Consider the following 112,031-nt stretch of genomic DNA (forward strand, 5'->3'; position numbering starts at 1 on the left):
GCAGTCAACTCATTCCAAGGTAAGTCTGGTTTCCTGGAATTTTTTATTAAGTAAAAAAAAAACAGGTGCTGCCAAAAAGTGGAATTCTTGCAGATATCTTGAAAATTGTTTTAGAACAACTATTACTATTATGGTCTGCATAAATATTTATCCATTAGAAAAAAGAAGTTTTAGCAAGAAGAGTAGGGTAGGAGTCTGCTTTTAACTAGGGAGTGCCTTTATACAGTACGTCCACCAGAAGAAAAGTAGAGGCACTTTGCAACTTGTCAGATGTAAATTTTGCTATGAAGTAGGCTGTTTTGATGCCTTAAGTTTTAGCTTTCATATTTTTCAGATTCTGTACTGCATTAGCATATAACTGAACTTCATATAAAGTATTAGCAAGTTCTCTTCGTGGCTTAGTTAGACAAAACAGTCCTTTTCCAGCCTGAGAACCATGGACACCATTGCAGCTTCAGGCCCAAAAAGTATAAAAAACAGCAAATTGAGGAGAACAATCTGGGAGGATGGGGCTTCATTACCTGAAGCTCTAATTGGACAATTAACCCAAATATGTAAATGGACCAAAACTTAGAAAAGTGTGAAAACTTGGGACCCGCCATCCATCATGGCTGGAGCCATGGCCAGGCTCTTGTGCTGCCCAAGGTGTATCCTTTGAAGGCTTTTTAATAAATATCTACTTTATTCCTTTAACACTGTCTAGCCTCTGTTTTAGGTAGCCTCTCAAGGCATCAGTTTGAGACAGTTTCCGAAAGAAATAACTATAAATCCTATTTTAAGAACTTTATCAGTGAAAGTGGAAGGTAATGTAAAAGATCAAACAATAATGGGAACGTTTAAAGGTAAGATGACAAGGAAAGATGGGATTTTTACAGAAATGTTCAGTATGGAAGTGCCTGGGAACCTTTCTTTGCAGGGTAGGTGGGCAGAGCTGTTGAGACCTGAATGGCAGAAAAGGTCAATGATGTGGGTGTTGGCAAGTGGACAGGATTGGAGCCTGCTCCCATGGATTGGAAGGTGAGAGAAGAAACTGCTGAACCACTCACTATAGCATGGAACATGACACTCAAACCAGCTGTGGTGGTCAAGGAGAACAACGTAACAATTCTGCCTTGAGGCTTTAAAGAAGACCCAAGGACATCAGTGGAGCTGCAGCCTGATGAGTTTTGTGGAGTCACGGGAGCTGGGCTAATTGATAGGAGTGTAATGAACAAGATTTTCGTACCTTTATAAATACAGTGTGAAAAGAGAACACTTTTTACAGCTGCCATTCTGTTGGCCTTTCAGATACTTTGAAGGTGTCAAAATATGATTTGACAGCCTGTTTAAAGGTACATAAGACATTACAGTGGGATTCTGCTAAGTACCATTTTATTCAGCCTGTTTGTGTTCTGAGAAAGGGTGAAGGGAGAAGTCTGGTAAATTATTAACTGAACAAGTGGAACTGGGATATAGAAGAGGGGGAAATTGCAAAGCAGAACCCCTTCACACGCAAGAAGGGATGTGATGGATGCTGATGAAGTCATGAAGAGGAAAGGAAAGAGCAAGGATTGCTCTCCAAGGGCAACAGGTTTAGTTACAAGAAGAAAGGAGCATGTAGCGCCTGCTCCACTAGAGGACAGTAAGGAGCTGCTTTTGAACTTAAAGCAGTGTAAGAATTACTCGTTCTTACCCTTTGATTGTTGGCCAGTTTTATAAGATTTATATTGATTTTTAAATTGTAGCTCTCTTGTCTACCTCTTCTAATGCCAGAAAACTATTTTGCTTCATCTTGAGAAGCAAGAGATCAATTGTAAAAATCAAGAAAGAAGAATAGAAAGTCTGATTTCTCCTCCAAAAATAAGGATAAAGAAATAGACCAGAAGTCTGCTTAGACCAGAAGTCTAAGCATCCTTTGTGTACCAAAAAGATTACTGAAATTTATAAATATTAAAAATTTAGTTAAATAGTTCTATTTGCAGAAGTTTCTAATTATGACTTACTTGCATTTTTAGGACACTCTTGGAATAATATGGATCTTTTGCCCAGAACGAGTGGAAGAAAAAAAGGGAGCCAATCAGAGCCAGCAAGGAAAGTCTGCTACAAAAAACTTTAAATATTGTTACATTTATACATATTGGCTATCTTCGTCGTCTCTATGGCACAGCAGCCAATTGTAATTGCAGTCAGCTGGGCTGTCAAGAGGAGTGGACGGTGTTCTTTGAGATTTGTGGGGTTTTCCACAACTGGCAGTGGAAAAAAAATCAGATAAAAACCATAAGCTGAAGTAGGTTTCTGTCTTTGGAGGAGACTGGGGCTAAAACCAATGTTTGTGAGCTAAATATTCAATGGCTTCTTACCTGAAGGCATTACTCAGAAGTTGAGAGAGTGGGAGAAATTTCTTCGGGGGTATTGAAGTATGAGCATCCAAATGGGAATCTCTGGTGCCTATTGGGTCGTGCATCCACCACCTGGCAGAACAGCCAGATAGCCACAGCTGTCTCCAGTTTCCTGTCCTTGGCTGGGACTACATCTTAGGATTCATGCTGCCTCTTCTCATTTTATAAGAGAAAGCTTAGTAATCAATGCTAGGATTTGTGCATCTTGCAGTTAGGTAAATAAATGCTGATATAATATTGGTCATAACTGGAAGAGCTTGAGGACATGACTTTCATGTAGGGAGTACCCCCAAAGAAACAGTAATACCTAGGAACTCACCCATTCAACAACAGCAAAAACAACTCTCCCTGGAATGGGTTGAAATCTGGAATGGGCTTCTGAGTTTATCTGAAGGTAAACCTCTTGGGTTCCAGTTGAGTTTATGGCCTGCTGGAGTACAGCACATTCCTAGTGATTTTTAGCATGTATTCCAACCTGTGACATTCAGACACTGGTGTGGACCCAACAATGGTACAACTTCAAGTTGGTGGCTTAGTGTCATTCCCAAAAATATAAAGATGGCAAAGTCATGGCTTTAGCACTTCCAAAGTGTAATCTGCCCACTCTGCAAACCAACTCAGCCTGAGAAGGGAGCCTTTGATAAAAAAAAATCGTTTTTTAGACTGCTTGGAGCACAGAAGTCAAATTGCTGGTAAAATGTCCACAGGCAAGCTGTTTCCTGCACTGCAGCTTGCAGTGAGGCCAACTTGGTTGGTAGTTGCTTTTAATTAGATGTGCTTTTGAACTTTGCCTTTCTCATGCAGAAAGGATAAATGCCTTGTCTCTAATGAAGCAGAAGGAAAACTATGTCTGTGTGCTGGTAATTAGAAACTGCTGTCAAAAGAAAAAAAGAAAAATAATACAAGAGCACAAAAATCATAGGCCAGTGAAAAACAGGAGAGAGCAGAAGAGCATGATGAGGTTCTCATTGGTGGTACATCATGGGGTATCAGTGGACTCTGGTTTTTAGAAATAATAAACATCAGTCCTGATCCTCAAGGCAAGGGGTTTTCTGTGTTCAAATAAATCAGCTGTGGAGCATTTGGAAGAAGAAGCTGACACTTCCTTTGTCCTATGTGTCTCTTAGTGTAGAAAGACTGCTCGGTCTCAACATAATCTGTCTTTGTTGTGTTCCTGCACAGAGCATAAAGTTTCCAGGAGTGTTCTCTGTGTACAAGTATGAACACCTAATTATGAAGCAAGACACTGCAGAAATAAACCCAAGGTTAACCCATTGGAAGATGGACCTGACTTTAGAATTAGTTTTTTTCAGTAAAGCTTGAAATGTAGAGCGTTTTCCTCAGATTTCAGCTTGCTTCTTTAGTCTGTGCATTGCAATTTGTATGTCACTGTATCAAAAAATTCTGTGCTATAAATGATAAAAACAGTGTTGTCCTCTGTGAATTATTTTACAGGTTACAAAGTGTTAGCACAGGCTGGGTTGTTGTGTCTTAGAACAAGGATGTGCTATAAAAATACACAATTCTTTTTGATCAAGTTCAAAATTATGATTCCTCTAAATATACATCAATCTCCTCTCAATGATAAATATGAGGCGTTTTTTTCTGAGTTGCAATTGTCTTCTGTCTCACTGCTTTCCTTTAAAAGCTACTTCTCCTCTTTAGAATATTTTTTAGGATACATATCCTGGGCATCCTGGGCACAGTGCCTGAGGTGCAAGCACCATCACAGCAGAGCCACATGGACTTGCTGGGGTCTGGGAGAGTTACTGTATCATGTTCATTGTGAAGAGACCCTCCAGTCAAGGGCAGTGAGATCTGTCTCCCACAGTTGGCAGTGGTAGGAGATAACCCTGCCCTGCAAGAACTTTGAGAAGGACATTTGAAGACCGCTTGTCCTTGGGTAGCTTTTGTCTGCATTCCAGCCGCAGCCATGGACAAGGCTTATCAGTCTCAGTTATAGCCAAGGCTCCTGTTTAGCATCTCATTAGGAAAATTAGTTGGAGTTTAGGTCAACATGGGAGAAAGGTTTTTACAACACAGATGGGAAAGCTGATTTAAGGTAAAAGCATTTATTGGGAAGGCATCCTCAAACTGGAACATGTTACCAAATCAGGACAGTAACATTTGGTACATGCTTGCTACACCGGTAAGTGACTACACTTGGAACTAACCAATGCACCAACAAAGTTATCAGTACAAACTAGTGACATCCATGACATATTCAGATAAGAAAAGTGAGGAAAATATCCCCAGAAATAATTGCAGGAAGAGTTCCATGTCTACCTCTATTCTACACCATGTCTTCTACAAAGATATTACACACATGTGGCAATAATGCACATTAATATATTTCAGGTACTGTACCGGAGTAAATAAAATATTAAGAACAATTTGCAAATACAGATGATCCCCACTTTCTTATTTCTGAGTGGTCTATCCAGGCCTTTAAACTTCAAAGAAGAGATCAGTTCGATTTTTGGTTTGGGTTTGGGTTTTTTTTCAATTTGATAGTCACTAACTTAAATAACTGTTTTGAATTAATTTATTTTCAGTTACTTAGTGCCTTACTAAGGCACTAAGTTCCTACTTAAGATAACAATTTCATGTGGGAAATGCTTTAAGAAAAAAAAAAAAGTAATGATACAAAGGAAAAAACCTTTATATGCCTGCATTCCAGAGCCAGTAGGAATGGGCAGGAGACGGTGCTGTGGATCAGATACATATGAAACAAGAAGCAGAGGAGACAAAATTCAGATCTAGTCATCAGCTCCAATCCATATGGTGATAAAAGCTGCTCAATTCCCTCACAGTCAAAATTACCAACTCTATGAGTCTTTTTAGAACAGTTTTAAATAAAGTGAGAATAAAATAAAGCTAGATAAGGAAGAAATAACAATTTAGGGGCCTTTAGGAATATGTTTTGTGTGCTTTACTTGTGCCCGTGGGTAAATCAGTTGTGGGAAAAGATAAAGAGATTAAATACAGTCTTTGAAATTACATTCCTAATGACTCACCATTTCAGAGAGCTTGGGAATTTAGGCTGCAATTGAAAAGAAGCATAAAATGAAAAAAAGCTAATATTATCTTGGATAATGTGTATCAGATAATGAGTTGATACTCTTTTAATGTTGAACAGATATCCTAGAAGAGACAATTATTTTAATTCAAATTTTCTTTTACTTAAGCCAGTTTGTAAAAATACAGGTACTCTCTCACACAAATGTAACAATGAATATAATTAGAACCAAGATGCTATAGCTCCGAGTCAGAAAATCTAATTTTCTATTGCTATTCCATGGAAATATCCTGCATCTCAAATTGTAGTAATCTTACACTTTGGAACAAAATAGCAAAATTTTCCATTAAATGAAATCTAAAATAATTGAGTTTGAAATATTAGAGTTCTTGAAGAATTTCACACTGCCCTAGCAATTGAACTTTTATCATTACTGTCAAATTAATAGAAGCAGGCAAGAAACTCAAACTCATCATGACAAGCCTCTCTGAAATCACTGTGCTCTTTATATGTGTTTCTAAAGTGTTTTTCTTGCTGGATATGAAATGAATACTTTCCAGCTTGCTAGTCTGCCAAGCACACTCTATTAATTGCTAATAGATCAGTAAATGCTTGGCAAACCATTCAGAGAAAACAGTGGGACTTTTGAAGTTTAATCCTAATAATTTGACTTCAGCAAGGAAAAAAAGAAATGTAAAATATTGTAAAGAATGTTTTTTTAGCCATACTTCTCTCTACTTCTTTTTTGGTCAGTAATAGAGAAGCACATGAAATCATTGGAAATATGATTCTTTTCTTCTCAAACTTGTGTTGGAAGAGTTAACTGTTTGGGGGGGTGTCAGAAAGCTTTTTTTATTCCTCAGCCTCTGAATATTGACGGAGAATATTTTCTTAGCAATCCTGGAAAACTATTATGCATTCCCAAGAGAGGAATTGCATTTATGTCTCATCTGCTCCATCTTCTGCTGTGGTTAACAGAGAGCATTGAGCCAGGGAGCTCTGGGGTTGGTGGCACTTCATCCTAAGGATAAGCAAAGGAGGCTTTTATGAAAATTTTGTCAAGACATTAAATGGCCATGTTGTTGTGATATAGTATTGTGGAAATATATATGGAAATATATGACTTATTTCACAAGTCATTAAATCTGACCAATATTTCTTTTAAAAGACAGGTATGTGCTGTGGAGACTGGTGGTTTCCAGGCAGTGCCAGCTCTTTGAAGTTACTGCATGTATGATTTTCTCACAGAACTGGGTTCATTTATAAAAAGGCATTTATGTTAAAGAAAATGTGAGCTGGCACTGAAACAATTGCTATTAAAATATATTTCCCTTTGCGATGTCAACAATTTCCAACTCACTATATATAAAAATAGCTGTCACGGGCTTTCTCAGAAGAAAACTTCTGCAGAATCTGCTTATCCCAGGACTGACCTGGGAAGGACATGAGAATAGGAACAGTAGCATTTAAGGCATTTGTTACTCAGAGAGGCTACAAATTGTTATTCCAAATGGGTCTGTAGACTTGACATGACTATTCTAGGGGCTCTCACCCATGTCCCCAAAACCCATGGCAGCTCTTCTACACCCAGCAAAGACACCCATGAGCTGTGGCACACACTGAGTCATTCTAGAGGGAGCTGCCTTCAATATGCAGTTATGAGACTCACAGGAGACTCCCAAAACCAAACATTTCTTCTTTCTGCCATTCTAATTTGCTACCTAGAGGCAGCACCCTGCTTTATTCTGCTCTTCCAAGTTCTAGATGTACCTCCATTTCCAGGAACAAAACTGATGCTTCCCTGCCAAGGGCCATCAAGGGCCGGCATTCCTGGTGGTGAAATCTTTTCCCTCACAATTCCCCATCTCTCCCACAATTCTGGATTCAGGCTTTCAGCTCAGACAAACTGGAAGTGTTTTGAAAAGGGCAAGAGACTCAAGATGCTCTAGAATGTGATGGAGTTCAGCAATCAGAAAGTGAAGTGCTGTAATTCACATCCCATTGCAGAAAGTTTGGATATAGGTGGGGCACTGGCAGAGGGCAACTCATGTGGAGGAAGTTTTGTGTGAAAATATTTCGTTTTCTCAAAGAAGCACGTTAACTTTAGGATGCTCCAAGACCATTTTGGTCAGATCCTGGCCTACTCTACTGCCACTTTCAAAACTCACACATCTGTAAACACCTACTCTAGTAGCTTTCCTTGTGTCATCATGCAACTGATGGCTGTTGAATCAAATGCTTCAAACTGGCAAACTGTATTTTAAACCCTATTGCCTATTTGCTGTGGTTTTAGCACTCAGACAAAGGGACCTACACCTTTTGTATAGATTTATGCTATATAGTAGCCAAGAATAAATCATGCAAGTGGAAGAATATCAAGGACAGAGCGTAGAAAAGTAAGATAATGTGATTATGTTTGTGGCTGCTGTCTTCGCAATACTCAAGCAGAATATCTGCTGCTCTGCACATCTCTCTGTTCTTTGAAAGCTAAAAAAATCAAAAACATAAAAGACCTGCTATTCCTTGGCCATGGCTGAAGCTGAAGGGAAGAATTTTTCAGGGAGGATTTCCAAGCTCCCACTCACTAGTCAATTCAATTTTTTAAGGCTTTGGGATAATAAGACTAATTTATTGCTCAGAAGTGGCCTGCTTGTAACTTTATATCAAGGAGGTTTGATGAATTTTCAACATGTGAAATTCCAGTGTTTTCCTGGCCTACTGCCAGCACTTCTGAGTTCTTCCTCTTTTACTGCTTATGTGTGTGCAATCAGGTATTTTGGTTGTGTTTTCAGACCCTTTCCCTTTCCTATTTTCATTGCTGCACTGCTTTTCTCACCACCGAGCACACGGTTGTTGTATCAACAAAGCTGCAGCCCCTAAAATCCAAAGACTGTATAAATTTCTGCTTTTACTTAAGCAAAGCTTTCAAAGTGACCTGAGAGGGCAAAAAATCTTTCACATGCCAGACCCAGTGCTGTTATGTGACAAAAGATAGGAGACCCTGATGGCCTCACTAGGGACATGATCCCTCCCTGGCCTTTGCTGGATTGTCCCAGGGAAGCCTCAGCCCCATGTGCCAAGGGTGACATCCATCAGGGTGAGACAACAGGAGAGTCTCACCTGAGGGGTTTGGCACATTGTGGGGTGCAGGGGAACAATGTCTTGGGATGCAACAAATTTAAAGGATGTTATGGGGAGGGATCATGGTGATTTGGGGAATAATGAGTAGGCAAGAGTTAAGGGATATAAGAGACCAGTCAGTGCCCTTGTCTGGCCATGCCCTGCACCTCATTGCTGCCACCTGTCCTATCTGCTCATTAAACTGTGTCCAGCCACATCCCTGGGTAGAGGCTCCCTACTGTTGCTGGCAGGCAAATGGAATAGGTGGCTTGGGAGAGAGATATCAAAGCAGAAATATCCTGGGCCAGATATTTCTCCATCCCTACCTGCAAAACAGCTGAAGGAGTTGGCTACTGATCCAGGCCAAGCACAGGGGAGAGTGTGAGGTTTGGGGTTCACTGTGAGACTGTGCGAGGTTTGGGGCTCATGTCTGCACTGCGTGTGTGTGTGTGTGTGTGTGTGTGTGTGTGTGTGTGTGTGTGTGTGTGTGTGTGTGTGTGTGTGTGTGTGTGTGTGTGTGTGTGTGTGTGTGTGTCTGTGTGTGTGTGTGTGTGTGTGTGTGTGTCTGTGTGTGTGTGTGTGTGTCTGTGTGTGTCTCCAAAATTGATAAGGGCATCCAGGGCCAGCTGCCAGGTGGGCTGGGTGTCCATGCCTGGTTGCAGGAGGGGTCCATAGCCTCGTGTGGGTGTGTGGGTGTGTTTGTCTCTGCACATGAGAGGGGCTGGAGTCCTCTGGGGGCTCCTGTGCCCTCCAGGTGCCAGTAGGTGCTGGATAGGTTGGATGGATTGGATATATAAGCATAGTTCCTGCCCACATGGTGTGTCTGCATGTATTTCCAACACACAGGCCTTCGTGTGGATCAGACACAGAGGGGGACAGGACTAAAACTATTGTGCTGCCTGTGTAAGTGCTGTGTTTTCTAGGTGTGCTGGTTTTGACTGGGATAGAGTTGGTTTTTTCAGTGTAGCTGGTGCAGGGCTGTGTTTTGGATTTGTGTTGAAAAGAGTGTTGAAAACGCAGGGATGTTTTTGTTGTGCTTGAGCAGCACTTACACAGGGTCAAGGCCTTCTGTGCTCCTCAGTGCACCCTGGCAGGCAGGAGCCCAGGATGCACAAGGAGTTGGGAGAGGTCAGCTGAGCATTCCAGTGTAGCTGGTGCATTCCAAACCATCAGGCATCATGCTCAGCATGTGGAGCTGGGGGAAAAAGGAGGAAGGGAGGGATGCTCAGAGTGATGCAGTTTTCCTTCCCAAGCCACCATCAGGTGTGATGGAGTCTGGCTTTCCTGGAGGTGACTGAACACCCACCAGGTAGGAGTGAGTGAGCACTGAGCTGCCAGCTGGACTTAAACCACCACACTGGGTTGTGCTGTGTGGCCATATGTATACAGGGTTTGTGTGTGTGCCAGTTTGGAATTCATACTCAACCTGTCCACAGACTATTTTTACCTGGTGGGCTTCTGCATTCAGAGACTCCCAACCCCACATGTCCAGGTCTCTGCTCTACTGAATGCAGTGGGAATAAATAAGTGGCCTAAAGTCTGATATTAACTGAGTTTTAGTTTTGGGGTTTCTAAATGAAGGATTTTTTCTTACACAGGGAAGGTTTACAGACATATGGGGTCCATCCATCCTCTGCCTGTGGCTGCTCAAGGACCTGTACAGGGGAAAGCAATTTCTGACTGCTGCACAGCCACCATGCAAAAATTAGAGAAACAAACTATGAGGGAGAAAATTTTAGCTGCCATTAGTGTAGAGGTTGCAGATTCTCCCATCAAATTTAACTAATGCAAGGCCATGCCTCCAGGATGGCCGTGCCTGTGGGTCTCATTCTCTCATGCTGTGAGGGATTGCACAGCTTCCAGCTCAGGATCATGAGATACATGACCTGGGGCTGCAGGTCCCTCCCACTATCCAGTTACCAGGAATTTTCCAGTAAGTGAGACTCCATAAGGAGGTGTCAGTGATAAAAGCCAACCTGAGAAGAACCCTCTCAGCATCAGCACTGAGCACACTAATAAATCATTTAGCCCAGCACCTTCTAAATACTAACTCCAAAGCAACAATATTTGCACAAGTTTCTCCAGCCCATGCACAGCTGGTCTGTGACTGCTCATGCTCTGAGACCTCTCAGCATGAACAAGAAGTGCCCTGGGTGGAGGAACAGCTCTGACTTTTCACAGGGACACTTTGCATGGTTAGCTTTGGGTACTAAACAGTGCAAAATAAAGCAGAGTATTTCCTACGAGTCTGGGGATTCTGACCTAATTCTAAACAAGCATCTGTTTGCTTCATGCATCAAAGCCATGAATAATCACAGTAAAACCCTTCTTCTATGAGTGATGGAAAGCTTTCAAACCCTTCAAAATTCCTTTTCAGACCCCTGTGTTGTGGTATCAAGTAGAAATGTCACCTCAGTACCTGCTAGGATGACAGGCTGGGTTGGCTGTGATGCTGTTTGGAACACCTGAGCCACCACCCAACTGAGCAGAGACAGGAAATTGTACAGGTGATGCCTCATGTCCTCCCACCAGGATAGCAAACAGCACAGTGGAAGCAGGTCAGCCTTATCTCCTTGTTTGCCTTTTGGTTCCACATCGTACAATTTCTCTCCTGCAAGCATAGCTAAGTGTGACTTAGCAACTTTCCCTCAGAAACATGACATTTTTTAAGCCATGCATTGATATAGGGCACTCCTAGGAGATGCATCATCAAAGGAGATGCACACACAGCTGGGGCTGTGACATGGTCTTGTGCTGGAAGCTTCAACTGCAGCCCTAGGTTAAAAAAAGAAAAAAAGAAAAGAAGCATTAATTCCTGATTTCTAATCTTTTCCATGAAAAGGCAATAGCAAACACAGAAAAAAAACCAAATCGAATGAACCAACCAAAAAAAAAAATCCCACAAAACCCACAGGGGAAAAAACCCCAACAAAACAACAACAAAAAGGAAGCAATAAACATGTCAGTTCCATAGGGCTGTTTTGGAGGTGTCCTAGGGGCAAGCTTGGGTTTACCTGATGGTGTTTGCAAGTTGGGCATACAGCATCATTTGGCCTCCTCTTTTTCTCTGTTTTGCCATCTCCTGTTTGCTTCTGTTGGAGCTGTGCTTCTGCAGCTGCTTTGATAGGCAGAAAGCTCACTCAGAGTCCTGCCTGCAGGATGGGGACAGGCATCTGTCCCCATATGCATCACACTGTACTGACATCCACACCCCCATGCAGGAATGACCACGCTACAACAAAGCAGGAACATCCTCTGCCTCCAGCAGCTGTTCCAGCAGGAGTGTGGAGTACATCTCAACAGGATAGTCCCTCAGCAGAGACCACTTTTCAGCCCCCACTGACATTTTCAGCTCCTAGATGGGTGTGAGTTAGGATTTAATTCTACCCAACCGCCTCATGATAAGAAAAAAAATAAAACTTGGAGGAGTATAGTAATTTAAAAGTCATAACACAGAAACTGTGGAAAATGCACCAACTGCATGGAGTAACAGAGCCCAGAACAACACTGCCAGGGCCCAATACCACCATGCAATTTTCCTTGCAAGTCTTTTGTCCCATTCTGCAGCACATTGCACACCTCAGACTGTTCCCCCTTTTCTACAAGACACCCAGCTCCCTGGCTTGTGCCTGGATGCCATTCTCCTCTCTAATGGCAGAACATTTCTACCTTGCCTGAACTCTCTTCCCTGAGACTGGGAAGGAGAAAGACCTATGGTTCCTCATCTCTTCCCATGCTTAGATAAGCAGTTCCCTCTTAGTTTAGTTACTTGGGATAGCGGAGCAGCCATGAACATGGGGTCAGGGAGTCTCAAGAGACAGGGGAGACTCCCTTCTCCATCCTCCTGTGCTACTTGGGGAAAGAGGGAGATAAACTGGGAGTGAAGTTAAGCCCAGGAAGAAGGGAGAGATGGGAGGAAGGTGTTCTAAGACTTGGATTTTATTTCTCAATACCCTACTCTGAGTTGATTAGTAATAAATTAATTTCCTGGAGTCAAGTCTGTGATAGCAGTTGTTGCATGATCTCTCTGTCCTTATTTTGACCCATGAGCTTTTCTATATATTTTGTTACTTTTTATCTCCCATGTCCAGCTGAGGGTGTTGGGGCATCTTTGATGAACCCCTGCCATCCAGCCAGGGTCAAAACACCACAGCCTCTGACTGTACATGCTGAAAACAAAGGAACAAGGATCTCTCTGGCCTTCACCTAATATTCAGTCTGCTCCCTCAGCAGGTAAATACTTCTGGAGCAGGGATTTCTAAAATATGTGCCAGGGAGATGGACAGTGAATCACCCAGGTCAAAGTAAGCAGTCAATAGAGTGACCCAAATGCAAAATGGTCTGGCACAATCTGTTCCACACCGGCACACTGAGCATCCATTCATGCTGCAGGGACAGTTCCTCACTCAGAAACAAACAACAAACCTCCCCTTCCACCTGGGTGGAAATTTTAAGAATGAAAGGCTGCAGTAGGAAGAACGCCTCCACTAAACCACTGCTGTGCCTTGAAGGGTCTAGAAAAAGAACAAAGTGTAGCAAAAGTGTAGGTAAAGTGTAGCAAGCTGTTCTTCCTGCAGCACAGCATCCCAGTTTCCTGAAGTTCAGAGATTTCTTGCACCAGAGGTTATTCACTGGACCATCATCTGAATACACAGCTTGCTCTCACCCTCCATGGAGGAGGGTGGCTTGTTCCCATGTGAAATAAGCAGACATCTCAGTGGAAGTGAACCAAATGTCTCCAAGGGTCTGTGCCACCTCATATGCCCCAACACCAAGGTTCATCAGCATCCTGCCATCCTGCCCAATGCCGGTGCAGCCTGGAGTGAGCTAAAGCTGTGAGTCAATAGCAGGATCACTGTGCTGCACACTAAAGGAAATATTTCCATATTCTCCTTTCAGATTGTATTGAGATTGCCTCTGTGCTGTGGGCCTGACTTGGTAATGCTTGCTCACAGCAGAAAAAACCCAAGTGTCAGGTGATGTGGAGTCCTTTCTAGGTCTTGCTTTAGGTCCCTCAAGCAGAGGGGATGAGCTATAGTCCAGCTGTGACCCAACAAGTCAAGGAGAGGGAGCAGGCCAGCCAGCAGAAGCTGACAATACCACAGTGACTTGTGACCCACCTGGAGGTCTCAGGAGGATCTCAAGAGGTGCAATGTTCATTTGCAGAGAGGTACTTTTCTCCCTGACAACCATAATGCCAGCTTGGGGCACTGCTGCTTTCCACCAGCTGAGCTAATGTTACAAGCATAGACTGTTTCCTAAAAATCCTCAGGGAAAGCAATCTCCTGCCATTATGCTGAGGAGGAAGAGGATGCAGCCCTCAGAGAAGCCCTGCTGGCAGCTGAAATCTGTCCACCAGACTTTACCAGCTGGATTAGGACAGGCAGGGGAAGAAGAGGGTTTCCTACAGCCCTTCATCTCCTTGCTTTGGCACGTGCATGGCTCCAGACACAGGCTTGGATCTGTGAAGGCTAAAATTTGTTTTTAATCACGTGTTTAACAGAATATGACAAAAAGCTGTTAGCATATTTGTTTCCAGTATGAATAACTAATGAAGCAAATACCAACCAAAACTGAAACTGTTGTAATTAACCACTGTGTAACAGAGATTTCGGTTCATCATCACAGTACTTTTAAGTTAGGGGGTTATCTGCACATAAATTGTAAGTATTATTTAGAAAGGGAGTCATCTTAGAACAACTTGATTTGCTCTAGGAACACATTCTGGAAGTCAAATTTCTCTTTATTTACAGACAACCAAAATGAAAATATTATGTCTATTTTCATGTGACAGGCTTAGAAAACAAAAACAGTCACAGGAAAAGCATTTGTGATGGAAAGTTACTGTCCTCTCACTGGGACTTCTCAGACTGTGAGAAAAGACAGAAATGGGAGGGAAGGAATATATATATATGTGTGTGTGTGTGTATATAGATGTATATATTTATCAATATATATTTAGTGCATGTTTATTTATGTATATTTATGTAGAGAAGTAAGAGTCAAAATGTTGGGAGAAACCAATATGAGTATTTTTAGTTGACATGAGAATAAATAATATTGTCTCTTAGGCTGGAAGGGAGCAATGTGTGCACACAAATGCACACATCCCTGGTGGGAACTGGAGGCCTGAACTATTATAGTTTTGATGAAGGCACAAATGGAAGACAACTAAATCCAGGCTCCAGTTGCCACCATAGCTCATGTCCTGAAGAAAAGGAGGGTGGCTGTGTATGGAGAAGCATGAGGGGGGGCTGCAGTTCTTCCCCAAGTTTCCCATGAAAAACCTTCAGAGGAGATATGTGCTCTATAAAGACCTTATACACGGCACTCTGTGAATGTGGAAAGTGACTGTAGGGACAATTATCATACTTGTCTCCTTTCCCTGTAATAAGGAGCATCTCTAAGAGAGAGAGACAGAGAGAGGGGGGAACAGAGAGAGAGCAAGCAGGTATCTCACTCAAACTCCTTTGCTCTACTGCACCCTGTATTTCCCCAGCTTTGATTAAGCCAGTCCCAACAAACACCAGCCCAGACCTTGCTTCTCCTTCCATCTGCCCCAGGGGCTCAACCCCTCTGTGAGGAAAGACAGGGAAAGAGAGAGGCAAAGAAAATCAGCATGTCAAAACATCAGCCAGTGCTTTTATAATGGAAAAGGAAGAGCCATTGGATAACCCCCTGAGAGGCCAGGGGGATGCTCGGAGCCCATCCCTGTTCACAGACGCGGTGCCACCTGCCCGGGTGGGTGCACAGCGGGCAGAGAGGCAAACCTCACGTGCAGCCATGCTGCCTGACTTGTGGAGAACAAAACCCTCCACCAGCTCTTCCAGAAAAGAAAACAAAAGCCTTGAACAAACCATGCCCGGGCCATTTCAGCCAGCAACAAAGCTAACAAGCAAATCAAACAGAGAAATATCCCAGCAGATCTCAAATGGCTGAACAAACAAACGGAGAAACTCAGGTTCCAAAGAGCAGGGGAGTTGGGTTATGAAACAAGATTTTTAATACAAAAGGAAGCTTACAGCTACAGCTGGTGATTAGACATGGAAGAGAAAGGTCACTCTGGGTGTTAGACCACACTTCACACACACACACACACACGGAGGTTATTCAATCAATATTTGTCCTGGAATCACATGCAGCAGAAAAAATTTCAAGTGAATGGTCAGCAGAATTTAATGCTTGCATTCATTCATGTTGTGCTCTTGGATGAACTTGTGTTTTTATATCTAGTACAACCTAAGCTTTAGAATCCAGGAGGTTTTTAATCAAAATACAGGCAAGTCTTGGAATTAAAGACTACATTTGTATATGCCTTTCAATTACATTTTCAGCAGGACAGGAACATCTCACTTATGATTTTAGAAAGGGATCTGTGATAGGAGGGAGATTATTTGAATCTCCAAGTTCTGGAACTAACAGGAAAACAATTCAGTTAGTGCTCCAGAAAGACAACACTGTCCACAGAAACTTCCCCAAAGCAGAAGGGAGGGACTTATTCCTGCCACTACTGTGTTCTCTGGCCATGCTGCTGCACTGGCATTAGAGGTTTTATTTATGGTCACAGCAGTAACAGCAGGAAGATATAATTCTCTGATGAACAAGCAGCTGTTACCCCCTGCCTTTGTGAAAATGATGATCTCAGGTTGAGGATACTGTTGCCTTGAATCATCATATTTTCTTATCCCCCTGTGAGTTTGTCACAACAGATTGTTTGCTTATATTCAGATCATAAGGCCATGGCTCAATTTTCTCCCCTCAGCAAGAGTTAAAGGAAATTTGACCGTAGGTGCCCTAACCATGGACTTTAGAATTTGGGTGCAAATAATGATGATTAAAACACAAACGAAGCAAAACAAAGACATAACCCAACCCTTTTGCATAGTGACTTAATTACAAAATATTTGTGAGGCACAGCAGAACATCCAGTTTGGGTTATGATATACCTGATGGGTGGCATTCAGAAGATTGTCACAAAGGCAGGATGCCTCTAAGTCCTTCAAATAACGTCACAGTGTGACTGAAGTGGCATATTAGTGCTCTCTAAGATTGCAGAGGGGTTAATTTCAGCTGCACAGGGGATAGCCTTGGAGAGGAGAGCCACAGTGAACATCACAGGCAACTACAGGGTGGCTGCTTCAAGGCAGAAGCTTTTGTGGAGTTTATTTTAATATCCTAGCTGGAAATTCACTGGAAAAACAGCTCCATTGGCCCTGGTCAGGAAGAATGAGAGGGCAAAGATTATGTTCCTGTGGCAGTCGGTCCTGATGAAGCTCCCATGCTCCAGCACAGGACAAAATGTTGCCACCTCCAATGGCTGTGTTTTCTTCCAAAAAGCCGTAAGCTGGTCATACTGGGTAAAGCATCGCTTTGATGGACTTCAAAGAGCCTGCTGAAATCATTTGCTGTGCACGCAGTGCCACTCCGCTGCCAGAGGAGATGCTGCAGGAGGGCACGGAGCAATCCCAGGTCCGGCACCACGTCCCGTCCCGTCCCGTCTCTCTTGCAAACCATTTTTCTTCACCTGCACACCTCCTCCCCTCTAAAAACACCCTCAGGGAAGTGCTGATGACCCACGCTGGTGTCGTCTGCGGAGAGTTTCCTCTGTTCAAAGCGGGACACCTTGGCACAAATCAGGGTTTATCCTGCGAATGGGCTGGCAGGTTTCACACGGGGATTTGCTCTTCCTAGGTTTCACCCACATGCGGCTATTGAATTTATATTTTGTAACACTTGTAAGGGAATATTCAAAGGGGAGAGGGAAAACAAAGACTGTCCATGAATGTGATTTGTTACCCTCGGAGATTTGGCTCTCGCTCTGTTTGGCATTGACACTACAGTGCCCTGTCTCACTGTTTCTCCAGCTCTGCACTAGGGCAAAACTGCACAGATTCAGGCACAGTTAAATTGATATTTCATGGGAGTCACTCAATGCCCTGTAATGTATTTCCTTAAATAGCCACAGATTTGGCCTAAAATTACTTGGCTTGATGCCCTTTAGAAACATCCACTTCAGAAATGATTGCAAGCTGAATTTGAGCATTTGAAGTTCTGGGGCCGATTACCCTACACGCATTTGTCTTCCTCTTACCTTTATGGGCCATCATCCTCCTGCTTCCCTCTGCAATCCAGGTATGCTTTGTACAGAGCAATAAAAACAACATATCCCTCACCTATCTCATTCTATTGGCAAGCAAATACTAAAGGCTCAAGACCAGCAGATGGCTGTTCAAACAAATTCAGGTCTTATCGAGCCTAGAAGGGATTGACACACCCATGTTTTCACTGTGTGGCACTCCTGTGAGCTGTAAGGGCTGTTCTGAAGACAGAAATTACAAATTGTTGTTTCCAAGGGCAGAGTATGCTTTATGATATAGTATCAAAAGCTGCATTTGGTCCATGGAAATGCTGATTAGGTGTCAGACAGTTTAAAATTCCTATTAATTCTTAAGAACAAAAATAGGGAGAGGTGACAACATGTCATTACTGTTTAGAGCAGCATGAAATTTAAACCAGGAAATTTCTTGATGTTAGAAAGAGGTAATTCAACACTAATTAAAGTTCTGCCATTTTCAAACATTTCTCTACAGCCTGTTCCTCTTGACTTTTTTTTTATCTCACAAACATGCTTACACCTCCCAAAATACACAATCACTTCAGATGAAACTGTAGAGGCAGGTGGCACCTCAAGGCAGCTTGTGAGCTGCTGTTTGTGCTGGGAGGTGGTCGAAAACATCAGTACCACATAAATCAGCAAAGACAACTCCTGAAATGTGCTTCAAGTTTCTCAACACCAAGCATCAATCCTACCACAACATGACCAAAAACCTCCTTGGATGCTTTCACTGGTGCCTTAAACATAAAGGTTTCTTTGGCACCTTTAGGATTTTCTTCTTAGGGCCTCCTCACCGCGCTCTTCCCTAAAGGGGACAGGGGAAATGGCACTCACAAACGGTCCCCACACCTGTAGCATGTTAATATCTCATCTTGGCCCTCAGAACCTCAAGCAGGGTGCAAGAGAAGCTGTGTTGGTTTAAGAGCAGCAGTGAGGCCAACCAGGGCTATGTCAGCAGATATAGAACAAGATACAGATGAACCAGGACTAAGAACAGAGCTAGAGAAGGCATTTGAGCAGTGGTTAAGAGGGGTCTTGGAGTGGTAAGACCCTGACTGGACGACACAGCTCTGACATCCTTGTTTCATTTCTTTGCATTAGAAAACTGGTATTTCTGCACTCCTAGAACTAGATGGAACATAATGAGACCACACTAGGGGTTTCATTTACAGATCTACTCTTGATGTACAAGACTTCTGACTCCGTTTCACTGTGTAATTCCCCCAACTTACAATCTTGCCTTGAAATCTGAGTTCTAGTCTCCCTCTAACTTCCAGTCTGTTCATTCATTGCCTGCTGGCAAAGAACTGCAGGTGAAGTTCTGTTTCCCTCATATCACTTACAGACATAAAAACTACTTTGCTGGCAACTGTAGCAGCCCAGAGTTAAAAGTAAAGCACAGATATCTTTGATCAGCTTCACATCAGGGAATGAACACTCAGAATATAGATTCAAAAAAGTATCAGCCAGCTGCAGCAATTGCTCTGGTCTCTGACCAACTGGTCAGATGAATGTTTTTCTTCCCCAGAATCCCTTCTTTTCAAGGCATATCATAGAACTGCAGAATATCCCAAGCTGGCAGGGACTCACAAGGATCACTGAAGTACAGCTCCTGGCCCTACATGGGACAAACCAAGAATGGAGTGCCATGGGCCTGAGAGCATTGGCCACATGCTTCCTCAGCTCTGTCAGGTTGGGTGCTGTGACCACTTCCCTGGGGAGCCTGTTCCAACCTCTGGGTGAAGAACTTTTTTCTAATATCTAACCTAAACCTCCCCGGACACAGCTTCATGCCACTGCCTTGGGTCCTGGTCACCAGAGAGAAGAGATCAGTACCCACCCCTCCATTTTCCCTTCAGAGGAAGCTGTGCGCTGCTAGGAGCTCTCCCGTCAGCCTCTTCTCCTCCAGGCTGAACAAGCCAAGTGACCTCAGCCACTCCTTGTACGGCTTCCCCTCCAGGTCCTTCCCCTTGGAGCCTCCTTTGGATGCTCTCTTGTAGCTTTGTAACTTTCATATGTTGTGGTGCCCACACGGGGCTCGAGGTGAGGCTGCCCCAGTGCAGAGCAGAGCAGGACAATCCCTGCCCAGCTGGCAATGCTGTGCCTGAGGCACCCCAGGACATGGCTGGCCCTCCTGGCTGCCTCATATCCAACTTGCCATCAACCAAGGCCCTTTTCCACAATACCACTCTGCAGAGTTTCATTCCTGCCTGTACACAGATCCAGGGTTGCCCTGTTCCAGGTGCAAAATCCACCAATTGTTAAACTCCATACACTTGGGGATTGCCCAGTCCAATCTCTCCCCATTCACTTTGCTCTCGAGCTGTGAGCAGTTGCTCACCCATCCCATGATGTTTATAATATTCAAGAGAGCTTTGAAGTTCCAGAGTTTTCTTCTAGAAAACATTGTTCCCACTACAAGTCAACATTAAGACAACACAAACCACTCAAAATATACAACACAAGACCTTGTTTTTCAGAAGAGATCTACATTTAGGGCAAACATTAACCTAAAGCCAGACTCCACTGTGCTCTCTCCCACAGAGCAGTACTTAAATCAAGCAGTAGTCCCATTAAAGCCCATGGGATTACACCTGCAGTAAGGTGCTTCTCAAAAGGAAGAGCATCACCAGGCTGCAGCTCTGAGAAGTAACACTGTGGTTGCATGGAGGGTGCAAACAAGCTTTTACTACCTAGGATGTCCTCATTAGTCCTAATGATGGTTTGAATGCGACTGATTGCATCTTGCCTTGTTGGCAGAGTAGAAAAGAACTATTTCAATTAGTTTTGAAAATGAGTGCATTTAATTAGAATATTGCAGAATGCTTCATATTTACGGAATATTTAATTTTGTGCTCAACACCAAGTTTTTAGCCAGGATTTTTGTACTCTTGCTATAAAACCCTTTTGCTTTGAAAGAGCTTGTTCCCATAGGAACACAGTCACTCTGGCCACATGGAGAAAGCTCAAATATTTCCAAAATAATCCAGCAGAATAATTCTGCTATGTAATCCTTCTACTGCTCTGGTTTGAGTTATGCTCTGGTTGAGTATGTATTATATCTAGTTGGAATTACATGCCCACAGGGCAAAGCGAAAAAAAAAAATATACATACATACATATGCACAAACACACAAACACACACACACACACACACACACACACACACACACACACACACACACAGAGAGAGAACCAAAATCTTGTTAATTCTTTTTGCTGTGTATCTGAACTGTTTCCTTTTTCTTCTCTTTTTCCTGGGGGACTGGCCCAAAAAACAGCCATCTCCAAAGACATTGCAGGAAATTAGGACTAAATTATTCACTTTTACTTTGGAAGAAGGAATTACCAGTGTCAAACATCCCAAGAGAGACACCTGCAGATGCACCAAATGCCATGCCAGGAGAGCTGTGCCCCCTGCTACATTGCCACTTCTTTCTGTTTCCTTTCTGGCTCCCAAGTAAGTTTTATTTTGTCTTAAGTTTTAGGATGGATCAGACAGATTCTTTCCAGGACTTACTCTCCCCAGGTCTTATTTCTTCACAACTTAATGTATTTATACTTTCCTTGGGGCTCAAGGAAGCATGAACTTTAGTCTTTCAAGTTGAATGCCATCTCTCTCTTCCCTTGTTTTTCAGAAGAGATCTACATTAGGGCTTTCTTCTACACTTGAATGCGTCATTTATTTAACAACCTCATTGATCTCAACATGAAAATTATTACACCGAAGTGCTATTCAATTTGAGCAGAGAAAGCAGAAGACTTTGGATCTGTCTTGCCAGGGGATTGCCTTTCCATTTATATATTTTCCATTTGTTGCTTACAAAACTTCCCTGCCAAAACATTCAGAGCACAAATGTATCCTGTTCAGACCAATTTTTAGCAGCTTTAAGTGCTATCAGACTATGTATGTGGCAAGCTGTGGTTATTGGGGGTAGGATTGAGCTGCTGTTTTCCCCTGTAATGGCAGTAAGACAGCCCCACCCCACAGGCAGCCCCCTGGTCCTGGCAGCCCCCGCTGTGCACCCATGGCCATTCCTCTGGAGGTAAATTTGCTGCTCCTCCCACGGGTGGCTGGACTCCCTCCCACTGCAACATGAAGGCAAGCGGGAGGATTTGGGAAGCGGAGGCAGCAGCCCCACATGAGCACCACAGCCATGGCCCAGGGCAGCAGGGAGCAGCGAAAGACCTCTGGAGGGCTGTGATGGGAAGCCTGTGACTTGAGCTGGCTGTGATGAGAACTGCAGCCGGGCACATGCCAGATCAGAGGTGCACAGCCTCTGGCAGCTCACAGGTCTGGGGACAGAGAAGATGCCCATCATCCTCCTCCCACCCAGCCTGCAGCTGAGGCTGGACCCAAATTCCCCTGCCACCAAAGTCATTGCCATTTCACCTTCCTTCTCAGGAGCCCAGTCACTTGTGCCAGCTTTTCTGACCACTCTGGAACAGAGTTAGAGCTGACCTGGCTGGGTTTTATCACATTGGAAATTTGCCAGTGGCAAATATTTAGCTGGGAATATTGCTCAGGGGATCCAGGCAGAATCTGTGCCCTGTCCTGGGGGCAAGGTAAAGTGGCTGCAGACCTTTGGGACTCTCATGCAGGTGGCCCAAGGTGACAGACCACAAAGATGCAGGCACAGGTTTTATTTCTCCCCTCTGACTGCAAGCTTTCCACACCAGCCTGCAATGAGCACTACCCACTGAAGATCTTTCAAAGTTAAAATGGCTCTGAAACCTTCCTGAAATTTTGGAATGAACCAAGTGTGGTGCTCATGGGATATCATGTTGCCTGCAGACCGGAAAACACCACGAAGCTGAACACAAAAACCCAGCCTCTGCCATCAAAGTTTTCCATTTGCTTCCTTCGTTCCCCGTGGAGTAACACTCCTTGAATATTTTCAAGAGGAGGGAAAAAAAAATCCTTTGAACATTTTTTTTCTTTTTCTTGGATATTAAACATTTCCAGTCAAGCTGAACTTGTAGGAGAGTCTCTGAAACACTCCACCAGCATGTCCTTCTGGGAACTTTAGATTCTATTTATTTAGTGTTTTTACTCACTGAAGGCTGTGTCTGAGAAGGCGTCAACAGTGTAACTGTCCTGTGAACTGGAGGGTTTTCTTAGCCTCAGCAACAAGCAAACTGAAAGACTTGCCAACATGAATGTTTCAGAGACCTGCAACCTGTTTTAAAATTATGCCGAGGTGATTAAAAATTAACAGACACTGTGACAAAGACGGATGTTCTTCCAGGCTTCCCTCTGAAATCTTAATGTCCAGTGATCCTGTACTTGATTCCAAATTGCCTCAGAATGGTAAAGAACAGGATAAATCATTGCTGTCACTTAATGAAAACCTTAAACCAGCTCTTCTTAGCAACGAGTCATTCTGTTCTGCTGCAGTTGGAAGTTGATTTTTATTTACACCACTGCCTAAGGTGATTTCCAAGCAAACAGGACATTTGCCCCTTTCTTGTTTCAATAAAGATGAGTCCATTTTGAACGTCACGCCTATGTTAGCCTATGACACTGAAAAAAAACCAAAACCCAAACTCTGATTTCAAAGAAGAAAACTGCAGGAAGACAAGGACAAACAGAAACAGGGTTGTTTTTTGTACAAATGCCCACAGTTTTTGTTTTTCAAGGGAGGGAGGAGCTATGTGGCCCTGTTCCCATTTAATCACTCTAGAAGAAGCCAGTAGGAGCCAGCAACAGCCACATTCCAGTTGCAATTCCTACATGGCCACCCTCCTTGTTTTGTCTAGTTATCCTGCAAGCTCACTGAGACATGGGTGAGTATTTCAGCAGCACCCAGTAAAATCGAGCTTCTGGTGTGGTGTGGGTCTTTAAAGGATCCAACAGCATATAAAGTGAAAAAACAAGAGCAGCAACAACAAAAAACCTCAAAGCCAGCTTAAGCTGAATGAGGAACTTTAAAAATTCAAGGATGCAAGAAAGAAGTGAGGAGGAATCCATGCTGGATGTGCAAGCCCTCAGCCCCCCTGCCATGTGCATGCATATGTTTTTCATGGTCTTGCCCATGGAGCTCACATAAACCTTTTGACCAGTTTTCCAAGAAATGCTTGGCCTGAATCTGATCTAGCATGGATCTAGCAATGAAAAATGTTAAGTATCCTTAGTGAAGGTGCAGTAAATTGGAATAATGATACAAGGCCAGTTTTGACTTCACTAGAATGCCCTAAATTCTTTAAGAGACAAACAACTATCAAATTGGTTCTGCCACCCGTGTGTGCCCTACCAGCTTACTGATGATCTCAGGAACTCTTCAACACAAACACCATGCATGCCACACCTCTGACAAGAAAATAATTGGCAGGTTGGGTGCCCTGACCATCCACACCTCAGCTGATCTGAGGAGACATTGTTTCATCTTTGCTGAGGGCACCTGCTTCTGTCTGTGTGTCCTGCCCCCCAGCCACACACACCACTCCAGCCATGATGGACGGTGCTTACAGATTTCTGCCATTTTCCCACCACTGTATTTGAAATTGGTTTCAGGTCAACCTGGTGATGTCAGCACCTACCCTGGAATGATGCAAGCAAAATTAGGTTCTGCACAGACACGCAAGTGTGGACCAATCCTACCCAAGGAACACTGCTTTTCTAAGAAGGTGACACTCTTCTTAGTCTCAAAATTCTACATTTTAATTAGCAAAGGTGACCCTTAACAAGCAAAACATTCAGGTTCCTCAAAAATCACCAGTGAAAAGCACAAGCACCTAGCATTTCCGAGAATCAGGCTAAATTTACAACAGACTGAAGGTTTGGGCCTGGCACTAAAACAGGTCTTGCTATCCAGATGCAGTATTAGTCTTTTGTAAAGAATTTGTAGTGTCTTTATCCAATTTCCATTCTTAACTATGGCTCTCAGTGAAATTTGTTCCAACTCCCCAACTTTTTTTCTGCCAGACGCTCCTTCTATTAAATTCACATTCCAAACCTTCTCCAATGCTACAAGTGCTTTCCCCTTTTGAAGTGCAATTCTCTTCTACAAAGTAAAGGAAAAAGAAAGTGTTTACAGAGATTGGATTTGGATTGTTTCTCCAAAGTCTTGCACAGCAAGATTAGAGTACTCACATGCTACAGGCACTCTGCCTGGCTGTGGGGATCTGATAGTGATATCCAAGACCACTGGTAATAACGATCTCTGTCTCACCTACAGGAGCACTATCGCCAGACGTCTTTGCTGAACTTCACATAACAGCATTACCTGACTGACCCTGACAGTCAGAAAACAAGAGTGTTAAAATTACAAATACCAATTGCATTTACTCTTTCTTCCTCCTAGCTGCCTAGGTCCTGCAGCTCTAACAAGTACCAGTGACAATACGAAACTTGTTTTTGTCCCCAAAGCAGGCAAGCACTATGCAGAGGCCACTCAAGAATTAGCCTGGTGACTCACACTGGTGACTCAGGACTGGTTATTCTCGCAGAGTTAACTCTCAGTAAAACACAAATCTTGCCTCTAACTCAAATCCTGGCTGAAGTTTTCAACTCATCTGCAAAGACATTTTTGAGCTTGGCCTGACAAACCACTCAGGACCCCAACTTTAACTCAAGGTCTGTGGCCTTTCTGACTGGCTTTTCACATCCTGCTGGCCACACTTGCCTTGCAGCAGGACTGCACCCACACCATTTAAACTAAACTAAAGACAACTTGAGGATTCTACATGTGTTAACTTTCCTCTGAGGGCAGGTATGCAGAGGCACTACTCCTCTAATCCCATTCTTCAGAAAGGTAAACTGCCAAGCTTTTGTTTTTGTCCAAACTCCCCCCACCCTCTCCAATCTCTACAAAGAAAGCCTCTCCATCACCTGTGCTAAAAGGACCCCCAAATTCCATGCTGCCACTGAACACCCACAACCGATGAGTCTCTCTTGCAGGTCTTGGTGCACTGGGTGAAAAAGCCATCATGCTCCATCAGTCCCATTACCACTTGTCATCTAAGCGCTTACATAAGCCTGTGACCTCTGAAATAAAAACATTTACTTGCATTTGGGTAGAGCTGGTTGGTTGGAAGAGAACTTGGAGAAGGAAATGATTGAAAAAACAGTCACAGAAGCAAGCTTCCAGAATGTGCCTTTTTGGTTTTCCTTTCAGCTTTGCTATTTCCTCCAGTCAACCACTGCTTCTCCATCAAACAAAAAAGTTTCAACCAGCAAAATCAATTTGTTTAACATTTTCACATATCCTCCAGCACACAGGACTTCTATAGCTCATGCTTTCACATGAAGTTTTGCTAAGCACAGATCAAGAGGACATAAGTAACTGGAAAAAAAATTGTATTATTTTGTGCACATTAATTTAAATTTTCTACTAAATGTATAAATAGGTTTAGAGAACCAAGTATTTCTAACGTGCCAATTATCTTTGTACTGTGGTACCCCACTTGTTATCGTAAATAGCTTCAGACTGGAAAAGTAATTTTCTTCTTATATGTGGCTTTCTCAAATGGCTTTATTTTCACTTGCAATAGAAGAGATGTTTTAATCAACCTTCAGTGTGATTTTTGGAAAAGACAGCATCCCCCAGAGGCAGCTTGTGCATATTAGGCCAGAGCATCTCTTTGGGTCCATGGGAGGATTTAGGATTTAGTGGGCACAGACAAGCACTTTGCAAAGTGACAAAGTGAGCTCAGTTGGATGAGCCAGGCCTGGAAAGACCTACAATGTATCCTGACCACTCTAATTTTGATGTAAGGAGGTTGATAGGCTCAACCGTTCACATAAGTGTTCCTGATGGCAGAGACTGTAAAAAATTATTTTGTAGAATTCAGGTGCCAAAATCATTCGGATGCACATGTGGACAAAGAAAGGGCTAACATTTCCCTCTGGGTCAGTTGTTGAGGAGCTCTAAACCAGAGGTTGTGGCTTCATTTAAAATAATGCTTCCAACAGATAGAAGTTTATCACATCACAAGAGTAATCCTGTGAAAGGAATGCACACTTCTGCATTCATAAAAGATGTCCTAAGTTAAACTCAACCTCTGGAACCCCATCTGGCATTTTGGTGATGGTTCTACATCCCAGACCTGTGTACTGTGAGAAGTTGAATTTGGGAAATATACACCAGCACTTGGTTGCCATACAGAGTTTTTGAGCTCCAGAGGAAAATACACACTGTTGCTGCTGACCCTCAGAAATGTAAGAGGAAAAAAAAATATCCCAGTGTACATCTTACTCGGTTCCAAGGTGGGAGGCTTGAGTCCCATGACCTATTTACCATTTGGTAGTAGTCCCTGGACCAGGGGTCAGCATTTAGTAACATACCAAGTGCCAGGCTACAGAGCTGTGGCATTTTTCTGTGACCCAGGAGTCCTCCTCCAAAAAGTCCTGAAGTCTTTTAGAAGTGGTAAAAGAAGCCTGGAACTCCTCCACAGGAGCCAAGTGCATCAGTGCCCTGACATCTCACTGGTTGCCACTGCAGGGACAATGCCTTAGGTCAGAAAAAGGCATTGCCATCAAACGAAGGTGGCAGGCCTGAAATTCCTCAGCCTTCCTCTCCAAAACAAAAGTTTGAAAGAATCACTTTCCAACCACAGGGATACAGAGCATCCTTCCAATAGATGGGACATGTCAGTTAGACTTTTCTCTGGGGACAAGAGTTCCGCACTCTGGCCTACCCACTTTCCATCCAAATGACCCATCCTTGACATGCCACAGAAGTACCCTCTGGTAAGAAAGAAAAAACAGTGTAAACCTCAAGAGAGCAGACTGAAATGAGAATGCCCATCTCAAAATAGCACTCACCTACCTCTCTAAGAATCTGTGATGTGGAAAACATCTCTTTCCTCCATCATTTCCCTTCCATTTCTCACTGCTCCTGCTCAGGATGCTGCCCATGCAGTGTCCCTTACCAAAAAAGTATCACATCCCAGAGACTTGGTGCCTAAATTTGGGGGTTGTGGTACTCAGTTTTAGTAGAGGCCAAAGATTCAGAAATAAATCCAAGTCAGAGTGCGATTCTAAGATCTTTGAGTGCTCAAAATATCACTTTTGAGAAGAACACATACCTGGGTCCACAGCTTCCTCTAACAATGGGACTGGATTCTCCTTTCTGATCAATCTTTTTTTTAAATGACCAAATTAGCAAGGTTTTGATAAAATTGTAGGAGACATCACAATATTTTGTGACAGTTTGGGATGGCTTGTGAATCATCCACCAGCTATAACTGGAATGCAATACAAGCCATTGTAATGCTTTACGAAGAAAGCACGTGCTGCTATCTTGCAATAACCATATGTTCCTCTGTTTGTATGTATCTGTTATCCAACTCTTACATAAGCCCTTGATGAAATTATCATCACAGGACAAGCATGCTTGTGGCATGGTTGAGTTGATGACCATAAAGTAATGAAGGAATGAAGGAGCTCGATGCTGAGGTGGACTGGCCGCCCGGTTTCACAAGCCACAGCTGCAGACGGTGCAGACCTGCAGGCAGCTCCGCTCAACAGTCTTCACTTTGGGGACAACACGAATACAGATATTTGGGGCTTGGGCTATATGCCCTTTTGGGAAAAAGCAAAGCAAACGTGCCTCCTCTGGTGCAGGAGAGAGGGAAGGGTTGGCGACGGAGTTGAAGGAAAGGCTGGGGAAGAGGTTGCTTTAATGTTTTAGGGAACCCGTGAGATGTTACTTGCACACACAGAGGCACTCGCACGCCTCAGACTGCAGCAGGGGGAGCAGGGACCGGGACAGCCCAGGTTTGCCGCACCGCAGAACGCACCGTCGGCATCCAAGCGCATCCCGGGGGCCGCTCCCCGACCCCGACTGTCCTCCGTGCCCATCGGGCACTACCAGCGCCTACCCCGGGCACCAGCCCCTACCCGGGAAAAGCAGCGGGCAGCGCCAGGGCCGCTTGGCACGGCACGGCTACATCCCGGTGCCGTTCCTAGTGCTGCTCCCGGTGCCGCAGACGGGCCGGGCCGGGCCGAGCCGGGCCGAGCCGCAGCCCCGGGTCCGGGGCGGTCTGTGCCGGGCTCCGAGGGCCATGTGCTGAGTACTACGGGCAGAGACTCCACCTTCCCCGGCTCCCGCCCGCCCCCACGCATCCAGGAAGGGAAAAAGAGGAGGAGGAGGAGGAGGGAAGGGGGTGAAAGGGAAGAAAAAAAAAAAAAAGAGAGAGAGGTTGAAAGGAGGGAGCTCGCCGAGACCCACCCTTCTCCCTCCTCCTCCGGGCTGCTGGCCGGGCTTTTGTTTTCCTCCAGCGCCCCGTTTCCCACACGTGATTGCCGTGTTATTGCACAGGGCGCTCGGCGGCGCGGCTGCTGCACCTATAAATACGGAACGGGCGGGCGGCAGGGGCTCGGGGCAGCGCGGCGCGGCCGGGCGGAGCGCACCCCTGGGCACCCCCATGCACCCCGCGGCGCCCCTGCCCCGCCGCCCCCCGCCTGACGGGCCGGCAGCGACAGGCAGCGCCCGGCCAGCGGCGAGGGGAGGGGGAGCCGGCCGACAATGGCGGCGGCCGCCACCGCCGCCAGCCCTGGCAGTCCCGCCGCCGGGCCCCTGCCGCCGCCGGCGGAGCCCTGCCCCAGGAAAGCGCCGCAGCCGCCGCCGCCGCAGCCGCCGCCGCCGGCGCGCAGCGACCCCCGCCGCAGGCAGGCCGCGCTCTCCTTCCTCACCAGCATCTCCCTCGACGGGCGGCCCCCGCCGCCGGGCAGCGACGGCCCCGCCGCCCGGCCCCGCCAGGCGCAGCCGCCGCCGCGGCTGGGCAGCCCCCGGCGGCGCCCGCCGAGCCCCCGGAGGAGGAGGAAGACGAGGAGGAGGAGGAGGACGCCTTCGCCGCGGTGCAGGTGCCGCCCGCCGTCTTCCTGGGCGCCGCGGCGGTGGGGAGCCGCGGCCGCCTCAACTCCTTCACGGCGGGGGTGCTGCCGGCGCCCTTCGGCCGCACCAGCCCCCAGGGCAGCATCGGCGGCAGCGGAGAGCTGGGGCAGCCCGGCCCCGCCGCCGCCTTCGAGCTGCAGCGGTCCCGGTAAGCAGCGCCGCGGGGATGAGGGATGCTCGGCATGCGGGGATGAGGGATGCGCAGGATGGCGATGGGCTCGGGAAGGGCGGGCACGGCCGCCGGGCGGCCGGGGGAAGACGTGGGGAGAGGCAGGTCCGAGAGCCGCGGGGCGGGAGCCTCCCTCCGCGGGGCCGGCTCCGCTGCCGTCCGGCCGGGGGAGCCGCGGCAGGGATGTGCGGGCGTGCAGGGGCAGGTCCGCCGAGGTGCCTGAGCCTCCCCGGCGGCAGCAGCCCGTCCGTCCGTCGGTCAGTCCCGCCTGGGCGCGAGTGGCTGAAAGTTTCTGTGCCTCTCAGCAGTGCGGGCGTGCGGCTGCAGAGCCGCCGTGCCCGCCGCAGCCCGGCCCAGCCCCGCCGCACAGCCGCTGTCACCCCGCGCTCCCGACTGGTGGCGGATTCAGCCCGCCGTGCTGCCTGTCCTATAGACAGCGGGCTGGGAACCGGCTCTGAGTCAAGTGAGCTGTAGCCAGGTCTGGTAGCCCACAAGGGGGAAGGAAATGTTTGCATGGAAATTGCGGATTACGGTGCGAGCGCATGGTTTAAGCAGCGTCTCGCTACCACCCTAAATAAGCTCTTTATCTCCAAGCACTTTGTTCCTCTGGGTCGTTCCTTGCCGCCGGGTACTCTTTTGCCTTTTAATTCCCAAAGGAACAACCTCACCTGCTTCAGCTCTCAAGTTGAGACTTCTGGCTAAGAAGGTGCAATCATGTAAAAATGTGTGAATGCCTCTGGATACAAAATCACCTTCCTTCACTTCCTCAACAACATACTCAGATATCAAAGACGGAGGGGGGGAAGAAGCTGGAGGAAATGACTGTGCTCCCCAAGCCCACATCGGCAGCCACTCCCACATTCCCCATTTGCCACACTCCCTCCTTGTTTCTCCCTTGGACAAATAGGTAGACTTTGAGTCACATGTTATTGCAAGGGTTTATAAGGGTAATTGAGCATAGATCGCTGTAGAACAGTCCCTTTCAAAACCAACCAGCTTGGAGAAATTGGAAGTATTCCAGGGGAAAGTTATCTTAGGTGCTTGCCCCACTGTTGGTTGTTCGTTTTCCCCTCCCCTTCCATCTGGGTTGTATTGGTGGCTTTTTTGAGCCCCTTTTCAGGTGTTGTGCTAGAGGGAGCCCCACCTTCCCAAGCAGCATGCCTGCTGGTGACTTACCACCCTTCTCCCAGTCATGTGTCTCTCAAAACATTTTCTGCAGTTATAACCCTCTAATTGCTCCGTGGATCAACTGCACAGCTGTGTCACACACACACTCTCCTGCATTTCAGTCTGTGATGTGATTCTGCCACATCAGTCTGTGATGTGATTCTGCCCCCAGCTTTTGGGGGAGGTGACCCACAGACCATGATTTGGGAAGTGCTTTTCTATTCTTGAACTGAGCATTCAAGAGACTGTGTTCTTCTCGATGTTCTACTTAGTGAATTCATTATTGATGCAGGATTCCAGTATTAATTTTCTTGATTCCCAGGGATCATCCTTGGTTTTTGTTTCTTGCATGCTTTGTTCCTCTGCTTGGTTCTGGGAAGGATGCTTAGATCTCACTGGTATCACTTCATTTAGCCTTTCCTCTTCCAGTCATTTAGTCCCCTTGCTCCTTTTTCCCACTTTCTGAAGGTCTCCTACCGCAACCTATGTGGAGTTTTTGGGTTGTTGTTTCGGTTTGGTTTAGTTTGTTTTTTTCATTACATGAGAACGGAGCCGAGGTTAAGAGGGAAAGGTAATTACTGTTCTTGTTTACAGCCTAGAAATCCAGAGTCTTGCAAGTTCAGCTGTGCTGCTAGCATGCAAACAAACTGAATGGATAGCCCAAGTCCATGGCAAGGGAAGTCATCTAAGGAAACCTTTCCAGGATGCTCCTCCAGTCCTGTAGCAGCTGTCATTTGTTGCTGTATAATTTCTTGTGATGCAGGCTGCAAGGAAGGTGCTGGTCTTCTCATGCTGTTTTGTTTTCCTGAGAGCTGGATTCAGTTGTGGTGAAGACTTTGCGTTACTCCACTGACAAGTATGAGGCTCTCCATTGTAGCACTTGCTTAAGGCTGACCGTGGTGCAGGAGAGCTCTGGGTAATGTCCTCCTGCCTTTGCTGGCTGTCCTGATGCTGCACATGTGCAGTCCAGGGCAGACTTTGCCTTCAACAGATCTGTTTCTGTTCTGGGAGAAGTGTATATTTTTAAAACACCAGGAAGGGGCAGCTGCAGACTACTGAGCTTGCACAGAACGTTAGCAGCTCATCTTCTTAATGAAAAGGTGTGGTAGGAGCTCTGGTTGCTGGCTTCACCCGTGGCTGCACAGAAGTTAAATCACAGGCATGCACCGGGCTGGCAGAAGCCCAAGAACAGAGGGTTGCAGCAGCCCTTCTGCTGCTCTCTTAATGGAGAGGAAGGAGACAAATCCCCAGCAGACAGCCAGCCCTTCTCAGGGTGACAGGGTGAAAGTCACAGCACTTGCCTAGGGACAGGCATTAGCTCATCTGAAGGATGATGTAGAGAGGAAAATTAGATTTTTTTGGTCGTTCACGTGTGCACTGGCTGCCTTTCCTCCCACCCTTCTGCTCTCCTTGCAGTGAGTGAGCTTGAAATTGAGTTTGAGGAGTGGTTTGACAGACTAGTCCTGTGTACTGAGACACAAATGTGAAACCTTTTTCTGTTACAGTATCAGGCAAGACAGGTTGCCTTGTGTTGTTATTTTTATTTGGTTTTCAGAAACCATTGTGAACGTATAATCAGAGTTCCCTGGCTTTTTTGTTTGTGTTAGCAGTTTGTATAATTGCATACTAGTTTATATTTAACAAGGTTATCATTAATGTGGTTTGGGTTTGTGTTCTATGTGTATTCACAAGAAACAAACAACACAAAAAAAAGGAACATGGAGCTTCTAGCTGCTTGGAGGCTAGTATGTAATTATATGTAAATGGCAAAAAATAGGCTTGTTCAGAAGTTGGCTGGTTGGTGCCAAAGGCTCCTGTCTTCCTGCAGGTGTTTATTTCAATTTGTGGTGAATAGGTGGACAAGGACATGAGTTTATTAGAAGCTAGGGCCAGGGTTTCTTTCATGTGAAATTATAATTCATTTTAATAGAATAATCTGAAATTAGTGAGGAGTTCTGTGAAGCCAGGTTTCAGCAGCACTGGTTTAAAATAATTGCACATCCTGTGGATTAGGGGATGGTCCAGGTGCCTGGTTTTGTGTATGCCTAAAATTCTTCTGGCCATAGTTTTCTTTGGGAAAAATATTGCTGTTTCCATATGTGAAGTTTCCTTTTCCAGTGGGACAGGTGATTAGAAACAAGCACATGCTCTTTTTTTGTGGTGTTTGGTTTTGGATTTTTTTCTGTTTTGCTAAGGAAGCAAATTGGGGTTCAAACATTGCTTACAGTTTCATTTGTCTGTGTCACCACCATGTCAGGTTTGAAGGCAGATGGGCAGAAGAATTCCTTCTGGGAGCAGCAGGTGCTGGGAAGCAAGGAGAGAGTATCTGCTGAGTAATCACTGAGGAGAGGTCCACTCAGAAGGACACTGAGGTTATCATGGTCCAAACAGATTTTTCTTCAGAATTTACTGACCTACAATATATCTCATTTCCTGATTAATTCTAAAATTAATTTACAGTTAGTAAAGCTTGTGAAAATTCAATTTATTTCTCCCTGTTAGAAAGGACAGATGCATTTGGTTTGCAAAGTTCAGTGGGTTGTTAGTGCTGGAGGAAGCCTCCAGGATGCTGAATCCTGCCATTAAGTATTTGTGATGGAGGGCTGAGAGGTCAGAATCCAGTTCTGCATGGCCTTGGGCAGGCAGACAGTGCAGTGTCAGCCCACAGCAGAAGATGCCTCCAAACTGAACACACAAGAGACAAAAGAAGAGTCTCTCAGAAACAAGTGTCTTACAGGCGGAGTCCTGAAAGGGGAGCAGAACAAAGAGCTGGGGGCACCCTCCACCCCGTGGGGTCATCCCAGCATCAGGGGGTGGCTTGTGAGCTGCTGGAAACACATCAGCCCTTTAGTGTGTGATGGACACTCTGCTATTCACTGAACCTAAAGCCCCTTGGGCAACCTGAATTTCAGAATGATGTATACAAGCATAGCATGAAAACAGTGATTTAATGGTCTGAGAAGTCAGTGGGTAATGCACATGCTAAACAAAGTCTTTCCTTAGGTGTGCGACCTTGTATACCACTGATGGCTGCTGGCTCTAAAGAAGGGGATGCTTGTTGACCTCAGCTTTCACTTCAGGAGGCTAAATTCCTGTGCCACCCTGAAGGGGGAATGTTCAACAGCAGGGTTAAGGCTCAGGTAATAAGGGCTGTTTCAGTAGCAGCACACAGTGTACAAGCTGCTCCATGGGTCCTGGAAGGAGCTCGTCCTTCAGCACAAGCACACTGAGAGGCTGGGTCCTCACTCTCACCACGAGCTGTGCAGGGGCACTCACTGGTGCTGCTGGGCTCTCTGAGCCGTGCAGGGGCACTCACTGGTGCTGCTGGGCTCTCTGAGCTGTGCATGTGCTGAGCATGGCCAGCCCCACATTGCAGGGACTGGCTTTCACCACCACTGGTCTCTGCCAGCCATTTATTTCCCTTGCTCAGGGCACAGATGTTTGTGCCTCCTTCTGTTACTTCCTTTGAAACTAGTGGAAATGGGGTCATCTTCCAGGTGTTAGCTGAAGCTGACCAGTGGTTGAGAAGTCACTGGAGTAGGATGACACACACGTGGACGGACACCATAGATGCAGCACCCTTGTTCCCTTAGTACACAAGCTTTTAAAAACAAATCCCACAGGAATTTGCTCTGGCATATTTTAGGCTCTTATTATACTATTTAGTGAGCATCTCTGTCAGATAAAAAAGGTTAATATTCATCAGACAAGGAAAAAAAACCTTTGCTGTCAATTCTGAGGAGTAGAACAGTGGGACAGAACATGGTGTTCATGAGTACTAGGGAATTAATTAGAGAGCTTCGCAAGAGGGACAGAGGCTGAAAGGCAGCTGTGCCTGCCAGAGCCTCAGGACTGTGCAGGTTTCAGAGTGAGGCAGCCTTGGAGCTGGACCGGTGAGAGGGATATTCCTGGGTGGGTGCACATTAACCCCTGTGAGGAGAACTGAGCTGGTAACACATGAAAAGTCCTGTTTGCCCTCACTGCTGCCAATTGAAAGCTTTCTAGGTCCAGCCATACCTTGGGAGGTGCTGTGGTTGTACCACACAGGTGCTTGGCTGGTGTGTGGTGACCCCTCACTAGCTGTCAGGAGAGCAGAAGGAGCAAATTTCAGCAGGTTTGCTTATGTGGTGGGTGCATTTCCACTACTTGATCTTTCTTTGCACCCTTTTCTTTACCAGCAAATCTCCTGTGCAGGCAGCCAAACCGGGTCTTTGCCTTAGAAGCCTGCTACACAGCTGTCGTCTGCACCATAGTAGTGTTGAAAGCACCTTGAAATGGTGAAGATTGGTAGCAGCTGTGTGAGTCACTAGCCCTCCAGACCATGACAAAAACAGTTCCATAGTAGATAAATAGGATAATGACAGATCATAGTTTGATGATAGCTTTTGAATATGAAGTGTGCTTTAGTCTGCAATTATTATGACTTCGAGAATTCTTCCGGCGGAAGATACCGCTTAGCTTGGAACAGTTCAACACACCTAAAACTGAAATATGCAATTGCCAAGTGTGCTCTCTGAAAAGAGAAAAAACCCAATCCTCTAGTAATTCTGTGATTTCCTTGTTTCAAAAAAGTAGGTATCAGGTGGGCTCTCTGGAGACTCAGTTGTGCAGTATGATGGAAGGTAAAGATGAGAAGAACCAAATCTTGATTTATTTATTTTCTTCTAATTTTTTTTCTTCTGATTTCAGCTGTACTACTCTTGTACTTCAAGTTCTCCACTACACAAATGAAAAGGCTGCTCTTTATAATTTGACCTAAAAGTGCAGAAATTTGGTTTATATGTTGGGACTTGGATACAGTGAAGCTTCTGTAGGCACCAGCTTGTCCCTTACGAAGCGTGGGAAAGCAGATTCTATTTGCAAACGGGACAAGCTGGTGTCTACAGAAATCTATATGCAAATATCCACAGAATTCACCCCTGAACATTTGCCAGTACCTCTGAGGGTGTACTCAGCCTTTATGACAAACTCTTTTCTGGACCCAGAATTGCTATGTATGGCTGTGGGGCTGCCACCAGATACCAGACTTAGCAACGCAGCAGGTGCAGCAAGACACAGAGCTGGCTCTTTTCACAACCCAACTGAAAAAACCCTTGCCAGTTTGCTGTGAGAAGTATTCCTTCTAGAAAATGGAAATGACATAATTTGGCATATGGAGAGTATCTGCTTGCTGGCCTGTCATTTGCAAATAACATGCTGAGAAATTTAAGGAATGGTATTTGTTTTCATAGCTAGGGCTTTCAGAAGTTTTCGGGGTTTTGTGGTTATTTTTTTTCTGTTTTGTTTTGGTTTTGGGGTTTTTTTTGTATGTGTGGGGGGGGGGCTTGTTTATTTTGGGGGGGGGGTTGTTTTGGTTTTTTTTTTTACTGCAAAGGTAGGATAGAGAGCCTGGTCGAGCATTTAGCAGAAGAAAATTTAGTGGTAGTTGGAGAACATGTGATGTGCCAGTGGGAGACTTCTAGGACTCTTGAGATTTGCTTTTCAGTGTGCAATATGCAGATTTAGGGGGATACATATTTAAGGAACTGAGAGGTTCCTTTACAAGGGCTACTGTGTTATGTTCGTAGCAACTGCTTTCCTGTCACCAATGCTAAATGTATTTTCTGTTCTCATTATGTATTTCAAAGCCAGCACTGCTTTTAGGAGCAGTGTTTGCCTAAGGAGGGTTTTCTGTTGTGGAAAATTGAGAAGTGAATGAGTAGTGAAGTGAAGGCTACTTCTTTTCTAGAGGAAGTGTTTTTAAAAAAATAAAATAACCTTTCCCCTCATCTATGAATATAAAGCACAATTGCAAGCAGTGGTGTTTTCCCCTGTGTTGTTACAGATCAGGCTAGCAATTTGTGAAATTGAGGTTTGGGGAAAGATTCACTCACCACAATTGAAATGTTTTCCACTCATTGTCTTGGATGACAGAGGAAGGTATGTCCTCTCTGACAAGAGATTCTGAAAAGCCTGGGCTGCATGTTTGCTTATGTATAAAACTGCTCAGTTAAATCAAGCACCAGTGTATGATCTTTTCCTAGTAAGTAAATCTCTGCAATATCAGGGATTTGACTCTATAGTATTGGTGGGATTAAAAAATGGAAAGCTAGAGAAGTTTATCATAATTTTTCAGTCAGCAATGGATTGCATTTTGGTGCTTCTAGAGATAATCATATTACCAAAGTAAATATGATTAAGTTTTTGAATCTACATGCTGTCAAGGCAAATCAGACATAGGCACATCAGTTTATAGGTAAAGGCATTCAAAAGAAGCATACATTTTCCTGCAAAGAAAAAAAAAATCCCCTCATTGTGCAACAGGAAAAATCTGTAAGGTGACATTATGACTTCTTTCTGCACCATGTAGCTGGAACTGACCTGTATGAAACAAACAGGGATGAAGCTCTTGAGCTTGCTTTTCCCTTTCTCTGGGTTTTGGGTGGGATGCTGGGCACCAAGAATTCATCAGTGCCACTGGGTCAGCAGCCTGCTTGCACTAAGCTGTTTTTTCTGCCATCCATGTGCTGTCTGCTGTGTGTGGCTTCACCCATGACTGTGCAGGTCATACCTGCAGATTTTTTTGTGTATGCAAGGGACAGAGAAGTGAGACTGGGATGTGGTGGTGGTGCAGCCTCAGTAGGTACCAACCACAGGCACTGTTGCTGTCCTTGCTGCTTGTGTCTTCTGTAGTGTGGGAAGGCTGGTGACAGGTTTCTCTCTGTCTTCTCCCTTCTGTGGGGCATCGTTTCCTTTCCCATTCCAGGATGAAGAACGAGCCACTGCAGGTGGCTAACAAGGTTAGTAACTCCCAGTTAGGAGATTGAATGGACAAATGTGGAAGGCTCTAGCACTTCCAACATCATTGTTTCTGGCAGATCTGCCATGGGTGGAAGTGCAGGGAGATGTCCCAGCCCCGCAACAAGACTGGATGATACAGAGGTTCATATACCAGGAAGGGGAGAGGAGAAGGCAAGAGACCCTGAGCTGAACTCTCTCCCTTTTTGACAGGGTGTACATGCTGGCAGAATGGCATGGATTTAGTTTCATCATGATTGAAGGCTCAGATATTACTACCATTGCTTTTTACAGAGATAACTCACAGCACCGGAGCAGTCTGGTGCTCACTGCAGCTGCTAGCAGAGAAGTGGATTCTACCACCAGCCTCGTGGTGTGCCCTTAGAAGGGTGCAAGCAGCACAGCTTCACCAGCCTGCTTCAGAAAGAGGGCTGCTGAATTTGAGTTTCCTGGGTGCATGGTGCTGGAGGAGAGGAGAGCAGAGCCTCACTGCCCCAAGCAGACAGGATGCCTTTGGCACTCAGGACCACTGTGGCAGCTGGAGGGTTGTCTGGTTTCATGCAGTATCCCCAGCACATGTAGGGATGGAGAGAGGGGGAGCCAGGAGGCGACTGTCACATAAAGCCCTTTGCCTTCAGGCCTGCTTGGATCATGTACCTACGTTTGCATATGCACAGGTGCAGCCCATACCTACAGTTCATAAAGCTCTCATTGCTCCCAGTTCACAAGGACATGTTCTAGGAGCCTGCGCTCCCCATCCCACTGTTCTCAGCCTGTGTGAAGGGTGGAGCATAAAGCAGAAGCTAGATGTCAGCTGTGGTCTGAAATGTGTCTTGGAAATATCTTTCTGGGGTTTTAACTCACCAACTTTATTCCTTGTGTTTTGTCAAACTTTTATTTTTCTGCTGCTCCTGCACCTCTGTTAGTACCTACAAAACCAACATAAAAGGAGGTGAATTTCCTCCTTTTCCAGTCAAGGTTGCAATCAGCTACACTCAGGCAAATGCTGAGTGACAGAAGTATTGCCCACGTGTCCACAGGGTGTGGTGGATGGGCACGGCAGGGAGTGAAGTCCTCATGAGGTGACAGCTACTTGAAAATTAAGACAGCCATCTTGTTACCTGGGACGTGGGCACAGTTGAGGAGGTTTGGTAGTCGCAAGCACACTCTGCAGTTCCCTGAATTTAGTTGAGTGAATTATTCTGTCTCTGACTAGAAAACATGGAGATGTCTTTTTGGATAATAGGAAGAGAGGCAAAACAGCTTTCAGGTGTTTGCTACAGTGCAAAGTGCAGTTTAATGGCTTAGGTAGGTGTGTCCTGCAGGTGCTGCATCAGGTTATGTAAAAAGGTGTGGAAAACTCCCCATATGCTATTAATAGACTTGGAAGTGTGGCCTTTCAAACACAAAGGGTTATGTTTGTATTTTTAAAAATGGAGTTCATGTAACCCTCTGTCTTCAGCATTGTAGAACCTCCTTAATTTTATGAGGCTGTTTTCCTAAAGCAAAACTGGGTTTGATTTTTAATTGGTGGTGTTCACTGCTTTGCAGAATCCCATCTTTTAGCATAAGCTAATCCAGAAGAAGTGGCAGCTCAGAGGTGGTTGCTTAAAAAGGCAGAATTATTTACAGCAGAACACAAAGTGCCACTGTCAAGTACCTCCATTGTGACCTTTGAGATTTATTTGGAAAATCCGTATTTTTCCATGTGCATGACTTGCCTCAAGATAAAATATTCTTCTATTTGAGAAGGCACTCCAGGTACTGCAGAACTCGAGAGCAGCCTTGCAAGTAGCAAGTGGCTGCATGCATTTGTTTAAGGAACAGACTTCATTGTCCCAGGCTTTTTGCTTCTGTTTGTTTTAAAGAGATTATTAGAAATACTAGTTTCTTGTTTGTTCATTATTTTCATTATTGATGTAAGGCTGTTCAAGTCAAAGATAATGCTAGGGTGCAACAGGGAGCAACTTTGAGCAGATGCGTTGAAAATAAAACCTGCAAATTGTATGAATTTGCCAGCACCCTTGAGCAGGCACTTTCAAGGCAGTGTTTTCTGTTGCTGCCCTCGTGCTCTGTGGGAAGGTTGAATAGATGATGTGAATGGAAATGTGTATTTTCTTACATGAGAAAATGTTTGTGAGCTTGCAGGCTTCCTTCTCCTGGGAGATGTAGCGTTGCAGCAGGAGCGAGGATGTTTTTCCCAGTGCAGTACCGGTGCTGTGCTCAGTGCTGTACAAAATGCCGTGTTCGTTAGGAGCTAAGCCCCAAGCCCAAGACCTGTTTAGTGCACTAGGGCACTGCAGAAGGGTGTGGGTTGTAATTAGAATTCACTCCCTTGAGGAGGATGGGCTGAGAGCAAAGAGGCTGGCGTGGAAAAGTGCTTGTAAGCCACTGCCTGTTTGCAAGGATCAGGGCATCTGAAAACTACCAACCTCTGCAGTAATTGCAGGGTTGCTCAGGTACAAATGAGAACAGGATTAGACCTGTCTTTTCTATTTCAAGTGCAGAGGTAGTATTTCCAGCCCTTGGAGCGATTGCATATCTTGAATATCTTACTGGATAAATGAATGTGATAGCAACAGTCAAGGGTGGCACGATCTTTTGTGTAACTGGCACTAACCTTGCAGTTCTTGCAGTTCTTTGTTTTGTATGATTCCCCAGGAATATTTCAACACAGTCTTGCCTATTTTTTTTTGTTTGTTTGTTTTGTTTTTTGGGTTTTTTGGTGTCATTTTCATATGTTAGAAGAAACTATCTTTTGAGAGGCTCTTGACCCTCACATCTACTTTCCAATAGGAGGGGTTATGGTAGTGAAAACTTGATTCACATCCCTGGTGATGTGGGGAGGGAACTGTTTTCTTTTTACTGGTCAGCTGTGGGCTCTCTAGATTTTAATTTTGTAATGTGGTAGATTCTGAAAAAATTGATATTACATTTTTTTATTAAGTTGTTAACATTAACAGACATATTTCCTGTCTGTTTAGTGGAAAAGGTGAAACAGGAAAACCAAAATTTCAACATTTCAAAACTGCCATTGCACATTGATGGCAGTTTGTGAGCTTGATCGGTGTAGTGGTCTGATGTCATACCCAGCATGGTTTTACCCTTGTCCAGGGCTTTTTTTAGATGTGAACATGCAGTGACTGAGGAAGTAGTGGTTTCTGTTTGTGTGGTCTGGCAAAGGGGGCTCATTTTTTTTAATCAAAAGAAAATAAACAGCCCCACTTTTATACAAAGTATAGCTGATTTCACTTTCAGTGGAAGCAGTAAGGCAACGTTTTACCTGTGACTTCCATGAAGTAGCTATCAAATGAGCCTTCATGTTGTATCTCTCCAGAGATTTGCCAGGGGGAACCACACCAAGGCACAGAGGGGGAGGGTTGTGATCTTCTCTTGGTGCTGCTGTCTGCAGCTTCTCAGCCTTGTGAGAAGCACTTTTGTGTTTCTTCCTTATTCCAGCCAGATGCAAGTGGGGTTTGGCGAGCACATCTCTGCATTTATCTGTTCTGACCCATCCAAGCACAAAGCCATTCCACCCTTTCCTCCGTGCTAGACAAGCTCATTATTGTTCAGGTCTGAGGAGGCAAAGGGTGACAGAAGCAAAACAGTGCAAGTTTTGCATAATCTGTTTTTTTTCCTGCGGCTGTGGGGGCCATGGCCCTTGTATAGTGGCACTTTGTTCAACCTTCTTCCTTTGCAGAGACTACTGGGAAGGACAGAAAATGCTGTGGGTTCTCAAGCAGTTGAAGAGACAGCAGCAGAAGTGTGGCTTTGCTTCCATATCGGGACAGATTATTAAGGTCCTGCTGCTTCAAACTGAAAAATAAAGGCATATGAATCGCCTGTTTTCCAAATAGCAGTTAGCAGATCCTGCCAGGAAAGGAAATCTTCTCTTCTCAGTTCTCATTGTTGCTCTGCCACAGGTAGCTGAGCGCTGCTCTGTTAGCACTTGCATCCCTCATTTCACTTGTTGAATTTGTGGAGATGGTTTCCTGCTGTCAGGATCGAGTATCCCAACTACCGCTGCTGGTAGTGCTACCCAGTGCCCCACGACCACGCCGGTGGGGGACCCTCAGCACGGGCTGCACACCCCATGTCTGCTCCACTCCCCACTGCTGCAGCCTCCTGACACCTCCTTGTTCTGGAAAGCTTCACCACAGGCTCATGGTGGTGACCATCAGGTTACTTGAGCATCCCTTTCTTGCTGACATTGTCCTGACAGTCTGCAATGCTGACAGAGCATGGCAGGGGGCTGGAGCTGTCACTGTGAAAGCTTTGGATGTGCTTTTCTTCAAACAATAGCTGTGTGTCTACATTATATTTGTTCTTATTAGTACAATCAAGGATGTTTGTTCTGTATTCCTAGCTGTATTTATTCTTTGTGAGGTGAATGAATAAGCTTTTCTGGTTTCTAAAACATAGTTTTTCCTGTCTAGAACTGCAGCAGTTCTACTCCCAAATTTGTTCTCCATTTTTTTTCCTTTCTTTTTCTTAAAAACCTTCAAAGCATGCTATGGTTAGGTGAAAAATTAGTTCATATATTGAAAAGAAGAGAAGGAATACTCACTCCTGGGGCCTCTTTCTCTATATCCCTTCTCTCTAATATGAATACAGAAAAGATTTGCATGCAAGCAAGTTCAAAAGGATGCTGAACAGCTTGTATTCATGTGTTGCTACATTGTCATCAGGATACTATTTTCTGTGAATTACTTACCCAGCTATTGCATTACATATAATTTGAAAGCCTTAAATTACCAAAAATACACTACAAAAGTTTCATGGGCTCCTACCTAAAGCAAAGAGAGAGAGATTTGCAGATGTACATTTACAGATGATAAAACTTAATGTTTGGGGGAGAATTACTGTTACTTTAATTGCCTGTCTGATATCCTCCTTGGAAGATTAAGTATTTTTGGTAGCAGCTTTGTGGTCTGTACCCTGTTGGCTTAATATCTGTCAGAAAATGATGTAACTGTTACTGGCACAGGTAAAATTGAGCTTGTGTTCAGCTCCCTGGGAGGGCATTGTGAATGGGAAACTGTTGTATATACATAATCCCATTAGTCAATATTGTTCAAAATCCTTTTTTTTCCCCTTTCTCCTCTCACAACAAAGCTCCTAGGTCTGTGGTGAAGAGTTTTGTGACACATTTTTGAATGGGCCTTTTGCCCTGCATTCAGTTCTTTAATGCAAGAAGCTTTACCGGGAAACAAGAATCTCTTTCTTCTCTCTCTGTGTTTTTTCAGCTTGGGACTGTGATGTTGAATATGCAGACAGACACACAAGTCAGATGATCTGAGATGTGTGATATTATGAGGTTATCCATTTCACATGATTAGTATCTGTACTGGAGTTGTTCGGTCTGCGTTTCATGTATGTGCCATCTTAATCCTTTTTAAAAGATTTTTTTATAACACCCTCAAGGCTGTTATAAAGTAAATCTTCCTTGTATTATATTTAGTGCCATCTCTTGAATGAGGCAATTTTTTAAATTAGCATTTATCATTGATAAAAAGCTGTATAAAAATAGAGCCTGATCCTGCAAACACTTGCAAATATGTTCAGTCTTACTTTTCCAGGTAACTTGTTGACTTTGACTCATAAAGACATTACCCAAAATAGTAAAATTTAGTAGTTCTGTAGTTTTGATTTAGGCACGAGCCCCATCAGCTGAGGTTTCTGCAGAAACGCATCATTAGTCATGCAGTTAGCACCTTTGTTAAGAATACTGAAGCGTGTTGAGTTTTTACAGGATTGGAACAATTTGTTGGTATAAGTGACTTCTTTGCACTCCTAGGCTGGTATATTTTAAAATCTTAGAGGGAAAGTTTTGAGATGTTCTTGTAAATGAATTTGTGCAATTAGGTCTTGTAATACTGAAAGCTGAATGTGGCCTGCGAGAATACTGGACACTAAATCTGAAGTCTGTGACAAAAAATCATTTTTATCCAAAATGGGGTCAAAATTAGATTTTTTTCAAGTCACTTTCTGCTTTAAAATCTTTTTAATATACTTAATCTAAGAAGACATGATGAGCTGCTATCAGACTTTCCCCAGCTGGTTTTACCTTTAAGGGTTTTGTTGTCTGTGTAATGCTGCTTATAGAGCAAAGATTTTCTGCCTGGAGGTGCCTCTAGGTGATTTGGGGCAATTAAAGGGATTAGTGGCCCCAAAGCAGAGGCTCACTGGAGCAAATGTGTTCAAAATTGCAAGATTTTATTTCACAACCCAAAGTATCACCTTAAACTCAAATAGCTGCTGGGTTAAGCCAGCACAGAGGTCTGTCTCTGCTCTCATATTACCCCATGTTTAATTTTTTCAGCTTTCAGAAGTACACAGCTTAATTGATTGAATGGAGTAGGGGAGCCAGATCGATATTACCCATTTTCAGGGACTCGAATTTTATTTCTTTTCTTTCTGCATAAGATTTTAATATGTTTTTTCATGATGGTTGGAAGCATTAGCAACATTTCTGAGTCACATGATCTGATAAAGGGTCCCATGTCTCCTATCCATCTTTGTGACAGAGGAAGTTATTCCAGTATTTCCAACTCCAGAGTCTTCCAATCTATGACATTTAGATACTTTTCAAAGTCAATGGATTGTTGAGAAGAGGTGGAGATGCTCAGTCTAATCCCCTTGCATTCTGCAAGGGGATTCTGTTCTGACAAAGTTTCTAGCTTTCAAGATAAAAAAAAAAAGAAGAAAAAAAGTACCCCTAAAGAGCCACATAACAGAAGGCAGAAAATGAGATTCATTAAGGATTCACAGAAATTCATGAATGTTTAATATGTTTTAGCTTTGTTTTTGTTGTTTAAATAGAGTCACAGATCTCTCTTGCCTTACACTTTCAGAGAATCAGCAATGAATACTGAATGCAGCATAAGCACATGCAGAGTCTTTTTGTATACGTTTTCATGGAGATGAGGCTCTCTGGAAAATGCTGGATATGACCATGGAAGTGGTCAAAACTGTGCCCATTGCAGTGCTGCTTTGTGTGTCTGCCTTGGTCCTGCTGTCACGGGAAGATGCAGCTGCTGGGGCAGCTCAGGTGCCAAAGAATGCCCCAGGAGTAGGGAGGGCTGTCTGGGGAGCTGCCTCTGCACTGGCATCTCCCCCAGCAGGAGCCAGGGTAAGGTAGATGTGAAACTGGAAAACAAGCCACCACACCCTAATGGTCAGCAGTCTGGTTCCTGAGTTTGTAGGAGGAGGTGTAGGGAAATGCAAGGGGAACAGTGCATCTTCCTGGCTGCTTGACTCTGTTCTTGCATCTTCCACCCACCCACCCCGTGGTATTTGAGGTTATGGCCTGGGTGTGTGGACAGCTTTTGTTCTCTTCTCTCAGAAATTTGTGATACTGAAGTCCATCAGGAGGGACTTCTGATTTTTTTTTTAATACTTTTCTTTTTCAGCAAGGCAATTGCGTCCTGTTTCAAAAACGCCTTCTTCTGGATGTGACCCAGGGCCACCATTGCCTGTCACAACAGAACCAGCCAGCTGCTCTGGGGCATGCCAAATCCCCAACAGGTTGTTAGCCTGTAGTGAGATGGGATGTCATCTCCTGCTGGATGGAGGTGTTCAGATCCAGCTTGGAGCTTTTTCAGAGTTAACCTGTTTTGTGATCATACTGACAGCAGTGCCTGCGAGTAGCTCACTGCCTGCTCTTGCTGAAACTTGTCCCAGCAGCAGCTGCTGCTTTGTGGTAGCTGTGGGGCTCACAGTCCTGGCTTTGGGGTATGAATCCAGTTGCGTGGTGTCTGATTAAAATGCCTGGTGTGGTTGAACAGTCTTTGACAATAATACATTCTCTGACAATAGTGGAAGTACCTTGAAAACTGAGCAGTGGCATTGCAGGATTGTCCCAACACGTAATGTTGGGCTGGGACAAACAGCTGCCCCTTGAACTTGTGAGCCTTATTTATAAGAATTTCTCTCCAGTTGTTGCTGTAATCTGTGAATCTAAATAAAGTGGTCTCTCCTCCCGAATATTCATGAAATTAGGCAATTCCATGGCCAGCTTCCCAGTCCATAGCTTGGGAGGTTGGTGTTACTGAATTTCCTTTCAGTTTCTGATTTTTTATGTGTGTATGGTCTGTCAAATCATATGTCCATGGAGTCAGAAGTTAGAGTGAGCATCTTTGAGATGAAGATAAGTATTTTTGAAATTTAAGACTTGGTTCTGTGTAAAGTTTAATGGACTTTTTGTTATGCTCTGGAGTAGTTCACTGGGCTTCAAGTGGGAATTAAAACTAAGTGCTGGGAGTGACAGTTGTTTTTGCGCAGGATTCTGCAGCCCAGCAAAAGATGCTGCTTCAGCTCCCCAGCAAAAGTGGCAGGGACAGGGTAGATGTTTTGCAAGAGTAAAGGAGGGTAAGGCTTTTTTGTCCATCATTTTGCAGGACAGAGGAAAAGAAATTATCTCCTGTTACACTTTGTGTATAAAGTGGAGATCAAAGCTTTCAGAAGAAATACCAGGTTGGGAAGAGGAAGCAGCTGTTTCCTTTTTCCTCCCACTTTCCTCTTCACTTCCCTGTCCTCCCCCATAGCTGGGAAGATCTCAAAATGCTGCAGAGATTTGGGCTCAGGGCTTTTATGGTGAGATGTGGATTGTGAGAGTGGTTGGGGAATATGGCTTCATCTGATTTTTCCTACATTTGCATTAAGTGCAGAGCTGGGGGCAGCATTCCTGAAGCCTGCCCTAGAGAGGTAGGCTGTTGTGGTGTCATCCTTGTGTTGCCCTGGGAAACTGAAATTTCATTGACATAGAAAAGTGTCTCTTGACTGTTCCTGTTTAAGAATGGAATAGATATACTTTGAAACTTTTTTTTTTTCCTTTTCTGTCCTCCACTGGCTTGCCTGACAGCAGTGGCAGAATACCTCCTGCTCCTCCTGTAGTCACAGCCTGGAACTAGCGGCTGAAACAATTTATAGAGAATAAAATTGAGGGTTAATAGAGGATAGAGAACAGCATGGCCACACTTCGTATGTTATCTGTGATGCCTAACAGAGCTTCTTTAATAGAAGACAATTCTTCTCTGCTGTCCTTGTGTTAGCAGGACACAATCCTACAAGAAAAAAATTGTATAAGTGAATATTAATGAAATCTGTCATTAATTGTCACCAGAGCAGACTGAGGAGAATTGGGTTGCATTTTCAGTGGATTTAAACATAACTTTGCTTATGCAATCCTGTTAAACATTGTTGAAATATGTCACTGAGAAAGCTCATTATATTTGCTATATAAAGATTACGACTTTGGGGGGAGATTAAAGTTTTAGCAGCGGTCGCCGTCTTTCTTGTGGCCACAACAGCGACCTGTTAAATGTGGAGCGGGGGGAGGAAGCTGTGGGTAAGCCAGATTTTCTGTCTGTCTGGAGGCACAGCATTTAAAGCTGTTAAGCCAAACCAGAGGAAACTCTGTGAACTTTTTTTCAGGAAGCAAAATTCTTCAGAAAGGGGGTATGTTCAAACAGTGGGAAACATTCTTTTGTTTTCCTGAGTATGTATCTTTTGTATCATAGGTATCATGGATGAATGTGTATATAAAAAGAAAATAAAATCTAAGTGAAACATTGGCTTTGGGCAAATCAAATTGCTCTGTTCCCCATGAAATAGGAGGGATTTTTTTGATTTTGCTGTGAATAGTGTCAAAAACAAAAGCAGAAAGTTGGAGCTGTGTGCACGAGGAGGCAGGGCTGCCTTGGCTCACAGCTTTGGTGTGCTGGGGTGTGTCTCAGGGGGCTGCTGTGCAGATACTGCCCTGCAGGGTATTTTATTCACCCCAGGCAGCGCTTGCTCCAACAAGTCATCTGCCAGTCTGAGTTAAAACAATGTCTTCAGATCGATAGCTCTAATTAGACACAAGGCACCTGGTGTAACAGTGATTAAAAATAAGAAACATCATGACCAGTTACTGTACAACTTGCTAGAGACCACTGTATAATGATGGTATATTTGCCATCAGATTAGGTCATGAAGCAGCTTTACTGCAGCTTGGAAAATTAGGATCAAAAATAGTCCTCTGATTAAAACTTGAGCTTTTGAAAGCTCTTCAGAGAAGAAAGTATGCAAATGCAGATGTATGGGAGAAATTAAGCAATCTGGATATGCAAGATTCTCGAATTTAAAGGGAGTAATTGATGTAACCACTGTGCTACTCATTTCTCACAGTCACCCTGTCTTAATACAATTAAATAAAACATCAGAATGATCTGGAAATAAGTTGCCTAAAATACAATCCATAATGGTTCAGTATATTAACTTAGGAGTTTCTGTGGTCATGCAGCTATTCTGCATGTACCAGTGTCAGCCTGCAATGGCAGTTTTCTTGAATTAGATTTATGAATTTCTCCTACATTTAAAAAAAAACCCCATAACTCTATCACATATTTATCAGCAGTCAAATAATTTCTCTTTGAACCAACATTTGCTTTCTGATATCATCAGGAGTTGGTCTCCTCCTCCTTTGCCCTTTGCTGCAGCAGTATGATTCCATCAGCCTCAGGGCATCCGCAGGTCCCTTACGTCCTGTCAGGCCATTTTTAAACACTGAGGAAAAAATGATTGTTTCAACCAATGGGAAAAAAATTGTAAAGTTCCAAAGACTGGATGTGACCAATATTAGCCACAGGCCTGTTTGGCATCTCTGTCTGTTGATCTTGAGGCAGTCCAGCCTATTCTCTGTGACTGTTGTAGATGCTGCTCGCTGGCTGGGTTGAAGGAGGTGCAGTGGAGGAAGGTGTGAGGACAGCCAGCAGCTATGGGAGCAGTCTTCTGAGATGCTGGAACAGTTAAGCACTTCTTGTGATTTGAGGACCGTTTTGTGCTGATCCTATTGAGCACAGCAGATCTTTTCCTCCCTCACAAAACCCAAGAGAAGCTGATCACTAATTGTTTTGTGCTTCCCTTACCTGGCTGGCTGCAGGAGACCTTCTGCTTGTGTGATGCAGAGGGTGGTAGATGGCTGAAGCAGCATGGTGCCTTTTGGTCACAGCATCAGCTTATTAGTATAAATGAGGCTGTTTTAAACCAATTTGAAGCTGTAATTTACAGGAGATCTTTGCAGGGGCTGACCTTTACTTTGCTTAATCTTACTCTGATGTCAGGATATTCTGCAGGTCTCTGGGGGTTAAGTTGTCCATGAAGACAGTTTCTCTGCGCATCAAGCCTGCAGTTGTGGGCTGTTCTGCATGTAAGGTATCAGAGTTTGATAAGTCTTGATGGTATTCACTTCTTAAAACCTCATGCCCATTTTAGCCGAAATTCAGCACTGTGTTTGTTGACATGTGTTTAACTGATGTTTGTTTACACCTGGCCCCAGCCCAGTTTTGTGTATTAAACGTGATGCTCTGTTGAAGCAGATGTTGCCTGTTGTCTGTGACATGGACTTGATTTACGCTACTCATGAAGGGCCATGATCATGGTGAATCCAGTTGCTGCCTGCTCCCTGTGCAGCAGCTCCAGAAGCCTGAACCACCTACGAGTGTGGTCTTGGAGAGGAGCAAGGAATTACAGGAGAACATAAAATCAACTAATGATACAATAAAGCCGTGTCCAGTAGGATGTACCCCAAGTTCAAACATGACGTGCCCCAAAGTCAGAGGTCAGCACAAGTCTCATGCTTATTCAGAAAATTCCCACAGGCTTGGCTGGAGAGGGCAGTGGTCCTGGCAGTGAACACACTCCCTCATAGTTGGGGCAGTCAAATTCCCTTCCCTGTTTATCAGTGTTCCCAGTCTGAAAGGCTGATAGAAAGTGCTTCCTGATCAGCATGATAAATGGAATTTAGCATGATAATTATGTTTACAGCAGGACAGATGTACTAATGACACGTTCCCTAAAGACTTCAAATGAGCTATAAAAGAATCAAATCTCTGCTGAAAATGCTGGCAGCAGTATTATTGATTGTGTAAGTTACAGCTGATAATTGTCTTGTTTCATTTGAATGAAACAGTCAGCTATTAATGGCTTGTGCTCTGTAATACCAAAACAGCAGACTGTGCAGAATTTGTCAGTCTGGATAATATAGTTGTATATTAGCAATATGTCCTAATGGACAAACTCTGGTGGCTAGAGAAGGGAAGAAGTGTTACAGTTCATTTCTAATGCTGTTTCATCTTTTCTATCAAAATACTTGCGTATGTGCCTTCAGGAAGAGAACTGGTTTTTCTTATCTACAAATTGTTTGATGTAAGACAATGCCTGCAGTAAAAAAACAAGCTCTCTTTGTGGTTATCGAGGATTGAAATGGAGAATGACTAATTAGCTGTCTTGTTCCACTTACCTCTTCCACAGTGGTGAAATGAATGAAAGTCTTACCCTTTTTTTTTATGTGTGAGAGATCCCACAAATCTGTTGTGCAGATCTGTTACAGAGCATCCATAAGTGTGCAGTGGCATAGAGATATACATGCATATAATAGAGGCATGACCTGAAAATCTGTTAGTAGTTATCAGGCCTGATTTTTAAAATAGCAGTAAAATGAATTTCAAATTGGAAATCATAGTAAGTATTGTACCAGGTTTACAGTTAAATAAAGGTCTTGTATGTAACTAACCAAATTCAAAACCCCACTGCTGCAAATTGAATTACTTTTTGTGACATCCTAATTCATTTGCATTCCCAAAGCGCGTTTCATTTCATCTTGGGTAAGTTGAGCTGCAGATAATATCCCAGAGGAGCACAGTTCTTGTAGTCCTAACCTACATCCATGCTCTGGCTGATTAATCTGTAAATCCTTCAAAATTTCTCTCCCCTGCTATTACATCAAAGCATGCCTAAGTAAAAAACATGTGAGCAGAATCCTGAAATGTGTTCCCATAGCAGGAGAAGGACTCTTTGTGTGTTTCATTAGGCAATACTTTGGGAATTTTTTATGGAGAAACAGACAGTTGGCTTTCTAAAGAGTGTGAGATGTGTTCCTGGGTTAGCAAAAGGGAGCTGATGGTCTGGAAAAACTGCCTGGAGATGCTTTGTAAAAATTGTCCTTGGTTCCTTGTGACCTTTCATCAACTTAATTCATTGCTAATGAGCTGCAAATTCATTGCAATTCATTGCAGAACTTTAAAATTGCCACTGAGTCAGATGACAAAGTGCCTTGTTTTATTTTATCAAGAAAAGTCCTCTGACTGAGGGAGGGCTAGGCCATAATGCAACTCAGAAAAAAAAGTTACAGACCCTTTGTCTCTAAAGGCTGCTGGTGGAAGTGCAGAGATTTTGAGAAAAGGAGGAGGAGACCAGAAAAAGTGAAAGTCTTACATCCGCAGAGGTTCTATCCCTATGCCTGTTCACCCCAGGGAAATGGTAATGTGATTGATTTGTTCCACATAGATAGGCAGAGCCTTTAAAATCAAATATATCCATTTCTGCATTGGCTTAGTGGTTTTTCTTCCTAAAGCCATTTAAAAAGTGTATGTATATAAAGAAATTAAACACCAACAAGAAAAAACACACACAGAAAAGGGTCTCTGCTAAGGAAGAATTAAATATGTTTTTGCCTTTACAGTCATGGCATTTGCCATCCAAAAGGTTTGCCTAAGGTTGTACTTAGCATGGCTACAGTTACAGCCACAACACTATTCTTTCAGACCCTGGAAATCACTCAAACTAGGTCATTTCAGACTAACTCAGTGGACTACACCTCAGCTTTGGGGGAGCCAACCACCACATCAGCTCAGGGCCCCATAGCAGGTGTTTTTCAGGCCCAGTGCTATGATTTGCTCCTGTGCTTCCCAGGTACTTGGAGACAGAGACCTCAGGCAGCCAGCTTTGAATACTGGGAAGATTTGATTGAGTGGTGCTTTATGCCCTTCTGAATGCTTTTTTATAAAGCTATTGACAAGGGGATGTCCTTCATTAAATGTGGGATTATGGAAGCCATCCCTGCCTCTCCGGAGCCTCAGAAGAGGAGGAGGGATATGCACTATCAAACTGCCTGTCCTGGGACTTTACAGTAATTTTTACATTTTTTGCCCCCACCTCCTGAGTGTATAGATGTCTGAAGTAATGTACAGGTTATATAAACTCATCATAGCTGAAATGTTGTGTTGTTTGTTTGTGACAGGGAGAGGTCAGTAACTCAGGTCCTCCAGACTTCCTGTAAGGTCAGGGTGTGACCCCATTCCAATTAATCATCTGTACCAGGAGATGGGTTCGTAACTGCAGTTAATTGTTGGTTATTTTGCTTTAATTATTGCTTTATCTATTTATTTGCTTACATGCTCTATAGACTAGATCAAACTGGGAGCTCAGTACACATTTGAAGTGGATCACTGCGAACATTAGAGGTTGGTCAGCCAACCTCTACCCTTCCTCTTTGCATAGTATGAATGCAGCTAATCTTTTGAGTGGTCTGGCAAGACACTGAACAAGTCAGGAATCATCACTGAGGTTATTTGGTATCAGTGGTACTTTAAGGTGGCTGCCTGCTCTTGCATCTGCCAGAGCTGCTACCTCTGATCCCTTTGGTGCAGCATGAGGAAACGAAGACAGGGAAACATAGAAAAAGTGAAATTTGTGTCTTGTGCTGCATTCTAATATCAGTCCCCTAAACTGTTGTTGGCCAGCTCTGTCACTATGAGATCCTGTTTTATCATTCTGATAATATAAAGTATCAGTAGACGCAGTCTAACAGAGTGCTCTGGCGATTTTCCTCACTTTTGATGTGTTAATGAATCTGCTTTTGGAATAAAATAGAATAAAATATTGCCGTTGGAAAGGGCCTGCAAGAATCATCCAGTCCAACTGTCTGACCAAAAGTTAAAGCATATTGTTAAGGGCATTGTCCAAATTTCTTGAAGGTTTTTTTTTGTGTTTTCTCCCCCCCAAAAGCTGATTGAAAACTGATTATCTCATTGCTGAGTATTTCCTAGCCAGCCAACTTGTTGGCACCCACAAAAATTCAGTTCTCCAGTAATTACATAATTTACTAAGCAGGAGATTGTTCAGATTACATTTTATAACCCAGCACTGTGACAGTATGTGGGGAATATAGGAAAATAAAAGGCCATAAATTTGGAAACTGTTCAAGTCTGCATATGCAGCTGTTTGAGGGGTGGCAGAGCCGCCAGTGTTCTCTGAGTGAGTGGGGATGGTGCCCTGGAAAGAGGCTGTTTTCAGCAGAGAGCTGGGGAGGTGCTTTCTAGCCTCTGGCCTCAGCCCATTGCCATGTGTGCTCTTGGGGGCGTATTGATCCTGGGAAAGGCAGTTCCCAGCCTGCAGCTGTAGGCTCCATTTGCCAAGTCAATGAATTGTTCATTAGGGAGACTGCTGGGTACTCTCTGTTGTGAAAACAGGTGGGGAGGCTTCTTGGCCAGCTTCTCTAAATATTGGAGAGGACTGTACCCCCCATACCTTCAAAGAGAGCAATGATACAGCTACACAACCAAATGTTGCCCATGTTATGAGAACTCCTGCGATACTTCCTTACTGGAAGTAGGGAAAGCGAGGGTTCCTTGTGGAGATCCAGTCTTTTAAATGTCGCCTTTTAAACCAAGATTAGTCTTTGTGCACCTGTGATAGGCTGAACCATGGTGTTCAGTCTGTATGTGGTCTTTCACCTTGCAGAACTAAATGTTCATAATGGAGTAAACAGGATTTGGAAAACATGTACATTTTTATTAGAGTTCTGTACCAGGAGGGAGTAACTTCAGGCTGGGAATGAGCCAACTGTTGTAAGCCATGCTGAGCAAAGGACCTCAAAAGAGAGAGAAGAAAATGATCTAACCCTCTGCTACCAGCAGAAACCCAGTGGCCAAGTGACAGGAAGATGCCATGCCCAGTGTGGTGGCAGAGATGGGGGAAAGAGGAGGGTGTTTGCTTTTCCTAGAGTGAAAAATACTGAGTGGCTCCAAGATCTGTCCCTAGTGAGACAAGCAGGGAAGAACCGAGCTCTCTCCCTGCAAGACTCGGGTCCACAAGCTCATTGGTACATTGAAGCAGTTCTCGACAGTAAGGATCTGGCTTTACCCTAATAATGGGTCTTGTGGTTCTGTTTTTGGAATGTCTCCTGTATTGCAAAATGTGTTTCTCAGTAAAGCATAAGCAATTGCAACATTTTAAGTAAAAACGTATTTTTGTACTCAAAGGCCTTTGGCATTGAAACTGACTGTGTATGAACTAGCAAGCAACAAGGCATTAATTCCTGTAGATGTAATAATATTTAAAATAATGGCACTGGACTGTCTCACCTTATCACAGATATCAAAAAGTTAAGATATCTAAGCTAATCTCTGAACAATATGCATAGGCTTGCTCTTCAGCAGTGAATGGCCAGGGAGAGCAGGGCATTGACTCTTGGGTGTGTAATGAGATGCTGGGAAAAGTGCCTGATCCCAGGGGTATGTGTAGCATGTGTAGCCAGAACTAAATGCAAAGTACTAACCAGTGAATGCTCAGATTGCCATCACCTGTGCCAGCATTCATATCTCATGCCCAAATGCCTCATGCTAATAAGCTTTCTCCTATTTGTTTGTTCTTTGTGCCCTGCTCACACAGGGGCGTTTTCTTTCTCTGTCAAGAACTCTATTCAGACCATTCACAGTGTCTAGTATATATATTTTTAGCAGTGCAATTAATTGTATGTTCAGATAATTTCTAAGTCTAAGGATATTAAGATCTGGGATTGCAGAGTATGTTCTCCTAGCTAGCATGTGTGTCTGGGAGCCAGACAGGGATATGAGGGTGGGCTGTAGATAACCTAAAAACCACCTCAAATGAAAGAGGATAAGGCTGGGGTTTTAATTGCATGGTTTTGTATGCAGGCTAGAATTAAAGTATTTTTTTTCAGATGACTTAGTAGTGCATGTCTGTGTTTCCATGTTTTCTGGTATCTACTGCATTTAGCCTTGGCTTGCAAGCGAGTTTCTTAGTTAATTACAGGACTTTGGGTGTTATGGAATACAACATTTTGTGATTTGATACTTTAGAGACTTGCACACATTCTGGCAGTGTGTGGTTTTCTCAAATACTTGGTTTGAAAGTTGATGCTTCATTTCCCTGAGATGTGATGTTTAAGGGGAAACACTGCTTTTGAACAGAACAAAGTATTTATTGTTTTGCAATACACAGAGTTTTGTCGGGGTTAAATGATACATGAAGAATCTGTTAGATTCATGTTAATCCAACGAAGGCTATTAGGGTGTGGGTTTTGCTGCCACAAAAGGACATAAAGATGGACAGTTTGTATGTTCTTTGCACTGCTATTGTATCTGCTTTGGCAAACATCCTTGTTTTCATAAGGTCAGATGATTAATCTTGTTGTTTGCTTCTTCCCTAGTTTTGAGTGTCTCTAATTAAGCTGATGCCCATTGATGTCTTACCGTGTGTGTTAGGTTATGAGGTAGTGGCTGTTCTGAAGAATACAGCTGTGGCAGTGTTGGGGCATACTCAGAATAAATCACTGCACAGAAGCCTTCTGAAAGCTATCACACTGCTGCAGAGTCAGTAAAGTGAAGACAGTGAATCTGTAAATCACTGGATAAAGGTAACAGGATGTAGATTTTTGTCTCTTCAGCATCTGTGGGAGCTGTGTGTAAATGAATCTTACTGAATTGTGGCTCCAGCTCCTCATTACGGCTTGGGCAGAGCCAGCAGTACGAGGATTGGCTGCAGAGGCAGCTGCCTGCAGAGGGAAGATAGCACCACTGAATCATGGAATCATTTAGACTGACCTTTAAGTTCATTGTGTCCAACCATTAGCAAGCACTGCCAAATCCACCACTAAACCACGATGGTAGGTTTCAAACAAGATACATCTTTGAAGAATTGAGAATCCTGCTGGGGAAGGTGAGCATTAAATGTTCCCCAGAGTTAGCAACGTGTGGTGATTGTTCTTCTGTTCTCCCTAGACTAAACGCTGGGAATTGTTTTCCCTTCACTAGAGATTTCTTGAAATCATGTCTTCTAGAAAGACTGATAGTGTGTCAAGTTGAATTGTGCATGATGCTAAAAAAGCCCAAAAAGTCCAAAAATCCTGTTCTCCCATACCATCTGTTTTTCTGCACAGTTGCATGTACACGTTCGCACTTCACAAATGCTTTGTCAGTGAAGTGCTTGCTACCAGTGCTTGTAGCGAAAGTTCCTTATCTCTTTGGAGTGCTGGTAATCTTGATTTTATATTTGATTTAACTAGACCCAGATGATCCCTCTGGGACGTTGGGACAGCACTGTGATAGAATTTTGTGTGCTAATTGAAGGATCATGTGTGTAAGGCTGCATAATAATATGTGAACAGAGCATTGTGTTGCATTGTGAAAGGTCGGTGGGATACTTCGGTATTGTCATGTTTATTTTCTTCATTGTTTCTTAACCTCTTTCCTCATTCTTACTTAATGAATTCTTACTTACATTCTACCTCTGGGATGGCAGTGTAAGTGTTTTTCATGTTGAGATATTATGTGCAGACAGGTCAGGAGGCAGCAGTTCAAGTACTCTTGTATTTCAGAGCTTCTGCCTTGGATATTGTGGGAGGATGAGGCTTGGAGGAGTTGGATGACAATATAGGTGCAATACTAAAGTATAGGTGAGTGCAGGGGGTACCCTTGGTTTAGGAGGAGGGTGTAGCATGGAGCCATGTTCATGCCATACTCTCCTGTCATCTCTTTGTTTCTATCCATCTTCCTGCTTATGCCCAAAAGGTTGATGGAGACATTTGGCATGGCATTATTCTCCTAGTCATCACTAGATTTGAAGGTCTGTCTCCTTGCAGTGCATATCCCAGGCAAGCAGGTTGTCAAGAGTTCTGCTAGCTCAGGATCTCTGCTTCCAGGACTTTCTTCAGGGCCCACTGCAGAAAGCTGTGGTCTTAGCATGTGTTGGCATCCTGCCTGCACGCAGGTGACAGCTAAATGGAGGGCTCTCGGTATGTTCTCTGTGTGTTTGGGCTGGGCTGCTGAATTAACAAAATAACCCATTTTCAGCATGTGCCAGATGCTTTTAACTCCCATTGTGTGCAGCCTTGACAATAACACTGCACGGTGTGGAAGTCCTAAATGGAGTTTGATGTTCTTTGCAGATAATGGCTCTGCTGTGTAATTATGATAGCACACAATTAAAAACAGCTTTATATCGCTTTGGGTAGCTCCTGGAAATTCTATTTCCCTTAATAATTTTCAATAGTCTCAGGGTTTGTTTTTCCTGTGTTTGTCTTCCTGTAATATTGGCAAAAGATAGGAAGAAAATGAGCTGGGACATAAGAATCCCAGTAAAAACTTCAGAGGGAGGGTGAGAGGTGACTCATTAGCGGGTCTTTCATCTGGGTTCATGCTGGGGCATGGAGTCAGGGGTCAGGAAGTGAATGGGGAATTCGTTCACAGCTGATGTCTTGTATAATATTTCAGAAGAGTGAATTAATTGTCGCAGCTTAGCCCGGGAGTTTGGGCAGAGGTGTTCGGCTGGCTGGCTGAGGAGGACTTGGAGAGAAGTGGCATTTAAGTTTCCCTGGAGTGACAAAAGGACTGGAGCTGCTGGGGACAGGGCATGGCCTCTGTCTGGCAGCTCTGCTTGTACCTACTCCCCTGGCCACAGAGGGACAAGAGAGCCAGCAGCTGCACTTCTGTTCATACCCAGCTCCAAAGGAGTTAGGGAAGAGATTGGCAAATGATGACTTACTCAAAACTCAGAGAAGCCTGCAAGATATGTTTGTAGCCATAATATTGTAATATATAACATACACATTTATTTATTTATTTATTTATTTATTTATTTATTTACTTGTTTGGGTTTCTTTTTTCATTCTCTTACATGGAAGCCTGATCTTAGATCTCATTGAATATTCTCCTTGTTTTTCTTTTACTGTTCAAACCATTTTGGTGCTGGAAGGAACAATACGAAAGCCAAATGAAAAAAACCAGCCCTAGTGTTGCTGTTCCCATAGAGCATCAAGGTGATGCTCTGCCTGGATTGACCTATGGGAACTGGAAGTCCAGAGTATGTTTTGGTAGCTCCTGGGGGAGTGCTTTGAGCAAGACCTCTTTGAGCCTGGAGCTGGCACCTTTCAGAGGTTAGATGGATGCAGAGGGAGACTCTTCACATAACACCTCTAGGCAAGCCCTGGATGTCCTTACAGGTATCCTGGTTTCATTCCCAATCACTGTGAGTTTTATTTTCTGAAAGTTGTTACTTTCTTTCCACTCCACTTCTGCACCCATCCAGGGTAGTGTTTCTGTGTGTAGGATACATCTTTTGTGATGAAGGCACAGTGGAAATAAAGAACCCAATATGTTCAAAGTGTCGAGCAGTCCTGTGCTTGTCTGATGCTTCCAAGCCACATTAGGATAAACACAGCTGTGATCAGAAGGTAATAGCCCAGAAGTTTCTGCTCTGTGATTTTGCCTGGCCACCTGAAGGGAGGAGGTAGCCCAGTGGATATGGGAACTGCCAACAGTCTTCAGCTCTGGAAATGTCTTTGTCCTCCCAAATTCTCCCATCAGTGTTAATGCAGCCAGCAGGCATTCAGATGGCTGGCACTTGTGTGTCCCATGTCACTGCATCTCTGAAAGGATGCAGTTGTCCCAGACAAAGTGAAGAAGGGGTTATCCTGAAGGGGTGTTTTTTGTTCTGGGAGCCAGCAACACCCACACTGCGGGCTTCAGCTGTTACAGGTTTGTGATTTTAACAGAAGCAGGGGGAAATTACGCTCCCAACTTTCACAGAAATTAGTTGTATTTAAAATACAGCTTTTTCTTCCTGATTTTGTAGCTGTGCTAGAATGTCATTACACATGGATTTATTTTTCCTTATCTCTTGGATTATCATTGGCTTCCTTCCTTCCTTCCTGGATGAATTTATCCAGTGTTCTGATTGCAGCTCCTTCTTTTTTTTTATCACCTCCTGTCTATGTGGCTTAAGATTTTGTATGTTTAACATAACTGAGCTGAGTATTTTGCAGCAGCTGAGAGCAAAGATAATATTCCACTGATTGATGGGGTGGTTATGGTGAATATATTTGCAGTCTTCTTCCTTTGGCTATTTGCTGTTTTGGCTATGGATGGACCTGCCTTATTTAATTTTTCCTTGTATTTAGTTTGGGTTTGTTTTGGTTTGGTTTGGTTGTTTTTGCCCTTGTATTTTATTTATTTTTTGAAAGTGAGCCACGCATTAATCTGACTTTGGTGGGGGGGGGGTGTGGAAATGAAGACAACATTTTAGCTTTAAAGAAGCTTCCACAGAGATTCAGACAGCTGGTCAAAGATAAGTGCAGTATGCAAGCAGAGTCATGAGTATCTTAGAAAGCAGCCATTTTAAATACTATGGCATCAAATGTCTCTCTTAAATGTTTTTCTCTTTGGTCTGCACTTGGAATTTGATTGCAGGGTATTGGTTATTTCAGGGTACATGCATAAGGAACCAACAAGGAAACAGACGAAAAGTACTTTAGGTAGGTGTTGAAGGGAAAGTGATATTATATGGTTTTTAAACAAAACAAGTCTGTAAGTTGCATGAGACTGTGACCATTGTCCTGCAAGGGCTGGTGATTAGAATGAGGAGGTCATCATCTTTCCAGCACTGAACTGTCTTTTTCTGTAGGGAGCGAAGTGAGTTTGGTATACCTTGAATGGGGTAATTAAACTAGCAGGAAGTTTTTAAAGCTTTCTGTGGACTAGGAGAAATTAACATTTTTGTTGAAACATCTTTAATTTGGTTATTAAGGTCAATTGTATTTTTGTGTTAGTTTGACATTTAGTCTACAAAAGTTTTAAAGCATTTTATATTGAAATTGCATCTGCTTAGAGACTTACCCCAAAGCCTGAATCCTGTGTGAGTCACACAGTGCTGTTTTGTTTTGTTCTGCATATATTCTGCCTCCACAGTAGAACGATTTTCCCATAATTATTATTGAAATAGGGCATTTTTAAACACAAAATAGGTATCAACACAGCTTTACATCAGAATGATGGTGATGTGTGGTATGAAACAGTTTGGGTTATTTCAGTGCAAGTGTCTACATATACCAGCTGCTATAGCATGCTAATCAATTTTTGAAAAATAACCCTTTTAGGATTTCATGCTTGCCTGAAGAGAGAAAGATGATTAATTAAAATACTAAACACCAGTTGAGGTGATTAATTCTTAATGAAGTCAGTGGAAAACTGATTTTTCTTGTATTCCCTGGAAGATCCTTTCAAAAGCTTTCCTTTTCCAGAATTGTTTTTCGTCCCACGTGTGTGGCACAGGATGTGACTTTGTTCACAGCAGGTAGGTTCATTAGTTGGCATTTCTAGTATGATATCCAGCTGTGGAAAGCTTATAAAATACTGGTATTTAGGTCATCTTAATTAGGCCTTGAAATAAAGATTTAAGATAAAGTGGAATAATTGTACATCCTTCATTGCAGCTGAGCTTCTTCAGTGAAAAGAGGATGTGATTCCTGTACAGTATGAACTGATTTCAACAGAGTTGCTCCAAATCCACCTCTCTGGTGCTCCTTTGACAGTGCTGGGAATTGAAGTGATTAAAACTAATAATTCTGGGGAGAGGTGAAAGATGGCTGGATAGCCTTGCTCTCACTGCTGCCTGTGTCAGTACCTTTTATGTGTGTTTTCTTCCTTTCTTCCTGGATGGATTTATTCAGTTATGCTTGTATCATGCCCTAGTTGAGAGGGACCACAGGTATAAGTGCTCCTTTCTCAAGTTTGGATGAACAAAGAGTTTCCCCCACTCCTTTGTGCCAACTCACTTGCCATGTAAGGTACCCAAAAGGCTGCAAAATCAGTACTGGTGAAAATTGGTGTGAGGTCTTTCACACAGCGAGGGGTGGCAGTGATTCCCATCCAGCCTATGCTGCATTTGAGGTTAGCAAGCAAAAATCAGGAGGCAGCATCCCTGGTGCTGGGTTTAAGAAGTTGAGAGCAGTGAGGGAAGGCAGAGGAGCCCAGAAGGCAGCTGGATGACCACCTGGTGTCATCCATTTGTGTGTTCTCCTGCCATTCACTGCCACCCACTGCATCTGCCTTAATGACAGATGCAAATGTAGGATCTTCAAACCTGTGTCTGACAAACTATCGGCAATGAAGCTGAGGATGGTGTATAACTTTGGGCAAGAAGACTCTTGGAAAAAGGCTTCAGTGGCAGCTGGAATATGCACCTGATGCTGTACTAGCACCTGGCATCTACAGGAGATGCAGCATGACTAATTTGATAAATTTAGTATGAAGAAGGTGGTAAGGTTGTACCATTGTTTATCTCCCTTTGACTAACAACATGCCAAGAGTGCTTTTGGTGTTGTAACACAAGATGGGAGCATGCCATTATTTGTGTTATTAAGCTAATGATGTATAAAGAGGTATTAAAAAGCCAACAGCTATCATCTGCCACGTCATCTACCAGTGGTGCTGGTAGTTGAAACTTCCAGCTTTTGCTTATGGATCAGTGAAACTGAAAAAGGAGGAGGAGCTCCTCCTGATCTGAATTTCTCCCAATAAAAGCATTCCTGTATCCTCTGTGATTATGGATGGAGCTGTGGGAACACCCATGGGTGCAGGAGACAGGTGTTTGGTCTCTTCTTCTTTGTCTATACCAGCACATCCTGAAATGCAGACTTTTTTTTAGCATTTTAAAGGTGTATCCTATCTTGCACCAGGTCTTCTAAAATCCTAGTTTAGACAAAGCCCGAGGGGATTTAGGTTTGCATATTTTTCCTAAGAGGATTATGCTTCACACTTAGTTGATCTATAAATTGTTTGAGGGGTTTTCTATGATTTTCTAAGGACAGAAGAAGCTGCATGCACATTTGAATTGTCCTGAAATGTGTTGTCTCTGGGTTAGTGATGGAAATTTGGTGTTTGAATTAATAACAAATGGAATCACTGAACCTCAGGGTTATTTTGAACTGAAAAACATTTTGGTAATCAGATTTGCAGCACGGCTCCAGTTGTAGCAGCACAACTGGAGGGGTAAGGGAATTGCAGGAAGGATTAGAAACTGCTTACATTGGCAACAGAGAAAACAATTTATTGTGAAAATACAACCCAGAAATAAATTAATGAGCACCTTTCAAGCATATAGGAGTGCTCATGACATTCTTTAAACTCTTTGCTTGCCGATGAAGGGAGTAAGGCAGCTCAGTGGGAATTGGGCAAGAAATAGTGATAGTCTTTGAAGACTTTTGTTATTTATACTCATGAAATCACTGGTGAGGTGCTCTGTGCCTCAGCCATGGCCCTGGGGATCCATGGGTGCTGGCACAGCTCCTGCCAGCCGGGTGCAGGGGCACAGTGCCACGGCTCTGCTGGCTGCTGCAGCTGCTTTGACGCCCATTGACGACGGAGTAGCTTCAGTGACTGCCAGCTTAATTTCTCTTTGTGTGCCTGAGGGTGGGCTGTGTCTTACACATTCATTTATGGTATTTACTGTGGTTTTGTGGATGGTTGGGTGCAGTTCTTGTTTTGTGCTGCTGTCAGGGTGTTTGGAGGTTGTGCAGCAGCAATGGCTGCTAAAACAAAGACTGTTATTGGGGCATCTTCCCTGCCTGCTAGAACAGCCAGAAAATCTGTAATGCAAAGATTTCCATAATTACTTCTTTGAAGGTGGAGGAAGGATGTGACTCAGACATAGGAAAATGGTTTAAAACAGAGCTTAGCTCACCTGTGCTGCTCATGGGGATGGTCAGGTCTTCTATTTAAACACCGCCAGTGTTGCTGGCACTATCATCTTTCATCTCACTTCAGACACTCCTCACAGGAGTGATGAGATGGACATCATGGAGAGGCAAGTGGCACTTGCTTGGTAGAAAGTGCAAGGGGCAAAGAGAAGTTGTCCCTGTGGCAGTGTGAAGGACAGGCAGTCTCTGTGGATCTATGTCTGCGTTATTTTGTCAGAGCTCTATACTTGTAGCGTTGCCAGCTGTACTGCAGCATATGTGGGACTGTGTTAGATGGGTGTTAAACCCTTGAAGGAAGGGGAGCACAAACTGAGGAGGAGCTGTTGCAAAGCTGAAGCTTCTGCTTTGCTGTAGCAGCTTGTATGGAGTAAGTTTGCTTCTGGGTGGAATCAAACAGATTAAGATAAGCAGAACGGAAAAGAATTTATTAATATCCAAAGGTATGGCTTGGCTAGTGAAGGGCAGTTTGTGATCTTTACTCAGTAACAGCTCTGAGGACTTCCTTGTGCCCTCTAATCAGCAGTGATGTTTTGTGTTCTGCTTTCTCTGCAGACGTCGGCTGATCTCCCAGCGATCTTCTCTGGAGACTCTGGAGGACATCGAGGAAAATGCCCCACTGCGGAGGTCATTTTATTTACTCTCTCTCTGGCTTCTTGTCTGTAAAACACATGCATGGCTTGCTCTCCCTCCTCATGTTGAAAAGTAGCTGGGTCTTCACATTAAGATATCCTTCATAGTGAGTAAAAGTGTTGAGACTTCACACATCCTGCGAGGTGGTGGCTGATATGAATTGCACATTCCCTGGCTTTAGGTCATTAAACAGAAAGGCAGTATTTAGATGAAATGTCAGGAATTAAAATGCCAGATTTGACTAATAGAAAAGTTTCATTGTCACCAATATGAATGACTAGCCCCCCTAGTCAGTAGTACCCTAACATCTGTGGTTCATTTAAAAAGTATGTACAGATGGTTTAATACAGTAAGTTTTTGAAGGCTAGTATTTTTAAAGAATTTTTACTGTCTATTCTCTCAGCACATGCAAGCTTATTTTGGTTACCAGCATTGCTGTCTGTGTGTTGGCCTGTAGGTTTGTGACTGCCACCCCACTAATAAAACTGCTCCCATCCTTGTTATATTGGCCGCTTCAGTGTGGTTTGATTTGTGCTTCTGGGAGACCACAGCTTCCTCCTCTGGGGACCACAGCAATTAGTCTCTAGGCAATCCTCTGGGGTGATGGAAAATGGAGCAACTGCTCAACAGGTCAGAAACTGGCTGGTCAGTAATCTGACCAGTGCATGGAATGCTTCCAGGTCAGCGGTTCGGCAAGACAGCAGCCCAAGTCTGACTGCCTCTTTCTCTTAGGACCTGTAATTCAGCTGGTTTATATTGGTGTTTAGCCTGCAGCCTTGTTTATCCACATGCAGATTGGCTGTCTCTCCTTACCTCGAAGCAAAGAATAGCAGAGGCTGTACCAATTGGCTTATTACCAAAGCTTGATTATTTTTACAAAGCTCACTGTTGCATGCTTACCAGCATGTTATGAAGTGTTCCCATAAGTGATTCAAACATGTATAATTGGTAAAAGATATAAACAAAATATGATTAGCCAGGCAGTATTTTTACTTGCTAATTTGCAGAATTGGTGGTAGAATGTCTCTCTTGGTGCCATTTTCCTGTGAAGAAGCTAACAAGGCTAATTGCAATCAGAGGGCCAGGGAGTCTCAAGGCTTTTACTAGCAGGAGGAAGGCAGAAATGGCAGAGCGATGGGGTGCCCCTCTCGGGGTGTGCCCGTGCAGCACGATAGTGTTTGGGTACAGAAGTAGGGACTGGCACAGTGGTCTGTGGTTTCAGTCCAAGATAGTGACCTCATGGGCTTGAGGAGCTGCTGAACTCTGCCTGTGCAGGGGAGAGGATGAAAAAGATAGGTTAGGGAAGCTCACCCGTGCACCAGCAGAGGATGCTGGTCCCGTAGGTGCCACAGAGGATGCAGCAGCCACGGTGCAGCCCTGGCTGTGCTGAGAGCACAGGACTCATCTCCAGTGCCTGCGAGGGAGCTCTGCCTCGCCCTGCACCAAAACAGGCCTGAGATGAAACAGAGAACCCTTTCACATGCACTGTGGTTTCAGCTGATCAGAAGGAGCAAGGGTGGAAGGCAGGGGGAGGATATTACTGTTTGTCTCATCTCTCCTCCCTCTGGCAATTTCTTTCTGTAACTGCAATTTATAAAGCGCATTCAGATGTAAAATAGATTTAAGGCTTAATGTTTTGAAGAATGATTATTTTTTTTCCTGTGGCAGTTTGTTTTATTTTCAGTTGTTTTGTATACTGTCAGGAATGTGAAAAGTAATATTTAGAGTTAAAATCAAATAGGAATTATCTTTGCAAATAGGAGATTTTAAATCTTTCTAAAATTAAAACAAGAAAGAACTTCCCTCAATGGCTCCTTTATCAATAGCTGAGGAGCATGCAAAAGCGTGGGTGTTGGTGCGAGCGGGGAAAATTGCATATTTACTAGGTTTTGGTTTGGTTTAATTTTTTTTCTTCTGAAAGCTTGGGCTTAGCTGTCATGGCACATTACAGGAAGTTTTACTTTGCTGAGATTATTTTATGATTTTTTTTTTGGCATGAAGGGAGGGGGATGGTGCCTTTTCTCATTATTACTTTAAATATTTTTTTTTTGTTTGAGCTGTCGCCTTTCCAGACTTATTGTCTTTATTGTTCTTGCTGATTCCTAACACAGGGTGACTTGAATCATTTGTCTCGTCTTTCCTTCCTGCTTTTGTGTAGGCTTCTTGGCGGTACAGCAGGGAACTGAGAACTATTTTTTTTCTTCTCCCTCCCCTCCCTTGCAACTGATTTATTTTTCAGATGTCGGACACTCTCAGGATCACCCAGACCAAAGAACTTTAAGAAGGTTCATTTTATCAAGAACATGCGGCAGCACGATACCAGAAACGGCAGGTACTGTGCATGCAGGGGCTGCTTCTGCAGAGGCAACCCCTGGGATGTGAGGGAAGGGGCAGGATCAGCATCCCCCTGCAACAGCACAGCCATTGCCACTCACCACCCAATGGTCCTTGCCAAGTAATCCCTGAGGGTGCAGGCTGCAGTGCATGATCCATCCCCCAGGGAAGGACATGTCAATGAAGTGCTAGCCCACAGATTTTAAGACCTATGTCTCCTTAATGCAAATAACCTGCAAAAAAGGAAAATCTGTGATGATGTCAGAGCAAACTAGGCATAATCTGGTTGTGCTTCTTCAAGGATGTTGCTAGATTCTAAGCGTGAGCGGGGCACACAGCTGAACCTGCCTGGGCCAAGTTTAGCAATGGTTCAAGGATACTGCCAACATCTCTTAGTGGATACACCTTGCTGGTAAATGCACAGCCAAGGATGGTTGTGGCAAGATGAGGCATGGGATCCTAGTTTCCATGGCAGATGTAGGCAGAAAGGCTTCCAGGGAATGTGTGAGAAGTGCACCTGTATCTGCAGCACACCCTGAGCTGGGATGTGCCCAGGTTATAGCCATAGGCACTGGTGGGACCTGTGCAGCAGCCGTTGGCTGATACCTGGCTTTCTGCAAAGGCCTATTCCCATAGCTGAAGGTATATCCATCAGCAAAATGGGTTCTCTACTGTGGTGTCATCCAGCTCAGAAGTGAAATTGGCTCCTCCCTGCTTATAAAGAACATACCTGTCCTCTCTGATTTTTCCAATGACAATTTCTCCCTGCGCTTCATGATTTTTTTTACTCTTGTTCTTCCAAATCTGAGTAGTTTTGAACCAGGCCACCTGAATAGGTTGCATGTAGGCTAAACTAGCCCAGTGAGAGTTGACCCTTGCACGTGCCTGTTCTCATAAAACTGAGAACCGTGGCTGAGAACCATGTATGCTCTGTTGGACTGATTTGTGCCTGTAGCCTTTGATTTCCATCAGACATGGAACCATGTCAGTAGAAATTCTAACATTGCATTCAATCACAGGTTTTATGAATTGACTTATTACTTGGCTCAAGAAAAATTTTCTTCACTGTTATTCTCACACATATGATTGAATGCAGTGAAAGGTAGTAATCAACATGAATGTTGTGCAAGGTGGCCCTGAGAGTTTTTAGAAATGGCTTTTAGACCCAGCTTTAGTATCAAACAGACACATGCAGAACTATTGAACTGTTGACTATTGTCTGACTAGCTGCTGATTATTGTCTTTATAAGAAATATGTGTGGAATCAAACACTGAAAAGCAACCCTTTAATTTTAGTCCATTTTGAGCATAAGTAGTTATATGCTCTGGGAATTTCTTATAGCAAAATAGACTTATGAGGTATTATGCAAATTCCACAGAGAAAAATTTCTGAGATGTGTACATAAAATCTAGGCATAAACTTGATAGAAATAATACCTGCAAAAGAATGAATAAACATTTGATTTTTAAACTCCTTTCTCAATGTTTTGCAAAGAAGTATTTGTAGCATATATGCAGTATTTTACCTTAATTCAAAGATTAGTCATTATGTCTGACAATGTAACTGAATATTTTTCTTGCTAAGAAAGCTGTGAGAAAGCGTCTGTTATTCAACTGGCTTCTTATCTTTATCAACCGACACAGTTTTGCAGAATATTTCCACAATCATAATAAAGATCTCTTTATCTAGAATACAAATACAATAAGAATGAGAGACACAATTTTGGCAATAGTTTTCATCCTATGGTCGTAGAGCCGCAGTGATGCTAGCTAAAAATAAAATGCATAGTTAACACTTTGTGTCACCCCTATGTCTAGCAGTAAGTAATTTGAGTGCAGACTGTTTTTCCCAAGGGTCTGGATGTAGTCACTGGAGTTAATAGGCATTCTGGATTAAAAGGACCTCTAGATATACAGGTGGATCTGCTTTGTGTATTCATCCTAAAATCAGCAGTGTTTTTGAGTATGTTAAAACCTTTGAAGCTGGTCTCCTCCCCAGCTGCCTGTGACACGAGGAGCACAGGTGTTGTAATGGATAGAAAACCCTCCTGGGACTCCTTTCCATACCTGAGACCTTGTCCCAGGTGGCTCATGCATGGTTGTGCAGGATGCAGGTGCTGAGCTTTGGAGTCAGGCTCTGAGCTCCCTCCAAAACCCCTGATCCTTCTGTCACAGCATGTCAGTCTTTTACTTAAGATGAGGAACCCAGCTTTGAAAATATCTACTCTGAATATATTTTTGTGTGGTGAATATGATGACTGGGCTTTAAAATAGCCAGCACTTTCAGAAGTTGTTTAACTGGCTTGTGACTCTGTCAGAGCAAAGAAAACTGCGGTGTGAGTGATAGCTCAGGGCTCCTCTCTCCAGTAGCTCCCTTTGTTTGCATCTCTCAGCCTGAAAGGTGATGTGTCCTTGTCCTGTGGCACTGAGAGCTCTTCCCCTCTCAGCCTCAGAGGTGACATGTGTTGAGCAGTGATGCTCTGGATCCAGCCTTTGGCAGTCCTGCAGCAAGGCAGGACTTGTTGTGGTTAAAATAAGAGTTCACCTATTTAGCACAGAGAGAAAGCTCATACATAAAAATACACAGACTGGAGCTTAATCAGTGAGTCCTTGTAAAGCTTTCTGTTGATAGTTCTGATCACTGGTTAAACCGGTTTCTTTGGATTTCTAGGTTGTGGCTTATGAAAGGAGTTGGAAAATTAGGGTTCCTAGACTATGCTAGCAAAGCAATCTTGTAAAACAGCACAAAATAAATTTTCCCATTTAAAGACAAAGACAAGTCAACCCTGACATACAAACTAGCACAGGTAGGCACCAGCATGTGGTTTTACCCACTTTACTCAGCAGCAGGTTTATTGATGATATCCTCCATAAACGCTGAAGCAGAGGATTAGCAAAAACGAGCCAGCTGAACAAACAGTTACTGGTGAGAATGGGACAAGAAGGACTCCGGAGTTATCATATATAGCAGGTATAAAAAGCAGTAAAACAACGTTCCTCTCCCACCCCCATGCCACTGCTTTCTCAGCTGTTTTTTGTTAGCAAAGACATCTGAGTGAAGGCCAAACACCATCATGAAATATCTCTTGTGCTGCTCTCTTAATTGCAAATACATGCAGGCTAAGAGGTTGATGACTGGCAGCACCCTCACAGTTCATAATAACTCTCAGCCACCTTCTAATTGCCCTTGAACTTCTGACACTCCAAAATGGGGGTTGCTACCCTGGAAGCATCCATGTTTTGTGTGTTCACCTTTGTGTGCAGGACAACAGAGCCCTGGCAGTCAAAAATCATCAATCAGGAATGAGAAAAGAGGCTGCAATATTCCACGTGTGGATGGTATATATGATGTGTATCACATTGCCTGATGGCAGCCTTTTGGTGGAACACAATCAAACCTAGACAGCTGCTGGGAAAAGCAGACATTATTCTTCAAGTCTATCAAATTACTGATTCAGTTGAGAGCTTCGTGCTCATTAAGGTTTTTTGCAGTATACACTTCATAGAGAAATTGGAAGATTAGCTTTTTTAGCCTTTTGCACATTGTCAGAATTCTCTCGCAAAATAATGGTTGCTCTGAACTACAATAATTAGTACAACTTTTCAGTGAAGTGTGAGAATTAAAGCATGAAAACCTTTTTGTGAAGTGGTTTTAAACATGTCTAGGTGACACAATTGGAATCAAGGCATGTAAACGCTCTCACACAGCTTCTGAGGTAACTCCTTCAGAGGTGTGCAGGATCATAGATGCCCTTTGTTGAAGAGTTGAAATCTAGGAAAATACTTTTCTCCCATAAGCAATAATTTGATTTTCTTGAGCAGCAATGGACTTCCACCATGGCTTCTTCTCCAAAGCATACTTTGTGGCAAGTTTCTGGACTTTCTGCCCCAGCAAACCATTGCAGGCCTTCAGAATTTTTTTTGCTTCCATGCATGTCATCAGACCTATACATAAAATGCCATTTTATCCCTCCATGATGAGTATCTGGCCACTGCTTTCTCCACTTCCTTTCCAGTCCAGCTCCTAAAGCTCTTTTGCATCACTCTCCCTTGGCAGCTTTGCAGATGAGGTTTTGTGGCATCCTAGCAGTGGAGGCTGTGGGCTCCTCTCGTGCTCTGCCTGGGAGATCTTTGTGTAAAGAGGATCTGCTGATTTATGGAAAGAGAGGCAATACTTGGGTCCCAAGGGAAAGAAATCTGAAAAAAATAGAGGCTGGGCTGGTGCTTTTTATTTCCTTTCTTGTCTGATTCTTTCTGATACACACAGTTCTGTGGTAACTTCCTACTGTTGTCTTTGCTTGTGGACATGGAAGCACCAGTTTGTTTTTCTTTTAAGTATGAAGAGTTGAATGGTATTTTTAGGGAGGTGTAGGACATTGGTGGAGGAGCTGTATTTCCAGAAGCAGCCAGAGGGAGGGGGATAATGTGCTTAGTGGGTACTGTGGTTTTCCGAATTCAAAGATGCTTTCTGATGTCAGCCTCGAAACCTGTGCCAAGTTTCATACATCAGCAAACAAGGCTTCCAGTGAACAAGCAAGCTGTTGTGAGTAGCAACCATTCAGCAGTAAGCAGTGGCAAGCACAAAATTAATCATATGCCAGGGTTTTTTGCTTGTGGATTGCTGTTCTCAAACGGGAAAAATCATTCCTCCCTGCTCTGTAACTCAGTGCTGCACCGTGAGACCATCTTGAAGGATCTGAGATTTCCCTTAGGTAAGGAGTGTTACAGCATTCAAACAATGAAATTGTACTTCATCTACTGCAGGAAAACTTCCTAAAGCTGTATGTGTGTTTATTATTAGAAACCCTTCTTCATTAAAGGCTAAATCCCTCTCTGCTTTGAAACGGGATTTTAAGGAAGAAAATAAGATTGCCATAACGGAGTAATCCAGGAGAAGGAAAATCGATCATTCTGCATTTTTCCAAGGATTACAGCAGCAGCTCTCTTGGGGAGCTAAACCTTTTCCAAGAACGATGACTAAGCTGGTCCCTTAAGGAAACAGTGTTCTAATAACAGGGTGACTGGTATGAGATTCATAGGTGCATGTGCTGGTTTTCAGACAAGAAAGAGCAAAAGGGTTTATTGTCCAGCTTTGACCAGTGCAGGACAAAGAATGAAAAATTCAGGTTAAATCCTCACATACAGATCTGTGGGACACAATGTCAGAAAAATCAATGTTGGAGAGCGGAGCAAGGAAGTTCAATAGCCCTGACAGCCAGTGTAGTAGTAGGTCCTAGCATTTTCACCACAAGTGGAGATTTTTAGAAAGGTAAAACATCAGAAAATTCTAACATTAATCAGGTCAGAAAGCATCACAAATTGCTGTCACTGTGTTTTAGAGGAATTTGACATGGTGCAGCCTGTTAGCCAGCTTTAGAGGGAGGAAGGGTCAGTTGTACAATGGTACAATTCTCGGTGTCCTGAAGGTAATAAGGGATAACGGTCTATTTGTAAGCAGTTACTTGCTGGCATTTTATATCTTACTTCTTGACCAAGCTTTTCTTGGCTTCTTGCAAGTCTGCATCTCCCGGAACTCTAATAATGTAGCTGCTGGCATCCCACTCTGTATTATGGGAAGTGGGTCTTGACTTCAAGGTGGTTTTGATGTTGTTTAATATGTCAGAGCCTGATGGCTGAAGGCAGCAGTGTGGCTGTGTAACAGACAAGTTGCTCCAAGCTATTTGATTTAAAGGAGATGAACTCTATCTGAGCTGAAACCAGGACAGTATCACACAGTGACTTTGCAGATGTTGCAGAGATTTGGAGAATGGTTAGAAATACAAGGCACTTGCTCTAAGACTGTCCTGGATTCTGAGATAAGCTCTCTGCAGGCAGATGATGTATGATTTCATGTAGCCAAATCTTGGCTAGCTGCCTATGAGGAGCAAAGGCAAGCCATGCTTAGAGGAGGAGGGATTCAGCCCTGACGTTGACTGAGACAGATGGGAGCTGTGGGGTCAGTTATACCTGAGTGTCAATGCATCATAACCAAGAGGGCTAATGTGATCATTGAGCACAGCGGCTGGCAGAGTGTCATGGCTAGACACTGATCTTAAAGGTAAGACTGGAAGATGTGCAACTTCTGAGGTCAGGGATAATGCCTGGAGACCAAGAAAGGTGATGGGTCAAAACTGGAGAAGACTCAAAAGAGGAAGCTTGGAAACAGTGAAAGGATCTGGAAACATAATAGCAAACCTAGCCTGATTGATGGGTGAAGCCTATTTCAGGAACAAGAGGCTGACAATCAAGGGAGTCCTTTGGTTCAGCAGAGAAAGGTCACAACCAGCAGCCAGAGTGTGTATCAGTGGTGTTTGTTGGTGTGTATCACCTGGGTTGCTGCTGGGTTTGTCTGTTGAATTTCAGCCATTGTAGTGAGTTGACAGAATGGTCCCGTGCCTCTGTGGGTAGACTTCTTTCACTAGGAAAGCATCTCTCCTGGATTCCAAGTCACATATTCAAGATAGTCTTCCTAGAAAGCCTGTAGAGGGAATGGGGCTCTACTACTCATTCATTGCTCATTTGCTGGGGCACAGGCTTCAGCACTTCTGTAAAGACACTATAGCGCAATATCTGTGAGATGTAAAAGAGGACAGAGAAATCATCCATTATGGAAGTTTTATGATTGCAAATTCCTCAATGGTAACATCTATTGCTTTGCTTATTGTGGTGGGATTTTTAAATTTTAGTCTTTGATTTCTTTTATTTTCTTTTATATTTTAGAATAGTCCTTATCAGCAGCAGAAGATCCTTCTGTAGCATATTTTCAGTGCTGCCATATCGAGACTGTACCCAAGTCGGGTATGTATATTCATACGTGTACTGCATAGTCTTTCTGGGCCTGCATGTAGACCTGATAACAGAACACAGCATGATGGAGCCTAATGCTTTTACATGTCTGCTCTGAGAAGAGATAAATGCTCTTAGGTCTATTTGCTTTGTGGACTATTACCAGGTTAAAACTACAGCTCTCAGTCCCCGCTTTATTTATATATGTGGTATCTTTGATTATTAAGCTGGAGAAAACTACTCCCATGAAATCAATGTTCTTGAAAAAAATGCACTTTTTATTGTTTCTTCTGGTTTCACTCATCTTTGACAAAACAAATACTCTAGACAGCATGACTTTAATTGTGTAAGCCATCTTAGCTGTCTCTTTCTCCTAGGCAAACATAGTGCTACTGTATCTAGATTTCCAGAACTATAAAGAAATACTTGGATTTAAACAGAATACTTTTTTATTTAATACTTTTAGTCACTGGTCAGATCATTCAGTTAGTGAAAGCATTATTTCGGTGATAATTTTATACAGGTTCATAGCTGTCTGTACAGCTGCCTCGCATCCCCTGACGTGCTGAGACACTGTAACTCTGATAGAAAAGTTCCTTTGGAATGAAGTAGTTCTCCAGAGACTGAGAAAGCTTTTAGCTCGTCCACTGAAACCACGGAAGTGGAAGAAACTGGATTTGGCTGGAGGACATGCCCTGGCAGGCTGTGGTGGCCAGCTGGGTGCAGTGCTGGTGGGCAGCAGCTCTGTGACCCTGGCACAGGGGGGAGTAGCGTGGCCACCATGCTCACTTGCCAGAGACCTGAGAAGTCCTTGTGGTTGACTCAGTGGCTGCAGAACACAAAATGTGTGGGAAACAGTCAGTTGATACACTGAGGGGGGCTTGAAAGATCAACAAATCATCTACAGTCAAATCTTTCCACTGTATAAAAGACAAATTTGGCTCATACTTTCCAGCCATCTATTTAGTTCTGGAGAGTGATTTGTCATAATCTCCTTGTGCACCAGTAATTCAAAACAAAGGGAGATTATTTTTAATGCACAAAGGAAAGGAAGCACCTTTGTGAGGAGGTTGACTCTGTCTGCTCACTCTTACAGTAAATTTTTTCCCTTAATTAAACTGTGATGACACATCAGACAAATTCTTGACAGACTGGCAGATTTGTTCTTTGTTCTTGAGTACACTGTCATTCTTTTATGGTCATCATCCTGTGGAAATTGCCTCTTTATTGAAAATTGAACACATTTTGAAACTTTGATGACTGGTTATACCTTCTAAATTACAGCAGTAACAAGCCCAGCTGCAAAACTAAATATTATTTCAGCATGTCATGTCTTGTACTGTGCTTGCACAGCAAGAAGGGCATGGGATGAGAAGGTAGCAACTGCCAGTACACAACAATCCAACCCTGTTCCCTTGGCTAAAAAGCCAAGATTTAAAAAAATGCCCTCTGTCTTTCTTCCAGAGCATCAGAGGAAGAGAGAAACAATTCAGTGGCACCTCCTTCCAGGAACAGCTGGTGCAAAGAACAGATGAGGCAGTATAGCATAAACTGTGGCCACTCTGTTCAGGCTGCACAGTGCTTGCTTGCTTGCTTGCACATTTTGGATGTGAAGTAGGAGGGGGGAGAGACACTGGATACTCTTGTGAAGTGCTGTAATGACAGCATCCTTTAGCTTTGCTTTCTCTGAATCCCTGGATTGCTGATGTCTGTCCCCAGGTAAGATGTCCCAGCTGGTTTGTGTTCTGCCAATACCACTGAGCAGTTAATGAAAAGAAACAGGTCCTTGCAGGGAGCCATGGACACCTCTGAAATTTGAGCTGAAGAGAGCCCCAGCAGGAGTGGGAGAGTAGGATGGATGAGCAGGCAGGAGGAGCTGTTCTGTGTGAGAGGAGCACGTAGTGGAGCTGCTGCTTCTTCTCCACCTCTGCTCCAACTCCCAGGCACTGTGGCCAGTGAGGAAATCTCCAGGCACAGCTGTTTGTGGAGGCTGCCAGCCCATGTGTACTCAAGGCAGTGCAGAAGAGCTGCACTCCACCAATGCCGGTAGATACAGCCTGCAGGAACAGATCCATTATAAAAACAAGGTAAAAGGCACTTTCTGAAGCCCCAACTCTATGTACCTGTCCTGTGGGGATGGGGCAGCATCACCCCTCACCAGTGAGGTGTGAGAAGTGTACTCCAGAATGTGGTCCTCCATTGCCTGCCCTCCATGCAGAGGTCAAACTACAACAGCAAGAACCCTCCCAAAAAACCTCTGAACCATGAGTTTTAAGGGGTTGTACCAATACAAATGGAGGTCTGGGGAGAGAGACATAGTTGTACATGAGGGGATGAAGTTTGAGGTGCCCCTGGAATATGTTTCCTAAATGCTTACTCTTCTTCCTCTCTCTACACCAGCAGAGCAAGTGTGAGAGCAGATATAGCCAGGTGAAAGCAATGTAAGGAAAGCCTCGCTGCAAGTCAGGAGCTGAAGGAGGTGCTGAGCATCTTGGCTGCTGGCATTCCTTGCCCTTCAGTACCTCTTGATGCTGCAGCCCAAAGCCATCAGAATCTAGGCCAGGTTTAGTGGTAGCTAAGGGGAGTGGTGTAGTCGTGTGAAAACACTTGTAACAGTGTTATTGCCTCTGTTCTTAATTGGACAGACACAGAGAAAGGTTTCCTGAATGTTTGGCTTTATGACATACAGAGTCATTGTGTGGTGCACAGGTTAAGGCAAGTGTTGGTACTGCAGGTTTAGGTTGTGCAGTTGCCTCTCATTTTTCAATGCATTGGAAACCTTAATGGATAAAGAGTTCCTCTCTCTTCTTTAAATATAATATTCCAAAAGATGCAAGATCTACTTTGTGAATGGTGTTGAAACTACCTCAGTATCCATTTCATATCTTCCTTGCCACAGATAAGCATTAATCCCCATCTAGTTCTTTAGGTGGGCAGAAAATTGGAGGTGTTGACCTCCCATTTTTAGCAGAGGTGCACCTTGTGCATCCCCTGAGCTGCTGTGGCACACACCTCCTCTGTCAGAGGTTGGTTGTCACTGTGGAAGCTCACAGCAAATGGACTTGAGCCTCGATACTGTTCCACTTCCAGGACAGGGGAAGATGCCTCAGGTCAGCAGCAGGTAGCTGTCCTGCCACACACTCCCTCAGCACAGGCGTGTACACCCTCATGCTGACCTGCTCTGGGCCCTCAGAGGGGATTTGTGTCATGGCAAACCAAAGAGTGAAGCCATTTGCAGATGGATTAAATAAGACTTGAAGGAATTATTTGTTTGGAGATGGGTTCCAGATGGTTTGAGGTGAATTGGATTTCAGCCCTTTGAGACAGGAGACAGGGATCAGACACAGCAGATATTATCCTTTTAGCCATTAGGGAGGTCATGCTCTGGACACTCGAGTCCCTAAAGAGGAGCTGTTACAGCCAGACTCTCTGGGAACATTCCTGAAGGTTTCTGCCTCCTCAGCTTTGCATGTGCAAGGGCACTCTGTGGACCCACCATGTGGCCCCAGCCAGGATGGAGAAGAAGCAGGTTCAATTCTGCCTACCCTGGAAAAAGCAAATATCCTGGGCAGGGGAGAAGGGAGACAATTCATTCCTGAAGCTTCTCTAGGCCCCACTTCTGCATCAGCTTCCAAGGAGGTGGTGGCACTCTGGCAGTGCTCACAGATGTTGTCAAAGTTGTTCCACGTGGCCAACAGGACGTGTTACCCTGCATATGCTTGCAGCCAAGTGAGAACAATCCAGTCCTCATTAGTATAGCCTAAGCAATTTCAAAAAAGAACAGTGACAATGTCTGTCACTGTTAGAAGTGTTAAAAAGGAGGAAGACGGTACCGTGTTGTTTTTCACCCCAAAAATAAAAGGTATTGCAGTTAGTTGGGTTTACAGTTCTGACACAGTGTAGTTTGTTTTTTATCTTTGGCACACACACCATTATGCTTCATGATTTAAAAATGTGTTTTGGAAAAGGCACTTTTTAGGCCTGTTTTTATCAATGGCAAAAGCATCCACAGATTGAAATTGTACCTATTCTGATGATATCTTTTCTGATGTTGTAAGAGTTCTTTTAAGAGCTTCCAAGTTCCTGTGAAGTCCTGTCCAGAAGATGAATCTGAAGGACCTGGGGGAGGAGGAGAGCTGGCAGTATGACACAAATGCAACACTGCAGCCTGCTTAGACTCACATGAGCCCTCAGACCTGGGCTTGCAGTGACTGACTGACAGCAGGGCTGGAGGTGATGAGCTACAGGAGAGAGAACTCAGAGCATCAGATAGTGCACATCCTTATAAAGATGGCCAGTTCACCTCATCTTTTCTTCTTTGTGGCATTGAATTCATTAAGTGGATAGAAATTTACCTGCAGCAGGCATAGCTGCTGAATATTGCTGTCTTGACAAAAATGCAGGTACTCCTCTGACAAACCTTGCCTCCAGCTAAAGGAAATAATGCAGTATGAGTAATCAAATGGATTGAAGCCCAGGAAACAGACCATTCTTCTGAAGTAAAGCAGCAAGTCACTAGATAAAAAGAATTTGTGTCCTTCTCAGAAATGCTACTAACCAGCTTCATCCAGTTTCTAAAGATAAGTCATTGCTGAATTTAACTTCAGATTTAACTAAATGCTGGCCAGGACAATCTGTTCAATGATGCCAGGAGCAAGAGGTTTTCAATACCATCCCCCCAAATAATATCTAACCAAAATGATCAATTAGTCCACAGAGCTGGCATTCCCAACAGCCTTCTTTATCTAAACTCTGCAATCTTTGTTCATATTTAGTGTTTAAACTGGGTAAGAAGGCCATATGCAAAATGAAGTGATAAGAAGGACTCATGTGGTTGTCTTGCTGCCATCAGTAATTTGGCAGGTTAGTGAGTGTGGAAAACAGGGCAATATTTACAGGAGAAATGAGAGCATCTAAATTGCCATATGGGTAGTTGCAATAAGCAGACAGCGAAGGAGGATACTCGGTTACATCCTTCAGAGTTCCTTGCTGTTCTTCCCCAGCAGATTTTGTATGCAAGGCAGTTTTGATTAAGTCATCAATCTTGAGTGCTTTTCCTGAGCATGTATCATTCCGTAGGCCTGGGGAACAACAACTATCTGGTTTTAGCCTGTGACAGGGAAGCTGAAATATCCCTGCGTTTCTTTACCATTGCCCATTTTCCCTGCTTCTCGCAAATTGAACAAAAAATGAAACCAAGTGAATATTAGCTTTACAGAAAGACACATAAATCTGAAGATTTTTTTCCTTGCAATAGGACATTGCAAAACTCATCATCTCATGTATAGAGAGCCACTAATGCTCATTCTTGAGTGACTTGTCCTGTTCCCTTAGATTGAAATTGACAAATGAATCTCTAAAACTAGTAAGTTTCAATTTTGAACTTCTACTCTGTGTTGAGCAAAACATCAGGGAAAGAGCTGGCATGCTGACAGCTAAATATCTTTGGAGAGAGAAAAAGGAGGCTGACCCATTCGAGCCATCTTTCCAGGAGTTTTTTTGCTCCTTCTCCCTGTAAATTGCAGCTGGAGTTGTTCTGGCAACACTAATGGCATTAGGATCTGAAAGCTCCTGATCAATTATGGCAGGCAGTCTCAGGCAGTGGGAGATCTGCTAGTCTGACTGGCGGTGCATCTTTTCCAGAGCTCTCATTGTCCTTGTCTCTATAAACAGAGATGATAAGTAAAAATTATTTACACTGACAGATGAAAGTGGCATCTTTTCTTGATGTCTCATGAACCTCTTTTACTTTCAGAATAAATCTTAGCAGTGTGGGGGGAATAGCTAAGCATAAAATACAGGCACAGAGGGCTGACATCTCTAAACAACAATTATCAGATTCCTTTTTGCAATAAGCAGAAGGCTTTTTCATGTATCTGGAAGTCTGTTTAATATTTCATGGACTCCTAAATTATTCACAGGTTAGAGTGCTCAACTGTTACTGTCATTTAAAGAGCAAGTGCCCAGCAGGAGTGTTGCATGGGACTTTGTAGATCATGTCAAAGCATAACATTTGGTTCATTAAAGAAGTGTTATACTTCCGAAGGTAACAACATCCAATTTATACTCTGTTAATGCTGGCCTGGCTAGTAGAAGACATGAGATTGCTTTTTTTGATCCTTACCTATCTGCTCAGTAAAACTTTTCACCATCTGACAACAAATCTGGGATCCCATGTCACCTGGTATGGTTCCTAGAAAATCTCTGAACTCTGTTAGATGGAGAAACTTTGATTTTTTTTTTTTCTTGCTAAGGAAACTACCCAGTCTGACTACTCAAGAGACTGCTGGTCACATTCCAATGCCAGAGACTTGCACTGCTGGGATTGAAGCTGCTTCTTGGTGGGTGGCTCCAGTGACCCAATGGGTCCCCACTTGACTCCTCACATACCCCATTCAGACCAGGTTTCCTCACCAGTTTGTCCTCAGGTTTCCCTTGGCAAAGTCTCAGATGTCTCATTCCATAAAGCCATTTATTCATGGTGCAGTAACACAGGAACAGCCAGAGCTGGTGCCTCTGAGGCGGATTCCCAGCCAAGGAACCCTGGGCATTTATACCCTCACAGTCTTCAGAAGTCTCCTCTTCCTCCCAGGTCTTTGGCTCTTGCCCCCCTCTCTGTGTCCATCCACCTTGCTGGCTCACTGGGTTTTCTCTCCTTTGTTACCCAAAGCAATTCCCAGCTCTCCTGTGTCTCCCAGAGTCCATTCACCTGGCTGGTGTCACCCACCATCCTGCCCTGTGTTTATCCCAAAGGCTGGCAGTTCATGGCCTTTCTTCTCAGGCTCCTACCTGGAACTCTGCATTTCAATCTGCATCTCAGTCTGCCGCTTGTGAGCCAGCTACTTGTACCTCATGTATTCCTCCACATTCTGCACTCATGGATGACTGAGACAATATGTTTAGTTTTGAGGGTAGTTTCTAAGGCTGCTCAGTCTTCCAGAAATGGTATCCATGAATAGAATATCTAGAGCTTGACACTGATGTAAATCAGGGTAACTCCCCAAACTTTGTCAGAAACTGAGATATAGTTTTTTGCCTCCTAAGGAAATCTTATCCCTGATCTAATTTCCTCAAGCTTTCCCTGCTCAAATAAAGTGAAGGTAGTAAAATTAAGTTCCCATGGTTTATTTTTGGATTTGGGTGTCTGCTTGAATTCCTTGAAGTTTCCTAAAAAGCATTTTTGGAAATAAAGCAGGAAAATCAAAAATGAGGAAGAGGAGGAAGGAAGTTTTCCTTACTGAAACATCTCTTTGGCAAGGACTGTTGTTCCTTTTCTGCATTTTCTAAGCACCATTTACAACTGGACAGTGGTTTGTGCAGTTCCTCAGTCCCAGTGGTAATTTAAATAACTTAATCACAGGGAAAGCTTGATTTGTTTTTTCTATGAAGTACCTGTCCTCCATATGCTCCTGCTTCGTGGGACTCCTTGACCCTGATGCCATGTAAGGACATGTCCTACAAAACCTGGTGGCAGTGGCTGTACCCAAACAACCATCCTGATCCTTCCCCAGGCACGACTCACCCATTTGGAGAGGTCTAAGGGAAAGCATCCCCCAGATTTTCCCTAGTTGTTCCTGGGATGCTGGGGCTGTGTGGAGGAAGCAGCTGTGCTGGATCTCCCCCCAGCAGTGGGCAGGCAGCCTTAGGGCTTGCTCTCCCAGCAAGAGCTTTGCCAAGACCTTCTTGAGCTCTTTGTCTTTAATAGAAGTGAGGAAAAAAAAAATGCTTATCATGCAAAAAATTTTCTTAGCTTGCTGTTGATCATACTGATAGGGAAGTCAGAAAGGATACAGTAAAGTTGCTTAGGAATTCTTTATGAGGTGTTAACCAAGCTCTTTTACAAGAGAGCGGAGGAAGTGTATAAGCCAGGATGAGCCTTTCCATTTATATGCTCATAAGAAACTGCACACTGTTTAGTACTGATTTTCCTCAAGAGAGGGAGTTTAATTCTCTGTTTTATGGACAGATTTCTCTCCAAACAGTAACACTTTATCACTCCATTTTACAACACAAGCAGTCATATACTTTCTAGAGATACAGAGCATATGTGGAGAAGGGGAGCACCCCAAGTAGCTTTTGCAGAACAGGGAGAATTACTGCAGTGTTGTTCACAGGGTCCTGAAAGGAGAATCATCTTTAGAAACATCAGAAAGATGGGCAATGGAGGCAATAGTGTCCATCAAACTTCAGCTAATGTCCAGGAATCATTCCTCTGTGTGCTCACACTTGCCAGCTGACCCTGCTCCCTGCTTCAAAAACACTGATTTCTTTCCAGTCCTCAGAGCTGCTTTGCGTTTTTTAAAGCTGCTGTGCTGATTCTTCAAAGGGTGATGGATTTCCATTTGATGAATAGCAGTTATCTATCCATGTCTGTTAATTACATGGAAAAATTTCTCCATGACATGTTTTCAGAGTTGTATCAGCATTATTTCTTGCTCTGTATCTGTAGGGTCTTGAATGGAAAGAAACTACACTATTCTGATTTCAGGTAGTTCAGATATTTGTTTTCATTCTGGGGTTCAGGGACTTCCTCAGGTTGTGTGTTTGTTTCATAGATAACTGCTGAAATAATTACAATTTGGCATTTATCTCTGTGAGAAATAGTTCCCTTAAGCACTTTCTGCGCAGGAGCAGACAGGCTAATACCATGCTTGTGACAGAGAGCTATTTTTACATCATTATTAGTCCAACCCCTCAGTAACATGATATCAGGAAACAAGAATGATAATATGACACTGTGCTAAGTGAACTCTAGTCAAGAAACTAAGAGGACTTTGTTGGGATTAGAAACTTGATACAGACTTTTCCTTTATCACTGAACTATGTTTTCCAGAAGATAGATGTGTTGGATTTTTCCAGCAGTGAGACTTACTGGGGGCTCAGGATGACCATGTTTCAGAGAAATAAAATGTGTGATGGGCTGGAAACAGGGTGTATTGTATGTCAGAGCAGGAGATAGCCCAGCCTGTGACTGGGTGAAGGGCCTGCAGGGCTTCTCCTGGCCTCCATATCAGCATGTCTCCCACACAGAGTTTTGAGCACACACTTGGACCCCAGCAGCAACCAGCCAGGAAAATATTGCAAGATAAATATTATGGAGTTTCATACAGTTGTCATTTGTGAAGCACAGATTTGTTCTTAGTCTTTTCTACCTCTGCTCACATTTTGGTCATGATGCTAAAGCATGGGATACAGCCTGGTTATCTCAGGCATCTCATTTATCTCCAAATGGAAGATACCAGGTGGGTCACTCCTTCTAAAGTAGATCCCCAAGTTTCCATGCCAGGGTCGTGGAAAACTGGCTTTCTCCTGTCAGCCTCCAGCAGAAGGGTCACTGGGCTTTGGCCACTCTCCTGTGTGCTCGAAGGAGCAGGAATCCTTCCTGGAATCTTCCACTGGAAATTCCCTCTGTTTCACATAGGGGAATGTGGGTATGTGCTCTGGGAACATCTGCCTGCTGAATACATGGCAGTCAAGTGTTCAGGCTGGATTGTTGTATCTCACCTGAAGTGTTATGACTTCCAGCTCCTTCCCAGTGCCAGGTTCTGTCAGAGGTACCCAGCAATGGGGAACCTTGCTCTGTGCAATAGGCTGGGCTTTGAGCTGCAACCGTGAACAAAGTGGGGGTTTTCTCTATAAGGTGTTTTAGACAGCAAAAGTGCTTCCCACAGGAAAAGTTGTCTGGTCTGTGCTTTGCATTGGCATGTCTGGATTAATGCTGCACCTTGTTTCAGCATTTGGTGGTGGGAGGTGAACAAGGTGTGTGTATTAAGAGCTGTTTCTGCTCTTCTTTCTGCTTCCCAGGGACATGAAGCTGGATGGTGGACGCCAGTGCCATTCTACTGGAGTGTGTCTGAAAGAAATAATTGGTCTTGAAGGTGTGGAGCTCGGAGCAGATGGGAAGGTGGGGATGCTTCAGTTCCTATTCCCTTAGATTTGATGTTATAAGGGGAAAAAATGGTGTAACTAATAAAAAGCACAAATACAACATGCAGCGTAACAGAGCAGTTAAAGCACAGTATGTGCAACTGTAAATAAGCTTAGCAAAAATCTATGAGGACTGCCCAAGCTGTCAGCACAGACAACTCTGTATCCTTGAAGAAATTTGCCTCTGGCAATATCTGAGTGTGTAAAGCATTACTGAATTACACAGCCTTCCCCTTGCTCTAGCAGGAGGTGTCACTGCAGTGTATATTGTCAGGAGCTTGAGAATAATTTTTGATGAGAGTTGTAGCTGCAATTCTATTTGCTTTCAATTGTATTTAATAACATTTTGCTCAATATTTTTCCAGAGAGCAGGAAGACAGTGGCATAAAGCTGATTAGTCTTTCAAAATCCAGAAGCTTGTTCACTTGAATAGAATTAGCAAATATGAATCTTTAGGGAACTGATTGATTTTAAATAAATATATAGAGGAGAGACAGTTTTAATCGTAGTAGAGAACATTTCTTCCTGAAAGCCTGATTTACTTTCTACAGTTCAGTTTTACTCAGTCTGCTGTCATCTATGGATTTAAAGGCCCTGGGTCAATGCTGCTACTCGTGTTGTGCTCACCTAACCAGGTGTCAGGCCAGACTACAGGCTGTAAATTCCTGAGGACAATCTGTCTGCTTATAAATAATAAAAGCTCACATGCCACATGTTTTATTTGATACCTGTTCTGACCTCCTCATAAACCAGTCTAGAGTCTCAAACTCTTTTTTTTTTCTTCAATGCAATGTTATTGTTGGAAAATGAGCCAACAAGAAGCAAGGCATAGCTTTTTCTTGGCCAGGGGTCCAAGCGGAGAATCAGTGCACTCTAAAAATAATTTTGTCACAAGTTACTCATTCACACTTAGTCCATGTTGGGGGGGTAGTAAATGATCTCCCACAATGTTTGCTGTGAGCTGGAGCTCACTTATTACATCAATAAGACTCTGCCAGACAAAGTCCTGGGAAAGAAAAATAGCGAACAATGTGCTTCAGTTTAGCAGTGTTTAAGTGATTTGCCTCTGGCAGCTGTGTGCTGAGGGACCCATATAGATGATGCTAGTTCAGTAAAGAAGCTGCTGAAATGTGCTACAGAGAAAGCCCACTGGAAAAAACCTGACCAAACTGATATGTTTTTAAATCTGACCCTTGAGTAGGATTTTGTAAATCCAGTGTATTAGAGCTTGTGTGTGTGTGTGTGTGTTTTGCTGAAGAACTAATGCCTTTGCAAAAGCATTTTTTTGCATGAATAAACTGACTGCACTGAAGCAAATGTAGGTGACTGGTTTATATTCATCTGTACCAAACTACTAAATCCAGAAAATCCTCCATTAATTTGGCTTCTCTTGCTTCCAGTTGGAATGCACCAGAAGCATCCCACTGCATCCAGGCTGGGCCGAAAGTAACTGTCTGTCCATTCTGACTTTTTTTTTTCCAGACGGTTTCTTATACACAGTTCCTGTTTCCCACCAATGCTCTGGGAACTCGGAGGAACACAATAGACTCCACCTCATCTTTCTCCCAATTTCGCAATGCAAGCCATCGTAGCCTTTCTTTGGGAAGGGCTAACAGCACCCAGGGGAGCATTGATGCAGGTAACTTCTCAAGTAGCTCTTTTTAATACCCTGATGGTAGGCAGTTATTGCAAAGGACTGATGTGTGTTTTAGTCCCCCCATTAGTTTTAATTAAGTAAATACAGTCTTCTGTTCTGGGTGAAGCACAGCTTATTCCATATTTGCTTAGAAAGCTTGCTTGTGGAGGATGGAGGTTAAATGAACAAGCACGTCGGTGGTATTGACAGCCCTGATGGCACCCAGCGTGCCTCCTCCTGTCATCAGCATTGCTTGCTCCTCCTGCATCAGGCTTGTCCTTACCTTCCTTTGCTATGGAAAATTTACAGTGGCAACACAGTAGTCACAAGCTGAAGGTGTAAATTCCACTCGTGACCTTTGTTAGGCTGGAAAGGGCTGTGTTTATAAAACTGGACACAAAACATAAGCCAAAGCACTATATGCTTAAAATATTTTGGCATGATAGATGAAACAAATCAAAACATCTGCTTGAACAGATGAAAACTTGTTGCCAGGAATAAAAGTCACTGTGGAGCTTTATATAATTCTGCAGTTCTCTAAGCCCTAAATTCACATTTAGCAAGTAATTCATAAGCTCTAGGTCCTCTGTGTCTTGGCAAATCACATTAATATGGAAATATTTAGAGTTATCAGGAATTAGAACAATTTTTCATCTCTTAAAAAATCTTGCATGGAGATAATATTGTGCATTATCTGTGAACTCATTTGCCACTTGTATTAAGTCCAGATGTGATGAATTCCTTTCAAAATTCTATATCTAAACTGTTGTTTTCTAGGTAGCGACCTGGGAGACTTTGTTGAATACGACCCAAATCTTTTAGATGATCCCCAGTGGCCATGTGGCAAACATAAGCGGGTTTTAATATTTCCTTCATATATGGTAAGTGGTTCTGTGTAGGACAGAGGAATTCCCATAACAAAGTCCTGAAGGTTGAGGTTTCATTTGGCTGCATTTTTAGAAGACTTGTTATTATTTTTAATCTACTAATAAGAGCTGTTCAGAATGCTTTGTTCTAAATGACAGTTACTTCTCAAGGCATGTTAAAACAAACTCTTGGAGGTATTACAAAAGCAAACACTTTTATTACCGCTGTATTTCATAAATGCTTGAGATGAAAGGCTTGTTCAAACAATGCACTCATTCTCTGGCATTCAGAGGAAAATTTACACTTCCTCAAACTGGCACCTATTACAAAATAGGAGGATGCCCATTGGGGTTTTTCTGAACTCATGAAGCTACGCTGTGTTTTGATGCTAATCATTCACTGCTCTGAACAGCTTGGTTTCCCAGGTATTTATTTCACCATGGGATAGTCCTTCCTTTAATTGCAGCAATTATGAGCAGAGTCTGTATATTTCCCACTATATCCAAACCCTTAACAATACAGAGACATAATTGTTCTGTGCTTTGTGCTCTGACTAAAAGTTTTCTGTGGTGAGATACTTCTGTAGCCTTTCCTTTGGTTGCTCCAAATCTGTAGATTATTTTAGCAGGACTATTGCAAGATGCAGTGCAGTCATACACATGTGAGCGTGGATCTGTCTGGATTGTACATCCAGGGTGATAGGCAGTAGGGAAAATATTATTTTTTTTCCCCCAAAGTGGTGACCTACTTCTCTTATCTATATACAAATATGATAGGATTTGAAACACTGAGGTCTAAAGTGCTGTCCATGTTCTTGTTTAATTTGGAACAGAAGACATTATTTAAGAAACTGCTAATGTATGTAAAGATACAGCCTTTGTATGTTCTCATTTGCCCCCCACCCCACGGGTAATTTGGCTTGTGAGTGCTCCTTCTTCAAAATAAGCTCTAAATGCTTTATGTGGATGTTTATCTGGTTGCACACACAGGCTTAATTGAGTTCTAAGGCTGTGTTTATTCTAGATTTTCAAATGGCTTATCCAGAGTCTCCTCTGCTTACTTGCTACCAGTTTTCCTTTAAGGGCTGGCGAGTTATTTTTTGGCTGCCAACCCACAAAGTGACAACCTTTTATAGCAGCTACATCTGTGTGGGAAAATATTTGTCAAGTTTTGATATGGTTACTGTCATGGACAGGGAGCTGTCTTCCCTCAAGAAAAAGCCATTGTTAGCCAGCATCCAAAGGGAACATAGCTCTAGCAGTCATGGCTGTGTTTCTGACCTTCCTCAGGCTGCAAGTGTCCACCAGGCAGTACAGGTCCCCTGGAATCACCTGAGATCTTTGAGCCCCTTTTTACTTGATGTTCTCATGGACATGATTAAATGAGTAAAAATGAGGCAGCCAGGCTGGCATCCTGCAAGGGAGTTCTCCATCCAGGGGTGGGTATTCAGTGCCATTCTTCTCTGTATGGTGGTTGACCACAGCATTTCAAAGTCTTGTGTTTGTACTTCTGTTGTAAAAAGAAGCTGCCTGGGGATTTGAGAAGGGGTATGACTAGTTGCCTTAAAGGTGAAAGATTATTTCAAGGACAGTTGTTAACATCAATGTCATTGTTTATCTAGAATATATTTGCATTGACAGGGGTCTCCCCACTTTTAAATTTTCTCTAGGGTTAATTACTACTGTGTCTGAAATAATGTCTTATTAGACAGTTGAGGGTTTTTTCCTGAATGTACCCTTCCAGACATCACTTCTTCAGCACTATCTGAGGGTCTGTGGGACTTCCACCTCCCTCTCTGAGGGCAGGCACTAATCTAAGAAAGGGTTAAAGGACATTAAGTGCTCTGTTTCTTTTGTTGAGATAGGTCACAGGCAGGTGCCAAGGGCTCTCTGGGGCCGGGGTTTTGCCTGCCCACAGCCAAGCAGCATAGCTGTGATCCTATGCAAGAGCTGCATGGCTCTGCAAGAAACTAAGGGGTGGATGGTTGTTCTTCAGTGCTCAGCTGAAAGGTTTTACAAGGTGCTGGTGCTTCCTTCAGCCAAGAGAAAGGAGAAAAGGTAGTGCTGGAGTGTCCTGGGAGCTTGCGGGTTAAGTAGGAATTTTCAGTTTGGGCAATAGAGCTGAACATAAGGCCATGTTGGCTATGTAGGAGACTTCACTCACATCTGTTTTAGACTTTCCTGACTCTCCTGACATTCCCTCCCTCTCTCCCTGCAGTTCACATCAGTCTGAGCAGGAGCATAACAGCCTTATAATTTCAAGTCATTTTCTTCCCCCCAAATATAAAAATCTGTGCACACTGCAATTAAAGCAAATTGCAGTCTGGGGCCAGCAAGAGACCTGTGCTGTTTTCCTGACCATGCACAGCCACTGCAGCAGTGCCAGACCTCTGCCCGAGGAGCTCAGAGGCCGGAGCAGCCGCTGGGGCTGGGCGGAATGGGGCTGGAATTGCTGCCTCTCAGTGCTGGGTGGAATGGGGCTGGAATTGCTGCGGTGCTGGGTGGAATGGGGCTGGAATTGCTGCCTCTCAGTGCTGGGCGGAATGGGGCTGGAATTGCTGCGGTGCTGGGTGGAATGGGGCTGGAATTGCTGCCTCTTGCAAGCGCGGAGCAGCTGAGAGCGGCTCTGATGTCAGCGCCCAGCATTCTGTTGTGCGTGGAGAGCTGCAGCTTGTAATTAAAGTTTCGTTACTTGGCCGGGATTTAGCATTAATGCTTGACAGCTGCAAGCTTGTCGATATTCCCCTCACCCCTCCTTATGGATGTCAGAGCAATTCATGGGGGGAAGGTGTGGAAGAGGACGGCATGCTGGGCTGCGTCGCTGCCTGCAGGATAGAGCTGCGTGCACTGCTGTTACTCCCATGAGGGTGGCTTGTGCTTCTTAGGCCAGGATTTCTACGCTTGCTGGGAAAGCTCTGTTGAGGTCTGTGTGAATGCTGCATTAGTAAACACTGCAGGCTTTATCCCGAGGCATAGGACAGACAAAATGTGTGGTCCGGTTTAGACTTTACTCGTGCGACTAGCACTCTGTGTGCTCAGTTTTTGTGGAGCCTGAGTTTATAATCACTGGCATTGACTTTATAGTCTTTTAATTTTACTGAGCTGAATTAGCCCTGACTCTTTGAGAGAAGTGTTAGCTGCAAGTTCTCAGCTGTTTTCAAGGAGAAGCTGAGCTGAGCTATCTTCTTCCTCCTTGAAGATAGCTCTGGGGAAGCAGAAGTGCTTTTGGTTTAGTCTGATTTGGGGTTTTTTTGGTTTTTAGGTTTTCTGTGGGTTTTTTGTTTGTGTTGTTTTTTTTGGGGTTTTTTTAAAATTTTTTTTGTTTGTTCTTTTTTGTTTTGGTCTGGTTTTTTCTGTAGTGAAGTCTCAGGCTTAAGAGAGCATATACTTCCCTGTTGCATTTCTAGAAGTAATACCCATAAATTGCCTGTCAGGACAATTCTGAAAAGTATTCTTCAATACTTTCCCAATACCAAATCTATGGCTTCTATTAATTCTATTAGCTGTATTTAAACTCTAGTCTGCCCTGGAGAAATTATTTCATTTTGTGTTGTCTTTGTCAGAGAGTCTGCACTCTCTGCTGCAGTATAAACAGTAAGAGGTAGAAAAAATTCATGCTGGGGGGTTGGGGGGAAGGGAAACATCATGTCATGGTTAACAGATGTCTTCCTGGTTGATACTGCTAAAACAGGAATTCGTGCAGATTCTTAAATCTCTCTAGAACAGGAACTTTATCTACCAGACTAAGCATTAATTTCTTTCCTCGAATCTCATGTTGACTAGCATTTGTACAGACTCATCAGTGCCCCCCTGGTCTCTCTGCATTCTTTCCAGCAGAAACTCCTTCTGTGCTGAACTAGAAAACTCATTCTCAACAGGCTCAAGGCTGATCCTGCAGAAGTGCTTTTGTTGGTAACACAGAGGCACAGGAGCATGTTAGCTGGTCACCGTGTGCTGCCAAAACTTGCAGCAGAAGAAGAAAAGCCCAGATCAGCAGCACGTTGACTTTGTGACCCATTCTGTATTCTCATCCCTGAAATGTCCATCCATCTGTGCTCAAAGGATACATGTGGAATTAGGTTTGGGTACTGAGCTGCAAAGTCAGTGTGTTGGTTTAATTATATAAAAGCAAATTGACATCTCCGCACCCCTTATAAAAGAAGCAGGTCACAAAACTCTGCAGAGCTGTTGCAGTGCCTGTCTGCCAGCCTGCACTTGCCAGGTACCGCGCTAGTGGCGAGCGCAGCCGGGCTGCGTTATTTAATAGCAGTCCTCCAGTGTGATTTTAAAATTAGAACTGCTTGCTGCCCTAGCCCTTTGGTCCAACAAAAGCCCTGCACGATGATATAATGCATTTGGTCTGTCGTTCTCTCGTTCTGTCTTTCACAAGGAGCACCAAGGTCAGGCAGACTCCACTTTCAGCCAGTGTCCTTCAGTGCTGTCACCCTATTCTTCGAGCCTCTTCTGCGGCTGTATATTAAGTATCTCCAGACTGCTTCTTTATCAGCTACTGACCTTGTACCCAAAAGTCTCAGGGAGCAGAGGATAGCAGTGGTAGATAATCATATATAAATCCTGTGCTCTATGCATTTGATGCTATATTTGGCTGAGACTCCAATAAATAACTATTTTGAGAATAATTCCTGAGCGTTAACAATATGAAATAAACTGGTGTCCTTCCATGTACTTTATTTCAAAGAGGCAGTTTTTGAGACTATTTGCCTTGTGAAATTTAAAATCTTTCAGTTTAAGGTCCTCGAATGTTAATAACTTTGTAACAACAGAAGCATCTTATTTTAGTCTAGCTTCCTTTTTTAGAATTTTAATTATAATTCGGAATCATTCCCATTTTCCATCACAGTTTAAAGCCTCTTGTCTGTCAGGATTTCTCATATATATTCATAAGCCATAAGTGTATGAATTAGGTTACTGGCAGTTGATGGGTACATAGCTGGTCACCTATGGGATGCATTAGTCAGAGAGTGCGGAGTTGTTGACTTCTTTTCACTTCTTGTGTGGCTGAGACCTTATCAGTGACCTACCAAAAGTCTGTTTCAGGTGTCAGTTTTCCGTCTGCTCTCTGTGAAACAGATTTATCAGGGATACACAGTAACAGCAGCTAAGAGAGCCTATCATTCATCTTTCATTTTATTCACCTATTTTATTCTGATTTTATCCTTCTTAAGCTAAGAGATAGAGGCATCCAAGGCTAGATCATCTTTTACTGGTTGCATGCCAAAGTAGGATTTATTTTCTACAATATTTCATCCTGCCAGTCTTACCAACCATTTCAGGCATTCTCCTCCCATATTTATGAAGCTATATATACAGCTTTCCTATGAGAAAGCAGCTGCCTGAAAATGCTTGTGAATAACACACGAGCTGAGCTCCAAGTTCAAAACTGCCAGCCAAGCAAAAAGTGTGCAGAGTAGAGACTTGGGCTGAAGCATTTATCACTCTGTCCAGGCATCTGTCAGCTACCATATATCAAGGTTTTAATTTGTCTTGTACAGCTTCCATCACCGAAGTAAAATATACATACACAGATTTGTACACAGAGAACGTAACAGAGCCCACAAAGGAGTGTTGCTGAATGCTGAACTGAAATGTGTTCCCTGCAAATAAGCTGTGAGAAACAAGACAGACGGTTCTGGATGACAGAAGTTAAAAACATTGGAGATTAGACTATGAGAGAGACAGTTTGGTAGTTCCCAGTGCCTTGTTCATGTGTCTGACAGCTCTGGGAGTACAGAGTGCCTGCCTGGTAGGGAATAATATTATGTATAAGAAAGCATGTTTGGATGGAGAAAAGCTGTGCTCATTTTAGGGAAATATTTGCAAACCCTTCATAAAATTTTGGAGCATCAGTATTGATCAGAGCCCTGACACAGGCAGTACCAGAATTGTCCTGGACAGACAGTCATGTGTGTTTCTTCAGATGGCAGCTTTGTGTGGGACACACAGGAAGCTCAAGGGCAGTGGCGTGGCCTGAAACAGAAGAGAAGCTTAAACACTGAGCAGGGAGCAGGCAGAGGAGGATGGAGTTGTGTCCAAGCCCTCCCCTGTCAGATCCCAGCTGCTTCTTGTGGGTTCCTGGACCACCCCAGAGCTTTGCTCCACTCCTTTACTCGTGGGCAGGGGCAGCAGTGGGGGTTGATGCTCAGTGGCAAGCTGTTTGCAGGGTGCATAAGGTGCCCTGGGCAGGATCAGGGTTGGGGACCAAGATTCCTGTGTAGCCTCGTGAGTGCTACTCAGGAGGGTGACTGAAAGGGTAACTGATTTGATCACTCAACAGATGCTAATCCAACATTGCTTTTAAACTACCTCTCAACAGATATTTATTTGGGGTATTTTCAGCCTGCCTCTCTGCTAGGCAGGGTCCTGCATGCACAGGAATGCATTTCTGTAGGTACCAGCTGGACAAGCAGCATCCTGTTGCTCAAAGTCCAGCTTCTGCAGCAGCTATGAAGGAAAAAAATCAAGGCAAAAAAAAACCAACAAAACTTACACAAATGCTTTTCTTGAAAATAAGGGCAGTTAGCTGAGCTCTCCAGCATGGCACTGACAAGATGAGACAGCTGCCTTCGAGCCAGTGTGTTCAAACATGCTGCTGTTATCCTGTTACATGAATCAAAACCAGCACACACCAGCTTTCATCTGGATTTCATTATTGTGATTTGTATCGTAGAGACTGTTGTCTCGCAGGAAGCGGCAGAATTCAGAGTTGGAGAGGGAGAGATCCTTATCAACAAGACAAAATTGACAAATCTCTGTGTTTAAAAATAACTGTACCTCTGTACTGTTCTTAGTTTTAAGCTGTCTGCTTAGTCTCAAGCCTCTGAGCGCTTTACTTTAAATGAAATTTTTTAAAAGAGCTTTTCTCCTTCTAAAGAGACTTTAGCTGAATTCTGGCAAACCTCCCACAGGCTGGAGGAGTCCCAGGTAAAACAAGTCGGTGCCTGCAGAGGAGCCATGGGGAAAGATGCGTCCCAGGGGGCTGCTGCTGCTGCTGCTGCTGCTGCTGCTGCTGCTGCTGAGTGGCAGAGCCCAGGGCTCACTGCCCCTCTGCACAGTGGCCCCCAGAGCCACCCTGACTTGTTAGAGGTGAAAGCAGCTGAAACTTGCTGTGTGGCCCAACTTCTGTGCAGCCCTTCAGCAGAGCCTGGAGGATGGACAGGCCCTCCCTCTGCTGCTGTGCCCTTTCTGTTGGGAAGTGGTTTCTGTTCTGCATGTAAGCAAAAGAAGAAGATAACCTGGAGAGAGCTAAAGGCAAGTTAATTAAGATAAAATTATGAGCTCTGTTGTAATGAAGAACAAAAAATGGGCAGTTAGGTTTGTAGTGAAGCATGAAATAAGGTGTCAGGTAGCTTTGTAAGGTAACACTGAGCTCACTATTTATAGGATTGCCCAAGACAACCAAAAAATACTGGTAGTAACTAAAATCATCTTTACATTGAATAGGATGTATCTGGTTAGTGTCTCTTGGCTCTGTAAGCAAGACCAGCATGGACTCTCTTTCTATACCCTGAGTAGCAGACAGCAGTGATCTAAATTAGATGTGCCTTGTTTCAGTGTCCTCTTGTAGCAGTACTGAGGGAAAGTCTCTTAACACATAAACCTCCCAGTGTATCTGTGCATCAGCAGTGCCCAGCTTGCTGATGATCCTTTGGCAACAATACCAAGGAGTAGGCAGGCCAGCTGCAACATTCCAGGGAAAGAAAGGAAAAGGGGTAGCTGTTAAGATCTTAATTCTTCTACTTTAGAGGTCTGAGCCCTGCCAGCTGAGATGAAGCATGTGAGAAGCTGTCTGCAGTGAAGAGCCCCAGCTGCACGGTGCGTGCATACATCCTTCCAGCCTTTGCAGGGTTAAAATCAGGCAGGCCCACACATTCCATTGAGGCTTTCCCACCAGGGTAGGGCAAGACTTCTCCCTCCTGTCTTTTCTTCTCTTCCTTTTATTCAGGTGTGGCAGCACATTGCCTGCTTCAGCATCAAGGCAGTTTATGAATTTTTAACCTCAGAGGCACTGCACTGTCTGCCTGCACCCGCAGTCGGGCTCATCCCTACACGTGCAGGGAAGCAGGTGTGGCTGAGGAGTGTTGAAGTGGCAGAATGGGCCATGTTTTAAAATGTGTGCATGACCATAACAACACCCCGTGGCAAAAACCTGGGGTTTTCCCCTCTAATTTGTTTGCATCAAATACTGCTGGGCACTACTCAGGGGAAACACGTGCTCTGCTCTGTTTTGATTTCCTAATAATTCAGTACTGTATCTCATAAGTAAAGTGCAGGAAAAGCTAGGTGTGTTTTACTCTCCTTCATGCTTATTTTGGAAACAGAGAACAACACAATGGGATAAAAGGAATTGTCTGCTTTCTCTCTAGAGCCATTGCACTTTGTATTCCCCAAGCCCTTCCATATATTATTTTAATTACAGAAAAAAAGCCTGAAAGCATATTCAGTCAGTCTTTTTGGCTGATTTCAATTCCCATGAGGATACATTACAGCAGAGCTCCACCTTCTATAAAGGCATAACATGCAGCAAGGGTTTCACATACCTCTTTCCACCTCTTGTGTGCTGTTAACAGCCCTTTGCCGTAATACAAATTAATCAAAACCAGAAATCAGATTTGAAATATTATTTTATGAGCAGGAGAATGCACTGCACTATCCACTGCTGCTTTCTTACATGCTTGAAGCTGGCAGGGGGCTGTACGCCTGGGGACCAGGGTGTCCCCCAGGTGCCCAAGCTGGGGCTCCTCTCCACTTCTGCCCAATGGGCAGAACTGCTAAAGCTTGGAAGAGAATTGATACATTCCCAAAATAAATGTTGATTTCTTGTTGAGCTGCTAGATTTTGGCCAGGTGACTGGTGGCAGGGGTTTTGGGCAAAGTGCTACCTGAACAAGGACTAAGGGAGCAAGAGAAGTGCTGGACATGCACAGATGCAGGGGCTGTGTTGGCCAGGAGAATGCTCTGCAACTTGGGGAAAGGAAAGCTCAAAGAAAATAGACTGTACACTTTGAATGTTGTCCTGGCTCTTTTGTCCATTTGCTGCCTAACTTACCACAGCATTCCTGCCTTCCACTCTACTGAGTGACCTGCCATATAAGCTGGTTACTTACTTTATTATCAATGTATGCCACAGCAGGCAAGAGTTTGTACCTGTGGTTTCTTTAAAGAATCAATCTGAGAGAAACTCACAATGGGTCTCAGAACCACATGGAGGTATGCACCAAAATCTGGTCATCATATCAGTTATTGTGATGAATATTTTTTATCTTACAAGACTTCTTAGGTAGGTTTCATCCAGCCACATTTATCTTCAAATCACTCCTAGCAATACTTAGAGGATGCTAATGAGGTATGTATTGTCCAAGGCTTGTGCTGAACGGGTCACTTGTTTTGTCAGTCACAAATAAATAGTTGCCTAAATCTTCCTGTCTGCTGAAAGTGTTGGGACTGGCTGGCACTTGTTTGATATTCTTTGCTTCTGGGAATCGAGTGACCTTCTTTGTTGCAAACTAAAAGAGTAATTCTCTCTTGCCCTGTGTTACAGACCACGGTCATAGACTATGTGAAGCCATCAGATCTCAAGAAGGACATGAATGAGACCTTTAAGGAGAAGTTCCCTCACATCAAGCTAACCCTCAGTAAAATAAGAAGGTATGTTGCAAAGCTCAGTAAGGCTGCAGCATGATGCAGCTGTCTCACATGTCAGTGCAATTCCTGCTGTACAGGAGGGGAAGCACAGCACTGATTGATCTTCCAGGAGCAGTGACCAGCAGAGGTGCAGAGTTAGTCAGATGACTGCTTGGATTACTGGGACGAGTAAACAGGATATAGGAATGTGCAAACATGTGCTGGTCAGGTGTCAAACACAGCATCTAACGGGATGAGGATGAGAGCTGGGCATGCTCTATATTAAAATAACCAGAAAATTAACCCAACAGAGTCTAAGCTCATGGGAATTGGCTTAAAAAGAGACTGAGGAAGGAGAAGTGCTGCTTTTGTGCCTTGGCCAGAAGCAAAAAGAGTATTTGGCTTCACAGCAAAGTTGTAATATTCCATCTCTGTTTCTGGTGTAGCATATTGCTCCACTGAAGTAATGATAATTTCATTTGACCCTAGTGGCCAGAAGGACACTGAGCCACACTGCTCTGTAACCAGACAGTGCTGCAGTACATGGACAGAACTGTCAGTTTGGATTTGGCCAACCATAACCAGCAGCAAAAGCTGCATACAGAGCACCAGTAGTCAAAACATTGTTACAAAACAAATGGTATGCAGTGTAGGACCTCTGATAAAATATTGTTGCTAAAACTGTCAGAGCTTTTTTCGTTGCTTTTATAGTTTGACACAACTGTCTGCTGGGGCAGTGAGGGTCACTGGTGATGTAAAAATGTCATGAAATGTGCCCCCAAAACAGCATAAAAATATCTGCCCAATAAATTATGTTTTCCCTTCCATTTGACTAAGCAGGAATCTCTGAAAGCATGGCTCTTAGGGTGAAATGAGAAATGCTTTAAAACTCATCTCACAGCATACTTGTCTGGTCTCTTTACTCAGCTTGAAGAGAGAAATGCGCAAGCTTGCTCAAGAAGAATGTGGTTTTGAAGAGCCCACAGTGGCCATGGCCTTTGTCTACTTTGAGAAGCTCGCTCTCAAGGGGAAGCTGAACAAGCAGAATAGAAAGCTTTGTGCTGGAGCTTGTGTTCTTTTAGCTGCCAAAATTGGCAGTGACCTCAGAAAACATGAAGTCAAGCATCTTATAGATGTACGTATCCATAGGTTTCCAGTGTTCCATCTGCATGAAGTGCCAGCGTGTGGTCTGTGCAAGCCTGTTTGTCAGTGGATGTGCTTTCTTTTAGGCTTCCAGATGTACAGCCAGCTAAATATCTTTTTTCATTACACATTTTTGTGGAAGTAGTAGTGATCAATATCCTTGCAGAGGCGTGGGAAGCTTGTTTGATGGGATGGAAGGCCCTGGTGTCAGATACTGTGAGGTTTGAGATGTATCTGACCACCATTTTGTCAATACAAGGCAACAGGTGAACCCTCAGGAAATTAATTTTGCTTTTAATTATGTTTTCAAGAGTGTCAGTAAGGATTCTCCTTTGGGAATTAAATGCAGATACTAATTTCAGGGGGAGTCCAATAGACATTTGTATTTATCAAGTGCAGCTTTTGGGCAAAACCTAAGGAGATGTTCCCATCACAACACCTCATTCAAGATGGTTTTTTTAGAGTAATGTGTTTGGTCTCCTACCCACGCCACATGAAAGAGGTAACATGAGGGTTTATGCCATAATCCTCTGCAAGCACTGAGGTACCAATCTGATTTAATGCTGCAGAATGTTAGGCTGGTGTCTTGGTATATGGCTACAACCAGCTCACTCAATGGAACAGACATGGGATCGTGGATGGGGGCAGGACTGGACTCTTGCCCTCTTCCCACAGTCCCAGAGCTGGGTTGACAGTCAGTTTGTTAGAAAGCCCTCTGAATAATGACAAAAAAATCAGCCAAGTGGGAATTGGAAGATCTGGCCTCTCTTGCTCTCTTGAAGTGTTGGTCCATAAGACATTGAACTTTAGAGTAACCCCAGTGGGCAGAGAAGTAGCAAGCCAGGGAGATCCTAAGAAGAGGATGAGGGGGAAATATCCCTGAGCAACTGGTTGCCTACTTGTAGCATCCAAATCCAGTGAAAACAGCAGAGCATATGGGAGGTTTAGTACACTACAGCACAAAAACAACTCTAAAACCCATCTCATGCCCCCTGAGGATAGCAGTTTCTATTACTCACTGTTCTTACGACACCTTCTCTCTCTAAGGTATTAAGATCAAATTGTGGCAAAATAATTTCCCCCACAGGGCGTTGTAGCACAGTCTAATGCTGAAAGGAAAACTAGTGATTTCAAGCAGTGCAGGAAGTTTGTGGACAATTAGAAGATGCATGTCTTCCATTATATAAGTGATTTTGCTGTTTGCATGAAGCTAGGAATTTCCTATTGCTGCTGTGGCAATCACTGTGATCATTAGAAGATGTATCTGCTCACAGTGGAATGAGTGAAGTGACGAAGGTGTCAGAAATAGCATGGCTGGCTGAGCTCTGTGAGTTCACCTTCACAATAAAGATATGGAACATCCAGTTCACACAGCTCTAATTTTCTAACCCTAGAGCCACGCAAATCCATCAGGACAGAAGTTTAATGACAGCAGCATACGTGTTTTGAATAATGCCATTTGTGGGAAAGCTCTAGAAAGGCAAACCCTCATTCCATTTTTGTTCATTTATGTTTTCTCCCCTTGGCTGTTGTTGCAGAAACTGGAAGAGAAGTTCCGGCTGAACAGGCGAGAGCTGATCGCCTTCGAGTTCCCGGTGCTGGTGGCCTTGGAGTTTGCTCTGCACCTGCCCGAGCACGAGGTGATGCCGCACTACAGACGCCTGGTGCAGAACTCCTAGCGCTGGCTGCCGGTGGGGAAGGGGCTCCCGACTGTTCCCGCTTGGCTCTCCCAAGCCACAGTTACTACTGGAAATGCAAAATCAGACTCCTAACACTTCACTCTCTCTCCCCTCCCCCACAAAACAGTTTCTCTGGCTACAGGAAATACTGCATCGACTCTTGGCTTTGATGAATTTATGTATCGTTACTTTCTCAAAGCAGGTGAAGACTGAGCTGTTGGTGAATGGTTCACGTGCTGAAACTGGGTGGCGACTGGCCCTACCTGTAGGGACTACAGCTATAAAAGTAGGCAAAAATTAGAAGGGCAGCCTCCATGACCACCCCTCTCTCCATCACACAAACCCTGGAAGCCCACTGAGTGCATTCTCGTAGCGCTTTTTCTACAGACCTGCTGCAAACTCCAAGAGAACTTCTTGAAGTGAAAAAGCTTTTAAAGAAGATATCTTCACTGTGTCAAAAAGAATGTGCCAATCTATTTTTGTATCAGCAATTGAAAGTGCACTTTTTCCTGTGGGGTATTTGTGTGTGTATCCGTGTGTGTGTGTGTGTGTGTGTGTGTGCGACACCGAACTGATCTCAGTCCAGGTGGTTGTCTTAGCTGTTTCCAAGTGTATCAGTTACTGATGGTGAAGATCAAGGTGACCTTACACGTTTACTCCTTGAAAAATGTAACTACTGGAAAAGTGGTAAATGGGATCATTTTTGGACACTTGGGTTTTTTTATTCTCTGATCTTTCCAACATTGTACCTTTGAAAGGATTACACTACTACTACTACTGCGAGAGAAGGATCAGCAATTGACCTTAAGTTTTCAGTCATGTTTGTGGTAAAGATGAAAGCATTAGTATAAGATTTCCGTGTCATGTTTTTTAAAAATATCTTGTGTTAAGCCACATGCATATTTTTAACCTTCGCACTTTTCCCACTGTGGAGATGGTTAGACTTGCACTCTGTAGTGTTGTATTTCTGTGCTCTATGTTAGAGTGCGTAATAAGCACATTTATTGTGCTTTATCTTAAAACAGTGTTTTATTAAAAAAAAAGTGTAGGGCTCAGCAGTTAACGGGTGTCTTAAGGCTCCAACAGCAGGGGCATCAGCCATTATACTTTTGGGATTTTAATTAGGATTGACTGTGCAAAACCTAAAATCTGTGCCCATTGAGATTCAGTTCCTTTAGACACTGCAGTGCTGGAGTTTTATGGTAGAACTTCTTGCAGCCTCCCTGGTTCTGACTGGACACCCAGAAAGCTTGAAGGCTTTATCCAAGCTCCTGATGTTATATCCACACTAAGCTAATGCCATGCTGATGGATATTGTTGAGTTGCTGTTATCATGTGGGATTCCACCCCTGTCCAATCTTCTCCTGTGCTGGTTCACTTAACAAGCCTTGTCCTCAACATGCCCCACATGGATCTGCTAAAGTCAAGTTATTACATTTGTGGTAATTATAAAACAAATAATCTCAACTGTGAGATTTCAGCTGAAGCCTTACCTCTCTAAGTTTGGGAATGCTTGCTCAGAGTATGAAAAGGGCTTGTGAGCAGAACATAGAGAAGTGGGACATATCAGAGGATGCGAACACACTAATGCTTACTTTCTTTCACTCTTACTTTAATCAGTTTTACTATTTCCTTCAGTTAAGCCAGGAAACATCCAGTTTCTTTATCAGCTTTGACTCGTTTAAATTCTAGTATGAAAAAAGCCTGCATACAATTCCTCTACAGGATCTAGAAAGGTTAGACATCAGGACAAATGGGAATTTGATGCTATTGCTCTCCCCCTATTCTAAAGGGGAGGGTGACCATGCTAGCTTACAGTTATTAGTAATACTTACCTAATTACTGATATAGATACATTCCAACAGGACTGGGGAGGAGGGGGTAAAAGAGAAAAGTGTGCACTTAAACCTTCCCAGTATAACGTCCCATGTCGCTGCAACCCACGTGTCACTCAGCCAGCTGCAAAGTGAGGGAGGGGGGGCAATCTTACTCCCTCCTCCTCCTCCTCCTCCTCATTCCCCTGGCCCCCACACAGCCAAGGAGCAGTGGAGAGAAGAGCCTAGAGGGCACCTGGAGCCTGTGGCTGCCTTGCTGGTTTATTCAGACCAAAAAGGCAGTGGGTGTGGTGTGGATCGTAGATCCAAAACAGTCTGTGGGTCAGCTAGGAGGGCTTTCACCCTTGGCCATATCCCTTTCTACCCAAATTGTGTATATACATTCAAGATTTGTTTCTGATTGTGGACATCTGTTCCTAATAGCAACCACTCAAAGCTAAGCAGAAGCTTTACCTTTCCATGAAGGCTTCTACCTTTTGCTTTTGAGTTCTGATTTTTTTCTTATATTGCTTTATAGCATTGCAGGGAAAAAGCAAATTGTGATTGCAACATGCAGACTAAAGAAGGACAGTCTTACAGTAGTCTTTAGAGATGCTATTGAATCAATCTGTCACATCTTTTGCCTTCTGTGCTGCTACCCAACCCTGATCTACAGTTTACACAGATTTCTGGATGAAATCTGATTGCTGGAGACTTTCTGCTTCTCATTGTTATCACTGTTGTTTTGGGGGCGGAAAAGGGTTTCAGAGTGATGTTCAGTTACAGTCCAAATGTGGAATAAACACTTAAGGTGGTGATGATGTTGCACTGTTCACTTAGGAACGTATATAAAGCCATATGTTGCTAGATTTCAGAGCACAAAGCTTGGTCAGTACAATTATGATTAGGACAATGGGCAGTATTTGCCCCCCTTTTCTGCCCAGCCCTGGGAAAATTCAGGCTGAAGAGGTAGAGAAAATCTGTACCAAACAGAAAACATATTGATTGTTTTCCTTTGTCTTACATGGCAATGAGTGTTGATTTACAAATGATTTTAGGTTCAACTTTAAATAGTTTGGGAAAATAATCCATTCCATATAACTTCTTCTGTTTTGAAATTATATACCGTACACTCTACCATGCAGAGTTATTCCTTTTCTAAAAAAGAAAAGAATAAAAGTTTTAAAAAAATTGAAAAACACAGACTGTTTTTTACCAGTGACAATATGTAAAGTTATTTTGTCTCTCATCTGTATGTGAAAAGAGGTTTGGTTTTGTCTCCCCCTGGGACACACAGCTGCTTATTAATAAGCCAGTGGTGGGCTTGCCAGAGGACCCTGGCCATCTCCTGGTGTTCAGCTCCCTGCAAAGCCCTCACTTCAAACATTTTCCCTCCATTCAAGATCATAACCTTTTTCCCAGACCATTGTTTTAAGTTTGTTGAGATTATCAGCACTTCTTTTTTCACATCTGGAACTGCCAGAAGCAGAGTCTCTGAATCCTAGCTGTTGGTATGCCAGAGGATGAGGCACAGGCAGGCTCTCCAGGCAGGCACTGTTCGTATCTCATGACCCCTTGTTCACAGGAGAATTTGGAATATGCTGCTTTGGGTTAGTTCAGGTGGTAGTAAAGCTTACAACCAGCCCATGTGCCAGTTGTAGTTCACAAGCAGCTGCTTCCTCTTTGGAGGCTGAAAGTTGTGGTTTGGACATTCATGTGCTGCACACTCAATTGCCCACCACGTGTTTGCATTCAAACAATGTTTTTTACACCTATGACACCCCCTAAATCCAATGCCTGTCTAGGTGATCTCATCAAACACACCCATTTGTAGTTTCATTTCATGTTAATAAAATTATGGGAAAGTTTTGCCTCCCCACCTTTACCCATCGCTCCAGAGATACACAGCTTTAAATCATATTTGTGACAATATTAACATTACCATGATTTACACAGACTTCAGAACATGCAAACAGACAGAAAAATACTTGGCAGTCATTTTCCTAAACTACTTATTAACTTGCAATGGCTTATTTGGGATAGTTTGTAACATATCTAAATGACACAGCTTCAGCTAATTGCTCCAGCCTCCTAAAATCCAGAGCATGAGACTTGTGTGGAAGCAGTGAGGAGGGATTTGCTAAGAGATGATTGCGCCTTCCCACGATGCTAAAGGATTTTGGCACCAGGCCCCACAATAAACATGTAAAAATACACAAACAAGGTAAAAGTAGTTGAGCGAGGCGAAAGACTGAGCAATCAGAGTAACGATGCCAACATCACTAGATGAGACTGAAATCTGTCCCAGGTTGCACCTTTGGGAAGGGAGGAGAGTGTGGGAAGCAAATTTGAACTTAATTTGTTCATCTGCCACTGTCAACTCTGTACTGAAGAGGGAGGAAAAAAAGGGGGAAAAGCATCAGGTGCATCCTTTCACAGAATGTTGTGTGCAAAGCAAATAAACCTTTGCAAAATCCTAAACTGATGCATCAATCCTGAACTTCACATCAACCTCATGAGAACCAGTAACAGGCAGAGATCCCCACCTCAGCCTGGAACCTGATGGTTCAGATGAGCTCAGAGGAGAGCTCTTCCGTCCCTGAAAAAAACCAACAAACATACGCCCTGCCCAGACCCAGCAGCAAATCCCAGGACCAGCAGACAGAGGAGAAGCAGTGCTTGTAGCATGGTACTGGGAAAGAGCCAGAGCTGTGATCCTGGAAAATGACCTGCACACCTTCAAAGCAAGGCAGGGGTGAACCAAGCAGTTGCTGCTGACTTGAGCAGCAACACATCCTGCCCTTAACAAGACCTAAATATTGGCTGCTATCATAAACTGCCCTTCCTACACATTCATCTATCCTGTCATACACTCCTTTGCATAACCTTGCTAAACATTATCTTAAGCCAGCTAGGACCCTTGCCTCTGTTACACTGTTTAGACAGATGCTCCAGGGCTTAATTCCTCAAACCTGAAGAAGTCTTCCAGTTTGCAGTCAGAATATCATTGGTGACCAATTTGTACCTTGTTGAACTCAGTTTTTCATCTAACTTGAAACTGAAATCTCTCCCCTAAGTGAACTCTGGGGTGTGGGGCTCCTTAACAAAATTCTGGAATTTAGTTAAGCAAGACACTAAAAGGAGAAAGTAGAGGCAAGAAAACCAATCCTCTCCCAGGGGCCTCCAAGTGTAGTGAATTGTTGTCTTGGTTAACATCAGTGGGTACAACCACCAGGGAAGAAGCTGTGCAAGTCAAGTTTTCAGAAACACTGACACAAGACCTAAACTTCCCGCATTTTCAATGCAGCAGCATCCATGAGCAAGCCTTTGTACCCTTCTATCCCTTCTTTCACCCAAAGGGCAAGTTGCCCTCTTCTCCATTGCTTCCTTTTACCAACAGCTGGAGGATTTTTACTCTTGAGAGTTAACTGGGAGAGCAAAAGGATGAAGAGGAAGAAGGGTTTATTTACAAACCAGTACTACATCACCCATGTTCAAAAACAAAGCCTGGTTTACCAGGAATGGATTCCGTTCATTGATTTAGCAGAGGAATATTGGGATTTTCTCTTAGATCTTAGACGGAGCTTTAGCTAAACTTTTCTTTAGGCTGAAGCTTTCCAGCAACGAAAGGTTTAGAGACATGTAGACTAACTTAAGCCACCTGTTCTTCTCCTGTTGGTGCACCATTTATGTTGCCCACAGGGCTGAACTGTGCTGGGTTTTTACAAAGGACAATGGCAGTGTTTCACAGCACAAAAATTACAGGCACAACACCAGCTTTTAAACTCCCACACCAGAAGACTAAAAGAGCCAGCCCTGTTCTGGTCCCCAGATTTCTTCCCATCTGTTTGTGTACCAGGAATCCCTGGGAGTGCACAGGTCTCAGCTCTTTCTCCTCATCTCACACTTCTCCAATCATCACATACATCCAAATTAAAATAAAAAGGAGGTAAGATGGCAAATCTCAACATATTTATAGAGTGCTAAGAAAAGAGCAAGCTCACCAAGTAAGCACAAGACTTTCATGCTGGTTTGCTCCCTTCTTGCAAGGAATGCTCGTGCAGTCACTGGCTGGGGAAGCAGCACACTCGTGATGGCCTCCCCCAGCCCTTCACAAGTGAGCATGCTGTTAACTAAACAGCCACTCTGGATGGGGAGGGAAGAGAACACACCAGGAATAGATTCAGAAGAATTGCAGAGCTGACAAGTCTGACAGGCTGCGTGAGGGAAGGAGGAATAGTTTGCAAAATTATAAATATGCAGAAAACAACAGGAGGCTGTGGTTTCTAGTGGTATTTTTTGTTGACAACCAAAGAAGCCTGAACATTGGGGTGGGAGTTTTGTTAAAAAAGAGAAAAAACACTGAAGAAACAGTAGCTGTGAAGTTTTAAAAAGACACGTAAGACGCTTTTATTTCTAAACTGCTCTCATCCCACTCAGTCAAAAAAGATTGAATTGCAACCAGCTGAGTTGGATTAATGGTCTAGACCACACTGTTCCCCCAGTCCCTTGCCACTTGCCAGAACATCTGCAACCAGAAACCTGAGCCCCAGACACCTTCTTCATGTTGCCTTGCACCTGTGAGTGAGAGCTCACAGCTCAGAGCTTCACAGCCTGTGAAGCAATTAACACCTGTCAATTAAACTGCCTCATGCAGTCCTTTTTAATTGGGCAAGGCACAGTTCTGTCCACAGTGCAGGGCAGGAGTGCACGGTGGGCCTGGTTCCCACCTGGATACATTGGCTGCTTCTTAGTTACATGCTGGTATAAGACCTGGCTGTGCACTCTCCCACACCCATTCAGCTTCCCTTGCAAAGGAACCCGCAGCACTGACAAGAAGGGAAGAAAGAGATCATCACCACGACTGTGCATGGTAACATCCCTAGAGGAAAAGGGAGAAGAAGGGAGAACTAAAGTGACTACCCAGTCATCATCATTGTCAGTATAGTCAGCATCATCTTCACCTTCATCTCAAGAAGTGGGCCTCTCTTCTCCCAGCAGCTGTGAGAGGACTAAGAGGTCGCTGAATCAACAGCATTATTGAAGTGCAACCATTAGCAACCTTCCTTCTGCCTCCAAGGTCTGAAGTGGGCTATTTGAAGAGGGCTTAGTCTGAGCTCTGGCCTCCCACAATGCAGCCAGGCATGACTGCACTGGGGCTCCTCATGGAACACTTTTGAGGTGGACTAAGTCCAACACATCTCCAAACATCAGCAGGTTGCAACAATGTCAGTCTCTTCTAGTTGTGAACATTTTTTCTGGTCAAAGCTAGACCAATTCCAGCTTAATAAACAACCCCAAGGCATTTACATAATTTACATGCAGATCTTCCAAAAGCACAGCATGTTTTTGAAAGCTCAATATTTAATGCCTTCCTCCAGAGCAACATCCTCCCATGAGCAGCAGAGACTGTGGTACCAACATCTAGGGTATTCCCACTGGCCAAGATGAGAACACACACAAAACCAGCACCAGAACTGCAAAGTGCTCATCTCCCATGATAGCCTGAAAGGTCCATTCATATTTTCTGAATACAAGACTCTGCAAGCTGCCATCTGCCTGCCAGGACAGCTTGTGTATCTGTACAGAACGAAGGTAAATTAAGACAACAACCCAAATAGAAAAAAAAAAAAAGAAAAAATTACTTTTCCTTTTTTTTTTTGGTCTAGTACATAATCTTTCATTTCCTCAAACCTGAGAAATACCATGCCAAGTCAGACCTCCACCAGTCAGTGGAGCACAGGAGGCATTGCATTCAGGTGTACTTTCTAAGGAACACTTCAGATCATGGTTTAAATTATGTATGGTGCAGATGGATAAAGAACTAGACCCCATTTCCTCTTTTATTTCATGTTATGTGCTTTTCTCTTGACTACTCTTTCTAGGTATCTTATTTTCCCTCCCCCCTTCCCTTTTTGTTCACCTTTTATTATTTCAGTAAGCACAAAGATAAACAGAAAGAAGCTGATGCAGTGCTGGGAGTTGGGTCTGGCTGACTCTCACATGGTGCATCTGGAGCTGCAGACTCCACCCTTCGTCTGATTTATTTTAAAAGCCTGCTGTGTCCATTAATGGAAAATTGGACCCTGTTCAGGCTGTGATGGTGTCCATGGACAGGAAAATGGAAAGTTTCAGATTAAAGCTGCAGGAGAGCAGGAAGAAAAATATCTGGAGAATTTAATTGATGGTGGCAGCACAATAATTGCAGACAGATATTAAAGAAATGGCAATCTGTGACCCAAAGCAGATCCTTGGGTCACAAGGAGGGTAGCACGAACGTCTGCAAGGCCACAGGGCTATGGAATTAGAATATTCGTCACCAGCAGGAAGTTCAAACATTTTGCAAAACTGAACACATAGGATAGAACCACTATCACTGTGATGTTACATTTGCTAACCATCCAAGTTATTAATCTCTTAAAGATGTGAGACATATCTGATGACACCTATCTGATTTGAGAAAGTGGTAGGAATCTTGAAGTCATTCTGCAGTTTCATTAGAATAAAGAGCTTAGAGAAGTCACCTTTACTGAAAACCTGATCAGACATTGAGGAAGCCCCTCAAGGCACATGGAAAACAATCTATGCCTGGGTTGCTGCTGTCCTTGGAGCAGAAGACAGTGAATCAGTGAAGAGACTTTTCAAATCCCAACCAAGCTTAGAGCCTAGCAATGGGATTCCTAGGGGGAAAATAAATACATTAAAAGCTGTAAAACCAAGCAGAATTGCAGCTTTAGAACCCACTGATTGATATAATAACAATACTGTCCTCATAAGATGTTTTTTTTATTTTTTTGCAGTTAACAGTGTAGCAATAAAGTATTGCTGTAATTATGGCTACTTACATAAAACTACCATAGAATACAGGAGAAGATGAAACCAGCATGATTAAATGGAAATTTAATGCATTTTACAACCACCCTCCACCCCCCCCCAAAAAAACCCCAAAACCTTAAAGAATGCTCTTGCAGTAATCTCATGCCATGGTCTTGCTTTATTGTTTGTTTTTAAACTGTTACATGGAAAATTATGATAGAATTCTATAGCAGGAACGTATTTTTGGAGTGGTCAAAAATATTTTGGGCTACTTGGTACCTTCCTATTAAGGCAAGACAGCCAAATCTCCAGACCATGAAAGAATTTGTCATGAAGTGAGTTCATGAAGTCTCTCAGAGAGACCAACATGGTTAAGCGCATGTTCCATTCTTTCCTTTCCCTGAGAAGCACAAACACTTGCAAAACCTTTCCAGTCTTTACTTTTGGATGAAATGATTGCAAGGACTGGGAGGTGGTGCAACACAATATTCCATTCTTTTCCTCATGCTAGCTGAAGCCACAGCCTAAGACATTCCCATCAGCCCAGCCATCTGTTTACAGGAGCTGTATCTAGCCTGAAGCCCATACAAAGGGGAGAGAGGAACATGATTGACACAGAAGATTTGATTTGCATCAGTTTAAAAGATTTGGCTTATTAGCTTATGGTGCAGAACACGGTACTAGACCCAAGTTACCTTCAGTCTAAAAAACCCTCCCTGATTTCCCACGATCTGTTGGAGCCCCAGATATTGGCAGCAAGAGGTTACGCAGCCACCTCAGCTGTTTTCCACTGCATATACTCCTTTAAAACTGATTTTCTATGGTTTCAAAGAGGGGTTTGAACCAGAATGGTGCCTTTGTGTCACATTTTCAGAAACAAGAAGAGTAAAAAATTTAAGAGGGATTTTGAAGAGAAAGGGGAAGTTACCCTATAGCTTTTTCACTTATTTCTGTAGCAGGAGGTTAAGGGTTCCTCTGGTAAAATTTTCAGTGGCGCTGCCTTTGCAATTCAGCATTTGCTCTGGTGAGCTACACTGCTTCTCTCCAAACATTTCTGAATCACAGAGGGTTTGTTTTATGGGTTTGTTTGTTTGTTTTAACCCAAAAGAAAACACTATAGTTGAGTTTTTTCCATCTGAGAGACTGCGGTAAGCAACTTACCCATACAGACGGCTATTCACAACAGGAGCCATTAAATTCTTTGCTCAGCAATTTTAATATTCCCCTTTGAATACAGCTGAACCACATGAAATTCTGTTGTGTAAGGGTCTCCTTCAAAGTAGAGATTTATTTTCTTTGGTAACAGCTCATCAAGTCTTGAGGCTACAACCATCTGTGTTAATCTCTGCACAGTCTGTTCTTATTCATCATCAATAATAAGACCAAGGAGCACCCATGCTGAAGACAATATGAACAGACAACTATAATAAAGAAATAAAAGCTGCCTTGCTGAAATTTTTAGCTTCTGTGTCTATCCTACATCATAATTCTTTGACCATAACTGGAGACACCAAATGAGGGAAAACAATTAACTTCACCCAAAAGGCACATAATGTTTGAAAGAAAGTTCAACTATGTTTTCTGAGTGGCCATTATGGGAGTGATTTGCAGATCTCAGGCTTTGGCAGGGAGTCAGCCAACAGCAGAATGGAGAAGAGAAAAACTTGGAAGCTGTTTGCTTCTGCCTGCTAAAATTTATTGTGTCTCTTACACTGCAACTATGGGGATGTTCTCTACTAACTGCTGAAGCTTCCTGCACAAGCAGACCGGATCGTTCAAATGCTGGCAGGTGACATCCAGGGCAATGCCTGCAGAGTCACATAATAGCAGAACCTCCAGCTTGATCCCCACTGACACCGAAATGGGGTTGTCATTTCTGTCATTCAGCTTAAATTGAGAAACTCACTGTAAGGGCTGAGCATGCTGAGCATCCTTTGCAACATGCTGATAATCTTTTTCCAGGCATTGGACTGCCCACAGGGTTGCAGACTTATGGGCATGAAGGGTCTCAATTAAAATTTCTCCTGTCTGCCCAAATCTGAAAGAACTTAATTTGCTAACTTGTGATGGCAACTGGCACACAGAGCTCTTCCCTGAGAAGGCAAAGAACAGACCAGTTTCTAGGTGATCAGAAAGGGAGAAGTGACTCCTTAAGAAATGTTTTCCATGTTTGAGGCCAAGCTCATCCCTTGGAGTCCCAGAAGGTATGTGACAGAGAAACAGCAAAAATCCCTTTTGGTTTCTGTCTCTAGCCAGGGCTAGAGGGGATGATTAGCCAGACTAGCTTGGTCTCCACAGCTTTCAAAGGAAGGTCTGAGAAATATTTGCCTCGAGGTGTTTCCCACCCCAGTCAATGAGTGTCTTCTGCTTTTGCCATGTGACTGCTAATTACAGCCACATAGTCCTTACAGTGGGCATCTGCAAATCTCCAAAACCTTTCTGCTTAACAACAGCTTCATGCCTGAAACACAGTCCTTTTAGCAGAAACTCCAGCCCTCTTGTTAGTCTAACTGGTGTCAGTGATACTTCTTCTGTGCTTGTGCATGGCAAACAGCATTCCCAGCTCTCCACTTTCCAGCTTCATTGCCTAATGACCCAGATTCGATCTGAATAACCATTTCCTCCAAACAACATCAAGCTTCTTCTTATCAGTTTCAAAAGGGCTGTGCTGGTTGTTTTATTCAGCCAGCTTGCTCCAGGCAGATGCTGTTCTTACACAGTATCACAAGGCACTGGTTGCTGCCGCTGCAGCATAAACAAACTTGTTGGTGCACCAGCTTTCCCCATGGGCAGTGGTACAGAAATCTGAAGTTTAAGTGTAAACAGGGATCAAACTCCTACAGGAAAATGGGCCTGGCCTTTGATTCCCAAGCTGTATTGGCCCTCAAGTTCTTGAACCAACATGAATCCATGAAATCTTAGGGTAGAGCAACTGCTTCTTCACCAGCCTCACCTATGAATGTGCAAGTTTTCCTCCCTCTCAAAGCCATGTTTGTCAGGAGTCATCAAAGGTACAGGACTGCTGATGGCAAACAGGAAGCAGAAAAGCTCAAGCAGTCACAGGGTTTCCCACAGCCACATCTGTGTTTGCAGTTATGGGATCTCACCATTGCCTGGCAGGGGCACAGAGAGAGACACACCCATGTCACAATATTCTTCTATTACAGCCTTCTCAATAGGGGCAGCAAGTTCACAGCTGAACAAGTCCTGGGCTATATGTTTGCAAATCTTAATGACAGAACAAAAAACAACATTTCCTAATCATGCTCCCAGTGTGGCTTTCAAAGCGGTTTTGTATACCACCAAATCAAGAACTTAACACACTGGCTGGCTACTCCCACCTACTGTGGAAGCCAAGGCAATGATTAAAAGGTAGAAGAGTAGTGTGACTCCTTCCCATCACAGATATTGAAGATTCCCCATCTTGGTGATCAAGAAGAGAGCACAACTTTTTTACCAGTATGATTACAAGAACCAGTCCATTTTCCAGAAGAAATCAAGGCTTACACAAGGACACTTTAGTTAAAAAAAGGGTTAAGCTTTCCAAACCAGGCAAATAATATGGAAATAGTTACACAACCTTCATAGGCTCCACTAATTCCTTTTTGGGACTAAACAGACATGTATTTATAATACATCCTAATTTTAAAAAAGCAAAACAACAAGCCCACAAAGAAATGCCCCAGCCCCTAGCCCCCAAACCAATGAATAAGAAACACATTTTCAGAAGCAAATCTCATTCTATTTTATCTCCTTGTACAAAAGTATGCCAGCTTCAATTTTTTTTAGTCCTGCCCCAAATCTCCTTCCCCTCACCCACGCCTTCTTTTCAAACCAAATGAGCCTGTCCCTGTGTCTATCCTCTGGAACAGGATTAAAGTTTCACACTGAGCCTGTTGCCGGGTTCACAGTAGCAGATGATCTGTTTGAAAGCTGTTCATTCAGCTCTGGGCAAGGCAAATTCGCCATGGAGTTTTCTTCAACCCATCATCTCCTTTAGCTTACAGGAGATTGAGAAAACCCTTCCTCAGCACTCATTACAGCTCCCAGCAACTAACTTTTCTACAATACTTAATAAAGCATCATTTTCAAAGCTGTGCTTTGTTGACATCACATTTCTTGAATTCTTTAGATCTTGTTTGAGGGTGGGAAATGAACATATGTATAAATATATATAAAAATATATATATTCATCCACCAACTCAGATATAGGTGTTACAAAGAGTAATGGTAAATCAGAATTCTATGTCTTACCAAATATTTTAACAGGTACAGAGCTTCTTTTAAAAAGAATTTTAAAGGTTTTCCTATTGTTTTTTGCTAAGATCACTTGCTCTGCAAATTTTCAGCTTCTATTGAAAGGCTGGCATAAATTCTCTGCCAACACGATGTAACAATAAGCAACAAAAGACTCACTTCAGTGTTAAGTATCAGGTTCATTTAATTAATTTAATAACATTTTCTGCTGGAAGCTATATTACAGCCGCCAGATCCAGAAGATTGTTTCAAAACAGAATCCCTGTGGCCTGCATTTTTGTAATCCACTTGTAGTCCATATCCAGCAGCTTTACTCTTCAAGTCTTCTTTTGATGGCACTTATCTATGATGAAGGCCAGCCACATGCATGAGTCATGCCACTGCAGTGGATAACAAAAGCCTTGCCCAATTACTTTGTAAGAAAAAAAGAAAAGACACTTGGAAAATAGGTGTAGGCTAGTTAGGATCAAAAAGGTATGATATGATTCAGGACCATCTCTCTCAGTGATTTGATCCAAAACAGTAGATGTGAAAAGGGTATGATGGCACAGCCTCCTGCTGCCTTTTAGAAAGACCAGCACACTCTATTTTTTCTCTCTAGTCTCACGTGTTGACAACCCAAGAACAGTAAATTCCTTAAATGCTGGATATCAATCAATGTGGAGTGTTTTGTATCAGCTGAGCTACAGACTCAGCACTTTGCATTCAGGCATTAATTGGTGTCATTGCTTCTCTGCAACCTAAAGGAGCTCCTCCTTCCTCAGAGCTGTATTCAGCGCTTTGCATTTTTGACTGACTCAAAAAAGGTCAATTAGATATAAGTGGTCCAATCTTGCATGTTCCTGCTTCAAATTACTTAACATAACTGTTCATGAGTCTTGCAAGAGCCATTTTAAGCTTGAGCTTCTGAGGTTTCCTGCTTTGAAGATCACTTTAACAACCCTGAAGTGCATTCTTTATTATGCAGCATCCCTCTTTCTGTGGAGAGCTGAATGAAAGACAAGGGCACTACTTTCTCAGGAAATTGCCAGGTTTGCTCTACCCCATCCCCTCCAGTCCCCAACCTCTGCAAGCAGCCAGTAGTGCCTGCCCTGCCCACATTTCTCCTCTGCTGCCATTGCCTGCTCACCCAGGGCTGTGAGGACCACGCAGCCCAACCAGCTCTGTGTCTCTGCTCCCTTGGGTGCCACTGGGGGGAACACACACCTTGCCAAGGGCAGTGGTGGAGAGCCAGGGTCTTCTTAGTGCCCTCCCAGAGCTGACCTTTATGTTTGTATGACCTGATCTGCACTGGCAGCTGAGATGCCATCTTGGGGCTTTGCAACTGCTGCAGGTCACCAATTCCTGGCTGGCATCCCCAGCCCAGCACATATGTGTTGAGAAAGGCACCACTTGTTCCAACAGCCAAAGTCCCCCAAGGGGTCTCTCCCCACCACTGCCTGCCCCACCACAGGACTGACCCTTTGACAGCTCACTGTGAGCAGCACTGAACCAGCCCTTGGCTCACAGGACTCTCCCAGAGGCAGATGCCACACTGGAACCTGGCCCTGCTGCCCCCTCTGCCACAGCCTGAGCAAGAAGGACACCAAGGCATGCCTTCAACACCTTAAGACAACTCCAAATATGCAAACATGGATTTTGAAGGCCATTGAGCTCTATTTCCATCCTAATCTGAGTTTTCAGCAAGACTGATGAGCCTCATGCTGCTCTGCAGGGTTCAGAGGGTACTGAACCAGTTGTGTTTGACAGAGGAGCCCAACTCCACTGCTAACTGTAGTTCTTTGATTTGCTTATGTAGCAATCAGTTTAAACCTGTGCTTTTTACTTACCTCAAGCAGAGTCTCAGAAATGTAAGCAGGCTGCATTAAGGCACAAAAAATGCAAGCAGAAGTTAAACAGTTCAGTGTTGTTTAACATGTGTGAGTTAAATAAAAAGGCAGCTGCCTTACTGTGCAGGAGGATTCTCATGCAGTATCTGCAGGCCCTGAATTCCCCCAGAGGCCAGACAACAGAAACGCCTGTTGCAGCCAAACAGGCTTTCTGCAGTCATGCCAAGATGCCCTCTGATCAAAGTGCTATTGCAACCCTGGCTGCTGGTTTGGCCTTTGCCTTTCCACTGAGACCACCAGCAAGAAAGCAGATGGGTGTTCTGCACATTGCTATGAACAGCAGAGGCAAGATAGAGGAAGAAAAAAAACCAGACTGCAGCCTACCCTTGAAAGTTATGCAAGAAGAGAGGTACAAGATGAGCTTTTCCCACAGCAAGGGTTCCAGCTACGATTGCAAAACCTCGGCAGTCACGCAGGGACTCTTCCATGA

At 43.7% G+C, this 112,031-nt stretch overlaps 1 protein-coding gene across 1 annotated transcript; it reads left to right on the top strand.

Moving 5' to 3' along the window:
* Positions 1 to 29,103: 29,103 nt before the first annotated feature.
* Positions 29,104 to 98,308, top strand: CABLES1 (Cdk5 and Abl enzyme substrate 1). Its single transcript, XM_030964316.1, is given in 11 exon segments — positions 29,104 to 29,359; positions 29,362 to 29,620; positions 62,736 to 62,807; positions 65,053 to 65,145; positions 71,868 to 71,945; positions 81,738 to 81,837; positions 83,343 to 83,499; positions 84,274 to 84,377; positions 93,921 to 94,027; positions 94,931 to 95,138; positions 96,685 to 98,308. Coding segments are annotated over 11 exon segments (1,575 nt in total). The 3' UTR covers positions 96,826 to 98,308.
* The last annotated feature ends 13,723 nt before the right edge of the window (positions 98,309 to 112,031 follow it).

The sequence above is a fragment of the Camarhynchus parvulus genome, chromosome 2 (assembly GCF_901933205.1).
Source record: "Camarhynchus parvulus chromosome 2, STF_HiC, whole genome shotgun sequence".
Classification (NCBI taxonomy): domain Eukaryota; kingdom Metazoa; phylum Chordata; class Aves; order Passeriformes; family Thraupidae; genus Camarhynchus; species Camarhynchus parvulus.